At 40.3% G+C, this 144,179-nt stretch overlaps 2 protein-coding genes across 4 annotated transcripts; one reads left to right on the forward strand and one right to left on the reverse strand.

Moving 5' to 3' along the window:
• Nucleotides 1-1,320: 1,320 nt before the first annotated feature.
• Nucleotides 1,321-60,835, forward strand: LOC5564550 (zinc finger MYM-type protein 4). 3 transcript variants are annotated; one of them, XR_002501894.1, is made up of 9 exons: nt 14,410-14,624; nt 25,069-25,971; nt 34,977-38,498; nt 38,566-38,691; nt 38,900-39,021; nt 39,086-39,221; nt 39,293-39,392; nt 59,532-59,923; nt 60,009-60,835. XR_002501894.1 is itself a non-coding variant. In XM_021852015.1 (8 exons), exons 2-8 carry the CDS (start codon nt 25,224-25,226, stop codon nt 59,704-59,706), a joined length of 4,929 nt encoding a protein of 1,642 aa, XP_021707707.1. In that variant the 5' UTR covers nt 1,321-1,452; nt 25,069-25,223; the 3' UTR covers nt 59,707-60,835. The 3 variants fall into 3 exon arrangements, 2 of the variants coding, with proteins under 2 accessions (XP_021707707.1, XP_001648900.1); XM_021852015.1 differs by lacking the exon at nt 14,410-14,624 and adding an exon at nt 1,321-1,452 and having other exon boundaries at nt 59,532-60,835; XM_001648850.2 differs by having other exon boundaries at nt 59,532-60,835.
• Nucleotides 60,836-84,164: 23,329 nt separating this feature from the next.
• Nucleotides 84,165-85,409, reverse strand: LOC5564547 (39S ribosomal protein L19, mitochondrial). Its single transcript, XM_001648852.2, has 2 exons — nt 85,190-85,409; nt 84,165-85,131 (listed from the first exon to the last, which is right to left on the reverse strand). Exons 1-2 carry the CDS (start codon nt 85,254-85,256, stop codon nt 84,242-84,244), a joined length of 957 nt encoding a protein of 318 aa, XP_001648902.1. The 5' UTR covers nt 85,257-85,409; the 3' UTR covers nt 84,165-84,241.
• Between the last annotated feature and the right edge of the window lie 58,770 nt (nt 85,410-144,179).

The raw sequence follows: 144,179 nt of genomic DNA on the forward strand, positions 1-144,179 counted from the left end.
AGTTCTGCAACGAGTTACGTACAACATTTTTTGCAATTTCGTAGAAGACCACTTGAGAGTATCAGAAATTATTTCGGAATGCATTCACCATTAATTTACGATTTCTGAAAAATTGTTGTGTTATGATTAATTACGCAACTTAAAACAGTTGCGTAATGAGAAAGCGTTGCGTAATGAATCATTACAGCACTGGTTTCAGTTGCGTTATGACTATTCCCGCACTGCATACTTCAGTGCAGGAAAGTAGGCCGTTTCATGACAGATTTGCGTGATGGAAAACAGCCTATTACGATGAAAAATTGCAAAAATGTATTTACTAACCTTAAAACTTCCCCAAACTAACAGTTTTTAAAATAAATACAATATTTAAAATTTAAACAATGTAAAAAAAGAAAAGATTCCGGCTCTGTTATGCCCTACGACCCTAAGGCTCTCAGTTAATAACTGTGGAAGTGCTCAAAAGAACACTAAGGGGTCATGCACAAATTACGTCACGCTCCGATGGGGGGAGGGGGTCAAGCCAAGCGTGACCAGCCTTACAAAAATTTCAGAGGACTCATACAAAAAACGTGACAAAGGGGGGGAGGGGGTCAAAAAAGTTGAGATTTAGCGTGACATAATTTGCGTACCATCCCTAAGCAGAGAAGCAGGCTCTGTCCCAGTGAGGACGTAATGCCAAGAAGAAGAAGATTGATCTTTTGAAATTATTTTGGTATCCTTGAGAAGATATTTCTGTAAGAATCCATGAGATTTTCGGATTTTACATCAAAATCTCAGTACTGGAATCTAAAAAATCTAGTATGTAATTTCGTAACTTTACAAGGTTAAGCGAAATATGCATTTCAACAGAAAAGTAATCGCCTATCTCAATGCCTGGGAAATTTCTTGCAAGAAATGCTCAAGAGAAGCATTTTTCTTTGATCGCAGTACGCAGTTGTAAAAATGTCATTTCAAATGGAGCTCACTGTAGGAAATTTCTTGACCATTTTGCTTGGGCAGAAATTTTTACTTTTCTTGAGCGGAACTGCATACTTAACTTTAAACCCGTATCGGCGATTAATATCGATTACCAACCCTGTTCCAGTCAAGAAGGGCTCCAATTGGAAACCCCTGCCATCTAGTATGCTGTGTTGTTGATAAGCCCACCGACCGGCCTACTGCCGCTTCCCTCCACCCCTTCTATCAACACGCATCCATGTAAACACAAACATAAAAGCATAGCAGGCTGCTGCTGCTGCATGAAATCCGCTCTCTCCGCGATCGCGCCGCACACGAGAAAAGCTCTCAACGACCTGGCAGCACGCTAGAGTGGCAAGCCGAGCCAGTTCCCGAGTTTGCTGCATAAAGAGTGGTCGTGGAAAAACGTCACCGATGGCAAATAGTGTAAATTAGTGCAAAATTTCCCACCCGAACCGAACGCAAACGGAAGGAAACCCTGCCCGGCCGGAAAAGGTAAGCGATGGTGATGTTTTTCGGTGGTGAAAATGTGCCGCGGTGAGGAAAATCGATGTCGGAAAAGTTGACTCTTGTAGAAGGCGTCATTTTCGGCTCGGAACTTTGCTGCTGCCCGAGCCGGGCTAGGAGTATTTTGGTCATTGATAGATGGAGTGAGCTTTTGGCTTGAGTGGTAAACGGGAGCGAAAGACTTTCTTGCGGTTTGTTTTGGTAAAAAAGCTTTCGAGTGGTGTCCCCTGCGGCTGAAAGTATTTCGATACTGTACTGCCTCTAGAAGAAAGTTCGTGAGAACAAAATTTTATTTGATGTGCTAAGAATAATATGTAAGGTAAAATGGGAGTTTAAGTAAGTTTATCGATTCTTCGGGTAAAAACGAATGAAATAAATCATTAGAGCCCATTCACAAATTTCATAACGCTTGGGGTGGGTGGTTGGGTGTTCTTGAGGTGTTACAGTTCATACAAAAAGCCTTGATGGTGGGTGGGTGTCAAAAATGATCATTTTTGGTGTTATGAAATTTATGTATAAACCCTTAATCTATCTATCTATATAAATAAAAATGGAATGGTGTTTGTATGTCACGAAATGGCTTACGAACGGGTGAACGGATTTGAATGATTCTTTCTCAGTGTTGTTCGTCAAGGGTTCCGACGTGTTTGTGTGTATAAAAATCCCAGGATATTCATCGGGAAAGTTGAAAAAACGAGTGCGAACGAAACTGTCATATTATATGGGACGATCAAAAGCGTTTTTCAACAGCCTTCTTGATGGCAAGACGAAGTTTGCCGGGACCACTAGTGAACAATATAACATATTGGATACAATACACACGGAGAAATATTTTTACCTATTTTTTGAGTTTACTTTACCCAAAATTAAGTATACCGATTATAGTTTCAACCCAAAATCTCTCGGTTCTCTCTTTCTCCCACACAAATGTTGTCAAAAATAGAGAGAGCTGCATCTACCCAATGGGGTTTTTTTTTTTTTTTGTTTTTTACAAGGGGGAAATCTGCAAACAGATCCCCTGAGAAGATAACTCAGGGAATGCGGGGATGACGCACCAACGACGACCCGCTAAAACCAGCCTATGCACTGTGCATGAGCAATTCATTTAGAATTGCTCAAGTGGTGAACAGTGCATCGACATGACCCTTGGACTCAGACCCTCATCTCCCCGGAACCACCTTACGGTATTTCTTCGGGAAGGGACCAGTGCATATAACACAACATGTGTAGCAGAAGTAGCCTAGGCAAACTGCTTCTCCTAGCCGACTTAAACAATGTTACAAGGGACCAGCCTCGGCAGGGCTAATCCTCTGCAGCCAACTCTTGGTCGGCGCGCCATAGACGCTGCAATTCTAACATAATGTGAGTGACAGCCGTAGTTACTGCATTCCAGCACTCGGCATCCGCACACATTCTCTCTATAATATTGTCGGGGGACGCATGTAGTGAGCATGCGACCTCTCACAACAATGAAACGGGGGCAATCGAACACGACATGCTCCGCTGTTTCCTCTACACCAGCACAATTGGGGCACGCAGGAGATTCTGAGTGCCCGAACCTATGCAGGTACTGTCTATAGCAACCATGTCCTGACAGAAACTGCGTCAGGTGGAAGTTCACTTCCCCATGGCTTCTACCATACCAATCTGACACATTTGGTATTAGTCGATGGGTCCATCTACCCTTAGTGGAGTTATCCCATTCCTGCTGCCAGCTTCTGAGCGTTTCCTCTTTACACGTGTCGCGGACTCCTCTGGTACCCCTTTGGTTGAAGCATTGAACATCTTCCTTGATGATGAGCCCGATGGGCGTCATCCCGGCTATGATGCACACGGCCTCTTTAGATACCGTCCGGTATGCACTTGCTACTCTTAAGCACATTATCCTGTACGTGCTTTCCAACCGTTTTAGGTTTCTGTTCGTTCTAAGCGCTTTTGACCAGATTGGTCCTCCATACCTTAGTATGGATAGCGCCACGCTTGCCAGCAGCTTGCGTTTGCTGGCAATTACAGCAGAGCTGTTAGACATCATCCTCGAAAGCGCCGCTATAGCCGTAGATGCCCTCTTACAGGCATATTCAACGTGGCTAGCGAAGCTCAGCTTGTCATCGATCATTACCCCAAGATGCCTAAGGGATCGCTTGGACTCTATGGTGCAATCACCTACCGAGATAAGCGCCCGTTGCTCGGACTTGCGGTTGTTGACCACCACCACCTCAGTCTTGTGACGGGCCAGTCCTAGTTTCCTAGACTTCATCCATTCCTCAACCAGGGAAATAGAGTGCGCTGCTGTCAACTCTACTTCCTCCATCGATTCACCATAGACCACTAGGGTGATATCGTCGGCGAAGCCAACAATCTTAACACCCGTCGGAAGGGGCAGCCTCAGTACGTCATCGTACATCGCATTCCATAACAGCGGGCCCAGGATTGAACCTTGAGGTACTCCCGCGGTAATTCGAACGCTTTTCTGCCCCTCCTCTGTGTCATACAGTAGAATCCTACCATCAAAATAGCTTTCTAGAAGCTTACACAACTGCACCGGTACCTTGAGGCGGTGAAGCGCGTGTGCTATTGCTTCCCAGCTTGCGCTGTTGAACGCATTCTTCACATCCAGAGTGACAACCGCGCAGTAACGGATGCCGCTCCTTTTATGCTCGATTGCCACCTCAGCTGTTTGAACGACCGACTGCATGGCGTCCAGAGTAGATTTACCTTTTCTGAATCCAAACTGGTTGTTGGACAGGCCGTCCGCACTCTCCGTATACGGTACTAGTCTGTTGAGAATCAACCTCTCCAATAACTTGCCCGTCGTATCTAGTAGACAGATAGGTCTATACGCCGACGGGTCACCTGGTGGTTTCCCCGCCTTTGGTAGTAGCACCAATTTCTGTCGCTTCCATACATCCGGGAAGATTCCTTGATCAATGCAGCGTTGCATCGTGGTTCTGAACATGTCCGGATCCGTGTTCACTGCCGCTTTTAAGGCAACATTCGGGATACCATCGGGTCCCGGTGCCTTGTTTGACGCGAATGATTTCACGACTTCTGCCAGCTCTTCGTTCGTCACTCTCACCACTTCTTCTCCTTCATCTGCCGCATACGGCGCTGGGGGCCATGGGCTTATGGGATGGTGCGGGAAGAGTACATCGATTATCGATCGCAGCAACTCGGGCGATTTCTCTTGGGGCGCTATGGCTCCTTTGGTCTTAGCCATTACCACTCTGTAGGCGTCACCCCATGGACTAGAATTGGCACTCTCGCATAGACTTTCAAAGCATGCCCGTTTTCGACTCTTGATTTCCTTTTTGAGAGCCAACTTTGCCTCTCTGAATGCTGCACCGCGTTCCTCTCTTTGTGCTTCTGTGCGTGCGCGTTGCATTCTTCGTCTAGCCCGAAGGCAGGTTGCTCGAAGATTTGCAATTGATTCGCACCACCAATACACTGGCGGCCTGTTCTCTCTAGGAGGGGCTTTTCTCGGCATGGAAGCATCACACGCTCGTGATATCATAGCAACTAGCTCTTCACCGTTTAGGTCCAGAGTGTTTCGTTCGCGCCTCAGGGCTTCAGTGAATACTTCGCCGTCGAAGCGCGCTGTTTTCCATCCTCGGGCTTGGGTCGAGTTACATCGCGCTGCCTTCTGCCCGCCTGGTATTATACTATAGCGAATCGATTGATGATCGCTATGAGTATAACCGTCATCAGCGCGCCAGTTCATGGTACCTAAAAGGTTAGGACTACAAAACGTCACGTCGATGATCGATTCTGCACCATTTCTGCGGAAGGTACTCACTGTACCCACATTTGCCAGCTCTACACTTAATGCGGCCAGGGATTCCAACAATAGCTGGCCTCTTTGATTGGTGCAGCGGCTACCCCACTCCACTGCCCATGCATTAAAGTCGCCAGCTATCACTACTGGCTGCCGATTAGCTAGTTCGACCATCATCCTGTCAACCATGTGGGAAAATTCCTCAATCGACCACCTTGGGGGCGCGTAACAACTGCAATAGAACACGCCGTTGATTTTTGCTATCGCAAAACCGTCATTTGAGCTAGAGACTACTTCTTGGATTGGGTATCGTCCTGTCGTCCCTATAGCTGCTAGCTGTTGAGACCTATCCGCCACCCAGTTCCCGTTGTTGGCTGGTATGCGGTATGGGTCCGATAATAACACCACGTCAGTCTTGGTTTCCGAGACTGACTGCCAAAGCAGCAGCTGGGCTGCATCACAGTGGTTTAAATTTAACTGTGTTACTTCCGTTTTGGCTGCTTTGATACTCCGCTTGGGCCCGGACATTTGGGTCCGCCCGTTAAGTGTCCGTTGTCTGCTCTGTCGACACATATTAGGCACTTAGCGATTTGCTTACAATCGCTTGCCCTATGGCCTTCAGCGCCGCATTTTCTGCACATCTTACTTTTGTCGGGACCATTGCAATTCCACGACTTATGGCCCTTCCCGAAACATTTGAAGCAAACTTCAGGAGGCTGTTGTATGCTCAGCCGGCAAACCGACCAGCCTACCTTGAGTATGCCCAAGTTCTTCGCTTTGTTGGCCTCTGCGACCGGCAGCCTGATCGCCGCCACCTGGGTGCCCTGCGGGCCCTTTCTAAGGTGGATGGCCTTACTGGCTACGTCGATGTCACACTGCTCTTTGAGGGCAGCCGAGACCTCCGCTGCATCGGTGACCTCATCCAGATTTTTACACTGGAGAGTCGCTTCAGCAGTAAGGGCTTACATCAACCTCGTCACCAAGTACTTCTTGTGCCAGTTGCTTATAGACTGCACCCTTTTCCTTGGCGTCCTTCTTTAAGACTAGGATCATTTCACCAATCCTAGTTCGCCTTATGCTTCGCACGTCTGCGCCCAATGGCGATAGCTTCTCTGTGCTTCGCATCGCCTTCAGAACCTCGGCGTATTTTGCTTCCTCCGTTTTGATAACGAGGGCTTCGCCTAAATTCCTACGTTTCGCTGTTTTCGGTTTAGCGCTCTCCTTGGGCTCCGTTTTCGGTTTCCTCTGTTTTTTCTTATTTCCAACTCGTATCCACGGGTTGCTGTTGCCTTGCGCCCGTGGTTCCTGTGGATGCACTGCCTGGTTCCGGTTAACCCGTGGCTCCTTTTTCTTGGCTTTCTTGGCCTTAGGATTGGTGTTGGCCTCTCCTTTGTTGCCATGTCCTCTTGATCGCGGGGCTTGGCTCGTGCCAGCTTTTCCGCTTTGGAGGACGGCCGCGTAGGTCACTTTTCCCTTAGCAACCATACGTCTTTTCGCCACGTATTCATCCCCGGAAGCTTCCCTCTTCCGCATCGCGTATCGAATAATATCATCAGATATATTCGCGTTGCCTGTGAAGGAAAACACTTCGGTCTGACACGACCTAGTGTCTTTTTGGCCTTCTACCTTGCCCAGTTGTTCCTTGGCTTTCTCGTAGTCCTGCTTTGCAGCTAGGACTGATTGTCGCAATTTCAGTAGACTTGTTTTCAAGTCTTTGCTGATATTTGTTTTGCTTTTAACATATTCGATGATGACATCAAGTTGCTCAGCAGCTACCTGCATTTAGGGAGGTACTCCCTATTGCGATCCATGGCCTCGATTAGTCCCGGGCCATCGGTCACCACACATGTTGCACTGGAGCGGCCAGTGCCTGCCGTCGTCACAGTATCTAGGCTTTTGCCCACACTGTTTTCAATAAAGTTGGTCGCCTCCTTCCTTGGCGGGAACCTTAGCCGGTTACTGATAGGTCCAGAAGCCTCTCCTTCACATTCCGCTAGTTGTTTGTTTTGGTTGATCATCTCTTATGGGTCCCCCTAAGAGCCGCTATCCATCTCCGCTGGAATAGTCGCCTTTATAATCCCATGGTTATCTATGCAAGCAGGGAGGCCATGCTAGGGTTGACATAGTCCTTTATGGGGTACTATGTTCAGAGCCGGATCGGCGCAGGTCAGGTAATGGCATCTGAGCCTACTCCCGCCCAGTTGGAACAACCAGGCGACGGATTTGGAACGTACTCTAAGGCCTGCCACGGTTTTACGGGACGGGGGCAGCCTGCGCCATTAACCCACTCGCCGTTTCGGGCCAGTGTCACCCGACCCTACTAAGGGAGTAGAATGTCGCCGCTGTCAGCCTCAAAGCATATTATCCAGTACATATACCGTTACTTGTCCTTTGTCGTGCGCTGCCAGTATACATAATTGGGGCCGTACTGGCGTTGGTCCCAATGTGCTCGAAGCACTCCTACTCGTAATTCCATGCCTTGTCCGTTTGTATCGCGACCAGTATGCCATAATCAGGATCTCACTGGTATCAATCCTGATGTGCCGGTTGGCACTCCTGTTAGTTTGGGCTAGGGTACTTTAAGCGGCACCGGTCGCTGTGACAGAGTTGCATTCGGATTTTTGTGGTTTTTATGAAGGTTCATCAGAGCCCACTGCGAACTTCACCACATCCTGGGCAACTCCCCAACTCGCAGAGGTCCTGGGGGGGGGGGGGGGTGGGTCCGTTAAGCCCCTGGACTGTCGTCCCTGCTGCCCCAAACCCAATGGGGGTACATTGGCCCAATAACCCGGATAAAAACGTATCATTCAGTGAATGGAATAAACCATTAATGTACAATATAACCTATTGGATATAATACAGCGTATTGTTATTGAATGTCGAAGCAACATTATTCTTGTATGGATATACAATTCAAAAACAATATAATATATTGTAACAGAACACTGTATTGTTTTCAATTGGTTTTATACCTTACAATTTTGGTCAAATTCCTATTTTCGCGTAAAACAACTGTTGCTTTTTTCTATGTAGCTTTGCTGAATGAAATAAACAAAACAAGTTTAGAAAGCAAGAAATTTTGGGTGAAAAATATTCAAAAAGTAAAAATAAGTAGTTTTTTAGAAGTCACTTGACATTAGCTGTAACGACGAATGCAACCATGATACAGTTCGTTGAATTGTTTTTGTATTGTACAACAATACACGAATTGCTTATCAAGACAATACATGAACAATATATCGTATTGTATTTTCAAAATGTTTGTATGAGAAAATATCTATATTTGTATTGTTACGATACTTAACCACCCATACATTATATTGCAAAAATCTCATATACCATACAGTGAACTGTTCAAAACAATATATTGTACTGTAATTGTATTGTCATATTACAATATACTGTATTGTATTTCCAATATATTGAATGGTACTGTTTCAATACGTTATATTGTTTTTGTATTGTATTTTTTATCCGGGAAGCCAAATTTGGGTAAATGCAACTTTTCTTAAGTTTGGGTCGAAAGAACTCAATTTTGCGTTAAATCAACCCAAAATTGAGTATATTTTTCTAATGGAATTAAAGCCAAACTACCTAGTGGGGACTTTGGAAATTTAGCCAAAAATTGAGTTATTGGGCTCAACTACGGAATTGCGTTGAAACAACCCAAAATTGAGTTGAATTCCGTCTCCGTGCAGCGTATTGTGAGTGAATGTAGAAGCATCCTTATTATTGTGTGTAGATATTGTGTATTTCTCCACTGGACCGCGCAGTGTGACCAGGTCCGCCACACTCGGGCTCAGACTGGGTACCACTTCTAGTACTGCATTTGATCCCTCGGTCAGTGATGCATTTTGAACTGAACGCGAGCCAAAAGAGAACGGAGCCCGAGCCAAATTTGCACGAGAACGCAGTAGACAATGAACTTCCGAGCAAAAGCCAGCCGCTGCTCAAGAACGGCCCGTTCAGTTCACAATTTAGATTGGAGCTCTTACGTGAGAAATGAATGAATTGATCGTCTCAAATTTTCATGAACAGAAAAATCATACTGCTCTTGCTGTTTTAAATTTCTAAACATAGCTTTGACATAGATTTTTGTCGTGTATCAGCCAAAGTCAATTGAGTTCAGTTTTTGGCTCGCACGGGTTCATATTTTTGAACTGCTCAATGTTCAAGCCTACTTGATCGCTGCGTTCAAAAAATTGAACTGGAACGCGAACTGAACGCGTTCAAATGCATCACTGCCCTCGGTAGTGCAAAAGGTACTCAAGTTTGACAGATCGCAGTACACTTTTCACGGCATTCTAGATTACCTTATGAGCCATAAAATTTTGGGCAACTGCAAAGGACATGGAGGTCTTTAATTTGTCTTTGGTGTGACCTCAGTGCAAAAGTGCGGGATTGCTTCGAATTATGTTAGTGTTTTCAGATCACTTTTTCTTTGATTTCAGAAGAATAAGTACCCGAATTGATGAAATTGCGCACTTTTCCCAGCGTTTCGCATTTTATTTACACTACAAGTTGGACTCGATTACCCGGAGTATCGATATTTCATAATCGAATACAAAAAAAATCTGCGATAAAGAAACTCCTGTTTCAACACCAACATCATTGAACAATAGCAGTAATCGTACGACAAACTAATGAAGTGATGAATCTTTCTCGCTTGTTTTGTTCAATATTGCTTGTAGTGCTACAGAAACCGATATCGCTCGCTTAGTAGCTGATTCACTTCACGCTCCGGAACCCGAATGCCTGAATATAACAAAACTGGTACCGCGTTGGAAAAACTGCAATGATATGGACTTTTCACTGCGTACTGCGATAAAAGAAAAATGATTTTCTTGACCATTTCTTGCAAGAAATTTCCCACGCATCGAGATAGGTGATTACTTCTCTGATGAAGTGCATACTTCCCATTAAACATGAATCACTGGATTATGAAGTGAATCAATCATTAATCGCTTGAATATGAAGTGAATCAGACCTGAATTACTTGAACATAAAATGAATCAAACTTGAAACACTTGAGTATGAAGTGAATCAGACATGAATGACTTGAAATCATTAGAGCATCAAGTGAATCAAAACTGAAACAGCTGAATATGAAAAAAATCAGATATGAATCACTTGGATATGGAGCGAATTAAACATGAATCACTTGAAAGTAAAGGAGTCGTCCATAAACCACGTGATCATTTTGCGGGGAGGGGAGTGGTCTGGCCAATGACGATCCATAAAATTTTTAAAATGTTTGTGTGGACAAGAGACCACGAGGGAGAGAGGGGGTTTGAAAATATAAAAAATCGTGTGGTTTATGGTCAAGCCCAAAGGGAATCAAACCTGAATAACTTGAAAATGAAGTGAATCTGACGTGAATCACTTGAATATGGAGCGAACCAAACCTGAATCGCTTCAATATGAAGTGAATCAGTCCTGAGTCATTTGAACATATAGTGAATTTGACATGATTTTCTTGGATATGGAGAGAATGAAGCCTGAAACATTTGGATATGAAGTGGTGATGACTTGAAGAGTTTAAATATGATGTTAGTTATTCCTGAATCAATCGCACATGGAGTAAATCATACCTGAATCACTAGAATATCAATCAGATTTGAAACACTTGAATATACAACCCAAGTAACAAAAGTAGCCGAATATCAGCTTAGTCAGCTAAAATGAGTATATTTAAGCTGAATAAACTGTTACTTAGCTGGAAATGTTACTTGGGAATGGACCAGATTTGAATTATTTGAACATATCGTAAAACGGGTATCTTTGATATTGTGTATTTCTTTCACTACTGGACTGTGAAGTGCGGTCTCATAAGTGCGAAAGTGCGAATGAAAGTGCGGGATTGCAATGAATCCTGTTGGTGTCTTCAGAGCACTTATTCTTTGATTTACGAATATTAAGTCCCCGAAGACACCTACCCGATTTTTCGCAATTGCGCCTTTTTATTAGCGTTCCCGCGTTACCCACCACATACTAAACAAAATATCATAATTACTGTTAATCGGTAGCAAAACGAATGCAAAACTAAAGAATATTAGTATGACACTTCATGTAAGAGTTGTTTTCATTTGAATCGAGCACATTTGAGGCTTTATAGACGAATATTTAAAATTTATACGATTTTAGCATTTCCGAAACGCTTCCAAACAATCTGTTTTACGATCACTATTCGAAGTAGTTTTGAATAGTTGGTCACTAATCGTTGACAGCCTAGTTATCATAGAACTTGAATTTGATCTTACATTTTTAGCGAAAAGCATTTCCACAAACTGGAACCATTTTTGTAATCTAAGTAAGAAATTTCCATAGAACGTCAAACGCCTAGAAGTATGCAATTCCCTGTAAATGTTATGTAATTCATTCAATTTTGTTCGATTTATACTCCATTATCAAAGTAACCCCAAAATAGAAAACCGACTTTCGATATTATGGATATATATGAAAAATTATTATTCATTCAAAACAAATCTTTTGGCAATCTATCAACTACAATCGATAGCTAGCATGCCAGTACTTGTTTTAAAAATATAAATTTTAATTTTTTGAAACAGTATGCATAAATATTCAAGTTTTCTTCGAAAAAACTATCAAAGTTACCTCGTTTTACGGTAATATAATTCTAACCATAAACACATCCTTCTTTCTTATCAAAGTTATAATACAGAACTAGTATAAAAAACTGATGATGAACATGATCAATAGCTCCACCTGACGGCAAAATTATAGATAAAACTGTCTGCCTTTCGGATGCCCATAACTTTCCGAACAACTTTGCAGAAGATTTGAACTTCCTATCTCATGTGGATAGCAAGAAAGCGCTTGCTTGAAATGTTTAGTTTCACATGCTCACTAGCACCACCAGCAGTGGCAAAATTTTGAATCAAATTGTCTGTCTTTCGATTGTCCTTGACTTTCTGAACAACTTTGCCCAAGACTCCAACTTTCTATCTCATGTAGATCACAAGATAGAACTAGTTTAGAACGCTCATTTTTACATGTTAACTAGCGCCACCTAGTGGCAAAATCGCGAACCGGGCTGTTCGCATTTTGGATGTCCTTGACCTTCTGAACAACTTTGTTCAAGACACGAATTTTCTATCTCATGTGGATCACAAGATAGAACATGCTTAAAATGCTCTAGCGCCACCTAGCAGCGAAATTGCGAACCATACTATTTGCTTTCCGGATGTCCTTGATCTGCTGGACAGCTTTGCTGAAGACCGTATCACAGATAACAGATGTTTTTGCTAGAACAAAAATCTTCTGAAAACTTGTGTAAATATTCAAACTAAAACACGTTGAACACACTAGCGGCGCCACACAACGTATTGCTGCAATCAGTGGTGAATATAAGTATTGCTGTGTGCGTTTGAAATGCAAATATCAAATGCGGAAACACCAAATGCCATAAGATTTTTAACAACAAAGGCGAAGTCAAAGATTATTTTTCTTTGCTAGGTTGGCGGTAATTAGGATCATAGTTGCTAAGGCGGCGTCCATTTATTACGTAACGCTAAAATTGGAAATTTTTGACCCCATCCCCCCCCCTCCGTAACGCTTTTTGTATGAAAAATTTTAAATTTTTGTATGAGCCGTAACGCTTAAGCCTACTCCCCCCCTCCCCCTTGAGCGTTACGTAATTTGTGGATGCCGCCTAAGTATCCTTTGATTAGTTTGTGTTACCGCATTTGACCCCACAAATTACGTCACGCTCCAAGGGGAGGGAGGGGGTTGAGTCAAGCGTGACAAGCCTTACAAAATTTTCGGAGGACTCATACAAAAAGTATGACAAAGGGGGGGGAGGGGAATGGAGTCGAAAAAGTTGAAATTTAGCGTAACATAATTTGTGTACCATCCCTTTGGAATGCATTTAAGCCAGATTTGCACGTCAAACGCAAACAGCAATATCTTGAAATGTTTCATCACAGAGAAACAGACGTAACACTTAGAACAAATCGCGATCAAAATCATAGTCGCTAAAACATGTACGCCCAATGCTAAATACACTGTAAGTGGCCGATGGACCAACAGGTGGCGGTAGTGTGTAAACGTCAAACGCGAACAAAAACGACGCGAGCGCTGCGGGTGGTCGATTGACCACCTACCATATATTCGAATCGAACGTTAAAAAGTTGGTCGATGGACAGCAGTGAGAGTGTGACGTCTGTTTGTCTGTGGTTTCATATTCACCACAGACATCACCATGGGAACTTAGCGATAACAGCGCCACCACGATGTTGCTACTTGTGTTGCCACTTGAAATCACCAGTAATTGTCTTACACAGTTTTACGATCGGACATGAACATCTGTTGTCTGTGACCTATCATTATAGCACCTAGAGATGTAGATTCATAAATGTTCCTGTTTTGAGGTGATGCTTAACTTTTCAGGTTGGTTCAATATTCAGCTTAGTGTTGCAATACTTTTCCAGCGAGTCCGTATTTATGACGGGTAGTGTATAGACCTACAACGTACGAAAGGGCAAATATACTTTTCATTCAAAATTTTACAGTAGGTACTCATGATTTTACAACTTCATATATAATAAAAAAAATCTAACATAACTTCTGATCTCGCCCTAAAAGCCATTGGTAACCGAGTGTGTAGTTTGTTTTTTAGCAAAAGAATGGAACAAAATAAAAACTATCACCGCAAGGAGATAGAGGAGGATCCTCTCTTCATCATATTAGCATTGTTAAAAATCGTGTAAATCCATTCGTTTGCTCAGCAACAACTAGCTACGCACTCGGTTACCAATGGTATTGAGGGCGAGATCATAAATTAGCGAGAACTCTCGCATAATTTGTAATTTCTCCCTAAAAGCCATTGCTAACTGAGTGTGTAGCTCCTTGTTTCGAAGCAAATGAATGCAAATTCACCACTGTGGGATAGAGGAGGATCTGCTCTTCATCGAGGCATTGTTGAATCACGTATAAATCCATTCGTTTGCTCGGTAGCAACAAGTTACACACTCACCAATGGCCTTTAGTGCGAGATCACAAATACGAGAAATTGTCGATTTCACGGTGTCCACCCTGTCAGCCACACCACCCAATCCTACTACAGTATGCACCACTTTCAGCCGCAGGGTCGCGTCGTTCGTTTCCCCGCAAGCTCGGCACCCGGATTTTCTGTCATCGGGTCAATGCAAAAGGGAGTGCGGGGCGAGGAAAAACAAAATGGTGTGCGCTTGTTTTTGACACAATGTTGCGCTAGAGGCTTCGCGGTACGTGAAAAAGAAAAATATTGCGGAAAAATTAACCTCCGACCGGTCGAAACCATTTCCAATCGCAAGTGTAATTCGGTCCGCGACGCCGTGATGTGAATTCCAGTGCGTGGCCGTGGAAATAAGTGCGAAAATTGCGGAAGGTAATTATGCCGATTGGATGCGGCGGTGCCGTCCTGAAAAGCCAGACTGAAATGGATTTTCCATACAAAATAGCGCTTTTTTCCTGGTTGAACTGCCGGAAGAGTAAAGTTCGTGTAGCGGTGCATCGAGCTCATCGTTTTCCGGTGGATTTCTAATTGGTTTTGGTGGCTAAAGTTGCGTTTGAAAAAGTTTCCGTCCGGAAGAAACGCGGGAGTCATCTTCTGCTTCGAAGCACGCATAATTTTTTTTTCCTCTTTTTCTTCGAAGTCGTCGCCGCCGCTTTTCGATCGAATCATGGCATGGGTGGATGGAAAAATGTATACACATGGGTGGGTGGAGGAGGAGGAAAGGGACGCATACTGAAGTTTAGCGCGGGATCCAAGTGAGCGGTCTGTCGCGTGTTTTTATTATGGGTGCGGGAAGGAGTCCAAGGGGTCCATTGATATTGCTGCGGGACGGTTAGACATCACTGTGCTTTATTCATTCAAATCATCAACATTAAACTACAGTTAATGAACTCTTTGTTGATCACAAATTTAGTAACACAATCGGTCTTAGAAACAGAAGATAAAAACAGTTTTACGCAGAAAGATGCACTTTGAGCTTTAGAATGAAACATAATAAGGGTGGTCCACATTTTCATAGAAATGGTATAACTAACTTTCTTATTTCTTGAATAACTTGAGATCTCGCCCTAAAAGCCATTTGTAATCGAGATATTGTTTTCAAGCAAACGAATGGACAAAGATAGAAACTAACACAACTTCTGTTCATCGTAGCATTGTAAAAAAAACCGTGGATGGAATGGATTTATTGTTTTCTCAGTAACAAAAAAATACACACTTGGTTACTTGGTTGGGGTGATCCTAAATTCAGCGAGATTTGTAGAAATTATAGTATACACAAACATTGCATAATTCATTATTCATTTATTTCGATGCAAGATTAAAGCAAGCGATGAAAAATATCACATCTGCATCGGTTCGTGATCAACAATGTTTCGTAAGTGTATTAAGCTGAATAAATAACAGCAGCAAACGAGAGCTCCAAAGAGAGAGTGATGATAAAACTAATTTCTTTCGCTTATTTACCATTGGAGATAGGTGTGTTATTTCAGACATAATAAACCATCCCAAAACATCCGGTAGAAATACTGTCCGCCAGGTATTGGAGCTTGTTTAGATGGCACTGTGCCGCAAACTGTTATAACCGCAAAAAAAAAGAAACAAGAGTTTGGCACCTACCTATTCGAAAAATATAGTATTCAAGCATCTCCGTGAACTTGAAAATGTTCTAACGAGGGAATCGAAACTTATCGTAATTTGAAGGTTTAGAGCTATTTTAGAAGGGATCTTAAGGCTCAAGAATCCATCATTCAATCATCAGCAATCATCAAACATGAAAAACCAGTTTTTTCGTTCAAATTGAAAGATATCCCCATAAAAATCTATCACTGCATTACAGATATCAAGTGTAATGCGATGATAGATTATCATATAAATTGCTTCGGTTTTAAGCAAAAAAACTGGTTTTGAAAATTTGTAAAACGATGATGGTTATTTTCCTCTTAACATGCTTCAAAGTTTTCCAAAACTTTGATTCATTATTAAACCAGTCAAGTAATCATCAGTTTTGCATTAAGCACTCAAAACATGTAATACAGTCAAACCTTCATGAGTCGATCTCTAACATTCGAGTCATGGAACAGAAATGCTTTGGAAAGCTGTTTGAGGGGATCATGGCTGACAGCAAGTTACTTTTTTATAGCTTGGTCACTTTTTTCGATCTGGTCATCAAAAAGTCACTTTTATTAACTTAACATAAGTGACTAATGCCACTTTTTTCAGAAAAATGGTCACTAAAGTCTTTTTCGTGTTCTGATGAAAATTAAACTTACACACTTAAGGTGAAGATTAATCGAAACCAAACCTAAAATCAGGCTTGATAGAAACTCCTCTGCGATGCAAAGAGGAGGCGATTTTGCGGTTCGAGTGAGAGTGCAGAAAAATGCGAGGATTTTTTCAGACACTCTCTCTCTCTTGTTGCGATGCTCCCCATCACTCACACTTCAAACAAACTCTCGAGTCTGCCGCCCGAACAGACAGTCCTCGGGGAGTTGTGAGAGCACCCTTTTTTGATGGAATTTAACTCGGTTTTTTTTTTGTGCTGCATCTTCCTCGCTCATTTTTCGTTGCCTCGCTGCTTAGCATTTTTTGGCTCCCTCGCAAAGAGGCACTGGCGGCACGCTGCTCTAAAGTATGTCACCGAACTCTGATGATGTTGAGGAGAATTATCAAGCCTGCCTAAAATTTTCAAGAGCACGAATCTGGAGAACCAGGCACATGCTGAAGCTGAAAACTTTATCGATTGGTCACTAGCTGGTGATGACCAATCGATTAAGTTTTCATCTCAAACGGATGTTTGATTCTCCAGATTTGTGCTCTTGAAAATTTGAGTTTTGGCTTCTATGTATCTTCTATGTATCCTTAAATTATTTCACCGACATCAGTAAAACGTTTCGCCGAGAACCCAACAGCTGAGAATTCGGTTAACCGATATCTTGGTAAAAGTTTTACCGAGAATCGTCAAATTATTACTGAGATATCAGCTGTTGGGTTTTCAGCGATTCCTTTTAAGTGTTTAAGGCAGGGTTATAGCTTTTCAAACACAAACACAAAGAAATATATCTAGAAAGATTAGCGATCTGGGCGAAACTGACAAAATGTACACAATTCAAGAAAATATATCGTTGATATTGCAGCTTGAAGGTCTATTCACTGCACTCAAACCTTTCCCCTACCGATAATTTAACTACAGTCGACTCTCCATAACTCGATATTCAAGGGACCATCGACTTATAGAATTATTGACGCAAAAAATCCCAAAATCGAAGGAACAAATTTTTGTATTTCCAATACATTTATGATCACTTCTGTAAGAAAGCAATATTATTTTGTTGATAGTATCTTACTTACTATTTTTTGGTAACTTTTTTCTAAATGCTCTGAAAATCACGTCAATTTTGCTGTCAATTTTTTTATATTTTATTGTTTTTCAACTTTTATTACAACTTGCAAGTATTTACTCCCATCCAAACAAGAATTATTCTGAGTTTCCCCAAATAAGAAGTATTTAAAAACGGATATCGAGTTATGGAGGGAGAATTACCTCTCACGTGACATCGACTAGTGGAGATATCGAGTTATAGAAATATCGACTTATGGAGAGCACGATGTATGGAAATTTGAAGGGACCGAAAAATCCATCGAGCTATAGAGTATATCGAGTTGTGGAGAGTCGACTGTATTCAAAAAACGCTAATTTGTAGAAGACGAAACTTCACTTCATGCAAAACAACACACTTCATTGATTATGCCTGTGTTTTTGTTTATTAAAGTGATATGCGCATCTGAAATCGAAATCAAAACACTGCGATAGTAAACGGCTACACTGCAAACAAAAAATCAACAAGGCGAACATGGTGGGCTTAGTTGAAACCAGAACACGGAAAAAAATAAGCACGATGCTATCAATAGTTCTGTACTTGGATTTGCACTACTGTTAAATCTTGGCAATATCAAAGTAACAGCACTTGGATTCAACGTTGTATGTTTTGATTTGAAATAAAAAAATAATTAAAAAAAAAAAACGTTTCCGCCAGACCCAGATTTGAACCCTCAATTTTCGGAATGTAAGTCTCGTAACTTACCTCGACACCAACTCGCATCTCTTGAAAGGGGTTGAATTGATCTCAATCAGTTTATACAACGAGCTGTCAATGATTGCTTCCATACAACAGACATGATGTTCCAAATCAACAACTTTTCACTTCAGAGGCTAGTGCTAAAAACAGTAGATAACATCCAAAGTAAGAACTCTTCAAATCATGGTGATTGGTGTTTTGAATTGAGTCAAGTGATCGTTTAATCGAACGGGCTGATTTTTTACCGTGAATTTAAACACAGCGCAAAAGTAATAGGCAATACTAAAAATAACATCGATGACAGGCTCATAACATTGGGCGAAACTGGTATTCTCGAGTACATTTCAGGCGAAGAAGATTTCTTCATTGATTTCCCTCCCCATGTTTATGCGACCTTGCCGCGATGGGCCATTAGCCCATATGATGGAAACCAAAGGCGTAACCTGTAGTGGTGGTATCACATTTTGGCTTTTTTTGCTTAAAGCCGCGTCATAATTTATATGGCATAGACGCAATAATATCTCGGATGTGATCCAACGGACGTTCTGCGTCGTTGATAACATTGATGCCCATTTCAAATAATTAATCTATTCGAAGTGGACATTAATACTATTCGCAACGTTCAGTATGCCTTTTGCTAACCAGAATGATCCGTAGCCACTCTTACTATTAGCTAGCTAGATACATCGTTGTCATGTATGACGTAGGGAATATAACTCTGAGGAAAATGACTAGTAGATTCATTGAGTAGAAATAAGTGGCGACAATCTTATTTTAATATGGTTTTACATTGCCATAAAAAGAAATACCTCTTTTGTAACAAGCGTATAAATAATCTAATTCCAGCTGAAGTAGAAAGTAGGCGTTGTGAAGCATTGCATTTGCCACCGAAAAGTGAATCTTGTAGGAGACTGTAATAGAAGCCTAAGGTAACTTTACTCTTAAATATTTACTATAATAATTGACTATTGCTAGTTTCGAGAAATTGTTGAACAGACAAGGCAAGTGACTTTTTTTAAGGATATATGAACGTAATGGCCAATAAATACTTTTAACAACAAAAAACGAAAATAACGAACTATGTACTACTAAACAGCCAATTGTGTTAAGACTTGACGACAATTGACATTTAAGATTCTAGTCTTACGTAAAAGACAGGAGTAATCAAAATAGCACTTAAATGACAAATAATTCACAACCATTTCGACTAGACAGTACAGTGGGATTCCGTTTTTGGCAACAAAATTGAAATTTTCAGTTGCCAAAAACGGAACCGTGCTAAAATCGGAACCCATATTTCAAATTTTATTGTTCAACTATTGGTTTTGAAAGCATCATTACAATGTTAATACATCATTTTTATTAAATCATAAGGCGTTGAGACTTCGAAAAGGTTTACTTCGAAGCATTTTCTCGAAGGGTTATACTATGCTATGAATCTATAGCTCCGTAATATTAAATCTAGCAAACGATTTTCTGGTCGTGTTTTTACGCCTCAACGTCTTCAATTATTTTTTAGAAGCTTTATGCATAATTTTTCTATAAGAGGGCCTTGTAAAACCAATAATCGCATAAGTGACTTTTATTGAAGAACTGGACATTTTCTTAAAACTATTAAAACTGTTATTTAATGAAATTTAAAAAAAGTTATGATACACGACATTTTGCTGTACATATTTGTATCTATTATTGCGGTGTGTTTTTACACAAGCAATGTATATAAATCCATAATAATGAAGACAACGAGACAAAATTTATGATTGTAACTTTGTGTGAGTCATAAATTTTTCGTTGCTGGTGCTTTGTTCAAACAAGCTGTTCCAAATCTGAAGAACAGTGTTTTATTTTATTTTATCACCTTCTGGCAGACTCAAGTGGGCTGGTCACTCAATATGAATGCCTATGAAAAAAGAATGGTCTTAAGTTGAGATACTGGTGGAGATTATTGGTCTCATGAAACGTTGCCTATGTATGACCAATGACCATTCTGAAGTAAATAAGCGCGTACGCGAGTTCTTAGTAGTTGGTGAGATTTGGGAAAACATCGACGAAAATGGAGATCTGGAATGTAATCGGTGTGGAGTTGACATGCTATTCAAGTGACTAAAGCAACAGACACGATAATATTTACAAAAATTTACAAATTTTAATGGTATTGAAAAATGTTGCCAAAAACGGATCCATTTTGTTGCCAAAATCGGGGGGTGCCAAAATCGGAGCATGCCAAAATCGGAGCATGCCAAAAACGGAATCCCACTGTATTAGTAATGACGCTACTATTTCAAAAAATTCTGATGGAGCTGCTTATTTTCACAATGCTTCCTTTTCTCAGAAGCAAGGGAATATGGGCATTTAAAAAAAACTTCCACGTCACAATACTAATGAAAAACAGTGTTCATGTGGGCGCAGGCTATCGACATGGATGGAGACACCATCTTCTATGGTGACAGAGGGCTCGATTGGCTTGTCAGATAGATCGGGCCGGGACATCCTGTCTACTGCAAATCGCTGCACTTGATATAGGGCATGTCCATTGCCTGTGTGGGCGCCATAGCCTAGTCCGTCTGAGTATTGGTCCTGGTAGAGGGGAAACTTGGCAAAAGCCAGACCGAGGGTTCAGCCTTGACAAGTTAAGCTGTCAGGCAGCTCCAACTGAATCCCAAAAAAAAAAGAAGATTTCTTCATTGATTTTTTACAAAGATTATAACAAGCGATTTCTACAAATAAAATGTTCAAGCATTCGTTCACAGAAATCTCCTCGAATTCTATCTAGGATTCCTTCTCGGCTTTCGTTATGTATTCACATTAATGTTAAGCCATTCAAAGATTGTTCCAGAATTAATTATCGGATTACTCTACTGATTTGTTCGTAAATGATCTTAGAATTCCACTGCTAATTTATTCAGAGATTCTTTCAAGAAACTAACCGAATTGTTCAAGAATATTACTATAAATTTAGTTAGAGCTCTTTTCAGAATTCCTTAAGAACTGTTTTTAAGGTGTTTTGGGCAACTGCATGATTCGCTTTGGATTTGGAGGGGTTTTTCTCACACAAATTGTCTGAATGCTCTAATAAGCACTTCAATGCAACGCATTTTTTAGCGAAATGTGTACAGAGAAGGTTTGAAAATACCCCTTGCCGAAGTAAGTCAAAAGTGACAAGATCCTGTGAAATTGCCCAAAGATGAACATTAAGTATAGAGAGGAATGGTTGCGAACAACACGTGAAATGTGTTATTTTTCATAATATATGAAAGAGGGTTTTTGAGTTTTTGAATTACGAATTCAGCGGCTTAGGTGTCCTGTACTGGGAAATCTCCCCCAACATATTGATTTTTTCAAAAATGTTTGTAAATCTCTAAATATATTTTTTAAATTCTCTAAGTAGGTCTCTGAAATATTTCTTGAGGAATCCCGACAAAGATTCTTTCTGGGTTTTTTAAATAGATTATTTCAAGCGTCACTTCAGGAATTGCTCATCTAATTTCCTTATGCGTTTTTCTAAGGATATTTCAACACATTTCTTTAATTTATCAGGAATTTCTTGAGGGATTCCTCACATGACTGCACAAGTTCTTTCTTGGAAGTCTTTGGGTGATTTCTCTATATATACCGGCTAGAGTTTTTCCGATTTTTTTTAATTAACTCGGGGGTTCCATGTGGATTTTATTTTTGGACATTCGTGTTCTTGTACCTTTAGGGATTCCTGCAAAAAATCAAATTACCATTTATTCCCTATGAAACTATATGTTCCAGCGATAACTTGTTTAGGTTTTTCCATGCATCTTTTCGAAAAATATTTCTAGACTTTATCCCAGATTTTTTCCAAAGATTTTATGCAAGAATTTCTCAAACTAATATTTCTTCTCCTACAGAAAATCCTCCATACTAACCTCACAGAAATAAAAAAAATCTGAAAGGAATTTTATCAGCAAACTTCTCCGAGTATTCTTTTAGGAATGGTTTTGAGATTTTATTAGGAAATCCCTATGAATTTTATCAGGGATTGTTACAGATAAACAAATGTAGGACATTAATTTTAATCGCTCTATTATTCGAAGAACACTCGTTCTACAGTCATAAATAGCCCACAAATATGGGTCAATGTTTGATGAAATGCATAAATATTCATCATTTATTTTGAGGACTTGCATTGCAGAATTAGCTCTCATTTGATTATGAAGCACGATCAAAGCAAGCGAAAAAAACATCTCATCTGTTGCGGTCTATAATCGATAATGTATCGCAAGTTGTAACAAGTCTGATAAATAGGAGCAGCGAACAAGAGCCCTTAAGAGAGAGCGATGATAAAATCCATGTTTCGCGCTTGTTTGCCGTTGGGGGTAGGTGTTTCACTTTACTGGCACGGTTTGAAGCTTGTTTAGAGGGGTTTTATCATGCACTGCTATCCCCCCGAACGGATCACAACTTTGATCAGTATACAATAAACATACTCTTCAAAGTGTGCTGCATGTTATGATAGTTACAGAGAGCGATACGTGAGAGATTTTCGCAATTTTCTCAGGATTCTGGGCAAGATACATAAATATTAACTCATTTTTTCTTTAATATCGCTGAAAACATTTAACATTTGTTAGCTTAAAATCCATACAGCTTTGCTATCAGTTTTAATACAATTTGCTACATTTTTGCCGTCTAAGAAAATAAAATGTCAAAATTATAATTTTGTATGCATAGGTTTTACCATCTTGTTCGTTCCCTACCGTGTGAGCACGCTGTTACTAGGTTGTAATAAATTATCTTTATCCGGCCCACTAAATTTAATACAACGTAGGAGAAGACATCCTTTCATATAAATTTCTATTTAAGTATAAAATACCTAGCCGTAGATTCATTATAAAGAAACCTTGAATGCCACATTTGATTTCTTACCAAAATGTCCGGAACTTTGGTAAAAAAAACTACTTCATAAAGAAATGGGAATGGGGTTTTCACTGTTTTTTTGTTGTTCTACCCATATGAAAATTTTTTGTTCAATGTTCCCCACACCGATGTACGCCGCCGCCGCCGGTGCAAAAATGCCCTGACGCCGCCGCCGATTGAAAATATTTCGGCGCACAGGTCATCGACACGTTAATGCTTCCAGTGGACGATTTGCCCTTTGAAGGAAGCACCACACTAGACAACGGATTAGTATGTAACGCCCAGTGGCACAGTCGAAATACATTCCTGACGAAAAGCTTTCCGTACTGAAGCGGGAATCGAGCCCACACTTCTTGACACGATGCGGCTAAATGCTTGGTAACACTAACCGCACGGCCACGAAGCCTCACAAGAATTCCTTATAATATAACGTAATAGAAGTGGTCACAATAACGGCATCTGAAAGATCCGGAACATCCGTAGAAATGGTCATTTCTGAAAATCATTTATTTATTTATTTATTCATCCAAACATATCAGAAATCATAATTATAAAACACAACGGATGATTTGGATTGTTCATGGATATAGGTGACCATTATAAAGCACTTAAAAATAAAATTGTTATCTCGTAAAAAATAGTGATCCTTTATAAGCCGACATTTCTGTCAAAGCCAAACGAACATGCGTTATGTTTGTTTTGAACTTTTCTTGAGGAGTAATGTATTACGCTTTAAATTATTTCGGTAAAAATTGTTTTCAATAGAGTAAAACATTTGAAATATTTTCCTTTTTGAATTTCTGTCAATGCAATATTTGGATGTTGATTTTTCCTCTTGTTTATTATTTTGGAAATGCTAGCTCAAAGCTCTAGCTTAGCTCAAAGATCTATAATCAAACAAAATACACTTTTAGCTATGAGAAAGTCATGTTCGTTTTACAATATTCTGTTGCCAAATCATTTTATTTTACTTCCGCTTATCTCTCATATAAAGGATCACTAGTAAAAATCAACCTAAACATACAGGTTTTTTTAAGGATGTCTTGTCATTTGTTTATGAATGTTAAAACCATCCTTTATGTTGTATAATTCTTCTTCTTCTTGGCATTAACGTCCCCACTGGGTCAGAACTTGCTTCTCAGCTTAATGTTCTTATGAGCACTTCCACAGTTATTAACTGAGAGCTTTCTTTGCCTAAGTTGCCATTTTCGCATTCGTATATCGTGTGGCAAGTACGATGATACTCTATGCCCAGGGAAGTCAAGGAAATTTCCATTACGAAAAGATCCTGGTTCGATCGGGAATCGAACCCAGGCATCTTTAGTATTGCTTTGCTTTGTTGCCGCGGACTCGGCTAAGGAAGGCTCCAATTTTGTGCATATGCCTTTGAATAGAAAAATCAAAACAATAGACAATACTTTATGCAAAGCTTCTATTTACATCCTAAATCTTATAAGATTTTCGTAGTAGCATCAGCATTTTAGATTATCATTTATAGATGAAGTTAACAACGAATTTCCGCACGGGTTTCACGGTGGTGGCATACTTTATGAGGTCCTTCCTAAGGTTATCGTGATCAAAACCGGTTTTTTAAGCTCAAATGTATTGCCATATTGCCCCGTATGGCCGTACTGCTCCGCCTTCCCCTACTTGCAGTTTAGAAATCGCTTTTTAGTCACTATTTTGATAATTTTAGTCTTAAAATTTACATTCGATATCTATTTCTTCAGCGCCATTCAGATATGCATCGTAATGCTACTTAAACCTTTCAATTATCTCACTTCCTTTCTTTAAACTAGATTACGAAATGTACACTATCGAAATAACTGAATTACGCCTTATTTATCTTTTCACAGATTTCATTTCGTGTTAGAAACCAAGTCAGTATTTGAGCAAGGCATAACAGAATTAAAAGTTACTCACGTCGAAACACACTATCCAGTCATCCTATCGACTGTAGAGTTCGGACCAAATCCATTCGAGTCCAGCTACACTTGCCCGTGTGCCCATAATGGACGAAGGCAGCGATAGACCGCCGACGCCGGACCAGCCTGTTGAGGAACCAGCAGAATCGACAGCGGATGCTGTGGATTCTGGTGGTACCGCAGCCGCACCTGCTACCGAGGAAGAATCCCAGGAATCTTCCTCAGTAGCCGGTACGGACGAAGTCGAAGGTCAACGGGTCGCCACGGGTGAAGAGTCTCAAGAAGGTGCCGGCGAAGAAACGCCCTCTGCCTCAGAAGCACCACCAGCAGTGGAAGAGATGGATGTTGACGTTGAGAAGAAGCACGACACCGGTAAAGATGACGGGGACAGTTTTGCTCCCACGCTGGACACTGTCCAAGAGAAGGGTGAGAGTCAATACGTCGACACCGAAGATGTGAAGGAACCGGTCAAGGAAGACGAGTCTAGTCGACCGGGAAGCGGAACCGGAGGCGACAAGGTGAACGAGAGTGAACTTCTCGACGATATAGAGATGACCAATGTGGAGGAAAACCAACATCGGGAGGGCGAAGAGGGAGCGGAACCGATGGACGAGACTGACAAGTCGCACGATCAGTCGACCACGCTGGATCCTTTCGATCAGGTGAAACATGCCGAACAGTCCAAGGATGAATCGTCGATCCAGAACGAAAGCAGCGTTGCTGGAGATGAAGTGGACAGCACGGTGGCTACCGCCACGGAAGCCAACGAATCGTCGACCATGGACGCCACCGCCAACGACGAAACCGATCACGTGGATGAAAGTGTAGCGGAAGGTAAGAGTTTTGGTATATAGGGAAGGCTGGTACGGGTCTCTTTTTGGGAATCAGGTCACTATTTTGTACTAGTCTCTATTTTTAATGGGAGGTCACTAAAGTCACTTTTAAACAAAAATGGTGTCTTAAGTCACTTTTTCCCTTTCAATCTTGGTACCAATTTTTAGAAGCTCCAGAAATGTTTTCAGAAATTCTCACGAGACTGTTCCACAGGTTTCTCAGGAGTTGCTTCTCAGATTTCTCGCACAAGAATTCTTCTAGTGATTTCTATTCTGGAGTGCTTTCAGGAGCTCCACCAAAATTTACTCTATAAATTCCTCTATTCTCTCAGGAATTCAAAACAGAAATTCTCAAAGGATACTTAGTGAAACTTATCCAGAGTTCGTTCCGGGTGGAAATGTTTCAGCATTCATATCCTCAGAAATTTCCACAAAGATTATTCTGATTTTTTTCTCAGAAACCATTGCAGGTTTTCCCCACAGATATTTTCGGTAATTCTTCCATCGAATTCTCCAGTTGTAGGATATCTTTCAAAGGCTCTTACAGGGGTTCTTCATCCATCAAGGATTATTCTAGAGTTTTTGAAAATATTATTTAAGGTTTTTTTTCGGGAGGTCCCTTGATGATGATAATGAGAGTTGATTAACTTTGTTTTTTTTTTTTCAATTTTTTTTGAAGTGCTTACAAATATTGATCAAGTTATCACTCCTATTCTTTATGAATTCAAACGAATTCTCAAGTAAAGTTTCTATATTCTTTAAAAATTTTAAATTTTTAACGATCTTCCCCATATGAATCTCTGGAAGAATTCATCAAGAAAATCCTGCGGGATATTATCCAGGGTATCGTGGTAATGTCAATAATTGTTTTTACATTTTTTTTTTTGGGGTATCATCTTAGGCTTTCTCAAAGGTTGTTAAGTTACTCCAAATATTATTTTAGGAATTCTCTCTTGCAATAGTTTATCTTGTATTTTAACAGTTGTTCGGTCAGTGGTTAGCGTAAGGGGCAGTGCTTTGGAAAGCCCAAGCAAGACAGTTTGTTTTCGGAACGCTGGGAGTTTATGTTTCGTTTTCTCGCGTTTTGCTGGGCAGTGCTTCGAAAAGCCCAAGCAAGACGGTTCGTTTTCGGGACGCCGATTAGTTAAACGGTTCGCGTTGTGTGAGTGGGAAAAAATATCCGTGTTCAGTCGAGGATGGATTACCAACTGGTGAGCTAGTTTCATGCTTAAAATGATACATTTTTTCATGACAGCGTTAATTGTATGTAATATTCAAACAAATTTTGTATGGTTCGTCACTAACAGGTGTCGGTATTATGCCTGTTTTATAAAATTTCTAAATACATGTATTTTCTTTCTTTAGCATTACTAAAAACATCTTTTGAATGGTTCGACATTATGGATGTTGACGTCTTTTTTAATTCTTTTATCAAAAATTTCTCGGGACAAAAGGCAAAACTAGCTTTAAGTTTAAGTCTTATTTTTCCTCCTTATCCATGGATCGCATCACTGACCAATGGTGACTCCCAGATCTTCTTCTTCTTTCTGGCGTTACGTCCCCACTGGGACAGAGCCTGCTTCTCAGCTTAGTGTTCTTATGAGCACTTCCACAGTTATTAACTGAGAGCTTACTATGCCAATGACCATTTTTGCATGCGTATATCGTGTGGCAGGTGCGAAGATACTCTATGCCCTGGGAAGTCGAGAAAATTTCCAACCCGAAAAGATCCTCGACCGGTGGGATTCGAACCCACGGCCCTCAGCTTGGTCTTGCTGAATAGCTGCGCGTTTACCGCTACGGCTATCTGGGCCCCAGATCTTATCCTCCCTCACTAATAAACACCCTTCTCGTGGTGATTGTGGATATGCAGAGGTATTCTCGGTCTCTAGAAGCAACAATCATTACTCCCTAACATTCCTTCCCCATCCCAACTGACTGTAAGGACTTGACCGGCGCCTTTATTGATCAACAATATTAGATCTGCTAAAATTGTACTTCGAAAACAAGCAGAAACTCCCATCCCTTATTCATTTTGATCGTAGTGCAATTCTTACCAGGTCCGATCAATCACGGAGTAGCAACCATTGACATGTACAGTCAGTCTATGTTTTGCTATGCTATTACACCAACACGAGAGAGATGCTGCCAGAGTTAATGCCTTGGCTATGTTCCATTTAATTTACTAATTCAAAACACAAATCCTCGACTCGAGCACAGTGGTGACACGATTTTTCCGGTTTTCGGGATTTTGCACTTTTGCTCGATAAAGGCAGCATGAAATGGAACTTGTTTATATGTATTACAACGGAATGATTGTGCTCTTGCTATTAGCGCTTATAGATTTCAATTAGTTGAAAACACAAGCGAAATATTAGCGATTGAATTATTTAACATTTTTTCCAATCATTCACCTCGAGATGGCTACCCGAAAACGATCATAGTGGAGAGACAAAAACTTTCAAGCAGTGTGTGAACCGTTGGCAGCGCAACGCCTGACGGTATTGATGCTGCTGCTGCTTTGTGTTTTGGTTGACTGGCAGAATCGATGAACTGTGGTGAATAGTGGTCACAGTTCCCAAGCCTGGCTACAACAAATACTTTAGCAGTGGGGACGGGTCTGCTGTGATGGTTAGAACACATATCTCTTACGCCGGGGACCTGGGATCGAATCTCATCCCCGATTATTTATGATCTTAAAGTTATAGTTTCTTCGGAAGGGAAGTAAAGCCGTTGGTCCCGAGATGAACAAACCTAAGGTTGAAAATCTCGATAACAAAGATAAAAAAAACCTTAGCACTCTACCTACTACGGAAATTTTGTCAAAGACTTGTTCAATATTTTCTCCATATTTTTCGACCAAATTGTATTACCAAATTATCCAGTATTCAGTACAGTAGGAGATCATCCGAAAATTCCTACAGGCGTTATTTCAAGAAACCTTAAAGGTCTATTCCAAATCTTTTGAAGATATTCGTTTAGGGATTTTCCCAGGAAATATTACAAGGACTCTTCCAGGAGTTCCTGCGCCGACTTTCCCAGTTATTCATCAAAAAGTTTTCATAGGGCTTTTCTCTAGAAATCTTCCACGGAATCCATAAAGCTTTGAGGAAACCCACAATAAATGCGATCAGATGATTCTCATGAAGTTTCTCCAAAAATGTATCTAGGAGTTTCTTCATTTAGGGAATGCTCCTCCAAATTCTATGAATGTTTCTTGAGTAATTTCTTAAGTAAAAACCATGAATGTTTAAAATTTTCAGGTATATTTTTTAGCGATTCTGTTCGATGGTTTTCAATCCGCCCTCTTTCCGACGACATTGATTGATTTGCTGATTTTCTTGAGTTGGTCGCAATCCAATGGAGCTTTGGAACTATCATGGGAAAGATAGGGTTAAGGAATTCATGCCGGGTATTTCTCACGGATTCTTCTGAATATTTTCTAACTATAGTATTTCCAATTTATCTATAAAATTCTCCACGACATCTTCAAGAGTCTAGGAGTCCTTTCAGAAATCCTCACAAAAGTTTATTTGGAATTCAGAATTCAGAAGTTTCATCAGAGATCACTGTACGATTTCTTTTAGAAGTGCCCCTGGATTATTTTTTTCAAAAATTACTCCAAAAATTTCCTTAAACATTTCTTGCAGACATCCCTGGAAAAATTCCTTGAACTAATTCATTAAGTTCAAGGTGAGTGAAAGCAAAAATTGTAAAACCCTTACCGCTCAGATAATTCTTAACGGATTCAAATGATTTTTTGTCAGTTCACTGGCCCACATATCTAGTTTGTAGAAGTGGCCAGATCAACTTGGAAATATTCCTGTGGCCGGAGTTATTCCGGTCGGTCACTGGGTCAAGTCGGGTAAAAAAGGGCTATTTTTTGGGACATGCCAAGTTACCTTTATTGTTTTGGAATGACAATCATTTTAATTTGCATAAATCATTAAGATCTGACATTCAACATTATAAATGAAGAGGATATACCGGATATACCGGATGTGGTCATTCGGACGTAATGCCCGGAAGAACCGGCTATAGAATTGTTGGATACTAATCCGTTTCAATTCTCGAAAAGTAGAAATCAAACATAATGCACTAAAATGCGTCCCAATAAGCTTGGTACAGATGTTCAGATACAAATTGGCCGCTTTATCGTAAGTTTGAGGCGTCCCGGGAGCCGAAAATGGTCATTTGTAGGATTAATCATATGCAATACTCATACTTATTCAATTCAATCGTTTCTCAAAAGCTTTACACTGATGCAATTTTCTTAAAGTTCCGTCAATGTGGCCACTCATTATAACCGATTCCGGAAATTATCTGTGACTTGAAATTTGCCTACCTCCAGGGACACAAACGCACAGTACCCTTCTCACCCGACCTGACCCAATGACCCACCGGAATAACTCCGGTCACAGGAATATTTCCGCGTTCCTCTGTCCATTTCTAGAAACTACAGTATTGGACAAAACATTTGCAACTTTTTCGATTTTCCATACAAAATGACCAACTTTGGTAAGCTAGATCTCAGTTATTTATCGTCCGATTTGAATGAAATTTCCACAGAACATCAGATATAACTTGAATTTTAACATATATGTTTGAGTGATTTTTCCAATCACGGGTTTATAAATTATAACGGTTTATCTAAAGTGTAATTTTCGACGAAAAATTCAAAACTATTTATCTCAAAATCTGATAGCCCTACACAAAAACTGTCTTCAGCAAACTTGTTCACCTTGTTAAAATCTACAACTTTGCTTAATATACCATGAAGCTATTCCTTCAATATGTTTAGTTATGTCATTTATAAAAAATCGTCAAAATATTGAATTCAGTCAAACCGTTACTGCTTTTCAACTTGTGATTGGAAAAATTACTTGCAAATGTTTTGTCCAATACTGTAGATATGTGTGCCAGTATACTGACAAAAAATCATTTGAATCCATTTAGAATTCGCTGAGCGGTAAGGGTTTTAGAATTTTTGCTTTCACTCAGGCCTATACGGGTTAAAGAATTTCTTCATTTCCCAGATAGAAAATTCCCGGGTTAAGTTCTTGAAGGAATGAACGAAATTGTTGTAGTAATTCGTTAAGTAGTCCGTAAAAGTATCACTAACTAAATGAACTGAATACATCTGAATACGAGTGGTAAGCTCTTAAAATTCAAATTCAGGGCTGTTACAACGGGCGCAAATTTCGTGATTCTCGCGGATTTCGCGATTTTCGCGGATTTGTAGCGCATGTTTTCCAAATCATGCGGAAAAAATTGCAATTACCTAGGTATATACATACAGTCGCGATTTCATAATAAGAAAATTTCTTTTTAAAACAGAAAATTCAAGTCTTTTCAATGAGAGCAGTAAAGTTCAGTTAGTATAGTCACTGATATCAAAAATATTGTTCAGGGAAATATAAAAAGCAGAAACATTTTATCTGTAAATTTTTTTTTTATTTGAATTCATTTTTCTCGCTAGTCTAGTCATTCAAGAGATAGTTCCTCTCTAAATTCTTAATGACACTAATCATAAATTCTATTGATTCTATTGTCGGCGATCTATAGTTTCTTGACTTTAAGATAAACAGGAAATAGAAAATTATACCGTTCAAATCCTGTGAGTTTGAAAGACATTTTCTTCCGGTAAAAATCCTAGAAAATGGCGCTTATTAAGACCACTCAGCACATTTGGATTGGCTTTTAAAATATTTGAAATCAGAAATGTGTCAAATTTACTGATCATGTATTCATGATATGTCAAAAAATATCCATGGAGAAATTGCCTAGTCGGTTTCTTCTAGTTTTCTTGGGTTCTGTTGGATGTCTTCTTGGTTCTTTCAGGGTGTCCATCCATCCGGGAAATCCGGGAAAAACCCGGGAATTACAAATGACCGGGAAAAATACGGGAAATACCCGGGAATTTGGAGAACACCCCGGGAAAATATGTATTTCAAACATAAAACTACCGGTTTGTTTGAATTTTAAGTCGTCTGTTATTAGTACTTCACATTATGAATAATTTTTGGTAAGTAGGATCTTTGAAACATTTCTAGAAGGGTACTTAAGGATTTTTGGCAAGGTGTTTTTCGAGATGAGTGTTAGATTTCCATTTTAGTTCTTGGTAAATATTTAATGAGATATTTACTAGAATCGAACCGATAATTGACCAGTATTTGAAAGTTCTTTCTGAGATATCACTGAAGTATTAGTAAATTGCTAATAAGATTTTGAGTGGATTCTAGAAAAGATTCTAGGCTGATTTTGCTTGAAATCCTTAGTAGATTTTTAGTGATTGGCAAAATGCTAAGCCAAAAAATGTTTGCATTTATTGGGAGATCTCCTGAAATCCTGGACAGATTCATTAAGAGTTCCCTTTGCCGGATTTCTAGGGTTGTTGATGATACTGATTCTTGATGAAGCCTTGTCAGGATTACTAATTTGACTAGTCTTTGATCTATTACAAAGTTATTATGAGGCCTCCGACGAGATTTTGTGTAGATTTCTGCAGATTGACAGCGAATTCTTTAAATCATCCAAAACAAATTTCGTAACTAGATCTTTGATGGATAAAACAATAACGAGGGCCTCTAGGTATTCTTGACCAGATTTTTGTTATGTTTTTGACAAGATTCTTGATATCTTGATCAAATCTTTTGAAGATGACTTGGAAATTGCAATCTTGGATTTATGTCAAAAGTTTCAGCCAGTTTCATAAAAGAACAATAACATAATTTCCAAATAAATAAAATTCCAAATAAATACCGTCTCTGTAATTTTTTTTTCTTGGGTTCAACATGAGTTTCATCAGATCAACTATTTCTCCATGAACAAGCCATGACTAACGCATAATTCTTAGGCATTCTTAGAAGGAAATGGATTGGCTATTTGTTTATATAATTCCAAATATTCTCTGAACTTCCTATGAATTGGGTCCTAAAATGTTTAATGAATTCTTGTTCTTATTTAATAATACGAAAGAGCATGTCCTTGCGACTATTTTAGCAATTTTTCAAGCTCAAATAACGGATATAACATATTTAAACTTTAATTTTAAAAATAATTCCAAATATGAACCTTGACACTTTTGATCATGTTTGACGATCACTTTGTCGAAAAAAACGCCACAGGGCTTTTAGTTTTAACCTGAGAGTTTTAACACTAGGGTTGTTCCTATCTGACATTTCGGAAGGGACACGGTAAACAAAATATACCCAAAATTTGAGTTTAAAATCGATACTCCGGATAATCGAGTCCGACCTGTATTATCCTTAGGAACTGAGATATTGTCAACTTAATTTCGGCAAAACCAGTACTTCGTTGATCTCCATCAGTGCATGTAACTATTTTTTTAGGAAATAATAATGTATCATAAACCTAGCTTGAAAATAAAAAAGTGGAAAATGGTCCACTGGGGCGAAATTGATTTTCATATAATAAAGTAAAAATAAGAATAATAAATTTCTCCATCTACTAAATGTGGGTCCCCTTATACTGAAAATGACGCAAAAAAATCTTACAGATTTTGCATTTGACCATTTTATTGTGAAGTTTAACTTTGGAAACTAGAATAATATACCTAAATGTAGTTTATTTTCCGAAATAAACGGTTCGAAAAACTACGCTAGTTATGCAGTATGATTTTAAAATCGAGTTCAATAGTTCAACAAAATTCATATACTATACTCAAATTTTGCATATAAACTTAGCACCAGCGGATTGTTTAGTACTGACTTTTCCAACAGTATTGCTTACACCTAAAAAAACTGTTAATATTTCTGTGCAAAACTATCCTTATAAAACTAAAACTGTTTGGCACGTATGAAGCATCCTTAAAAGATATTGCTTTTTGATACCGACCAAATTCGCCAAATGACCCGGATTACGGTAACATTTCATTAGTCCGACAGTTATTGACCAATTTACAGTACATTGCATTATACATTTAAAGCTCTTTCGACGTTTTATAAAAGATGCGTGAATATTTTGACTCGCAGATCCTTTCCTTATCCCACTAACCCAATATCCTTTCCGCGGAAACTGTGGATATGCAGAGGTATACTCGGTCTCTAGTAACAATGGTTGTCTAACATCCTTTCCCTTCTCTGATAACCGTAAGGATGTGGCCGCCACCGTTATCGACTTTTAAATTATAAGCTTTCGGATTGTGCATTTTCAGAATAGTAGCAAATTGTTTAACTGACATTTTTCCGATATTATATCTAGATACACAATGACTCCTAACCATCTTAGCAAGTGCCATCAGATTTCATATTCTTTAATGCTTTTTGTTAAATGCCGAATTACAGATGAAATTTTATTGCTTTTTATATTTTCCCACACCACATTTTTTACTTTCAAGAATCCGTCATCGTTATTATTGCCATCATCGATACTTCACAAACAGTTTTTCAGTTTAAAACTGAAACTTATACGATGAAATTGTGTTCACTGTGTTTCAGTTGAAGAATTGAATATAGTGCTTGCATTTTATTTCAAGTACACTTTCTTTATTTTGAACGAAAAAAAAAAACGCTATTTTCTGCAAAACTGGGCCCTAGTGACTAAACTATAAATTGCACTTTATAGCACTCAATGAGATGACGAGAGTTTACATTTTTAAATACAAATTTCCTAACGATGAACTGCACAACTTGTGTCAAAACAATTTATTGGCGATTTTTGTGGCATGATTTAGGAAATCCGACAGAATTTCAGTCATTCGTGATGTTTGCGCCTGGCCTGGCGAAATTCGCGACTGTTGTAACAGCCCTGATATCGAGTCGCAGGATCTTTTTGTAATCTGTTTTTTAAGTTCTTGGACATCCGGGAAAAAACCGGGAATTTGAAAACTGATTTTGAATGGACACCCTGTTCTTTTTTCCAGGCATGAGGTCTTTTTTCCAGGCATGAGGCAAAGTTCCTATTTTCTAGTGCCTTAGTCGTTACCAGCCCTGTATAAGTGTGGTTGTGGCTTCAGTAGCTAATGATGATATTTTCCCATTGCAGAGGGTGTTGACGAGCTATCGGAAGGAGAGGGTGTCGACGAGAACGTTTGTCTTTTGCCGGATGACGAACGGGAACTGTCGGAAGCGGATAAAGAGCGAGCCCGTGTTGCGAGGGAAGCAGCTAAAGAGTCGGAGAAAAGTCAAGATGGTGTGGAAGAAACACCAGCTAAGGAAGGTGAGAAGGAGAAGGAAACTTCGGCTGAGGGAGAACCAGCTGCTGAAAAGGAGGCCGACAAGGACAAGGAACAACCGGAAGGGGAAGTTCCTGCGGTCGAGACGCCAACCGATAAAGAACCATCAACTGAAGAAGCCGAGGTACGGATAGAGGCTGGTGCTGAACAAACGGAAGACGTAGAGATGGAACAAGATCATGCAGCCGATGCTCCGCCGCAGGTGAACGAAATCCGAGAAGTGCCGGAACCGATGGAACAGACTTGTCTGAAGTGTAGCGCAACGAAAGTTTGCGAGTACAGCTTGATCCAGGAAGACGGCGAGGAGGCCAAGTTCATCTGTTCGTTTGATTGCGTTCAGTCGATGAGAACCGAAAACCCGGGACGCTACGTCCTGATCCAGAAGCGAGTAGGGATCGTACAGATTTTCGATTGCGAAGAGACCTGCACACGGTGCGATAAGAAGACGACCTGCAAGTACCGATACCAGACTGGAAAGAGTGGTGACGAGATCCGCTACAAGTACCTTTGCGATATGAAGTGCGTGGAACATCTCACGACGATCAACGGCGAGAAGTACGTGCTGAAGAGGAAGCGTTACTTGATCGACGAGAAACCTGAAGCTGAGGAGAAGAAGTGTATCCAGTGTAACGATGTCAAGCAATGCAAGTACTTCTTCCAGCAGGACGATGACGAGCTGTTCATATGCCATGAAGATTGTTTGAACCTGTTGATGACGGAACACCAGGATCTGTTCCGATTGAAGCGTCGATCGGTGAGGGTGAGAGATCTCCCCAAGAGGGTTCCAACCGAGCCGGAACAACCAGCGGAGCCGGCCAAGGCAGTGGCCCGAACCGAAGAGGAAGCCGAACATGCTCGATTGGATCGCGAGGCGAGCTTCATGCGACGTTGTGCGCAGTGTTTCCAATTGCTGCAGCTTACGGAGAAGACACTCCAGTGGGAGACACTCGACTTCTGTAACGAGAAATGTCTGGGAGTCTATCAGAACTCGGTCGGATCTAATTGTGCCATGTGTAGCAATGCGGTGTCGGTGACCAGTTTGGGCAAATACTGTGTCCGTTTCGGGTTCGACATCCGACAGTTTTGTCGATCGAGTTGTCTGGATCAGTACAAGAAGAATCTGAAGGTTTGTTCCTACTGTCAGCGGGACATAACCGTTGGAGAGCTGGGCTTTTTGGCACCGGTCGGCGACAAGGGACTGTTCAAAGATTTCTGCACCCAGGTTTGCTTGAAGAAATACGAGGAGGTGTTGGATCCGTCAAAGCGCCAGGTTCCGCACATATGCGCCGTCTGCAATCATGAAAAGGTCACCAAGATCAACGTAATGCTGGACAACAGGGAGCACTTCTTCTGTAGCACTCCGTGCTTTTCTGCATTTAAATTCGTGAACAACGTCTGTCCGGACGAATGTGCCATGTGCAAGATCTTTTTCGAGCGGAAGTCAGCCGAATCGTTCACCATTTTCACGTCCGATCGTGGCCCAGAGGGGGCACCGTTCTGTTCTAAAATCTGCATGAATCTCTACATCATCACCAACAGGAAAATCGTGTCCTGCAATTGGTGTAAGGTGAAGAAGTACAACTTCGATATGATCCAGAAAGTGGTTGGAAACATGGCGATGTGTTCGTTGAATTGTCTTACGTTGTGCGAAGTGTCCGTGAACGCCCTCTCGATGAAGCAGATCCACTGCGATCACTGCAAGCTTCTGAAGACCCCGCAGTATCACCTGACTATGAGCGACGCAACGGTACGTAACTTCTGTACTTACCAGTGTGTGATGTCGTTCCAAAGCCAGTTCAACAAAACTCCGTTGACGATCGATTCCGAGGAGAGTCGCAACAATCCAGTGCCAACCGGATTGCCGAAACGAGTCAAAAAGTTGCCTACACTTCCTGGGGTGTCCTTGCCAGCAGCATCAGTGGCGCAACAGTCTCCGACCCCTCATCCGCCAGCAAGAAAACCCGGCAGACCAGCACGTACAGCTGCTGCGGTCGCTAATGCCGTCATGTCCACCGCTGATCTGCCGGTAATATCCTCGGTTCAGTCTCTGGCCGGACAAGTAAGTGCCGCCAATCGTTCCACGCGATCCAAAGGAGGCCGTCCGCCAAGCAGCGCGACTGCTGCAACAAGACAGAGCAACGCCAGCCTTCCGGAACTGCGGGTATCGTTGGAACCGTTGACCGTTCAGTTAAATGCTGCGCCTCAAAAACGGTATGAACCTCCGCCACCGCCACCTCCACCCAAGGTGGAGCTGAAGACGCAGATTGTCACTATTCCTCCGACTCCTGTTGCGGTAGCAAACGCCGGAACCATGTGTAAACCGATGCAGCAATCCAAGGCGGTCAGTTGCAGGCCCGTTCAGTGCAACGTGGAATGTCAAACAGAGGAATGGTTACAAAGGAAAATTGTTATACCCATCCCGGTTCCAATCTACGTACCATCTCCCATGCATATGTTCTCTTTACCAACTCCAATCCCCATTCCCTTCCCCCTTCCAATCCCGGTCCCCGTATTCATCCCGACAACGCGCAACTCCGCCAACGGCATCATGAAGGAAATCAAGAAGATCCAGGACAAGATGCCCACCGATCCGTACGAAGCCGAGCTGCTCATGATGGCCGAAATGGTGGCCGGCGACAAGAAGAAGGACGACGACGATTCCGACTCGGATGATAACGCCGCGGACGAAGCGTTCAACACCAACACCGTGACCATGGAGAACAACACCTCCTTCAACGAGGATCTGGTCCAGATGGCCCTCAAGATGGCCTCGAACGATTTCGAAGAACCGGCCGTCGACTTGGAGTCTGCCATGCAGGCCAACACCATCGCACAGCAACAGGCGGCCGCTGCTGCCCATCATGGCTACGGTCACGACGATGGTTCCCAGCAGCAGCTCCATCACCATCAGCTCATGATGCTCGAACAGCAAAGGCAAGCCACGACCGCCGTTACCCAGCGAGGAGGACGCAAACGAGCCCCAGCCGCCCCGCGAACCAACAACAACAATCGACAGCAAATTTCACCCAACAAACGCATCAAACGCGAACAGATCAGCGAACCGTCGCCGGAACCCCCAAGGGAACCGGTCGAGAAGCCGGACGCCAACATGTGTCTCAAGTACACGTTCGGCGTGAACGCATGGAAGCAGTGGGTCCTCACGAAGAACGCCGATCTCGAGAAGAGCACCATCCGGCGAAAACCATTCAAGTCGGAAATCCTCCAGCTGACGGCCGACGAACTCAACTACTCGCTGTGTCTGTTCGTGAAGGAAGTCCGGAAACCGAACGGCACGGAGTACGCTCCCGATACGATCTACTATTTGGTGTTAGGTAAAGCGATGTGCAACTCACCAAATTTCAATGAAACTAATCTGCTTCCTTTTTCTCTACGAAACAGGTATTCAGCAGTATCTATTTGAAAACGGTCGAATAGACAACATCTTTACCGATCCCTACTACGAGCGCTTCACCGATTGTCTGGACGAAGTGGCCAAGAAGTTCTCCGTGCTGTACAATGATTCTCGTAAGTTATTATAAAATATATACTTTCCGTAAAAAAGGAGTTTTAAATACTCCTGCGGTATTAAGCGATTGAGCTTCTCTATCAAGATTGACAAGCGGCCCGCGAAAAGTTTGAAGGTTTCTCTCATATCTGACCCGCTAACTAACGGTTTAATTCTCAATGTTTTAGTTGAAATCTTTGCTAATTCTACTATTTAATTGGTCCGCAGAATACATTGTGACGCGTGTCGAAGAGGAGCACCTCTGGGAGTGTAAGCAATTGGGCGCACATTCGCCCCATGTCCTACTCAGTACTCTGATGTTCTTCAATACGAAGCACTTCAACCTGACGGTAAGACAATTTGTAACATAAAAGACTCTTAGAATCTGTGATTTTAAACTTTCTTTTCCTGCAGACGGTGGAGGAACACATGGAGCTTAGCTTCTCGCACATCATGAAACACTGGAAGCGAAATCCGAACCAGGGTGGTGCCAAAATGCCCGGATCGCGAAATGTGCTGCTCCGGTTCTACCCGCCACAGTCGTCACTGGGTAAGAAACAGAAACTTAAAACTTCTTTTGCCATAGGCGTTGAACTAAAATTACACATTCCCACATTACAGCTGCCAATGCGCGGAAAAAGAAGGTCTACGAGCAACAGGAGAACGAGGAAAATCCCCTGCGGTGCCCGGTGAAACTGTACGAGTTCTATCTCTCGAAATGGTGAGTTTGATTTACTACTAAATAATTAATCGGTGTTTGGAGTTTACTGGTTGAACAAACCAAGTAAACCGTATCCATCGGCTACGGGACATTTTCCATCAAACTACTTCAGTATCTGCCTCTGTCTCTACCCTCAATCAAGTACTTCCTTGTGGTTCAGCTATTTCTTCATAGGAGCACATATATCTTTTGCCTCATGAACTTTTCTCATAATATTTCGCATAACTTATGGTCTCGCCCTAAATCCATTGGTAACCGAGTATGTAGCTCATTGTTTTAAACGAAAGAATGGACAAAGATAAAAACTGTCACCACCAGTGTTGGTAGATTCACACTCAAATCTCAATCATTAAATTCTCCCGCGAGAGTAAATTGTTTTAAGATTTGCTTCGACAAACTCACGCATGAGATTTTGATGTAAAATCACTTGCTCACGCTTAAGTCGCCAAACATAATTCAATCACAAAAACAAAGAATAATGGCTTTACTTGATAAAACTGTGCAAATACAAGCCAATGAGTCAAACGTATGATCCAACTCATGCATGATGTTTTGGCTGTTAAGATGATTATAGAACGAAGCCACACCTCAAAGTTTCAAGAGCACAAGACTTGAGAAGATTCTCCAGTCTTGTGCTCTTGAAAATTCAAAGTTTGGCTTCGTTTTACAATCACCTTGAGTTGCGTGAGCTACAACTCAAGCGTGAAAAATCTCAAGCATGAGAAATGAGAATTTGAGATTTTCGCAGCGCTGGTCACCACTTGGACATAGACGAGGACCTTTGCTTCATCATATAGCATTGTTAAATAACGTGTGAACCTATTCGATTGTTAAGTAACAACAATCTTCACACTTGGTTATCAATGGCTTTTAAGGCGAGATTATAAATTAAGCGAGGTATGGACGCAATTACAGTAATGCAATGAAATGGAACACCGCAGTTACGCCCTTATGATACCAAACAGAAGATAAAAGACCGAGAAATGATAGCTAAAGTACCTAGCTGCTCGCTACCTTTCGATCAGGAGCTCTTCCTTCCTACTAGGGAGTTCCTAACAGCCTCTTCAGCTTCTTTGTCGAAGGAGCAGTGGTACAAAAAATCTTCCTCATTAAAATGATATTGGAACGCTCTTAAAAATCCACTTTCGAACTGGTTATCTCATTCTTTTAGCTTTGAGCGGAAGATTGAGACCCTATAGAATGAAACTGGAAATGGATTTTTTAGGTTTGACCTAGTTTTGAGAGCATCTAGAAACCATTTCATAAGGAACTGGTACAACCTATATTCAGAGACCAAATGCCACCCAACTCTATCACTCTCTCTGCGCACAGCTCTATTCGCTCCTTGAAGGAAATTCCCCTTGCGCAACTATCGAATTGCGCAAAAAATGATCCGTGAGAAAAAGCACTGAATTCAAAAATGTTCAACCGTCATCATAACTGTACCAACCGTTCAAAAAACAGTAGCAAATAAAAGTTGAGTTCGATTTGTTATACACTGATCAGAGGAATCATGTCAGATTTATCTGAAATCATACATAGTTTTTTTCATTGTAGTTTTTCACATAACGTTCATCATAATATCACATAGACTGGCGAGTTGATTTTGATTAAAATCATCAGTTAAAGCATGCACATTTGATGTGAAAAACATATATGAATCATAAAACTTTGTCGATGAATTGTATGTGATACTCAGGTGATAAACAATTGATTTTTTAATGATTTTTATATAAGATTCTGATAGATTTTAGGTGAGTTTAGATATGGAGTTTGCTTTAGTAAAATTGAAAGAAACAATAATTGTATTTAAAATCCTTTATTGAACAAATAATCTGTATTAATCCTTAAAAGCTAATTACATTCAATCGAATTAAAATTATGCTTTAAACGAAAATATAAATGTTCTTCTATTCTATGTACCGTAATTGGTGGTCTACTGAATGCATCGATTGGTATTATTTCAACTAGAGGCAGGCATGGGAAAAGTCATTCATTCACGTTCTTCTTTATGAAACCGTTCAGTGTGTTGTCAGGCTCCAACTGTTCATTCGCAGTCGCATGATTCCTCACCCAATGGAACACTACGACTCTAAATACAGATGAACTACCGAAAGAATGAGAACAGCGAATGACTAACGCAAAAAGAAATGAATCAAAGCGATCGTAGTTCGTTTGTTTGTTTTGGATCGCAGAATTGTCGCTCAAACATTCACAAGTGATTCAATTCTTGGTTCGCAACTGAATGCGAAATTGCATTCATTCTTTCGATCCATAGCATTGTTGTTTGATTCCGCAAGTTGTGCAGCTGATGATGCGTTACATACATAGGTAGTAGAGATGGTCGGGTTCGGGTTTAAAATTTTATTTTGTTCACTTTTGGGAGCGGGTCGGATTTGAAAGGCTAAAAAATAAATATCGGGTAATGGTCGAATTCGGGTTTGAAAAATATAGGATTGGTGTCGGGTTTGGTAAGCATTAAAAACCGATCTGCAATCGGAATGCGTCCTTATTCATCAGAAATCGATTTTTATTAGTCTGTTTCTTCCAAAAACAAATTGGGTCATGACTGATTGTAGAGCTGTTGGTTGTTAAAAGAACCAAAGACACAACATTTATGTTGCAAATAAAACCAAAACGTGAGTGGCCACCCCTAGAAAGTAGCCCCGTCTGGGGGTATTGTTCAGATTTTTAAGATTCATAATTTACAAAAACTTATGTAATATTTGGAAAGAATGTTGATGTGTAAAAATATGATCGATGACGGTTACACACTTTCATATCGCGACTGCATTTTAAATCCGGAATCAATTCTTCTGCGTTAAACTCAACGCCCGGCATAGAGTGCTAGACTGCGAAGCTGGGTGTGCTACAAAGCGCACCCTATTCGATCTAGCTTCGATGCATGGATTTCGAGAAAATTGCCAACAATGTTTTTTTTTTGAAGTTATCGAACTCATATTTGGCCACAATATACATCTCATTAATAAGCATCTTATTGCAAAGTTTCAGGTCAATTCGGTTGGGAATACCCCCATGCCAAAGTGAATCTTGAAAGTGCCCAAGTAGTTCTTTTCTGCCCATATTCGCATAACAGTCCCATGTAGATAGGAAATCCAATAGCATGTGAGACTGTTATGCGAATATCGACAGTTTACCCTATGTAAAAGGTATATCACAAAGCTATGCAATCGTTATGTTTCATCAACATTTGTAATAGTTTGAAATATCAACATTAGTAAAGTTGAAATATGTCGCAATAGTGTAGAAAAGCCCCATCTGACGGTATTTTTCAAACTATTTAAGTATAAAGCTATTACTTACTAGTTGAAATCCATGAGCAGTCTTGAAGTGTGAGTACTTGGACAACAGCATAGGCAGTGAATCTCGATTTTGAAGATATTTTCTTCTAATCGGGAAACTGGATTTCCACTTCTCCAGTACAACAGACCAAGGTTCCTGGTTCAAGGTTAACCATTCTGTGGCTTCGACAGAAGAAGGATCAGCAGATGTCTCGGGCCTTGCTGTTAGTTTGGCTTGCTTGCAGTGTTGTTCTTCTTTCAGATCTGTTTAACGTTTCTTTTGCTTCAGATTAGAAATTTTGTTGGCGATCTTACCACCGTGGTTCCGTCGTTGGCCGCTTCTGCAGATGAAGTAATTTTCCTACAAACAAATCAACAGGTAAACATTACAATTTTCCTCAATTCCCGTCACTGTTGCTTACCTTCCGCTCAAACTTGAAAAGACTTTTTATAGCCAACCAATAACTTTCCAGATCATCCGTGAGTAATTTACGTCTGTGGTTCAGGTGGAATCGAGCGATGGTTCCGGAAAGTACATGCTGATTACTATCGGATAGTTCACAAATTTTTGCCTTCTCAATCAAACCTTTTCTCTCTTCGTTGCCATTCAAAAGAGACAGAAGCAGACCAGCTGTAAGCGTGATGGCCTTTTCCGAAATATGTTCCTCCTCAGAATAGGATTGTTTCTCGTTGTTTGGTGTTCCCGCATCTACTGCTGATGTCCCATCTGGCTCGGCCACTGTCTTGGGCGTGGACTCTTGCTGATCAGAATTAATCGTTCTTGTTGTCTCGGAGCCTCCCTTCACCTGTTCCACTGGATTGGCGTTTGTATCCGCACCTCTGGCCGCTTCTTGATAATGCTCTGGATTGTCTGGTGTTTCTTCCGGTTGTTTTCCGTCGTCTTCAGCTTGCACCGGTCCTCCCTGAACGTTTTCCTGTTTTACTAGTAAGTCAGGTGCTAGGACTTTGAGAATCGCTGCTTTCTGTAAACATTGACAATAGATTTACTTTTAATATTTGTTTGAAAACATTTAACTTACATTTCGTTTCCGCCAGGCATTTACGTATTGGAACACTTTGTGGTAATTCCAATTTATATCGCTCTCACTCAAGCTAGACTCAAAATCTTCCACTGAATAAGTAATTAACTCATAAAAACGAAAACCGCAGACTGAAAAAAAAAAACAATTTATTTTTTGATGCTTTTACGTAATTTTAAGGAACATACGTTGAAATACTTGCAGTGAATCCGCCGAGAATCCTAAATCCGCAAGAAGTTCGTCAACCAGATTCGCCATCTTGAAAACACTGCTATAAAGCGACTAAATTTTCACATCAGCAAATCACATAGCATTTATCTGACAGCATACATGACTTTTGTTCATGTACAATCCAGAGGGGGTGTCCTACGTTAGGCAGAAACACGAAAGGCGGAAACACATAAGGCGGAATTTCAAAAGGCAGAATTAACAAAAGGCGACTACACACAAAAGGCGGAATCACGAAAGGCAGAAACACGAAAGGCGGAATCTCGAAAGGCGGAATCACATAAGGCTAATTTAAATTAGGCTTATGTGATTCTGTGATTTGCTTTTACAGTAAAACCTCCATGAGTCGATGTTCCATGACTCTATAACGACTCATGATATCATACTAAACCTAAATTTCATGGTTAATATTATGGTCCCCTCAAACAGTCTTTTACGGTGTACAATATTAAAAAGGTGATATATGGTAGGTGTACCAGTGATGGACATAATGGTTCCCTATTTCGCTATACGTGTTAATTGAATTGTTTTCATATTTTAAATTTTTTTGTGTCTCAGTTGTGAGGTATTAAATATGCCGTCACGTTAAACCATTCAAAAAGATTCAAATTGTGAATGATTTCGAAATTTATCATATGGCCAAATAGGGAACCACTATACTGCCGTAAATCGAAAGACAGTCCCATCTGTAAAAAATAAGCACTGAGAAAATGGGCTGTGAAGTTTTCAAACTCGTTTTCCATACGGATATTTAAAAAATTCCAGGGGTTAGGAACATTTTCCAATCTTAATGAAACTTTCACAACTTGCTTTTCACTACGATATCTTTCCGAGAAAAATATAAAGATGATCAAAACAAGTTACATTTTTGTGTTCCACGGTGCGAAAGTCTGTAGTGGGACTGACATGCGATTACTTTTCATTATGGGACAATTTGACTAGCTGTTTTTTCCTAATTTTTCCGAACAAAACATATTATTTTATTAGCGCAGCTGAAAGAGCATTGGAAGAGATGTTGAAAACTGAATTCAACTCAATTTTGACGAAAATGCAGATGGGACTGACTTGCATTCACGGCAGTATAACCACCATAACTGTTATACTTTTCCTAGGTCATCCCTACCCACCTCGAGCAAATTTGTAAAAAAAATGATCTAGTTGTCCGGATGGTAATGCTACGATAGGAATGATGTCACATGTTCACAAATCAAATTTAAGTTTCACAAGTAAAGTAAAGTATAAAGAGTATGACTTAATAGTTTTGTATTCTGTGCAGCTCTCCAAAGTATTTCTGTTCCATGACTCGATGTTTCCATGAGCCAATGCGAACATTTGCGAGACAAAGTTTCAAATGAGTAATTGTTCTAGCTGTTACGTCTGTTTTTCTGTGCCATAACATTAAGGTGAAGATGAATCGAAGCCAAGTCTCAAATGTCCAAGAGCACAAATCTGAAGAACCGAATACCCGCTTCAGCTGAAAACTCAGCTAGTGACCAATCGATTAAGTTTTCAGCTAAAACGGATGTTTGGTTTTTCAGATTTATGCTCCTGGAAATTCGAGGTTTGGCTTCGATTCATCTTCACCTTAACGCGAATATGAGCAGCTTGAATACCACTAGCAGCAATATTAGGTGAAAAAACAGTATATGTTTCAAAGAAGAATCAATTTCAACTGGCTCTTTAGTTGCTAGTGGCGCCAAACATATTCAAGGTGATAAGTTCAGAAAGAATAGCCGATGATTAAAAGAAGGAAAAATCCCTGATAATGTATTAGATATTTCTTTCCAAAGAATAGACTATGTCCATCATTCGGGGAATGTTATTTTAGAGCAAGTGTCTTTCGGGCTAGTGACGTAGAATTACACGATATAAGAATGCGAAAATGACAATTTTGACAAAGAAAGCTCTGAGGTAATAACGGTGGAAATGCTTATTTAACTTAAGCTGAGAAGCAGACTGTGTCTCAGTGGGGGCGTACTGCCAAGAAGAAAAAAGCAATGAAATTGGCTAGATTTCTCGAAAATTTAGCGCAAACCTAAGGCTGAACAGTCGACAATAAATAAAAGAAATAGAAAAAGGCGACGGATATTTCACCTAACATCAACCTGGTGTGGGAAGATATTTCTTGGTGATAGTGGCTAATACGTACATATGAATTGAAAAACAAAAAAACACCGTTTTTCAAAAGTAATTCTAAGTCCGCTTAGAGATTTTGAAAACGTCGATATGAATAGGAACCTAAACAGCTCAGTCTAATTATCGTTTGGAAGCTTAAGTAAGCATTTTAAAATCGTTTTTGAACAATTCCGCCTTTTTAGATTATGCCTTATGTTATTTTCCGCCTTTTGTTACACGTCTAAGTTAGTCTGCCTTTTGAGTTTCCGCCTTTTGTGATTCCGCCTTTCGTGTTTCCGCCTTTCATTAGGGTCCCGCTATAAAGCGACTAAATTTTCACATCAGCAAATCACATAGCATTTATCTGACAGCATACATGACTTTTGTTCATGTACAATCCAGAGGATTGGTAGATGAATATTATGAGGTTTCATAACGATTTTTATTGGTTTTGTACATGGATGTTATTAGGTACAATAAAATGAATAGGAATTCGATTAACGGAGAAGTATGTGACGTTTTTGATAGGTGCCGGTGGCATTAGTGGACTACCTAAGCTATAAAAAATCATAACAAAATAACTAAAAGCCTTAACAGAGATCTTTTGGCGTCAACAGAAAGATTTCAACCTCTACTATATGGGAAAAATATAAAAAGAGTGATAAAACTAATTTTTTAACATAAAATCGCTTGAGCCACTATTGGTACACGTGTTCCAGTAGTTGCGCTAGTGCTCCAGTAGTAGACGTTCGGGAATGATACAAGGAATTTTGAACAAAATGGTAAATTTTTACATAAGTTTAACATTTTTTCCTCAGAACAGCAATTAATATCTTTCGAATGAAGCATAAAGATCATCTCTAAGGCTTTTCTTCATTTTTATACTCCATTTTAAAAACTGCTTCCATCCGTTGATCCACTACTGGAACACGACGGCAACTACTGGTGCAAGGGAGCAAACTTTTTGCATAAACTTAATTATTTGTATGACTTTTTGATAAAATAAAAAGCTGAAATTTGGCAAATCGACTAAACTAGAGACGATCTATCCACCAAAAATAGCACATGTCGTTTTTATCGAAAAATGTTCATTTTATTCCTTAGTCCAATCTACTGGTACATTACAACCATTGGTACCGGCACCCAAATTAAAACGGTTCGGGTTTTATTTCGATTTGGATGTGTTCCGCCGGTCCAGTCCAAGGTCCAAACATTGGTCCTTCGTAATCGGATGGTTTCGCGAACCGGGAATAGAGCAACTCGTGAGAATCCGTAACGCACAAATGGTGCAAGTGGTCGGAGAGCTAGCGGCAGCCGGGAAACTTGCTGAAAGGAAGCCGTCCTTCAGCGAGGCAACAGAAAGGCTCGAGCAGCTGAAGGAACTTGCTGGAAACTTCCGGAAGACACAATCAACCATCGAGGAGAATCAAGATTATCCGGAAGCTGTTGGCTCCGTGCATATAATTTCCGCGAGGAGTTTAACGGAGCGTATTTTCAAGCAAAGAACATTCTCGTGACCTATATTGCGGACAACAACCCGGATGAAACAGATTCCACATCCAGCAGCATCCGTGAATTCGTGGACCAGCCGGGGGTTGTCACCTCCACAGCCGAGAGCCTGTGTAAGCTCGTCACAACTTCCGATGGTTCGACAATTGAACGCCCTAAGTGAAGAATACAACACGCGCGACCCATCTCGATAAAGAAAGTCGATCGCTTTGGGCGCAACGCATTATCGACGAAGAAAACCCATCGTGAAGTTTCTGGATAACCGGTGCGACGCTCTGGAAAATCATCGAATGAAGCTGTGAAGAAAGACAAAATGAAGCAATCAGTGGGCAAGAGGAAATTGCAGTCGCTGCACTTCGCTGCATGCAGTAGGAGAAAAAAGCGCGAAATGCTCCATGGAGCATCCGTTATTTCAGTGCGACGACTTCAATAAAATTGACACGTCATCTTAACGTGAATTGCTGAAGAAATCGAGTACCAGTATGCGCTTCTACCTTCCACATCTTGCCGTTGTCAAGGCCGATACCACGACGACCAAACTGAGGGTGGTCTTGTGTATGCCAAAGGAACAAATGAAGCTGGGGAAATAATTGTCAATCTGCTCACTGCTAAAACCAGAGTGGCTCCTATCAAACAGATGTCCTTGCCAAGGTTGGAACTCAACGCAGCAGCTTTACTGTCGACCTTGATGTAATCGATAATGCAAGTATTCAATCATCTGGAAGTCGCACCTTGATGTTCCATAACTCGATATCGACTCATGGAACCATACTAAAACCAAAATTTCATGGTTACTACGATGGTCCCCTCAAACTGCTTTCCAAAGCATTTGTTTCCACTACTCGATATTTCCATGAGTCGATGGTCCCTTCAGATATCGAGTCATAGAGGTTTGACTGTGTCGGCTGTTTGGGCACGGCAGGAGTTAATCATCAATGTTATCTTCCTTTTCCCGAACAGCCTAGATAGCCGTGTAGTGTCGGTAGCGGTTGTTTCAATTGGCTAAGAATTAACACTACGGACTGCCTGTTCCGGTGGTAAAAGTCCATCTCACAGGTGACCCCTAATTCATGTCGCTTTAAGCTTACCGTGCCTAAGAATGAATGGTTAGGGGGGTCTAAAAAAACCTAACCGCAAACGGAGCCTGTGGAGTACCAGGGCGCCCTCTACAGTATTGTGCCCTTCCTGTGCTACCCGGAGCAATGGTGCAGGTGACCTTGTGCTTCTCCGAGACAATCGGCTTCTCTTCTTCAGTCTCAAACCTGAGGCTAAATAAGGGTGGGATTATAAGGATGTTGTAAATTAGTTTAAATTTTTCACCCTTATGGCTTCGCATTATGCGTTTTTTTTTTTGTTGGGGCAGCAGGGACGAAAGTCCAGGGGCTTAACGGATCCCCCCCCCCAGGACCTCTGCGAGTTGGGGAGTTGCCCAGGATGTGGTGAAGTTCGCAGTGGGCTCTGATGAACCTTCATAAAAACCACAAAAATCCGAATGCAACTCTGTCACAGCGACCGGTGCCGCTTAAAGTACCCTAGCCCAAACTAACAGGAGTGCCAACCGGCACATCAGGATTGATACCAGTGAGATCCTGATTATGGCATACTGGTCGCGATACAAACGGACAAGGCATGGAATTACGAGTAGGAGTGCTTCGAGCACATTGGGACCAACGCCAGTACGGCCCCAATTATGTATACTGGCAGCGCACGACAAAGGACAAGTAACGGTATATGTACTGGATAATATGCTTTGAGGCTGACAGCGTTGCCTTAAAAGCGGCAGTGAACACGGATCCGGACATGTTCAGAACCACGATGCAACGCTGCATTGATCAAGGAATCTTCCCGGATGTATGGAAACGACAGAAATTGGTGCTACTACCAAAGGCGGGGAAACCACCAGGTGACCCGTCGGCGTATAGACCTATCTGTCTACTAGATACGACGGGCAAGTTATTGGAGAGGTTGATTCTCAACAGACTAGTACCGTATACGGAGAGTGCGGACGGCCTGTCCAACAACCAGTTTGGATTCAGAAAAGGTAAATCTACTCTGGACGCCATCCAGTCGGTCGTTCAAACAGCTGAGGTGGCAATCGAGCATAAAAGGAGCGGCATCCGTTACTGCGCGGTTGTCACTCTGGATGTGAAGAATGCGTTCAACAGCGCAAGCTGGGAAGCAATAGCACACGCGCTTCACCGCCTCAAGGTACCGGTGCAGTTGTGTAAGCTTCTAGAAAGCTATTTTGATGGTAGGATTCTACTGTATGACACAGAGGAGGGGCAGAAAAGCGTTCGAATTACCGCGGGAGTACCTCAAGGTTCAATCCTGGGCCCGCTGTTATGGAATGCGATGTACGATGACGTACTGAGGCTGCCCCTTCCGACGGGTGTTAAGATTGTTGGCTTCGCCGACGATATCACCCTAGTGGTCTATGGTGAATCGATGGAGGAAGTAGAGTTGACAGCAGCGCACTCTATTTCCCTGGTTGAGGAATGGATGAAGTCTAGGAAACTAGGACTGGCCCGTCACAAGACTGAGGTGGTGGTGGTCAACAACCGCAAGTCCGAGCAACGGGCGCTTATCTCGGTAGGTGATTGCACCATAGAGTCCAAGCGATCCCTTAGGCATCTTGGGGTAATGATCGATGACAAGCTGAGCTTCGCTAGCCACGTTGAATATGCCTGTAAAAGGGCATCTACGGCTATAGCGGCGCTTTCGAGGATGATGTCTAACAGCTCTGCTGTAATTGCCAGCAAACGCAAGCTGCTGGCAAGCGTGGCGCTATCCATACTAAGGTATGGAGGACCAGTCTGGTCAAAAGCGCTTAGGACGAACAGAAACCTAAAGCGATTGGAAAGCACGTACAGGATAATGTGCTTAAGAGTAGCAAGTGCATACCGGACGGTATCTAAAGAGGCCGTGTGCATCATAGCCGGGATGACGCCCATCGGGCTCATCATCAAGGAAGATGTTCAATGCTTCAACCAAAGGGGTACCAGAGGAGTCCGCGACACGTGTAAAGAGGAAACGCTCAGAAGCTGGCAGCAGGAATGGGATAACTCCACTAAGGGTAGATGGACCCATCGGCTAATACCAAATGTGTCAGATTGGTATGGTAGAAGCCATGGGGAAGTGAACTTCCACCTGACGCAGTTTCTGTCAGGACATGGTTGCTATAGACAGTACCTGCATAGGTTCGGGCACTCAGAATCTCCTGCGTGCCCCAATTGTGCTGGTGTAGAGGAAACAGCGGAGCATGTCGTGTTCGATTGCCCCCGTTTCATTGTTGTGAGAGGTCGCATGCTCACTACATGCGGAGGGGACACGTCCCCCGACAATATTATAGAGAGAATGTGTGCGGATGACGAGTGCTGGAATGCAGTCACTACGGCTGTCACTCACATTATGTTAGAATTGCAGCGTCTATGGCGCGCCGACCAAGAGTTGGCTGCAGAGGATTAGCCCTGCCGAGGCTGGTCCCTTGTAACATTGTTTAAGTCGGCTAGGAGAAGCAGTTTGCCTAGGCTACTTCTGCTACACGTGTTGTGCTATATGCACTGGTCCCTTCCCGAAGAAATACCGTAAGGTGGTTCCGGGGAGATGAGGGTCTGAGTCCAAGGGTCATGTCGATGCACTGTTCACCACTTGAGCAATTCTAAATGAATTACTCATGCACAGTGCATAGGCTGGTTTTAGCGGGTCGTCGTTGGTGCGTCATCCCCGCATTCCCTGAGTTATCTTCTCAGGGGATCTGTTTGCAGATTTCCCCCTTCTAAAAAACAAAAAAAAAAAAAAAGGCTGACAGCGGCGACATTCTACTCCCTTAGTAGGGTCGGGTGACACTGGCCCGAAACGGCGAGTGGGTTAATGGCGCAGGCTGCCCCCGTCCCGTAAAACCGTGGCAGGCCTTAGAGTACGTTCCAAATCCGTCGCCTGGTTGTTCCAACTGGGCGGGAGTAGGCTCAGATGCCATTACCTGACCTGCGCCGATCTGGCTCTGAACATAGTACCTCATAAAGGACTATGTCAACCCTAGCATGGCCTCCCTGCTTGCATAGATAACCATGGGATCATAAAGGCGACTATTCCAGCGGAGATGGATAGCGGCTCTTAGGGGGACCCATAAGAGATGATCAACCAAAACAAACAACCAGCGGAATGTGAAGGAGAGGCTTCTGGACCTATCAGTAACCGGCTAAGGTTCCCGCCAAGGAAGGAGGCGACCAACTTTATTGAAAACAGTGTGGGCAAAAGCCTAGATACTGTGACGACGGCAGGCACTGGCCGCTCCAGTGCAACATGTGTGGTGACCGATGGCCCGGGACTAATCGAGGCCATGGATCGCAATAGGGAGTACCTTCCTAAAATGCAGGTAGCTGCTGAGCAACTTGATGTCATCATCGAGTATGTTAAGAGCAAAACAAATATCAGCAAAGACTTGAAAACAAGTCTACTGAAATTGCGACAATCAGTCCTAGCTGCAAAGCAGGACTACGAGAAAGCCAAGGAACAACTTGGCAAGGTAGAAGGCCAAAAAGACACTAGGTCGTGTCAGACCGAAGTGTTTTCCTTCACAGGCAACGCGAATATATCTGATGATATTATTCGATATGCGATACGGAAGAGGGAAGCTTCCGGGGATGAATACGTGGCGAAAAGACGTATGGTTGCTAAGGGAAAAGTGACCTACGCGGCCGTCCTCCAGAGCGGAAAAGCTGGCACGAGCCAAGCCCCGCGATCAAGAGGACATGGCAACAAAGGAGAGGCCAACACCAATCCTAAGGCCAAGAAAGCCAAGAAAAAGGAGCCACGGGTTAACCGGAACCAGGCAGTGCATCCACAGGAACCACGGGCGCAAGGCAACAGCAACCCGTGGATACGAGTTGGAAATAAGAAAAAACAGAGGAAACCGAAAACGGAGCCCAAGGAGAGCGCTAAACCGAAAACAGCGAAACGTAGGAATTTAGGCGAAGCCCTCGTTATCAAAACGGAGGAAGCAAAATACGCCGAGGTTCTGAAGGCGATGCGAAGCACAGAGAAGCTATCGCCATTGGGCGCAGACGTGCGAAGCATAAGGCGAACTAGGATTGGTGAAATGATCCTAGTCTTAAAGAAGGACGCCAAGGAAAAGGGTGCAGTCTATAAGCAACTGGCACAAGAAGTACTTGGTGACGAGGTTGATGTAAGATCCCTTACTGCTGAAGCGACTCTCCAGTGTAAAAATCTGGATGAGGTCACCGATGCAGCGGAGGTCTCGGCTGCCCTCAAAGAGCAGTGTGACATCGACATAGCCAGTAAGGCCATTCACCTTAGAAAGGGCCCGCAGGGCACCCAGGTGGCGGCGATCAGGCTGCCGGTCGCAGAGGCCAACAAAGCGAAGAACTTGGGCATACTCAAGGTAGGCTGGTCGGTTTGCCGCCTGAGCATACAACAGCCTCCTGAAGTTTGCTTCAAGTGTTTCGGGAAGGGCCATAAGTCGTGGAATTGCAATGGTCCCGACAGAAGTAAGATGTGCAGAAAATGCGGCGCTGAAGGCCATAGGGCAAGCGATTGTAAGCAAATCGCTAAGTGCCTAATATGTGTCGACAGAGCAGACAACGGACACTTAACGGGCGGACCCAAATGTCCGGGCACAAGCGGAGTATCAAAGCAGCCAAAACGGAAGTAACACAGTTAAATTTAAACCACTGTGATGCAGCCCAGCAGCTGCTTTGGCAGTCAGTCTCGGAAACCAAGACTGACGTGGTGTTACTATCGGACCCATACCGCATACCAGCCAACAACGGGAACTGGGTGGCGGATAGGTCTCAACAGTTAGCAGCTATAGGGACGACAGGACGATACCCAATCCAAGAAGTAGTCTCTAGCTCAAATGACGGTTTTGCGATAGCAAAAATCAACGGCGTGTTCTATTGCAGTTGTTACGCGCCCCCAAGGTGGTCGATTGAGGAATTTTCCCACATGGTCGACAGGATGATAGCCGAACTAGCTAATCGGCAGCCAGTAGTGATAGCTGGCGACTTTAATGCATGGGCAGTGGAGTGGGGTAGCCGCTGCACCAATCAAAGAGGCCAACTATTGCTGGAATCCCTGGCCGCTTTAAATGTAGAGCTGGCAAATGTGGGTACAGTGAGTACCTTCCGCAGAAATGGTGCAGAATCGATTATCGACGTGACGTTTTGTAGTCCTAACCTTTTAGGTACCATGAACTGGCGCGTTGATGACGGTTATACTCATAGCGATCATCAATCGATTCGCTATAGTATAATACCAGGCGGGCGGAAGGCAGCGCGATGTAACTCGATCCAAGCCCGAGGATGGAAAACAGCGCGCTTCGACGGCGAAGTATTCACTGAAGCCCTGAGGCGCGAACGGAACACTCTGGACCTAAACGGTGAAGAGCTAGTTGCTGTGATATCACGAGCGTGTGATGCTTCCATGCCGAGAAAAGCCCCTCCTAGAGAGAACAGGCCGCCGGTGTATTGGTGGTGCGAATCAATTGCAAATCTTCGAGCAATCTGCCTTCGGGCTAGACGAAGAATGCAACGCGCACGCACAGAAGCACAAAGAGAGGAACGCGGTGCAGCATTCAGAGAGGCAAAGTTGGCTCTCAAAAAGGAAATCAAGAGTCGGAAACGGGCATGCTTTGAAAGCCTATGCGAGAGTGCCAATTCTAGTCCATGGGGTGACGCCTACAGAGTGGTAATGGCTAAGACCAAAGGAGCCATAGCGCCCCAAGAGAAATCGCCCGAGTTGCTGCGATCGATAATCGATGTACTTTTCCCGCACCATCCCATAAGCCCATGGCCCCCAGTGCCGTATGCGGCAGATGAAGAAGAAGAAGTGGCGAGAGTGACGAACGAAGAGCTGGCAGAAGTCGTGAAATCATTCGCGTCAAACAAGGCACCGGGACCCGATGGTATCCCGAATGTTGCCTTAAAAGCGGCAGTGAACACGGATCCGGACATGTTCAGAACCACGATGCAACGCTGCATTGATCAAGGAATCTTCCCGGATGTATGGAAGCGACAGAAATTGGTGCTACTACCAAAGGCGGGGAAACCACCAGGTGACCCGTCGGCGTATAGACCTATCTGTCTACTAGATACGACAGGCAAGTTATTGGAGAGGTTGATTCTCAACAGACTAGTACCGTCTACGGAGAGTGCGGACGGCCTGTCCAACAACCAGTTTGGATTCAGAAAAGGTAAATCTACTCTGGACGCCATCCAGTCGGTCGTTCAAACAGCTGAGGTGGCAATCGAGCATAAAAGGAGCGGCATCCGTTACTGCGCGGTTGTCACTCTGGATGTGAAGAATGCGTTCAACAGCGCAAGCTGGGAAGCAATAGCACACGCGCTTCACCGCCTCAAGGTACCGGTGCAGTTGTGTAAGCTTCTAGAAAGCTATTTTGATGGTAGGATTCTACTGTATGACACAGAGGAGGGGCAGAAAAGCGTTCGAATTACCGCGGGAGTACCTCAAGGTTCAATCCTGGGCCCGCTGTTATGGAATGCGATGTACGATGACGTACTGAGGCTGCCCCTTCCGACGGGTGTTAAGATTGTTGGCTTCGCCGACGATATCACCCTAGTGGTCTATGGTGAATCGATGGAGGAAGTAGAGTTGACAGCAGCGCACTTTATTTCCCTGGTTGAGGAATGGATGAAGTCTAGGAAACTAGGACTGGCCCTTCACAAGACTGAGGTGGTGGTGGTCAACAACCGCAAGTCCGAGCAACGGGCGCTTATCTCGGTAGGTGATTGCACCATAGAGTCCAAACGATCCCTTAGGCATCTTGGGGTAATGATTGATGACAAGCTGAGCTTCGCTAGCCACGTTGAATATGCCTGTAAAAGGGCATCTACGGCTATAGCGGCGCTTTCGAGGATGATGTCTAACAGCTCTGCTGTAATTGCCAGCAAACGCAAGCTGCTGGCAAGCGTGGCGCTATCCATACTAAGGTATGGAGGACCAATCTGGTCAAAAGCGCTTATAACGAGAAGAAACCTAAAGCGGTTGGAAAGCACGTACAGGATAATGTGCTTAAGAGTAGCAAGTGCATACCGGACGGTATCTAAAGAGGCCGTGTGCATCATAGCCGGGATGACGCCCATCGGGCTCATCATCAAGGAAGATGCTCAATGCTTCAACCAAAGGGGTACCAGAGGAGTCCGCGACACGTGTAAAGAGGAAACGCTCAGAAGCTGGCAGCAGGAATGGGATAACTCCACTAAGGGTAGATGGACCCATCGGCTAATACCAAATGTGTCAGATTGGTATGGTAGAAGCCATGGGGAAGTGAACTTCCACCTGACGCAGTTTCTGTCAGGACATGGTTGCTATAGACAGTACCTGCATAGGTTCGGGCACTCAGAATCTCCTGCGTGCCCCAATTGTGCTGGTGTAGAGGAAACAGCGGAGCATGTCGTGTTCGATTGCCCCCGTTTCATTGTTGTGAGAGGTCGCATGCTCACTACATGCGGAGGGGACACGTCCCCCGACAATATTATAGAGAGAATGTGTGCGGATGCCGAGTGCTGGAATGCAGTAACTACGGCTGTCACTCACATTATGTTAGAATTGCAGCGTCTATGGCGCGCCGACCAAGAGTTGGCTGTAGAGGATTAGCCCTGCCGAGGCTGGTCCCTTGTAACATTGTTTAAGTCGGCTAGGAGAAGCAGTTTGCCTAGGCTACTTCTGCTACACGTGTTGTGCTATATGCACTGGTCCCTTCCCGAAGAAATACCGTAAGGTGGTTCCGGGGAGATGAGGGTCTGAGTCCAAGGGTCATGTCGATGCACTGTTCACCATTTGAGCAATTCTAAATGAATTGCTCATGCACAGTGCATAGGCTGGTTTTAGCGGGTCGTCGTTGGTGCGTCATCCCCGCATTCCCTGAGTTATCTTCTCAGGGGATCTGTTTGCAGATTTCCCCCTTGTAAAAAACAAAAAAAAAAGAGGTTTGACTGTAATTCTTGCACGAACTTCTCCAGTATTTGTCTCTAGAGGAAATACGTAGAAATTTTTGAAGAAATTCCAGAAAGAGTAACTGGAGGAATCTCATAAGGAATTCCCGGATGAGCCAAATGAAAAACTGGTGCTGCAAATTTATCTTTTTAGCACAAATTACTGATTTTTTCTGCTAATCTGCTAATGGATCATTGAAGGTAGTTTTTGTCAGTGCTCACCGCATCAAAACAAAGGCGCCACTGTATATGGGATTTAACATTGTGACAGCTTTGCTCTTCTGTCAAACACGATTTTCAGCAATTTGGTTTACTGAACACTTCAGATCAGCAAAATTTTAAGCGAATCGCTTCACAGTAAGCTCTTACGGTGAATTTCACAGTAATCTCAACAGCTGAACAGTTCGGTGAAATAAAACACCGCAATTCCGTCGAAATTTTACGGATTGCGATGATTTTTCACCGAATACTGTAAACATTTACCGTACTCCGTTAATTTATTTCACCGAACTGTTCAGCTGTTGAGATTTTACAGGAATCCGTAAAATAATTTAAGAGTGTTCAGTTATTTCTGAGGTAATCTCGAATACCTACACTGCCGTTATACGCATAATTGTCCCATGTTACTTTTCGTGCATTTTTACTTTTTGTCATCAAACAGTTTATTTTTACGTATAGTTTTAGAAAACAATTACCAAAAAATAACTTTGTTCAGAAACTCAATGCAAAGCAAGCCAAGTCAATTTGTCCCATTGTTGAATTTCCACGCATAACTGACCCACTACTGTATTTCTACGCATAACTGTCACACTATGCAATTCGCTGCGCTGATCTCGAACAAAATAGTCAGTAGGCAGTTTTGAATTAGATGGTGTTTGGAAAAATCGTTTTGAACACCTTTTTACGTTGGCTTTACATTTCATGTAGAACACAACCTGTTTTATGTGTTTGTATTATCGGGATGCATTAATCATTCATGCGGGCCTGACGTCAGATTTGATTGAAATTTTCAATATCAACATTTTATTTCCCATCCATTTTTCAATGAATTTCAGTTGAATTTTCAGTGTCGATCACAAAATTTTTCTAGTTTTTAGAACCAGGGGCATCGATTAAAAATTTACCTTAATTTCAGATTCATCACGGGGAGTACTGAAATAATCCCACTTGAAGAATCAGTAACCACTATAATTTTGAGTCCATGGCTTGCGACAAATCAACTTCATGATTTAGTAAATCAAGTCTAAATAAAAATAGTTCGACCGTTTTTGGATGACTTGGCCACATGCTGGGTTGTTCCGAATACCGGTTCATTGGCTGAAGTGGCCATATTATATTGGCGAATCTGAAACCTGGCTTGCGACATATCAATTTTCATGAATTTGCAAATCAAGTTTAAAGGTGGTTCAAATGTATTTGAATGACTTGACCACATGTAGGATTGTTCCGAATTCCCGGTTCCTTAGGGGAAATGGTCTCTAAACCATCGGTTCTGAAACCTAGCTGACAACATCAAACTACATAAATTCCCAAATCAAGGCTAAATAAGGGTAATTCAAAGGTTCTTGGATAACTTGATAACATGCCAGGTTGTTTTGGATACTCTGTTCTTCAGGGGAGGTGGCCATTATATTGGCGGTTCTGAGACCTATCTTGCGACATATCAAACCTGATGAAGTCAAAGTCAAGTCAAAAGAAGAATAGTTTAAGAGGTTTTGGGTGACCTGGCCACAAACTGGATTATTCCGGATAATTGGTTCTTCGGTACAAGTGGCAAATATGTTGGTGATTCTAAAGCTTCATTTGCGATGTATCACATATCATGTTTTTGAAATCCAAGTTCAAAGAAATGTCAAATCGTATGAAGATTTGTGTCGTGAATTTTGAATTAAATATTTACTTCGTAGAATGTCATGTCAAGCCTGCAGCTGGAAAAGTCGATACATGAATTTATTACATCTTATAAACTCTCTAACTCACTCATCCACTCTTTCTTCCACTAACTCATACATTGCTTTCCATCCCAAACTGTAAAATCGTTTTTTTTTTCACTTCCCCACACGTGGCTCCGTTTGGCACATGTCACTTGAGCCGTCATTAGGTGCCTTAACAAAGTCTTGATGATATACGTCCTCTACCTTCGGTACAATCTATGCGTAAGAACGGTCATCTACAGCAGTATGCTTAGCACATAATTGGTCACTACCATCAGTGGGACTGTTATGCGTAGAAATTCACCAAAACCCCTGTATTTCTAGGCATAACAGTCCCACTTTGAATTTCCTAGCTAAATTTACTTTATTCCTGTAATAAAAACTCTTGACTCTAATGAACACGCTACTGTTGTAAAGATTTTAATTCAATTTACCACACACCTGGACAATACGAGGCCTAAATGTGTTAAAATCTTTAAACGCGTTTTTCTCGATTGTATATTTTGGAACATGGGACAATTATGCGTATAACGGCAGTACAGGCATCGGTGAAAAAAAAAATGTTGCCCCGTGGGAGTTGCCTAGGAATAACAGAAATAATATTAAAACTAGAGGAACCCCTGAAGGAAATTATCTTATGTTGAAATAAAATCGAAACCCTGGATAAAAGTACTGAAGAATTACTTGGAGGGATTCCTAGGAGATTGAAGGGAGAACGTATGGAAGAATTTCTGGTAAAATCGCTAGAAGGATTTGGAAGGAATTCTAAATTAATGTCTGCAGGAATCTCTGGAGAACTCCCTGGACGAATTTTTAGAGCATTTCTTGGAGGAAGTTTAAAGAAAAGCCCATGAGAAATCGCTAGAAGTATTACTGGATGAATTATGAGGGATTGCTAAATATTGAAGAAACTCCTAGAGGGATCTTTTTCTACTTACGTCGAAACTGGGACAGAGTCTGCTTCTCAACTTACTTTTATAGCATATAAACCCAGAGAGAACTTTTGTCCTTATCTTTTAATCATTTTCCCTCTTTTCAGCCCGGAAAGCGTGAAGACCCGCAACGACGTGTTCTACCTGCAACCGGAACGATCCTGCGTGCCGGATTCCCCCGTCTGGTACTCGACGCAGGCCCTCAGCAGGGATGCCCTCAGCAAAATGTTGCACAGGGTTAAGATGGTGAAGGAAATCAACATCGCCCTGCTCACCAGCTAATGAAACGAGTCCCAAGATGACGAGGACAGTGCTAGCTGCAGCAACAGCACTAACCACAACCTAATCAACAACTCCATCAACTCCTCCGCCATGAGCACCGCCGCCACGGTGGCCAACTTTTGCTCGATGAATCACGTTGCCAATGCACTCAGTTCCCTTCCGTTTCGCAGCCTGCAGTCATCGCTGCAGCAATTGCAACAACAACAACAACAGCAAGGTAGCAATGGTGGGTCCCAATCGGTGAACTCCACATCAGGAACCTCAACGACTACTGGTGGTAATTCTTCTTCCTCTTCCACTAGCGCGGCCAACGCCGTGGTAACCGGATCGGGTCAACAGCAGCCAGCCAGTTTCATGGCCAACAACACGACCCATCCTCCGCCACCACCGGATTACGATTACTACTACAATGACTACTATCGCCGCTGGAGCGGAATCATGAACTTCCACCGCTGATGATGATGATGATGGGGAGAGCACTTTGTGGATGTTGTTGTCGGGTAGGGCTGGTCAAACCTCGTCAATAATACCTTATTTTACCGAAAGGTCACAATCCGATCGTTGTCCTAGGAAAAAAGTTCAAATCTTTTCAGGAATGATCCAAACTTGGTGGTGCAAAGCACCATTCATCGCCACTCTACCAACGTGTAGAAAAAGGCAAAATCGACAGAAAGATAAGTTTCTTACCGAACTCCCTTAATATGCGACTCAAATTTATTGATTATTTTGTTGTTATTTGATTTAGAGAACCCACTTTTATTTACCCGTCAGAACGCAGTAATAATTTCGTTTCCCCTCACTCCGTTTCTTAATATAAGCGCGATTTTAAGTTTATCTTTTAAGCGAGAGGAACACGAGTCTTTGTAAATATTATAATTTAGTCTTGATAGTGGTGATCAACACCTACAGCAGCATTCGCTTAAATGGAGAAATATGGATTTAGGAAGTACACAAACAGAAAAACAGTTCTAGCAAGCAGAAAATACATTTAAACAGATTCAAACCTTTTCAGCCGTAAGTGTATGCGTCTAATAAATTAGAGAAATGGACAAAACCGAAGTATGGCACACATTCTAACTGTTAAGGATCTCCGAACGGGGAGGTTGTTTCGAGGATTCCTTCAAAAAAAGTAACTTAACACACTCTCGAAACCGAGAACCTGGTCCTCCCCTTTTTATTTTACTGGCGTAAGTATGTACGATATAATGGAGTCAGAGAATGTACAAGGATTGCCGTGTGTGAAATATCAAGATACTGAGAGCTAATTTAGATATGTTGTTTGATTGCAGTGTAGGGTCAGAGGAAACAGAGACAAGAATATTTTTTCACTGTAAAATACTATCGGATAAGTCACAAATCACAGACACACACATATATAGACACATTGACAAACAATGATAAGCAAAATATAATTCTATTGGTCAAAAAGCATACAGATTAGAAATAAAACCAGGAAGTAATTGAAAGCACATGTTGGATTTTTAGTTTGGTAGTGATAATCACAAAACAGAGCAATGAGCAGGGGAAACCTCAAGATGATGATGTTGTGAACGTGCTGGCGTCCGTTTCTAGAGCAAGATGGAGGATCATTTCGAGGACGAAAGCGGAACGATTTTGTAGCAAGCTCTCAGGTAAGTGCCTGGATTTAGTAGATCATCATCTGCTAGTGTATAAATCCCCATTTTGCCAGAACTTCTGAAAATCTACATGCCAGGAAAGGAAATGCGAGAAATAATTTCGGCAGACGGATCGCCCACTCATAAGCTGGCGACATGGCTAGTCAAGGAATTCCAATGTATGCCGAACCCCTTCCCCACTAGGTCGGTTAAAAATACCCAGGATTTCTCCCTGAAACTATTGGAGTCAGGAAACTTTAAGGATGACGAGATGATGGTGTTTTCCAAAGGAGCGGATCTTTTTCCCAGCGTTCCAGTAAAGAACTCCTCAAAACTCAACATCAACTATTACTACTAAGTCTACATAAGAGATTCTGTCCAACAGAGAATCCTGCAGAATTTTATCCAGGGGTTATATAGAAAAACATCCAATATTTCCTCAGAGCTCCAGAGATTATCGCAAGAGTTCGTCAAGAATTTATACAGAAGTTTCATCAGAGACTACTATAGGATTTATTTCAGCGACACTTTCAGGTTTTTTCTTGGGCATTGTACCATTAACGTCTATAAACAAGTACTACTTGATGATTCCGAGGAGGCATCTCTGGAAAAAATCCTGCGTTGAGACCTTCTTTGCCAAATTTTTCAAAGAATTTCTGCTGGGTTCTCTGAAGAAATCGTAGGAAGAATCTCAGGAGTAACTAGAGATATTATTATTGAAATTCTTGGTTTAAAAAAATCTGATCCGATAATCGAAGGAAATTCCAAGAAATCAGTGAATGCATCTCTGGCAAAATTATTGGTTGAGTTCATAAAAATGTCATAAACGGGAATCTTGGAAGAATCACTGGATGAACTCCAGACTTTTCTTGAGATAATTTTGGAGAAATTCATGTTGGAGTGCAACGAGCCGAGATGTGCTAGGATGTTTCCTTCAACTGGGCAGCTACTGACTGATGCTTCAATCAGCAGCTGTCACTCTCTTTATTCAAACCAGGTATACTTTTACAATTCAACATTCTACACAAATATCATACCTCTCTCAACGAATCTTCCACACATTTACCTACGACGACGCATGCTTCTCAACCGACGATTCTCCTACCTAAGGTGCGACACTACTTCTATTCCAACAGATGGATGGAGTGCAACTGTGTGAAGGTTTCAGGCGAACATTCCTGTCCGTTTGGATCCCGCCGGGGACTACGACAAGGTGATGGACGTTCGTGCCTGTTGTTCAATATTGCGCTAGAAGGTGTTATGCGGGGAGCCGGGCTCAACAGCCGGGGTATTATTTTTTCAATTTGTTTGCTTCGCGAATTGTAAGGGAACGTAAAAACCCTCTGCTATCATCTTGTCGAATGGTCGGACAAAAGGAGTATCCCTAGCAGAAAAGTAGAAAAAAAAAGTTGGCACCCCTCGAATTCCGCCAGCTCATGAGTTATAAGTTTTTCGCGATCGCGGGCGCACCAGACGCCATTATTTTGTATTTTTCGCAATCGTATCAAATAAACATGTAAAACAGATAAAATGTGTTTGGTTGTTACATAAGTGGTCCTTCGAGCCGGATATATGCGAAGTGGACAACAGTTTATGAGAGAAGGCTGAGAAATGAAAGTTTTTGCTGACGGTGGAGTAATGGCCGACAGGATCGACGCTGCGAGGCCTGTCGATCTGGTTCTGCTGCACAAGATTCTGTATTGTGATGACACGACGCTGAATTGGATAAGGAGGAGAGTACTGCGGTTCGAAGGCTTTGATTTCGAACGACGATCTCCTCAGTTTGAGGTTAGGATGCGAATCATCGAAGATGCAGAACCAGAACATGTACAAACTACGTGTGAAATATTGGATGTTCCAATCGGAGATGCGGCTTGTTCGAAACAAAATGTTGCAGTAGCCATCATGGAGCGACTATTTTCGATGACCGATGAAGCCAAGAATGTGTTGGAGAAAGAGCCATCGCGAACGCTGACGCCGCCACCAATGTCGTTGATGGCACAAACTACGGAGTACGGATTTTCGATGCAATCTCAGCGACCAGGAGGCGACCAGAGAGGCGTTTCGATTACAAGAAGTGTATCTTCTTCTAAAAGTGTTCAAGTAACAGTGATGAAGGCAAAACTGGAAACGGAAAGAAAATCAGCGCAGCTGGAAGAGCAAGAAGCAAAAACCAGAATGGAGAGGCAGCAGAAGCTACTTAAAGCTGAACTGGAGTTGAAAATTGCGGAAGCAGAGCTGAATGAAGAATTGGTTGAGCAGCGGGATGTAGATCCTTGTTTGATAGTTCACGATGCTGACCTAGATCGTGTACAGCAGTGGATACAGAACTTACAACTGAAATCCAGTTCCACTTCCTCACAAGAGTCGATTTCACAACAGCTCAGGGCAAGCTCAACGCCCCTGCTGAAGTCCAGCTTTCAACCAAGGGATCTCGTGATAAACGAGCAACCACCAATTCTATCCAGTTCAACCGGAACAGCTAATGTGCAGCGAGACCACGGAGAGCAACTTGGAGATGTCAACGCCGAAATGTTACAAATCACCAAATCTATGCAGCGCATGCTAGCACGAAGCGCGGGTAGCAACAACCTACCAGTCTTTGATGGAAATGTTCGTGAATGGCAGCTGTTCATAAACCAATACCGTTTGTCTACAGAAGCGGGAGAATATTCAGGAATCGAGAATGTAGTGCGGCTCAACAAATGTCTAGTCGGAAAGGCCCGTGAAGCTGTTCTCCATATGCTGATGTCGTCCGTAGACGGTGAGGAAATAATAAAGGCACTTGAACTACGCTTCGGTAGACCAGAACTGCTCCTTCGTGCTTTAATCGACGAAGTCAAGTATTTTCCAGTGGTGTCTGACTGGTCGACATTCATCGAGTTCGATGGTGTAGTTCGGAACCTAGCTGCAGGGGTGAAAAGTTTGAAACAGCACATCTACAACCCAGAACTTTTGGGAATGCTTCTTCAAAAGCTGCCGCAATACCAAGTGATGATGTGGGGTCGTCATATTACGGAGTGCGGTATTCACGATCCGACTGTATTGGATTTTGCAGCGTGGGTGGAGCAAACTGGAAAATACGCTTCATCCATAAATTGCACATTAACTGCTGGTGGGTTTTTTGACGCATCTCAACACGGACAATCGAACGTAAGAAGCGACACTAGAAAAGGCGAATCGAAAAAGTGTGGGGTTTGCCACAAAGAAGTTCATGACGTGACAATGTGTGATGCGTTCAAGTCCGCTGATCCAAAGCGTAGATTCCAAACCGCGATTGATTTGAAACAATGCTTTTGTTGTTTGCGTACTCACATTGGACGGTGTGACAAACGGCAAAAGTGTCCAGTGGAAGGGTGCACTCGGTATCATCATGCGTTGTTGCATAAGGCCGAAATAGCAACAGCAGCGACACCCCTCTCTATTCCGCAAAATAAACCCAGCGTTAATGTAATGAAAACCGATCACCGAGTCTTCACCCAAGCGTTGTTGAAGATATTGACGGTAAAGATTCGCGTCCCCAAAGGTGTAATTGAGATACCCACCCTGATCGATGAGGGATCGAATATGACGATTTTGGATGCAGGTGTTGCCAAGATCCTAGGAATATCTGGAAGCAACAAACGGCTTTGTTTCACATTGATGAGTGGATTGAAACAGGTGGATGAAAACTCAGAAGACGTTCAAATCGAAGTTGGTGAAAACCAGGCGGATAAACCATTCTTCAACCTTACCGGAGTTAGGACAGTTTGGAAGCTTAATCTGGCTGGTCAAAAAGCAAACGTACCAGAACTATTGTCGCGATATCCATATGTCAACAGAGCTGATTTGAAGTGCTTGAATGGGGAATCTCCATTATTGCTGATTGGACAACCTCATATCAACGTTATCAAGACAACTGAAGTCTATCAATCTGATGCCACTGCCCCAGCTATTTCGAAATGCCCTTTGGGGTGGGTAGTGCACGGACCAGTGATGGTAAATACGAATGAAGAGTATTCTGGTACTGTTACTGTGATGCTGATGAGAATCTACATGACCTGGTGACATCGTATATTATGCTAGAGAGCATGGGAGTTGTGATCAGCAAACCGAATCGACAGCGTTCAGAGGATGATAGACGTGCTTTGGCAGTCATGGAACACTCTACTCATTTCGTGGATGGACAGTTCGTTGTGAGTCTACCCTACAAGAACTCAACTCCGTTCCCAGAGAGCAGGAAGATGGCTTTATCTCGTTTAAAGTGTACTGAACGTAAAATTGCCAAGATGGGAATTGGTGATAAATATGCTGAGATAATGCAAGGCTATCTAGAGAAGAAGTATGCTGTTCCTGTTACAGACGAAGAGCTTAAAGATTCGAGAGATAATCTTTGGTATCTGCCACATTTTCCTGTCGAGAACTTGATGAAGCCAGGCAAAATTCGAATTGTATTTGACGCTGCTGCGAAGTCAAATGGCATGTGCTTGAACGACGTGCTCATCACCGGACCGGATCTTCTAAAATCGTTGCAAGGAGTGATTCTACGGTTCCGCCGGGGAAAAATTGGATTCGTTGGTGACATTAAAGAAATGTTTAATCGGATCTGGATCTCTGAAGCAGACAGTTGGTCTCAATGTTTTGTTTATCGAAGCAGTCCCAGTGAGCCCGTGGAAACTTTTCGGATGAAAGCAATGATTTTTGGCGCTAATTCATCTCCATTTATCGCTCACTACATAAAGAATCACAACGCACAGCTCCATGCCGATGAATACCCTGATGCTTGCAATGCTATCGTGCATGATCATTATGTTGATGATTTTTTGGGAAGCGAAGACGACGAGTTGAAGGCTGCGGAATTAATCCAGGACGTAATCCAAGTACATAAAGCCGGTGGGTTCGAAATTCGAAATTTTCGGTGCAGCACGAAAGAGGTTTTGAACACCATACCACTTAACCTGCAAGCAGACACGTCCAGTTCAGATATTAGTGACGGAGTGCATCGAGTTCTTGGTTTACTATGGAATAGTGAGAGCGACTGCTTCACTTTCGCCTCCAACTTCTGCAAGATTGATTCAGCTATAATCACAGGCAAGCGCGTACCAACCAAACGTGAAGTTTTGTCTGTGGTGATGTCAATTTTCGACCCACTTGGATTCGTCACCCCAATGACGATTAGGGGAAGGATTTTAATTCAACAAATCTGGCGCAGTGGTATTGGATGGGATGACCAGCTGGAGGATGGAGCTAGGAAAAAGTGGTTGAAATGGTTGAGCAATCTTTTGACAATCACAGATGTTCGCGTCACCCGTTGTTACAGTGCTAATCTTCGTAGTTGCGATCAGGTCGAACTGCATGTGTTTTGTGACGCAAGCACCATGGCAATGAATGCAGTAGCCTACTTGAGAGTTATGAAAGCCGAAAAAATTGATGTTTCCTTTGTCGCTTCAAGAGGAAGAGTTGCTCCAGTACGTTTTATGTCAATTCCAAAACTAGAATTGCAAGCTGCCTTACTGGGTTACCGCCTTTCTTTGATGATCAAAGAAGAGATGGGCGTTCAAGTGCACAAAACTGTGTACTGGACTGATAGTCGCACGGTGTTATGTTGGCTGAAAACGAAGAAAGCATTGAAAACATTTGTTGCAAATAAAGTTGGAGAAATTTTGGAACAGTCGTCCCCAGACGATTGGCTTTATGTCACCACTCTGGAAAACGTTGCTGATGAGGGAACACGAGATGCGGAAGAGCTGGATATTTCTACGACTGGAAGGTGGTTCACCGGACCGAATATGCTGAAGCAAAATGTCACCGATTGGTCAACGATGGTTGCAAATGACCATGCATTCGAAGCCGATATCGATGAATTTTGTTCCGAAACACCAGTCGTGAACACAGTGATGGAAAGTGAGTCAATTCTACCCGACGTAAACCGGTTTAGTCAATGGAGAAGATCAATCCGATCGACGGCTTATGTACGTAAGTTCATTGATATGTGCAAGCGTAAATCGAGTATCAAGCAAATTCAACCGTGTGAAGAACAGAGAGCTATTTGTCTATGGCTGAAAGTAGTGCAGAATGAACAATTCCCTGAAGATTACACTGTTTTGATGAATCGCGGTGAATTGAAGCCGTCAAGTAAGCTGAAGTCGTTAGCACCTTTTTTGGACAATGAAGGAATAATGCGTGTCGGAGGAAGACTGAACAAGGCAAACGTGGAACCAGGTGTAAAGAATCCAATCATACTTGGAGCATCGGGGAGATTTGTATCTTTGCTTGTTCAGAATTATCATCAAGAAGCTCATCATCAGGGGCGTGAACTCGTATTGAACGAAATCAGGCAAACCTATTGGATAATAGGCTTACGAAGTTTGCTGCGAAAAGTTGTTTTCGGATGTCAGTATTGTCGTGTCAGAAAGCCCAAGCAGGTTACGCCAATCATGGGACAATTTCCGGAATGCCGTTTAGATATGTATAAGCTTCCTTTTACGCATACCGGAATGGATTGTTTTGGGCCCTTCGATGTTACGGTTGGACCAGGTCCGTCCCACTCGGGCTCAGATTGGGTACCACTTCTAGTACTGCATTTGGTCCCTCGGTAGTACAAAAGGTACCCAAGTTTGACAGATCGCAGTACACTTTTCACGGCATTCTAGATTACCTTATGAGTCATAAAATTTTGGGCAACTGCAAGGGACATGGAGGTCTTTAATTTGTCTTTGGTTGGACGACGTAGAGAAAAACGGTACGGAGTGGTTTTTACTTGTATGACGACTAGAGCCGTCCACGTTGAAGTGGCCCACTCGTTGACTGCAGATTCGTGTATAATGTCCATTCGACGAATGATGGCGCGACGCAGGAAACCGGATTTCATCTACTCTGATAACGGCACAAATTTGCGCGGTGCTGATAGAGAGTTAAAAGAAGCACTCAATCAACTGAGCTTTGGAGACATCGAGCGTGAAGTGTTGACAAGAGGCATACAGTGGATGTTCAACCCCCCAGCTGCGAGTCATATGGGTGGATCATGGGAAAGGGTTATTAGGAGCATCAGGACATCTCTAAGAGAAACATTGAAGGAGCGAGCACCGAGGCAAGAAGTCTTGGAAACGTTACTAGTAGAAGCTGAACACCTCGTCAATAGTCGTCCTTTGACTTATGTATCATCTGATGTCAATGACTGTGAAGCGCTAACCCCTAATCATTTTTTGATTGGAGCATCGAGTAATGTTCAGTCACCAGGAGCGTTCAGCCAAAGTGATCTCGATTGGGGAAAGCAGTGGAGGATGGTGCAAAAACTCATCGACAATTTCTGGAAACGATGGATGAAAGAGTATATGCCGACTCTGATTCCGAGACAAAAATGGCGACAATCCATTGGAGAGGTAAGAGAAGGTGATGTCGTATACGTATCGGATATGATAAACGAACGTGGCAAGTGGCCCCTGGCAATTGTGGAAAGGTGTTGGACAGGTGATGACAACATAGTAAGAGTTGCTGAAGTCAGAACCCACTCCGGAGTTTATCGCCGATCATGCATCAAGCTGAAGAAGATCTGTTTGGAAGGAGACATTCGTGATGACAAACCAGTGTCACACCAGGGGGCGCAATGTAAGGGAACGTAAAAACCCTCTGCTATCAACTTGTCGAATGGTCGGACAAAAAGAGTATCCCTAGCAGAAAAGTAGAAAAAAAAAGTTGGCACCCCTCGAATTCCGCCAGCTCATGAGTTATAAGTTTTTCGCGATCGCGGGCGCACCAGACGCCATTATTTTGTATTTTTCGCAATCGTATCAAATAAACATGTAAAACAGATAAAATGTGTTTGGTTGTTACACGAATGATATGGACATTGTCGGCCGAACATTTGAAAAGGTGGCAGACCTGTACACCCGCCTGAAACGCGAGGCAGCGAAAGTTGGACTGATGGTGAATGCGTCCAAGACAAAGTACATACTAGCTTGTGGGGCCGAGCGCGACAGGGCTCGCCTAGGTAACAGTGTTTACGATAGACGGGGATACGTTCGAGGTGGTCGACGAGTTCGTCTACCTTGGATCCTTGCTGACGGCTGACAATAACGTTAGCCGTGAAATACGGAGGCGGAAGTCGGGCATGGTCTCCACAAGAAGCTGCGGTCAAAAAAGATTCACGCCCGCACTAAATGTATCATGTACAAAACACTCATACACACCAAATTTTTATTGCTGGTAACCAGCAAAAAATTGCTGATTTTTTTTGTGCTGTAATTTCAGCAATCCATCCAGCAAAATAAAATTTGCTGATCGTTCAGCAAACTGGATTATCAGGAAAATGACAGTTCTTATGCTGAACGTTCAGCAATGCGCGAACTTGTTTGCTGATTAACCAGTAATTGAATTATTTCCATTAATTTGTGGATTTAGTCAGGAAAATGAAATGTTTTCTGATAAAACCTTAAATTAAAAACTTTATTGCGTCACACATTAGAAATATTCAAAAAAATCCATTTTATGACACGACATTCGTTGTCACATAACTGCAACATCCCAATAGTTCCACCACAAAATCGACCGTTATCATCCGTTTCCAATGGGATCTGGTAGAAATGAACAAATACTGCAACATATATGTCTGAAAATAGAAATAAATATTTCTCAATGCATCAGAATTTTATATTTTCGTAAAGATTCGTGATACTTACAAAATTCCGTTGGTAAATGGAAGAACTATATATTTGGCAAAACGAAAACAAACTACACTGACGAAAGATTTTGACAGATGTTTTGCTGGTAGTTTCAGTAAACTACCAGTTTGCTGAATATGCAGCAACAAATATTTCTTCTTCTTCTTCTTTCTGGCGTTACGTCCCTACTGGGACAGAGCCTGCTTCTCAGCTTAGTGTTCTTATGAGCACTTCCACAGTTATTAACTGAGAGCTTACCATGCCAATGACCATTTTTGCATGCGTAATATCGTGTGGCAGGTACGATGATACTCTATGCCCTGGGAAGTCGAGAAAATTTCCAACCCGAAAAGATCCTCGACCGGTGGGATTCGAACCCACGACCCTCAGCTTGGTCTTGCTGAATAGCTGCGCGTTTACCGCTACGGCTATCTGGGCCCCAAGCAACAAATATTTACTTTACTGAATAACCAGTAAAATATCAATTGCTGAAGCCCTTTCAGTATTCCATTTTGCTGGAAGGCAGACTCAAAATTTGGTGTGTGGGGCTCTGCACTGTTTTGATTATGTAAGGTACCGTGGGGCAAGTGGGTAATGGAATTCACATTGTTGAGATTATTCAAATTCTAGAGACTTTAAATTGAAACAAATGAGGTCGTGTATAATTTTTTGCTTGACTCTCACCAAATACAAGCAGTATGCTGAAATTGATTTTTCTGTAAAATTAAAGAAAAAAATACAGAAAAAGTTTTTGAAAAATGTATCTTTACTTTTCACTTGCCCCACTCTATCGTTTTGAACTATAAATTCAAAATCTAACAGTTATATTTACGATTTATATTATATTCAACATTTGTTAAGGCGTCTCAATGAACAATGACATAAGTAGCATGCTAACAAAGAACATTTTATTATTGTCACTTGAATTTTCTTCTGTTCAGTTATGGTTGCTGAAATGATTCGACAACATTATAACTGAAACATTTCCAATGTTAATTCTTACATTATGGTACAGCAATTACATTTGTAGAATTTCCACCGCTCGTTATTTGTTTTTAAGAAAGTCGGATAACTTTTCGGGAGAAATCAAACGGAATCCTTCAATAAAGTTTTTAGAATCTTCTGTTATGTGGAAAGACCCTATACCCCATTTTTATATTTTGAACTAACTCTACATAGACATTCCTCGAGATTTCCGTGCGTTCTCTTATATTGGAACTTTTCAATCAACGTCTTCCTTTAAATCGGCTGTCCGAAGTAGACATATTAATATCGTAATGTTTCGCAACCTCTTTTAGAGAAATTCCATGATTTCTAATAGCTTTTAACGCTTTGAGTATAGTGTTTCTTGAATTTTCAGCACGTTCTGTTCTTCTATGTTAATTGCGAACCATGTTTACATATAGCTACCGAAAGATAAAACACAAATTCAATCTCTAATGAGAAACTTTTTACTTGTCCCATGCGATAAGAAAATGTATGGTATTTCAATTTAGTTATATTTTGGTCTACGTCGAATTAATTCTAAAACTTTTTTTATTGCAGTTTGAAACTGTCAGAGGGGACAACTTAGAAGTGGTACAGAAAATTTTTTTCCGCAACTTTTTTCCACTGAAAATGTTAAAACAAGATTGCACGCCGCCAACTTGTTACCGAGTTATAGTTGACAGGTTAACAATCTTTCGCTCTATTATGCAATAATGGCTGAAAAATCTCAGGAATCTCTTACCTATCGTAATGTTCTGAATGGCCTCAAAGGTTTACGCATGAATTTGAAACGTTAATTCACATATTCAGTAAAATATACCAATTATTTTCACTTACCCCATTTACCCACTTGCCCCACGGTACCTTATGGGATTTTGATGTTTACTGGCCTTGTTGTTTACTTATTTCATGGTAGAGTGAAAGAGAGAGGATGATTTTTGTGCCGAGCCCCATATCAGCTGCATGTAGGGGAAAGTGGGGTAATTTGGCCATCTTAAGGAAAAGTCTATAAAAGTGCTGAAAATATTATGGAATCTTCGGATTTTTGCATGATTTCCAACAATTTTGCGATGAATATACTAGATCCGCATGATTTCCGTTGTCTTATGAAGTTCACGAATTAATGAACGATTTTTCAAAATTTGTAATTTTTTGAGTCGATTTTTTGCTGATGGGGTGATATGAGCACCCTATTTTTGGTTGTAAAATTATCTTATATAATCTAATAATTCCTTATCTGATACATGCCAATTCGTCAACTCGTGACTGATTCTATTCGAGCAGAGCGTTATGTCTAACACTTCTTCTCTAGTAGATACCATGAAGGTTAGGCGATAGGGTCCTAAAGCCCTGTCCCAATTTTAGTGCCAAACGCTTAAGTTTAGGCCAAAAACACATGTTTACTCAATTTTCTAATGTTTTCCGTTGGTTTAAGTCCAAAAAACATTTTTTTAGATTTTGTCACATCCTTTGGCTTAAACTCAAATTTTGGGTGTATTTTGTTTTCCGTGTCCCTTACGAAATGTCAGATAGGAACAACCCCAGTGGTCGAACTAAAACCCCTGTGGTGTTTTTGTCGACTAAGCGAACGTCAAACATGATCAAAAGTGTCAAGGTTCATTTATGGACCAAATTTTTAAATTAAAGTTTAAACATGATATACACGCAAACAAATTTTGTTGTATAACCTACCGAATCCATGGTAGAATTAAGAACTGCACCAACGATTTTCAACCGACTACAAAAATCTGTTAAGTTTACTATAATCTGGTAAAAATCACTGAGCAGTGCAATAAATTTGACTATGTCCATAGTAGCATCGACTACAAAGCATTGTATTTCAGTCCGTGACACCCACCGTACAACACAGTGTGGTCAAAAGTATGATGCTAAACTTCTCAAATCTAGAATGTTTCTGGTCAATAATACTACAACTCTAGTTAAATCAACAGAAGAAATTTTCTTGTGTAGTGATGTTGACTATGTTTTGGTAGAGTTAACAGATTAATGTAGTCCGTTGAAAATCGTTGGTGCAGTTCTTAATTTTACCATGGATTCAGTAGTTTCTACAATAAAATTCATTTTAGTGTAGCCATTATTTGAGCGGGAAAAATTGCTAAAGTAGTTACAGTTACATGCTTTTTCGTGTTATTAAATAAAAACAAGATTTCATTAAAAATTTTAAGACCCAATTGCCTATGTGAAGTACCGTGAAGGCCCCATACTCTGCGCACTTAAGGATTTTCAAATTTCAATCAGCTGTAATTAATTGATAACAAAACACAGCAATCTGAAATTTTGGGAGCAGATTCCTATTGCTCTTATGTATAAGGTAAAAATATAAAAGCTTCACTAAGTAATGATTTTCTTTGCAATTTTTTTAAACTTCTCAAGGGTGTACGTGTTCCTAACTCTGCGCACTTATTTTTTCAATGCTCCTTAGTCTGCGCATTGAGGTTCCTAACTCTGCGCACTCGATAAATTCTTTATAACGGGTGAAGTATTTTACTAAAAGCATTACTAGCATTTAAACTCTGATTTGTTCTTCATTTTCTTGCTTTATACGACTTTACGTTCCTAGAGGAACTTGGCATGTCTTTAACATATTCTTTTTAAATAATGTGAATTTTATCTATAATTCAATCCGTGATAGTTATTGTTATTGAATGCCATTAAATGTAACTCTCACAATAATCGAAATCATCATATGATTTGCAAAATATGTTATTAACTTTGTTTTCTAAAATCTAACCCAAAATATAAAAAGGGTACAAGCACTAGCTTTGACTGTTTATGAATTCACACTAAAAAAATATAATAAACGAAATTTTCTTTGGTTCGGATCGGGTCCGAATTTGGTATTAAACTCTTGCCTCGGATTCGGGTCGGGTCCAGGTTTAAAAAAAATAAGTAAGAGACGGGTTCTGGCTTGTTATATGTGAATGTTATTTGAGAGGGTATATCGATCCATCTCCCTTATTTGTATGATTTTTTCGTATTCTTAATGTATTGTTCATTACTCAATCAAGAAGTATTGCCGCTCTGTATAAGCGTGACGTAATTAATGAACGATTTATGTTGCAAATCAATAACAGTTTTTTTTTGTGTTTCTATATTGCAAATACGATTAAATCTCCTGAGTTGATGTTCCATTACTAGATATTGACTCTTGAAACTAAACCAAAAATCAAAATTACTTTATTGCATGGTTAGGGAGCATTCAAAAATGACGTCCATCGTTAGGGGAAGGAGGAGTCTACAAAAATGTGACAATGCATGCATTAGGTACTGTAAAAAGCGCGACAGGGAAGGGAGAGGGTGGAGTGTAGAAATCCCAAAAAATATGGACGTCATTTTTTAATATTCCCTTGCCAAGATAATCCCCTCAAAAAAATTTCCAAAGCATTTCTATTCCATATCTCGATTACCTTCAATATCGACTTATAGAGGGTTGATTGTATGTTGAAAATAACGTTTTATAACTGCTGCGCATAGTAAGGAATAGCGATGGGCGATTTTGAATCGATGTTCCGAAAATCGATTTTTTCGTTCTGATTATTCGATTTTTTGAATCGATGTTAGGAGCACTCAAAATCGAGTGAATCGATTTTCTTCATTCGATTTTTTGTTTCGATTCAAAAGAATGAAATTGATTAGAATTTTTTAATGAGTTAATGAAATTAACACCTAATTTTGAATCAGACTTGAATTGTTTAATATATAATTTTTAATCTTCAACGTAATTCAATTGAAGGAATTTAAAAACCATATAAAATTGCTTTTGATCTTATTTTGAGACCATGTTTTTGTAAATTTTCATATCCTCTTGCAGATCGAATCGATTCAAAAACATCGATTCAAATGATTCGATTAAATCGGTGAATCGATTCGACATATTAAATTTGAATCGATTCAGTAACATCGATGTTCGGGTCAAATTTGCCCAACGCTAGTAAGGAACTTAGTTGAAATTTGGTTCCTTACTATGCGCACATAAGAAGAATAAGAAAATGAAAAGAAAATAAGTTGCACTTTACCAGTTATGATTGCTTGATAAATAAACTTGTGTCTACGTACTAAAAATCTGAAAAATATTCTTTTTAATTTGCTTCAAATAACTTAAGTGATGAGGTACTCCCTTAGCATTTTTGCTAACGGGCAGTCAATTTGGACGTTTTTCAATGTTTTCAAAGCTATTTTATTTTTTATTAAAGTAGTAAACGTAAATTTGTCATAAATTTGGGGTGGTATTTGGTCCCTAGTGATTTATCCTACCTCCGTTCTGGTCACGATCTTCAGATTATCGTGATTCGTCAACATTCGTATTGATAAAGTGGAGGGACATGGTTGAAATGGAGTTTAAAAGAAACGAATGTCAGAACAGGTATCCACCGGCGACGCCAAACGGACCAACGTAATGTGGTGGTATTTGGGATTTGTGGATTGAATACTGATATTTTTTGCCAAGTATCAATATGGGTGACTTTCGAGGATAGCGAAACGTAAGAGGGGTTAGGACAAGGTTGTGGATTTACTGGGTAAATCCATCACATTGGGGTTATGACTCTGTGTCTTGTCAGGAATAGGGTCTGATTGGTATGGTAGTATGCAATAGAGTTCGGAATTGATAGACAGACTTTGAGGAAAGAAGTTTTGAACGTAAGGCAGCAGCACCTTGGATCTTGGAGGGCGCAGGTCTGGAGAGTTGGGCAGCTGTTCATACTAGGTTACATTACGTAGAAAGTGGAATCTGTTTTGCCGTGCACAAATTATGGGCAGTATTTGAAAATGTTTTCTTGTTCAGATTGGGTAACGCAAGAGAGGATTTTTAGCTCTGCGTTATATTAGGAGGATATTATAGTGCGTGGTCTACTGATGACTGTGTATTTTAAGGGTGATCGAATGAAAGCTTTGTTGAGTAAAGTTACCGTTGAATTTTTGCAGTTCGTAATTGTTTTGAAATGTTTGTCGGACAATAAGAAAATTTTCTAGGGTATTTGTTTGGATGCTAATGCATTATATTGATAAATCTAATTGTTCGTATCACACGCGAAGCATAGCATAACCCAATGTATAATGAAATTAGGTTCGAAGAAAGGATTAATATTTGATCACTTAAACTTTACGCTGCAAGATATTCTTAATCGTTTTTCTTTTCTTCTGATGTACAGGAATAACTGGTACCGTAAGGACGCCATTCACCGCTCATTCAACAGCATTTCAACACATTAAATTCTGTCAAAAATCGGTTTTTCGATATTTTTCGCAACTTTTTGCGCTAGACGCAAGATAAAACATTTGTTTTTATAGGAAAGAAGTTGAAATGAGAACAACGTATAATGGTATCGAATAACATGTATGCCAATGATACATGTGTAGGGCGCCATTCACCGCTCATCCTAAGTATGAAGCTCTATATACACAACTAGTAGGAATTAATTTACTTTTACTAGCTGGTCGTTATCTTTGTATAATAGTACAACAACATATTAAAGCGTGGCAGCTAAGAAGCATTTTTCGATCCGCCATAATAAATTCATTGCTCAACTCATGTTTACCGCCTTGAAAAGCCTAAAATTATGTTTTATAAATAGTATATAATATTAAATCATATGAATTGCATTCTGATACAATCCATTATGGGATACTAATACATGTTCATGACTTTTATTGCGAAAATTTATTCGGTATATTTAGCTAAAATAATGAACAATAATACGCATAGAGCCTACGGGTCATGCAGTTAGGATTGAAATTAAAATAATATTGCGCATTTCTTTCACACCACAGGTTTATCGCAGAAGTTTTTACATGTGCGGAGGCGTTGGTAGAGGTGCGAGTCGGGTCGGTGTTTTCAGCGGACTCATTTTTCGCAAATCGAAGAATGAGTGCTCTGAGGGCATCAACATGATTCGATGAGGTCGCACACTTTTATTTGCGCTTTTGCACTTGTAAATGTCTTACTAAATAGGAATACTTTGTGTTAGGGAAAGTGCAGGAGAATAAAATATAATTCATTAGAATTTTCTGATAGAGGCAGAGTTCACATGTTACTTAGGTATTTAAAAGCAAATGAGAACCACATTAAATAATAGATAAACACTAATGGTCATATTTTTATATTTTCATTTCATCGCGGTCCTCATTGCTCGAGCGGAGACGACAAAACTCGAGGTGGATAGAATCGACGCAACTACGACACGGAAAAGAAACAGATGAGAAACTATCGATACATTTATTCAACTTTAAAAACCACGTTTTAACGTAATGACTTTATTTCTTCTCGTTTCAGCAATCCAACAACCAAACCATCTCTACTATATTTTCATTTCCTCTTCGTTACATTTATAGTCCCTCTGGCACTGAATTGTAGGCGGCTTGGGCACGTCAGGAGTTAATCATCAATATTAACCTCCTTTTCCCGAGCAGCCTAGATAGCCGCGTAGTGTCGGTAGCGGTTGTTTCAACTGGCTAAGAATTAACACTACGGACTGCCTGTTCCGGTGGTAAAAGTCCACCTCACAGGTGACCCCTAATTTATGGTGTGATGCGTACCGTGCCTAAGAATGAATGGTTAGGGGGGTCTAAATAAAACCTAACCGCAAACGGAGCCTGTGGGGTACCAGGGCGCCCTCCACAGTATTGTGTCCTTCCTGTGCTACCCGGAGCAATGGTGCAGGTGACCTTGTGTTTCTCCGAGATAATCGGCTGCCCTTCTTCAGTCTCTATCCTGAGGCTTAATAAGGGTGGGATTATGAATATGTTGACATTTAATTTAAATTATCACCTATATGGATTCGCATTATGCGTTTTACACAGTGTATTCTGTGCTCTTTCGCCTTTGGCGACTTTAAATAGATACCGATCTGGTTTTTTCGTTGCTGGTCTTTTTCGTGCTGAGATTGCAAAAAGCTTAATCCTGCCTAGTTTGGGTAGTGGCTACGGTTAGGTTAGCTCAGATCAATCTTCAGCATAAAAGAACAGCAACGATCAATTTTTGCAGACTCATGCAAAATGGTGCAGCCCAAGTGGCGCTAGTTCAAGAACCCTACTTTCGTAGAGGGAACTTCTATCTAGGTAACCTTGTGGACCCAGTTTTTGCTACTTTTAGCAAACTTGAAATGGCAAACTCGCGCTCCATGCCCCGCGCATGCGTGCTCGTTAATAAAGCAATCGTTGCTACACTCATTTCTGAGTTAACTACCAGAGATGTATGTGCTGTCACAATCGATGTTTCTGTTGGTGACCTCAACAGGAAATACGTCTAGTGTTCGGTATATTTACCACATGATGAACCATCCCCAACGGATGACTTCAAACGAGTTGTCGTACACTGCGTAACAAAAGGCCTTCCGCTGATTGTGGGCAGTGATGCCAATGCTCATCACATCATCTGGGGCAGCTCGGATATCAATTTGAGAGGCTCCAGTCTGATGGAATACTTAAGTAGTACAGACCTTGGATTACTTAACATAGGCAATCGCCCAACCTTCATGGTTTCTAATAGAGAAGAAGTGTTAGACATAACGCTCTGCTCGAATAGAATCAGTCACGAGTTGACGAATTGGCATGTATCAGATGAGGAATCATTATCTGATCATCGCTACATCTTCTTTGAACATTCAAATGTAACTGCGCAGACTTTGCGTTTTAGGAATCCCCGGTCAACAAACTGGGAACTCTACATTGAATTGGTTGCGACCAAATTTCATGGATATTCTCCGTCCATTGAAAATCCAAGTGATCTGGATGATGCCGTTGATACTACAACATCCTACATTATGGAAGCTTTTGAAGAAGCATGTCCTCTGCGGTCTGTAAAGACTACAAGAGGGACCCCATGGTGGAATTCCGATCTGACTAGACTCAGGAAATAATGTAGAAGGAGTTGGAACAGACGCCGTTCAGCTGGATCAGAGTCGTTCAAGTCGGCTCGCAAGGCTTACAAGAAGGCTCTTCGTTCTGCTGAACGATCCGGCTGGAAAAACCTTTGTACAAATGTTTCCAGTTTGAGTGAAGTCAGTCGGTTGAACAAAATTCTTGCAAAATCTAAGGATTTCCAAGTGAACGAAATTCGCTTACCTAATGGTGACTTTACTTCTTCCGATGAAGAAGTTTTAGAATGTTTATTCAATACACACTTCCCCGGATGTGTGGACATAGCATCTACGGATGAACCAAATGTCTTTTCATGTAGTTACGAGTCTCTGGCCTCGGCTCGCAGTATCGTAACTACTGAATCGATTCAATGGGCACTTAATAGTTTTGCTCCTTTCAAATCTCCAGGAGCGGATGGGATTTATCCTGTTCTGCTCCAAAAGGGATTTGAGTCTATCAAACATGTTTTGAAAAAGCTACTTGTAAGCAGTTTTGCTACCGGGTACATTCCCAAATCCTGGCGTGATATTACTGTAAAGTTTATCCCAAAAGGAGGACGTGCGTCGTATGAGGAAGCGAAGAGTTTTAGACCAATCAGTCTGACCTCTTTTCTTCTGAAATGTCTGGAACGCATTATCGATCATCACATCCGTGATGTTTATTTGGCAAACATGCCTCTTCATGTGAATCAACATGCATACCAATCTGGAAAGTCCACTGTGACTCTCTTACACAAAGTTGTATACGATATCGAGAAAGCATTCGCTCAGAAGCAATCCTGCTTGGGTGTTTTCTTGGATATTGAGGGTGCCTTTGATAACGTGTCTTTCGATGCCATATTGGAAGCCGCACGAAACCATGGGCTACCTACAATGATTACCAATTGGATTCATCAAATGCTCAAAAACCGACATCTCTTCTCGACATTGCGTCAAGCAGCGATTCGAAAATTGAGTGTTTGCGGATGCCCCCAAGGGGGAGTCTTGTCACCACTTTTGTGGAATCTCGTAGCAGATACGCTATTGAGGCAACTCAATAATTGCGGTTTTCCAACTTATGGATTTGCCGACGACTATCTAGCTCTGATAGTTGGTATGTGCATAAGCACCCTATTCGACCTGATGCAAAGTGCTCTTCAGGTAGTCGAGAGTTGGTGTCGCCAATATGGCCTTTCGGTTAACCCGAATAAAACATCTATTGTTCTTTTTACGGAAAGACGAAACCGCGATGGAATTCGACCTTTACGTCTTTTTGGCACTGAGATTAATGTGACTGATCAAGTAAAGTATGTTGGAGTCATTCTAGATTCCAAACTTTCATGGACACCTCACATTGATTTCAGAGTCAAAAAAGCTTGCATGGCCTTCGGTCAATGCCGGCGAACCTTTGGTAAAACTTGGGGCCTCAAACCCAAATATATCAAATGGATTTACACAACAGTTGTTCGGCCAATATTGGCATATGGATGTCTTGTGTGGTGGCAAAAGGGCGAAGTGAGAACAATCCAATCAAAATTGGGCCATCTCCAAAGGATGTGCTTGATGGCGATGTCTGGTGCGTTCTCTACAACTCCCACAGCAGCGCTCGAGGCCCTTTTCGACGTTGCGCCACTACACATATATCTTAAACAAGAAGCACTTTCTTGCTCTTACCGTTTATGGGTACTGGATCTACTGGAGAAAAATCCAGTGAATCGTAGATCTACACACACTTCGTTGTTTCCACTTTTGGTGAATTGGGACAAAATTGTCCTTGCTCCAAGTGATCTCACAATTGCTTGTAACTTTCCTTACAGGACATTTACCACACAATTCCCTTCACGGGAAGAGTGGACGTCTGGCTATTTGGAAAGAAGTATATCAAGCAATATAGTATGTTACACTGATGGCTCCCTTCTTGAAGGTAGAGCTGGTGCAGGAGTATATTCTCGTGAGCTAAGGCTGAATCAGTTTTACTTACTTGGTAGAAACTGCACCGTTTTTCAGGCGGAAATATTTGCTCTTATGTGTGGAGTGCAATCAGCACTTCAACAGCGCGTAATGGGTAAAGTCATATACTTCTGTTCAGATAGTCAGGCTGCTATAAAAGCTCTCGCTTCGGCCAACTCAAGGTCGAAGCTTGTTATCGCATGTCGAACTCAAATTGAGGAACTGAATTCAGTCAACTCTGTAAACCTTGTATGGGTACCTGGCCATTCTTCCATCGCTGGAAATGAATTGGCTGATGAGCTAGCTCGCGATGGAGCATCGCATGACTTCATTGGCCCTGAGCCGGCTATTCCAATTTCGAAGTGCTGGGTGAAGCTTCAGATAAACTCTTGGGCGGCAACTCAGCACAAGCAATATTGGAATAGTTTGGAGTCGTGTCGTCAAACAAAATTGTATATTACTGAGCCATCTCCAAAGGTGGCGAAGTATTTAACAAATCTGTCAAAGCAGAATTGCAGTCTCTTGGTCAGAGCGTTGACAGGCCACTGCCGACTCAACTATCACATGGCAAATATTCAGCGTGCTGACTCATTTGTGTGTGATAGTTGTGACTCCGATTATGGAACTTCGTATCACCTGATATGTAACTGTCCAGTTTTTGCGCAAATGCGATTCCAATTACTTGGTAAACACTTATTAAGTGAAACTGAATTCAGAAGCCTGAATCTTCAGGGCATTCTGTTATTCTTAACCCGCTGTGGTAATGAGCTATAGGCTCTCTTTACGCTCATGCGTTTTGCAGTGCCCTTTTTAGGGCGCTGTTCGAACCCATTGTGGTATGGAGCTACATGCTCTCATTTCGCTTATGCGATCTTCCCTCTTCAAGGGACCCCACTCCTATTTCCTCCCATCTTTCCCTTCCCTTTCCTCTCCCATCGGGTAGATGATGAAATAGGCTCAAATATGGCGATGGCACAAATCTCCCAACTGGTGGGGAACGTGCCTTTGGAGCCGGCCTTCTGATACCTGATCGATACATTTATTCAACTTTAAAAACCACGTTTTAACGTAATGACTTTATTTCTTCTCGTTTCAGCAATCCAACAACCAAACCATCTCTACTATATTTTCATTTCCTCTTCGTTACATTTATAGTCCCTCTGGCACTGAATCGAATGACGCATTCCGCTTTTTATTAGCGATGTCTTTGCTGTACGTTGAGCATGGTGTCGGAGGTGATGTGCTGTGTAGAACATCGGATGTTCTACACGGCGCGCTACTTCCGGCATTTTGTTTGGCGTGCGGGATAGGCAGTGCTAGTGATGATATGAAGGCCGCTATTCGGTTTAGTGCCAGAGGGACTATATCTATTTAATGTATCTGAAGCTTGTGGGACCGCTTTAATTCCGGCGCCTGTTTGTGGAAGATCCCGGTGTGCTAAACGGTATAGGACATGTTAACGGGGGAGGCTTGGTAGGTCCTCACCCAGCCCGTGTCTAGATGGGCGGATAATTGTCTGCCAGGGTGTGGATTGAGCAATTACAATTACAATTACAAGTAGTAAACGTAAATTTGTCGAGAAAATTCTTCGCGTACTTATTGATTACTATTGTAGCAATATATGAAAAATTAATTTTGAACGAAAATTTAAATATTTTACAAGATTTTGATGGATTTTGGTGAAAGTGCGCAGAGTTAGGGGCCTTCACGGTAATCCAAGATCTGTACTACTTAAGTATTCCATCAGATTGGAGCCTCTCAAATTTATATCTGAGCTGCCCCAGATGATGTGATGAGCATTAGCACCACTGCCCACAATCAGCGGAAGGCTTTTTGTTAAGCAGTGTATGATAACTCGTTTGAAATCATCAGTTGGGGTGCTTCATCATGTGGTAAATATACCAAACAATAGACGTATATCGTATTCAGGTCACCAACAGAAACATCGATTGTGACAGCACATACATCTCTGGTAGCTGGTATGCTGAATATTGATCTGAGCTATCCTAACCGTAGCCACTACCCAAACTAAGTATTAAGCTTTTTGCAATCTCAGCACGAAAAAAACAGATCGGTATCTAGTGAAAGTCGCCAAAGGCGGAAAAGCACAGAATACACTGTAAAACGCATACCGGGACCTGCTCTAATTCCGTGTGTTGCCTAATACCGTGTATTTGGGAATTATGTGGATTTCTAGCATATTATATTATTTATTTTTCTAAATGATTGTCGAAAACGTTAGCACATTAAGTAGTGTTTAGAAAGCCATGACAAACTTGAATTAAAGTTGCACACACAAATAAACAAAAATAATGTTAGAATGTAATTGCCTGGTATCATCACACGGTATTAGGGCACGGTTGCTTATGTGTTCCAAATACCGTGTTTCAGTTATAATTCCAAAATGGCGAAGTGAAATATATATTTTCTTTCCCGAATCAATCATGCAAACCTCAATACGTTGTTTGATGCAAAAGATTTATTTTTGATGCGCTTCGTTCGTTCAATTGAGAGATGTTTCAAAATGTGACCCGGCAGTCGGGGTCAGATGCACGGAACACTGGTATGTTTAACAACATCAACTGTAACTATGGTTAAAATTTTCAAATGGTTCAAATCATATTTTTTATGCAAAGTATATAAAACGGTCTACTATATAAAACATGGAAGACTTGAAAATAATCATACGTTATTTTTATTTGATCGATTGAAACTTGAGTTTTTTTAACCTCACGGTAATAGAGCATGTCACGGTAATGCGAATCCATATAGGTGATAATTTGAATTACAAAGCAACTTATTCATAATCCCACCCTTATTCAGCCTCGGATTAGATACTGAAGAAGGCAGCCGATTATCTCGGAGAAACACAAGGTCACCTGCGCCATTGCTCCGGGTAGCACAGGAAGGGCACAATACTACAGAGGGTGCCCTGGAACTCCACAGGGTCCGTTAGCGATTAAGTTTTATTTAGACCCCCTAACCATTCATTCCTAGGCACGGTACGCATCTCATCATAAATTAGGGGTCACCTGTGAGGTGGACTTTTACCACCGGAACAGGCAGTCCGTTAGTGTTAATTCTTAGCCAATTGAAACAATCGCTACCGACACTACCCGGCTATCAAGGCTGCTCGGGAAAAGGAGATTAATATTGATGATTAACTTCTGACGTACCCCAGCAGCCGTCAAATGAATAATGAGGAGGATTTAACTCTCATACCGTAATAATGGACAAATTATCGTGGTAATTCCCAAATAAACTTTGAAGGGTTTGTGCTGTCTCAGTTTGCATCCAACTAAGGTCAAATTTTGGGAATTCATTCAGAAACTGACCTAGGATCGAATAGGCGGTGTTTAGGGCAGGGTTCCGGATTTCTCAATGAAGTATTTCATATGAAACTCTTTTGAAACATATCTCGCATCACTCACATATGTTTCCAATGCTCCGCTTAACAATACAAAAACTCTACCAATCTCCCGCCCATTTATGCCAACTTCGTCGGCTTGACAAAGGTCCGCTTCCTCTTCATCTTCTTGCGCGTCAACTCCAACTGGTGCAGCTGCGAGTACACCTCGGCAAAGATTTCCTTCTGCTCTTCTTCCGGAATGCTCTTCCTATATTCCTTCATCAGGTCGTACTTCTCCCAAGGGGTGGCAACCCGTTCCGCCTTGCGCCGTTTCTTCTCGTTGGTGTGCTCCTCAATGTTGGCCACCCCCTGCAACTCGTGCCGTTCCCAGCGAGCGAACCACGGTCTCGGTTTCAGTGTCACTTTGATGTCGTTCACGGGAACGGGTGCCCCCTCCGGAAGTATCTCCGATTCCATGTTCAGATCGAAGGTGCTGTACTCGTCCAGGGCATCGCGCAGATATAGCAAATGGTCGTCCAATCGCTTCTCCAGCCGTAGAACTTCTACCTTCAGTAGCGTTGGATCGTACATGTCGTAGGACACTTCCATACCCTGGTTGTCCACCACGTTCCGCAGGATGAACCTAGCGCGCAATCCACACTTCTCCTTCAGGATACAAATGCCAAGGAATCGGGAAGTTTTACCCACAGCGTGCACATCCGAGCTGGTTACGGCCACAACGGATCCGACGTAGAACTCCGGAATGTCGATGTTTGAGCGGCGATCCAGCATGTCCATTCGCTCGAGCTTTTCCCGGATTGGGTTACGCCATTCCAGTTTGGGGTCGGGCAGAAATTCCTGATAGACGAAACGATACTCCGGCGGGACGATGCTTTTTCGCTCGGTGCCGCTGGTGATTGTGGGAGGGTTGGGTGATTGGCGTGTTTGTTGCTGAGACGATCCTCCGGAACCAGCTGGGACCGGTTCCGCTTTGGTGGACAGTGAAGCTGTGGCCGATGGAAGGAGTTCTGAAAATAATGATGTTTAGTACTGAACCAGATCGCCGGTAGAAAAGTGCCCTCTTACCTAATCGCCGAACGATGTTAAGAAGCGGAAAACCGCCCCCAAATAGCTTCCTCTGAATGATGCTCATTGTGCTCGATGGCCCACAGGTTGTTTTTAGTGAACAAGTAGTTAAATACTAACGAAAAATGATTATTTTCTTAAAGAAATCGTACTTTTTGCTAACAATTCGTGAAACACATTTTCTGTTGTTTTGATGTCCGACGAAAAATTTGACAGATCGATAACGATGATGACGACGTGAGATGCATAATGTGAGAATCATGGAAAGTCATCAGAACTCACTAATCATTGCTCACTGTATCGGCGCAAACATTCCAAAGGAGCGTGTTCAGTTTTACAAAGACGCAACAAAATAAAGCGTCTTTTGGTTTCCCATCCCGGATAAAATCATACCATTCAGTAAATGGAATAAACCATTAATGTACAATATAACGTATTGGAAACAATACAGTGTATTGTAATTGAATGTCGAAGCAACATTATTGCGACTTTTGCACCCATTTAGACTTACCTACATTTCTTATTATCACAGTCGAATCTCGCATACAATTTTGCAGTGCAAATGTATACAAGCAAGGTCTGTCATAAGGTTGTTTCAGCTTTTTGGCATCAGTTGGCCAGTTAGCCTACCTAGTTAAACAGATCTTGATGTACGCGATTGCGTGATTGGTGCGCAATAAATCATACTGTGGGGCCCAGATAGCCGTAGCGGTAAACGCGCAGCTATTCAGCAAGACCATGCTGAGGGTCGTGGGTTCGAATCCCACCTTTCGAGGATCTTTTCGGGTTGGAAATTTTCTTGACTTCCCAGGACATAGAGTATATCGTACCTGCCACACGATATACGCATACGAAAATGGTTATTGGCACAGTAAGCTCTCAGTTAATAACTGTGGAGCAGGCTCTGTCCCAGTGAGGACGTAATGCCAGAAACAAGAAGAAGAAATCGTACTGTGATAATTGTTGAGTCTAATCGGGGGAAAATGTCGCGGCGAAATCATGCTTGGGGCTCATTCATTTATTTCATAACGCTGAAATTGGCAATTTTGGACACCCACCCACCCCCTTGTAACGCTTTTTGTATGAATGTTATTAAATTTTTGTATGGCCCGTTACATCGCTAGAACACCCACCCACCCCCTCTAGCGTTATGAAATTTGTGAATGGGCCCTTGGAGGGATGTCAAAATTATCACAGAAATCTAAACACTTTATGAAATTTGTGAATAAACCCTTGGTTTATTCCTTACAATAGACCATTTCCGTCAGATCTAACCCCCAGTTTTTGTATTTTTCTTCGAAAGACAATCATTTTTAATGAATATTAACTCTCTCAGATTTTGTTTATATGCACTCTTGATTTTCTTATAAATTTTTGAAAACATGGATACTCACCACATTTTGAAAAATAATTCGAGATGCGGCACAGTTTGTTCAACCCTATGGGTATCAGCGTGGTGATTTTGCAACAGTTTTTCGATTCCACCCCTGCATTGGGATGCTTGTTTACATTTGCAAACGTCAAATCAGGTGAGCGCTCAAACTGACCGTGATCCTGGTCAGGGCGCCCCAAACAGGAGCGCCACCGAAACTACTCAAACAAACGTTTTTAAACCAAGTTGGAACTGGCGTAATCCGTTCTGAATCACAGTTCCAACTCCAACCCGATTCAAGTCTTCCTTTAGGAAAATATATTTTCCTTCACAGATTCAATATTCAAAACCACCCCCTAACAACAAATCTCTCATCCACAAAGCAGTTACGGTACTGCTAGCAGTGCTGGAAAAGTTCGCATCACGAAGCAGCTCACGAGTGTATACCAACCCATAACAAACGTCACAGACTCGGGATCTGGCTAGGTGTGAGTAAGCCCGCACCCGTCTGCTCGGTAGAACATGTCAAAAGAAGTAGCAACAAGCTCGCGAGCGTTTACTCGCGAGTAACCGAGCGAGGTGTGATTTATTATGGTTTTGACAGATAAATTAATTGTATAACCATCATATCGATAGTAAACTACTAGTTTGTAGTCAAAAGCCCTTGAAAACCATAAATCTCGGAGGGTAAGCAGCTTTTTTCCCAAAAGCACAATATGACTCTGAGCAGCTCCGAACACGTTCGCGAATCACTTTTAGCTTCAGTTACTCGGGAGTCGACAGATGCGAGTAAGAAAGCGCTCTGACGCTCGGGAGCGTTTGGTTTTGTTTTTGTTCCAGTTCAGATGAAGCGTTCGCCACTTTCCATCACTGACTGCTAGTTCTATTAGAGACTATTTTTTTACTATTCATGCCGACAAATGCTTAATCGATCTGTTGGCTGTTGATCCGGAAGATTTCCGCCTTGAAGCCTGATTTGCTGCTGAACAGGAATCGGTAAAGAAATTTCTCGCCGATTCCTTCACGCAAAAAAATTGTGCGGTAAAAACTACCATTTTAGTGGGTTAACTTAAGCGCTCGCACTGGCAATTTTCAGCAGACCAGAAATGCGCTTGATTTTACCATGTCTGTAGTTGGAATCAGATTGTTGTAAATTATTTCTGTCAAATATACCAGTAATGCGGTGGGGTGTACCGTAAACATAGTAAATTGTTCTGAATTTCCATGGTAGTTTTAAGAATGGGCGTAGTCAGCTAAAATAGTTATTTTTACCACAGAAGTTTTTCCTGTGTTGCAGAAATTTTCCACAGCGACTCCCGTTTGAACTGACATCTCTTTTCAACTGCGTACTGCAATCAGAAAAAAGTGCTTCCTTGATCGATTCCTTCCAGGAATTTTCCATGCATCAAGATTCGTGATCAAACGTCAACTTCCCACCGCAAAATCGCTAGTGTTTGGAGGTGATGTTAACCTCCAAATTGCGAAATCATCACCTCCAAGTTAGTTCTAATACCCTCCGTTGTATGAATTATGGTGGCGCGTCGATCGTCGCAAGTTTCTCGTTAAACAGTCAATAGGCCAAGGGACTACTTGTCAGCAGCGAATCAGGCTTGAGGCAGCAACAGCCGCGCAAGGAAATTTTGAGCGGCTGTTGCTGCCTCTAGGCGGGAATCTTTCGGCATATTCAATCCCTTCAATCCTCGTCGTCACAAAGCAGATAGATCAGGCATCTATCGACTACAATCCTTGCGTTACAGAACCGTGTAGTGTTCGCCGGGTGCGGACATAACCGGCCGAAGCGGAGAAGGTGGTTTCCGCGGTGATTACGGAGATTTCAGGAGCCGTGAAGGAAGGAGGGAGCGAAACCACAACGGAGCCCATTATGATGAATGAAAACATAAACAAAAATCATCTGGTCATGCCAGCTGATCGTAAATTCACCACAACGTGGTGGCAAAGCCATAGGGGAAAAAGGGGTATGTATTTTTTTCGAGGTGAAACAAATTGTAGGGGACCGAGGGGTGCACTAACGTGCCGCAAGTTTTTCATTGTTTTCTACTAGTTAAAGGCTCCAAAACATATCGGTTCCTTAGGAAAGTTTGTTCAGTAAATTGACAGAAATCATATAAGCCAATAAAAAAAATTCACGGAAATGGTCTATTGTGGTCAAATTCCTATTTTCGCGTAAAACAACTGTTGGTTTTTTCTGTGTAGATTGGCTGAAAGAAGTAAACAAAACAAAACAAGACTTCTACAAAACTACTTATTTTTACTTTTTCAATATTTTTCATCCAACATTTCTTGCTTTCTATAGAAGTAAAGATATATATATATATATATATATATATATATATATATATATATATATATATATATATATATATCTTTACTTCTATAGGAGTTGAAATTCTTATGCTACTGTTGGCACGAATATCCAGTAAGTTGGGAGACAATTCCATACAAAATACAAATTCTATACTTTTTTTACCACCAATTGAAATCCAGGTTTTTAAAAGCGCTAATGGCTGCCGCCAACAGGCTCGCATTCTGGTAGGGACATGTCGATTTGACGTTTGGCTTGGGTCGTTTTCTATTGAACGGACCCAAGCTAAACGTCAAATCACAGACAAACAGACGTAACACGTAATTTTTTTGCGTGTAATGGCTGCCGCAAATAGGCTCACTTTCTGGTAGGGATTTAACGATTTGACCATAGACAAACAGACGTCACACTCTCATTATTGTCCATCGATCACCTTTTTGACGGTCGATTCAAAAATATGGTAGGTGGCCAATCCGCCACCCGCAGCGCTCGCATCGTTTTCATTCGTGTTTGACGTTTACACACTACCGCCATCTGTTGGCCTGTCGGCCAAACGCACCGATTTTAGCATTGGGCGTACATGTCCTCGTGACTATGATTTTGATCGAGATTTGTTCTAAGTGTTACGTCTGTTTGTCTGTGAATATATCGTATTGTATTTTCAAAATGTATGTATGAGAAAATATCTATATTTGTATTGTTACGATACTTAACACGCCATACATTATATTGGAAAAATCTCATATATCATACAATCACAATAAACTGTTCAAAACTATATATTGTACTGTAATTGTATTGTCATTTTACTATATACCGTATTGTATTTCCAATGTTTTTGATGGTACTGTTACAATACGTTATATTGTTTTTTGTATTGTATTTTTTATCCGGGAAGGTAGCTCAAATCACCAAATTCGGTAATCCATTAACCGAAATCTCAACAGTTGAACGGTCGGTAACCGGTTCGGTATTAAACGAATAAATTACGGACCTTTCGGTAATTCGCGTTTAAGAGCTCAGTTGTCAAAACTAGTGATCCTTTATATGAGAGATAAGCGGAAGTAAAATGGAATGATTTGGCAACAGACCAGCAGTGCTGAGTTTGCTCGGCATCGAGAATATCGTTGTAACATGGACATGACTTCCTCATAGCTAAAAACTGTATTTTATTTCGTTATAGGTCTTTGAGCTACATTTTCAAACTTATAAACAGCAGAAAAAATCGACAACTAGATATTGCATGGACACAAATTCAAAGAAGGAAAATATTTCATGTCATTTGCTTTATGCAAAACAGCTTTTACCGAAATAGTTTCAAGTGGATTACAAAAAAATAAAGAAAAGTTCAAAAAAAAAGACAACGCATGTTCGTTTGGCTCACGCTTTGACAGCTCTCGCTGCTCGATTGGCTCACACTTTGACAGCAATGTCAGCTTCCGCGAATCTCTAGGATCACTAGACAAAACAATCGAATGGTCGGTAAACGTGGTGAACGTTCACCGAAAACTGTAAATACGGTACAGCGATTTTTTGTTCGTCGGAACCCCATTATATCTTCTTCTTCTTTCTGGCGTAACGTCCCTACTGGGACAAAGCCTGCTTCTCAGATTAGTGTTCTTATGAGCACTTCCACAGTTATTAACTGAGAGCTTTCATTGCCGACTGACCATTTTTGCATGTGTATATCGTGTGGCAGGTACGAAGATACTCTATGCCCAGGGAATCGAGAAAATTTCCTTTACGAGAAGATCCTCGACCAGCGGGATTCGAACCCACGACCCTCAGCATGGTCATGCTGAATAGCTGCGCGTTTACCGCTACGGCTATCTGGACCCCTTATATGGAAAATTAAATATCAGAAAAAAAATAAGAGAGCAACAAAGACAAATTTAGTTGATAACCTTTTTATTTGTGAGCCAAATTGATTTTGTGCTTTTGTGAGCATTTAATGCTTTTTATATATCAAGCGTGTGCTAGAATAACGGCGTAAGTCGCATGATCGATTTCTTTCCATCGATCCTCTCTTCTGTGAATAAAAGTGGCAAGATGCGGGTTTGATCGCATTTTTTCAATGCAGACCGCTTGACAGCGGTGCAATCTTGTGTCCTGGACTAACAGCTGATCGCTTATTTTATGAATGAAATAATGACAGTACACACTTAGAATAAATCACCGACGTCGGTAATTTATTTACCGAATCTCAACAGCTGAACAGTCGGTAATGCGTTCGGTAAACGAAAAAAGTGCCGACTGGTCGGTAAACTGTGATTTGCCACGAAACGTCAAAAATTGCTGAACACTTCGGTAAATTTTAGGTCCATTTACCGATCTATACGGTAATTTGGATTTTTCCCCGTCATTCACCAGCTATTCAATCCACCAAAAACAAAACAGAAAAAACATTAACCATTTGATGCGATTTGTAAATCAAATAATCTTTTATTCAGATATTCATTTGGTTTTATTCAAATATGAACATTAGTAGTATTTTCGTAGCAACGCACGGTTTTGGCATTCCTCATAGGTTGGACTTCGAAACCGATCTCCATGGTGTTCGAAACAGGAGCAGAAATAAACGTTTGCATCTGAAAAGAAAACACCACCGAAATGATAAAAACTACTGTCTTCAGTTCACTGTCTTCTAATCACGGAACCGAACTCAGATGATACTTACCAACAGTTTCTGGTGGGTTTTGATTAATGCATCCACTAATTTTGTGACTCGCTTTCGTTGCGCTTTGCAGGAGGATTGCATTGCACTGCGTATTTGAGAATTTCTATCGAAAACATGTAGAGGTTGGAGTTGACAGCTCAAATTTACTGAAGGTTCAGTAATACTTTACCGAACTCGGTATTTGATCTGTTTTACTGATATTTTCGGTGAATAAAATTATCGTACTCGTTAAAATGGGATGACATCACCGATATACCGTAGATTGATTTACAAGTTACGGTAATCTAGCAGGTAATTACCGATACAACTGTAATTTTTTAAATTACCGGTCTGTTTCGGTAATTTGCATTACCGAACTCTGAAAGTCTGTTTGAGTGTGTAGGCGGTGTCGTAACGTGTGAAATTAAAAACAATATCATCAGTGTTGTCGTTTCGTAAATTGTAAAATGTAGCCACGTAAAGCACGTGGCCTTAACTTCTCCCTTACCACCCAGTCCACCACCCACTGAACAAAACTATCAATACAATCACTAATCCAAATTCTCAAACACAATTGGGTCCTGAAATTTTTGATAAAATCCAATTTTTATTTAACAACACGAAAGAGCATGTTACTTCAACTACTTTAGCAATTTTTCTCGCTCAAATAACGGCTATATCATGTTAAAATTTTAATTTAAAAATTGGGTCCATAAATGAACCTTGACACTTGTGATCATGTTTGACGTTCGCTTAGTCGACAAAAACACCACAGGGGTTTCAGTTTTAACACTGGGGTTGTTCCTATCTGACATTTCGGAAGGGACACGGAAAACAAAATACACTCGAAATTTGAGTTTAAGCCAAGGGGTGTGACAAAATCTAAAAAAACATAAAAAAATATTTATTGAACTTAAACTAACGGAAAACATTAGAAAATTGAGTAGACACGTGTTTTTGGTCTAAACTTAAGCGTTTGGCACTAAAATCGGGACAGGGCTTTAGGACCCTATTGTGATACTTTCACGCGAATTTATTTTACATGAGTAACGATCATTCAAGGGTATTATACAAGTATGAATCTGTGAGTAAATTAAATGCCAACTTTTGGTAAAAATTACAATCGATTTAATTAACTTTTACATGAGAAATCAGATCCAAAAGGTGCATAGTTTTTAGCATTGAGCACGCCGGCTGTGGGAGCGGTTGCGTGTCATGCTCTCAACGAAATGTGATTGGGGTGGTGGCGGGACGCGTACGCCAACGCCACTAACGACATCTGTTAGCTTATTGCCACTTGGCGATTTGTGACGGCCATGTTTTTACACAAGTGGCTGAGTCTAACATGAACGTCTGTCTGTGGTACAGCTGTTCTTGCAATAACGGAGTAGCAATCATACTCGTGCTCATGCTCATCACTTACTACTGTGTAGTAGTCCAAATGTTTACAAGCCGTCAATATAGTATTTGTATGAGAAAAGGAATTTTTAAAATTTCCAAGTTTTCTGTTTCACCCGTTAAGAGGTATTAGAAACAGCAACGAAGGGCACCGATCGTTCAGCAGGGCATTAATAAAGCAATGTTGTTTGCACTGCCACATGCTATAAAGCTATAATTTTATTATTAATTACAGTAAATCTTTAAAATCATTACATTTAGTTACTTACAACTTCGGTGATTTTGCCTCGGAACAGGAAAGTTAGTTCCATTGCACCCGTGCTGTTTCTTGTATATTTATTTCTGTTGTCAAACAGCACGCAATGCAAGCAAAACCACCGAAGAGTATAACATTCACATACTTGCTCACACATAATAACTCCGACACATTGCCAGGGGTTCGCATAAACGTTCTCACGTAACAAGAGGTTTGGATAAATAAGTCACTCGCTGATGAAATGTAGAGCAACAAATAATCTAAATTCTCAAACGACCAAACATTTACAACATAATTTACATGGGTGAACTTGATTTCCTCCAAAGAGTTCATTTAAAAAATTGTATGTCATTTGAGTTCTGTGTCATTTCATCTGATTGGACAAAGAAAGTTATCTTGTCAAAACATACCGAAATTATTAGATTTTTTACTATCGTGCACCCCCGCTAATTTGAACGGTACGTCATGCAAACCATCGGGGTTCATTTTTAATTTGAACTTCTAGTTACCCTACGAACAACAGCAAATCGTACTTCTGATTATCCCTTTTGATGGCGCAGGTGGACAAACGGCAGCAGAGAACAGCGTACGGGAATCGGGATAGGAAGCACGAAAAGATAAACTCGCGAGAAATACTTTTGAACAACTTTTATTTAATAGCGAAATGAAAACACGTTTGGACGCGTCGATGAGAAAAACAGTAGTGGAAATAACCGCCAACATTTGCTGCTGTTGCCGGTGTAGCAGAGATGGATTCTGCAGTCGCATGGAGTTGCACTCTGTAGTTGGGCACACCGAGGGGCGTGCGAATGTGTAGCAGTGAAACAGTGCACCTCCAATACTCCTCCTCAATGTGGAACTGCTTCACTGGTTACCTACCAATCCCAACAGCTCACAACACCTCTTATGTTTCAGCGGACCCAACGGCTTTGTGAAGACGTCCGCTAGCATCTCTTCAGTCGGGCAGTATTGAAGATCTATCTCCTTCGTAACGCACAGCTCGTAAACGAACCGCTGCTTCGTGTCGATGTGCTTGGATCGACGACTCTGCCTCTCACTCTTCACGAAGGTTAGACAGGACTGGTTGTCCTCCATTATCGTTGTAGGCTTCGCTTGTCCTTCGCCGAACTCTCGAAGCAGCTGCCTCAGCCAGATGGCTTCTTGACAGGCCTCGCTGAGCGCCACGTATTCGGCCTCCATGGTCGAAAGTGTAACGCTGGATTGTCGTCGACTGGCCCAAGAAATGACGCCGCCGGCGAACAGGAATACGAACCCCGAAGTCGATCTTCTCGTACCGGTATCTCCTGCCCAATCGGAGTCGGAGTAACCGATCAAGTCCTGCTGCTGATCTCCTCCTAGTTGTACCACGAAGTCTCGGGTACCCTTCAGGTAGCGCAGCATCCGCTTTGCTGCACTCCAGTCAGTCTCAGTGGGCGAACTGAATTTCCGCCCCAAAATCGCTGTGCTTGCAACGATATCCGGTCTAGCCACAACGCTTGTATCTTCGGCCTTCAGGTAGCCAACATCCATTGGGGATCTAGCTGGCTTCGCATCCACCATGCCGAACTTCTTGATCAGGTTGTCGATGTAGGTTCCCAAACGTAGCTTGTATCGATCACCGTCGCGACTAACTTCCAGGCCAAGGAAATGGTGCACTTCACCCAAGCTTGTCATCTGGAACTCCTTCTGCAAACTCTGGAAAAGCTTCGCAATCTCAGCCTCTTCCGACGATCCGATGAGCAGGTCATCAACAGGTAAACCATAGTCGTTGCTATTTGCTTGATGTAGAGGCACGGATCAGAATCAGCTGGTTTGAATCCGTACTTCATCAGGATCTCGTTCAATTTTCGGTGCCAGCACCTTGCCGACTGGCGAAGGCCGTATATACTACGTTTAAGCCGACACACCATCTCCTCCTTTCCCTTAGCTTCGTATCCAACAGGCTGTTTCATAAACACCTCCTCTTCTAGCGATCCGTAGAGGTAAGCGGTTTTAACGTCGAAATGCTGAACGGTCAAACCTCTCTTGGCCGCTACAGTCAAAAACGTACGCAGGGTAGCATGACACGTAACCGGTGCAAACGTTTGCTCGAAGTCAACGCCAGGGCGTTGGGAGAACCCCTGTGCTACTATTCGTGCCTTATGCTTCACCACTTCACCGTGCTCGTTCCGCTTCAGACGAAAAACCCACTTCGAACCTACTGGCTTTCGTGCAGGCGGCAAAGGCACGAGCTCCCAGGTACCACATTGCTTATGCGACTCCATTTCGTCATTCATTGCCCGACGCCATTGCGGGCTCTCGACGGCTTCTTGGAAAGTTGATGGCTCTTCTATGGCGCAAGCAGCTATTCCAACGTCGTAGTCCAGTACGAAGTCATCAAAACGTCGCGGAGCCTTTCCGCGCGTTTCCCGATGGGATCGTCGAACGTCCTCCGCAGGCTCGACCTCTTGATTTGCAGACTCGAATGAATCGTTAACACCTGATGTTTCACTCGCCGGAAGCTCTTCATCCTCCTCCTTAAAGGGTATCAGCTTTATCTCGCTGTCCACTGCCGGCTGCTTACCAGGATCTGACGCAGCTATCGGAATCTCGACGGAAGACGTGCCGTTTCCGAGCTCCAAAAACTTTGCGTCCCTGCTTATCGTGATTAACTCCGTTTCCGGATCGAGAAAACGGTAACCCTTGTGCTCGAGCGAATATCCGACGAAAACTAGCTTCGTTGCTTTTCCGTCCATCTTACTACGCTTGACATCGGGAACATGCACGTAGGCGTGCGAACCGAAGACCCGCAGATGACTCAAGTCCGATTTGCGGCCCCACCAAAGCTCGTGCGGAGTCTTAGGAACAGATCGGGAGGGCAGACGGTTCTGCAGGTACGTCGCTGTCAACACCGCTTCGCCCCAATAACGCTTGTCAAGTCCGGCGTCCAGCAACATACACGTAGCCATTTCAGTGATGGAACGGTTCTTCCGTTCGGCCACTCCATTCTGCTGCGGCGTGTACGGTGTGGTGAATTGCGGTTTGATGCCTTCTTCTTTGTAGAATCGACGAAGCTCTCCGTTGTCGAATTCACCGCCACCATCCGAACGGATCACCTTCGGTTTGCGGCCAAAAATGTTCGCGGTCCAGCGAACATAATCCTTCAGGTTCTGTGCAGCTTCGCTCTTGTTTCGTAGCAGATACGTAACGGTAAATCTGCTGTAGTCGTCCACGATATGCATCACGTACCGATTACCGCTCGGCGTCGTGCGCTTCATCGGGCCACACAAGTCTGTGTGCACGATATCCAAAACGGCAGAAGATTTCCGGTCTGTCACCGGAGGAAAGGGACTACGGGCAGATTTGCCCTCCAAGCAGCACTCGCATACTAATTTTAGATTGCAATCACTCACCTTTACGCCACTCGCTAGTTGCTCTTTGATGATTCGCTCGATGGCTACCCAATCGCGGTGGCCCAACCGGCGATGCCACTGGTGTTGGCAGTTCACCAGATGCTGATGACCGTCGCTGGCCTTCAACGAAGATTCGCCGCACCGTAGGTAGTACAGGTTGCCACAACGACCACCCATAGCAACAACGTCGCCAGCAGAATCGACCACTCGGCAACTCGTAGTGAATGCCACACTACGGCTGTCACGGTGGGCGGCTTTGGCCCCTTCGTTCTTCGGTTCACTTTTAGAACTATTTTCGCCTCCCGACTTGGAGGCAAGCAGCTTCCTACAGTTCCGGCGGAGATGGCCGGGCTTCTTGCAGTGGTGACACACTCGAGACTCCTTACCGCTGTTCCATTTATTTTCCGTCGATCGCATTGCATTTCACCTTAACATCCCCACGCTCAAGGCGACGATGGTATTCGTCCATCAGCTTCGCCTTAACCACGTCCAGGGAAATGTCGTCATCCGCTCGTGAATCGAGCGCCGTAACGATACTGTCGTACGAGGGAGGCAGGCTGCGGAGCAGCATACATATTTGCGTGTCCTTGTCCAGGTCCGTTCCAGCAGCGGTGAGACGATCGAGAGTTTCGTCAATCGTCATCAAATGCTGCTCAAGGTCACCATTCTCCGGGAGATTGGTCGAACAAAGCTTCTTCAGCAAACTCACACGGACCGAGCGGGATATTTTCTGGTGGTAGTTTCGAAGCGCGGTGAAAACTTCCTTGGCGTTTGTTTTACCTTTCACCAGCGGCAGCTGGTTATCCTCCAACAACAGCACCAGCGTAGCTCGCGCTTTCCGATCGGCAACTTTCCACTCGGCGAATTCATCGGCACCCACTTCTTCTTCAATCGGAGGGTTTTCCTCGATGACTCGCCACAGGTCCTCACGGCAAAGCAGCATTTCCACCCGCACACACCACGTTTGCCAGTTCGTCCCATTCAATTTTGGGATCTGGAACTTGGCATCACTCATTGTTTATTATTTTAGCGTTCACTTTTCACACAAAATTTATTCGCTCTTTCGCGGTTCACTTGTCTTCGCTCCAACAGCAAAATGTTCACATGGAGCGGAAATCACTGGCTTACGCAACTCTTGGCTCTCTTGGCCGGAAACACTTTTCGCACTTTCTACTCCGTTCCACAGCTGGGCCCATAACCTGATGGCGCAGGTGGACAAACGGCAGCAGAGAACAGCGTACGGGAATCGGGATAGGAAGCACGAAAAGATAAACTCGCGAGAAATACTTTTGAACAACTTTTATTATGGATCCGACAGAAATAAGGACAAACATTTTTTTTTTAATATATTTTTTCTCAATCTCCAAGCGTCGCGACTTATATTTGAATAGTGCGCTGTGTTCATAAACATCGTAAGAATGCAGCGCCACACATGTCATTATGACAGTTATGTCGGGAACGAGTCACACGTCGCGTGTCCCACACGCGCGTTCCGGTTTGGTGGGCGCGCGACAATATTTAATAGCGAAATGAAAACACGTTTGGACGCGTCGATGAGAAAAACAGTAGTGGAAAATAACCGCCAACATTTGCTGCTGTTGCCGGTGTAGCAGAGATGAATTCTGCAGTCGCATGGAGTTGCACTCTGTAGTTGGGCACACCGAGGGGCGTGCGAATGTGTAGCAGTGAAACAGTGCACCTCCAATACCTTTGGCTGTTTTGTTTTGATTCTCCGTTCCGTTTCACTGCGTTTCGTTCCACTCTACTCCGTTCCGTCGTGAGCTAAATGACGTTTAAACCATAGAAAGTGTTCAGATTAAATGTGGTCAAACCAACGGGGGTACCCAGTACATACCGTAAAATGGAGTGTTAGGGAAACGTGGGGTGTTAATGGATTGATTTTTCTATCACATTTGGTAAGTAAAACGATAAGTAAAGTGAAAACACTGGTAGTCGATATATCAGTCATGAAATTTTTGATTTGCTCGGAGGAGCATTGTGAGCTGCATTTGGAGATAGCGAATGTCTATCAATCTGAAATATTGTGGATTCTAGACGTTGAAAGAGTATCAATGTGAAAAAAAAATCGAAATTACAAAAATAGGAAACAATATTGAGAGTAATATTAGTGATTAACGTAGCAGAAAAGTAATTGAAATAAAGTTCATAATACAGTTGAAACATTGAAAATTTCATCTTGATTTTTGATAATTTTTAAGCAGCTCTTATTTTAATGAGTAAGGTGTGAAGGGATTTTCGTTACTACTTTTTCTAAGCTTCTTCACTCATTGGGTCTATGTGGTTCATTATTTCAGTATACTTTTGGCTTGTTCCGTAATATAAAAGTTAAGGGTTCTACACAGACAAACAGACGTAACACTTAGAACAAATCTCGATCAAAATAATAGTAACGAGGCCATGTAGTGTGTCTGTGGGGTCTGTTTCGTGAGTCACAGAATATAAGCATAGCATAAGCATAAGCATAGATGACCGTACAATAGGGTCCTAAAATGTTTAATGAAATCTTGTTTTCATTTAATAACACGAAAGAGCATGTTACTGCAACTACTTTAGCATTTTTTCCCGCTCAAATAACAGATATATTATATTAAAACTTTAATTTAAAAATTGGATCCATAAATGAACCTTGACACTTGAGATCATGTTTGACGTTCGCTTAGTCGACAAAAATACCACAGGGGTTCAACTTTTTAACACCGGGGTTGTTCCTTTCTGACATTTCGGAAGGGACACGGAAAACAAAATACACCCAAAATTTGAGTTTAAACCAAGGGGTGTGACAAAATTTAAAAATAAACTTAAAAAATGTTTTTTGGTCTTCAACTATCGGAAAACATTAGAAAATTGAGTACACATATGTTTTTGACCTAAACTTAAGCGTTTGGCACTAAAATTGGAACAGGGATTTAGGACCCTATTCGTAGTTGCTAATCAGTGATTGACCAGAACAATCGAAGTTGCACAGGGAATTAATGAATGGGCTTGGGATCAGCTAACCATTCTTCAATGTGCACAAATCTAGAGCTCAAATTTAAAAGTCAATAACGGCGCCGGCCACGTACTTACGGTCATCGGGGAAGGAAAGGAATGTTAGTGTGACTACCGTTGTTACTATAGACCGAGATCACCTCTGCATCTCCACGGTTGTCATGGAAAGGATATTGGGTTTGTGGGATAAGGTAGAGATCTGGGAGTCACCAATGTTTGGTGATGCGATGCATGATATAATCACGCCTAACCGGATTCGCAAAATAATTCGATAATCGCATTGTACGCCGAACAAGTGTTCGTCACTCGCCCACGCAAGAGCAAGCGACGCGATCAATAGATCAAACACTACTAACGATCCGCGGCGCTTTTTCATTTCTCTGAGCGAACGACACGCGACAAGTTTGATCCTGCCCTCCTTGAGCAAGCGTCAAGGTCGAAGGATCAAACACTACTCTCTATTTCGTGAGTCACAGAATATAACTAAAAATGACTAATTTCGAATTATACCCAAACTAGTACAAAAATAATTTGCAAATTTTCGAAATTTTGCTGTAGGATGTATTAGCGATTGCGTGATTTTATGATTCCAGGCACGGTTTTCTAATATATAAAATTTTAATGAACATGTCACACGTGAGCGGCAAATGTGAATCCTTGTCATGCTAGGCAAACAAATTCTACTAGTGATGGATATCACCATTGTAAAACACGTTGAAATCATGTGCAAAAGACTTTGCTATCGAACCAAAGCCAATCCTTAACAGAATCATAGATTTTACACGTTATTTCACCTTGCCAATCGACACGACAGATTCACGTTGAAAAAAATGTGGATCGAACGTAACGTAACTCGAACGATTATTTTCAGTGAAGGGCGCTTGGATCAAACAAAAGTGTGCCTAACAGCCTCCTTTGATTTTGCTGGGTAACGGTTTGAAACTGAAAACACGCTACAAAACGTTTCCCAGCAAAATCAAATGGGTCAGTTGGGCACACTAAACAAAGGCTGCAAGCGCTTTATTGGTCTCAACATAGGTCTCCACTGCCCTACTGGTCTACTGAAGTCTAGAAAATTTCCATTTTTAGAGATCTCCAACTAGACTGCGATTAGAATCGAGTTGCTGTCATCTATAAGTCATGTTAACTTATATTATGACTAGTAAGGGGCTGACCATTAATTACGTAAGACAATTTCCATGGTTTTTCAACCCCCCCCTACCCCCAGATAGAATTGTTTGTATGAAAATTGAACATCAATTGTATGACGCGTAAGAAATCTCAGACCCGCTTCCCCCCCCTAACCCCTTAAGTAATTAATAAATGACACCTAATCATGATGTTCAAACTGCATTTTATGGCTATAACTAGAATCAAAGTTGATTTGAAGTGGGAAATGGCCACACAAGATCCATATTAAAGTTTATTTAAATCATATTTATAACATTAACGAGACAAGTGTGGGGCCCTTTCCCATTTTAAATCAACTTTAATTGTGGTTATACAGTAAGGCTAGCTTATAGGTTGACCAGCATGGTTGCTTGAGTTATAATTTTGTAGTCTTGGACATTACCGAAAACGTCCTCAAATAAATGATTTCATATGTGTCCTTTAGATATAGAGATACCATGTTCTCCAGCCCCGGCGTCATTATTGGCTTTGCTACTGACACGCTTTCCAGCCTACTGTGATTGTGGCATGTGCCACTCATTGCTGCGGTTGCAAAATCACGTGTTGCTTTGCTAGGTTATCACTCTCGCACACTTCCGTTCATATTTCGGTGTACACGTTGTCCGTGCGAATTCTCCTGTTCCACCCCTCTATTCGCATAGACCACGGTTCCCACCCATAGTTTGCGCAAATGAGGTGGAGGAACTTCTCAGCCAACTTTCATCTTCCTTTCCGCCTCATTTTGGCCGAGATGTTGAAAACCGTCTTGTGGGGCTTCCGTTTATTTTCGAACCATTACGTTCGTCCCGTCATAGGATGCCGTCCTGCCATAGCCGGTCGGTAGAATATGGTGACAAACTTTTCCACTTTACGTCCTGCTTGCGTAGGTTTAAAATGCAAACACCTCGGAAAAGACCGGAGGAATAGCCATACCTATAGGCATGTTAATGTACTTACTTCATTTACATTATGACCAACTCTGCTGGGCTCTGATGGTGGAAATAAGCTATAATTTAAACTTTGAATTCTCTCTAGTTAAGCCGCAGCACATGTCGTCGCTGTACACGACTGCCGCCAGATCAGACGAGAGCTGCCGCTTCTTCATGTCGGCATGGTATCTAATCCGCACCTTTTGCGGAGCCTACTTCGATGATGATTATCTTTTTTGGCAAAAACACACACTTATTTCGCTTTCCCATCCCATGCATCCCATGCTGTCCCCTGTGCGGTGCTATTGTGTTGTAAGTAGTTCACCGAAGCATGATGTAGATATAGGGTAGGGACTTTACTAGCTAGCTATTCGACCATCCAACTGTTTTCAAACAAGGATTATAACGTGTGCGGTGGCTTGTTATTAGTTGGAAGATTACTTCGGCATGACACACTTGGATCTCCCCGCTGAGGTACTGGGAATCGTACCCATCCATGGCCACCTTTGTTTGGATACAAAATTTGAAAGGCCTTCAGGCTTGACCCTCTTCTCATCGCTTGCTTGGATGTTGTAAAATAGGGGGAATCCTCCCATGTGAGTCGAGAAGGGCGAGAGAGAATGGAATTTTGCGTCTCAATGTAACCGTAAAAGCTCCTACTGTGACTTTATTAGGATTAAATACCGGGAATGAGGACCCCGGCGATAGGAAAAAGCAACCTTCGTTTGCTGCATCGGGATCTCCCACTTCAAAACCGAAAAGGAATGTCTAATGAATTGACAAACAAAACCACCGGCGTTGTGTTGGGAAGGACCGGGTTTTACTCATTTTTTTTCCACAGAATAGTAGCATGATGTCGGTATTGTACACAGAAGAGGATCCGACATCGTCCTGCAGAGGGATTTGAAGTGACACATTCCTGGTAGACAGACAAGTATACGATGAACGAGGCTCTCGACACGGTAGCGATGTTAGCATATGTACAGTATTGAACATTACATTTTTCATACAAAATAGTCAAATTTAGAGGTTTGTATCTTATTTTTTTTGGACAGATTGAATATAGTTTAAACAGTTCTTCAGATATAATTTGATTTTCAACATATATTTTTGAGTTATTTTTTCAATTAAAATTCAATCACAAATTTAAATGATTGACATAAATAAAAAATAGAACGAAAAGCTTCAAGGTATCTTCAGCAAAGTTGAAAATGGTAACAAAATAAACAAGTTTGCTGAAGACAGTTTTTTTGTAGGAGTTTTATATTTTTAAATCTCCCTCACTTGATATTCTGTATCTCGATATCGGAGTTAGAGAACCATAGTAGAAGTTGGTTTTCATGGCTACCTCGATGGATCGCAGTTACAGTGGTTCTGTGCTCTGTAAGTCGATACCTTCCTAACTCGATGTTCCCTTCAATATCGAGTTATGGAGAGTTGAATGTAAATTGTTTATAATTTTCTGCGAAAAAAAAACTTTTATCAAATCGTTTATACTTTTTGACTCGTGATTGAAAAAATCACTCAACGACATATGTTATAACACAAGCTATGTCTGTCATACTGAGCAAATGTTATTCAAATTGGTCCATAAATAACTAAGATCTAGCTTACCCCATTTGATCATTTTTTTTTTAATCGAGAAAGTTGCAAATGTATTGTCCAATACTGTACGTGTACAGATACCGACTTGCGTTCGATTACATGCATTGAAAGTCATATTGAATCTATTGGATTTTCTCTTCGCCTGGTAAAGCTGGTTATTGTTTGATGCTGATGGTGATGGATTAGGTTATTACGGCTCTTCCCTTTGTGCTGATTCTATGCAGTTATCCGTTGGTTCGGAGCTTATTCAGTGTTCGTTTGGGAAAATATTGATGTACACAAAAATCATGAGGGATGAGATACGGGCTAGAATTGAGTAATAGTCAATTGCTTGTAAATTTTGTCATTCAATTAAGTATGATCATTACAAATCAATTGGATTGGATATCAGAAAGCTACCTAATCTGAATGGATTAATTTCAATTTAGTTTTTCAGCTACTCCAAAATGAAACAAGAAAACTATATAAATTCTTCAGTGAAAGAAATCAAAAACTTTTTTTAGCGGGTGGACAGTTAAAAAATGAGAATGATGGAACGGATCAAATTTGTTACACGTAAAAGTTGATGAGTGATCGAATGTCCAATGTCCATGGCGGAATCCGAACTGTTCATTGGCAAAAATTGAATTTTCGTTGATGTGGGCCATCATTCTGTTCAAAATAACCTTTTCAAAAAACTTACTGATGGAGGAAAGCCAACTGATTGGACGATAGCTAGAAGCTTCTGCAGGATTTTTGCCTGGTTTTAAAATTGGAACAACCTTAGCATTTTTCCATTTGTCAGGAAAATATGCTAATTGAAAACATTTGTTAAATATATCAACTAAAAATGATAAGCTACTTTCTGGAAGCTTCTTGATGAGGATGTAGAAAATTCCATCACCGTCAGGAGCTTTCATATTTATGATTTTTTAAATTATAGTTCTCACTTCTTCCAAAGCAGTCTCACAGGCATTTTCGAAAACGTTCTCTTGATTGAGAATATTTTCGAAGTCCTTAGTAACTTGATCTTCAATTGGACTAGTAAGTCCTAAATTAAAATTGTGCGCGCTTTCAAACTGCATAGCATGTTTTTGAGCTATCAATTTCAGGGTCTAATTGAGAAATCTGATTTTCAAAATTTTTGTTTCTTAATTGAGCAAAACGTTTCTTGATTTCTTTTTGGAAATCCTGCCATATAATTTTCATAGTAGGATCGCGAGTGCTTTGAAATTGCCTTCTTCTCACGTTTTTAAGGCGGATCAAGAGTTTAAGATCATCGTCTATAATCACGGATTCAAATTTTACTTCACATTTTGAAATTGCAATGATCCTAGCTTCAATAATGGAATTTGTTAAAGCTTTAAGAGCATTGTCAATATCAAGTTTAGTTTGTAATGAAATGTTAACATTGAGGTTAGAGTCAATATACGTTTCATATATATTCCAGTCGACTCGAAAATAATTGAAAGTCGAGCTGATAGGATTGAGAATCGCTTCATGGGATATTTGAAATTTAACAGGGACATGATCAGAATCAAAATCAGCATGAGTAACTAATTGGCTACAAAGATGACTAAAGTCGGTTAACGATCAACGCTCCGTCATCGTAATCATCGTCATCATCAAAACTTCAAAAACAGTTTTTCTGTTCAAATCTAAAAATGTTTCGATGAAAATGTGTTCACTGTGTTTCAGTTGGAGACTAGAATACAGTGAACACATTTTCCTGTCAATTTTCTTGATTTTGAAGGAAATAACTGCTGTTGAAAGTTCCGAAATCAATGACGGATCCTGCCCCCTTAAGAGTCAATCGTAGATTGACGTTTTGGCAAACATTTTTTCAGCAGCTCAAGGGCTATCATTATTTGAGCAAAGAAATTCAAGATATTGAGGAACTGATAAACTGGGCTATCATTATTTGAGTAAAGAAATTCAAGATATTAAGAAGCTGATAAACTGGCCCAGATAGCCGTAACGGTAAAGGCGCAGCTATTCAGCAAGACCAAGCTGAGGGTCGTGGGTTCGAATCCCACCGGTCGAGGATCTTTTCGGGTTGGAAATTTTCTCGACTTCCCAGAGCATAAAGTATCATCGTACCTGCCACACGATATACGCATGCAAAAATAGTCATTGACATAGTATGCTCTCAGTTAATAACTGTGGAAGTGCTCACAAGAACACTGAGCTGAGAATTAGGCTCTGTCCCAGTGGGGACGTAACGCCAGAAAAAAGAAGATAATTTAAAAAGTTTGAATCTTTGGCAAAATTGTTCAGTAGCTCAAGGGCTTTCATAATTTTAGCCAATCGCGAATTTTAAAGATTGCATAAAGATAGGCTCCTGAGATATTTGCAAAACAAGTGTTTCATGTTCACTAGCGCCCCCTGGTGGCAATATTTCAAATCAACTAACTTGTTTGGATATTTTCAAAACAAAACTTTCAAGCTCACTAGCGCTGCCTGATGGCGGAATTCCGTATCCAGGTGACCAACTCATGTTAGCTCTTTATCCCCTTAACAGGGAGCTACTTAAATAAAATCATACAACTAGGTTCAGTATTCTTGGAGAAACCTGAAAATTACGATATGAAGTTTTTTAGAGTTTTCAAGATCTTTATTTGTCTAGCGTGGTACCAGAAAAATAAATGCTCATTACTCAAAAGCGGCTGCACTATTTTTCCACAACATTCTCGCATTGATGTATCATTCTGAATAGTGCATATCCGAATACTATAAAAATTCTGTAGCCTAAGATATTTACGTGGGTTATGGCTACGCGTCGGTCCCCCAAGGAATTTTGGAACATCTCCGGATCCAGATGACCAATTATCAATATAGACACATATTCTAAAACTAGAAGAGTTTTTTTTTAGAGCTTGTAAAAAAAAATGGTGCAAAATTATCGAGAAACAAAAAAGTTATCCGATTTGAATATATTTTTAGCGGTAAAAAATGAAGCTGCCGGTGGAGGGGTTAATCTAGATCGTGAGGTATTTCATGTTGGGTATTGGTATTGTACAAAGTGGACGGGGTTGGTGGTCTAATGCAGGGTGTCGACTACCTGGAAAAACCTGGAAAGTCAGGGAATTATACTTTGACCTGGAAAGTCAGGGAATATCACTTAAGGTCAGGGAAAAAATATCCGTACTGTGTTTCAATATCCAAATGAGTTCAACCAATATTAAACAGATAAAAATCGTTCATTTTTTTAACTGAATATTATTTTTCTTTATTGTTTACAAAGTTACTCGTAAGACAAATGAGAAAAGATTGAAATTGTTTGATGAAAAAAAAAAATTCAATTAATTATCTCAACAGAACCAACCTATCAATAGTTCGATATAATTTCAACTGATTCATGATTCCTTTTGAAGTTTAAATTGGTTAAGATTCCGAGATTTTTGGGCGAAATGGTTAATCAATCATTTGAAAATAGTCGTTAATCTTGAATAAACGGTTTTACGCTGATTGGCTGTGTAAAGGTGTATGGCCAAAACCGTTGCTGAAATTTTCTCAATATTGCAAAAGTTTTTAAAAGATTTGCTCAAAATATTGATTTAAATCTGTACCCACCTATTCATAACACATTTTGTTTGAATATTTTTCAAATTTTATATGAGCTGTTTGTAAATCAATACTGGTTGAATTCTTGAAGAAATTTTGAACGAAAGTCCTGGAGATTTCTCAAATAATAGGAGATACTGGTGAAAATATTTAAGAAGTTCCGTATAAAAATCTTGTAACGAATCCTAGAAAATTGCATAGAAGCATCACATGGTAAATTCCTGGAGGACTTCCTTGAGAAATTTCTGGAAAGATTCTTTAAGGTGTTCTAAATGAAGGAATTTCTAAATCATAAATCTATTCTATGAACAAATAAATGGGAGCCAACAAGACGAAGCTGAGGTTCGCGGGTTTGATTCGCACCGGTCAAGCATCTGTACGTTAAGGTAATTTTCTAATTAAGGTAACTCCTGTTCATAGTATATCTTCGTACCTGCCACATTATATACACATGCAACAATCACAAAATAGTTGAGAAGCAGGTTCTGTCCCAGTTGGAACGTGATGTCAGAAAACAGAAGAGAAAATAAAAAGACAACCGGATATTTCAACGAAAATGTTGATAAAACCGATTGAAACTATGATCAGATTTTGTTTCATTTTTTTTTGTTGAAATTAATATTTCAATACAACAAAATTATTAAACAAATTTAAGCGAAGAATTGAGGATCTTTTTTATCAGTTCAAATTTGTCTATCGAGAACGCTTGAAAAAAAAAATAATTGTAGTTTTTTATCTATACTGCCGGTTTCTCTAATTCAGTATATGTGTATCAGCTCCCTAATCATCGGTTTCAGTTGTTTTCTGCTTTTACTGGCTTCGAACTGGAAAAAGTCGTAAACCATTCTAATTAAATTTTAATCGACAGTATTTTTATATTATTGGAATATATTAGAAGACCTCATTAAAAATCGAGTGTTTAGAATTTGAATATGTTTGGAAATTCATCTTCTGTCTAGCGCTATATTACTATCCAGGCTTGGGAACTGTGACCACAATTTACTGCAGTTCATCGATTCTGCCCGTTAACCAAAACACAAAGCAGCATCAATACCATCAATAGAGGTAATAAACTATAGAGGACGAATGTCGCTGTTGTTCCTTTTGTTCTCGGCTTTCAACATGCGAAGCGCCCGTGGGTATATAAGTGTCAAATTTCGCTTTGTTTTGTTTTGGTTATTTTCGTGTTTTCCATTTGGTAGCGATCGAAGATCGCACTCGTCAATGTTTGTAGCAAGAAAAATCACAGATTAATTAAATTTCGATAGTCTTAAATTAGATGGATTCACACAGGAAGTGCTGGTGCAGTGGTGAACTTTTTTTATAATTACAGTGTCGATCGTGACGCCAGGATAAGATGGTTACAGACACTTCCACATCAGGAGAAAGCTGCTGAAAGTTTCAATTGATGAGCGGCTGTTAAAGCAGTGCTGGAAACGACGGAGATACCAAGCCTGTCGACAAATATGCGCTCCTTATTTTACTACGAAAACGAGGCTGGGAGAAAAGCCCTAATGTCTCTAACAATCATTGCATATTCGCGGACTTAGGATTGACGCGGCCGGGAACAGTCTAAAGCGTGCGGTTCCAGGAGACAAACCAGATCAAGAGTCACCAGGTCTTGCTAGAGAATGCTGAATGCCTGTCCACCTATCCGATTACGTTATCATTATGGTCTGGTCACCGATGATTAAGTGACTGACAGGTTACACCACTAAAATAGTAGGGCAATGTTTTATTTGACCATTCAATGATAAGCAACTTCTGTTTAATAGTTTCAAACTTATTTGATTATAAATATGTAACATGTATCCTGATTTTTTTCTTCCGAATAGCATACACTGTCTAAAACAGATAGCGTAAAGTGCCGTAATTCAGCGCACCTAAGGCCCTAATTCCCCTCAATTAGGAATATTCTAATAAATTGAAAATCAATGATACTAAAATAATAATGTGATTTGATACTATACAATGATACTACTAAGTGATACAATGATACTAAATAATAATAACAATAAAAAGTGATGTTTTACCATCATATACAGATAGAGGTATTGGTAAATGTTCTTAAATTTCGACAAAATTTAGACCACATGTGCAGAATCAGGACGTTTTACGGTACATACACCTAACTGCTTTTTTTCGTAGTTATATTAATTTGACAATATGCATTTCTAAATCATACAAACTGTGTAGGGTAAAAATCAACCCCCATTGCCACTGAACTGCTCATACAGGCATAAATGCCTCATGTGAAAAAGAAATCCAGTGAACATGGGGCTGACATGCGTTTATGAGCAGTAAATCGGATATTACTAGGGGAATTTGATCTTCAAGAATGATGTGCTTTTAGAATTATTGAATTTTTTATGTGGTTTGCACATAAATGGGCAAATTTATACACTTTAGTGAACAAACAGAAGAATGTTTAATGCGGTAATGGACAGAGCATGCTTCTTCGCTTAGTGTTCTTATGAGCAATTTCACAGTTTTTAACTGAGAGCTTTTTTGACAACTTCCTTGTTAAATTAATTTACTTTTGTATTTCATTGTGTATAATAAATAGTAAAACGAGTGTAATATTTTTTCATTTAATTTATTTCCAGTCAAAACATATTTCTACATAGTGTTCAGCGAATCATCATTGTCCAGCAAATATGACCATTTTCTTAGAGAACTGCCTGATATTTTCTTTCTTATTTGCCTCAGAAACTAGCCTACACATGTGATGGCTACGAATGATTAAGTAGCAGCGTGCAATCAGTTTCATTAATAGGAGCTTGTGGTTTTCGTCTACAGGGCATTGCGTAACGTGATCATCCAAATTTTTAAACAATGTCGGGTTTTGATCCCACAAAATTGACAATGTTTTGTTTATCAACCTAACTGGTTCTATAAAACCTTTCTCGATTTTTTCTTGTTCTGCTCTTAAAATCTGTTCCGCAGTTTTGCAGATGATGACTGTATCTTTTTGCGCGTTAATCAGTGCACCAGCACAGTACCGCTTTTGCTCGACTAACATAGAATATTCAGTTTCGTCAGTATGCAAAGCACTCCTGCACTCATCACATTTAAGTATTTTATCGACCTTTCTCTCAACAAATCCTGCAATGTATGTAACAATATCATTGTCAATATTGTCCAAGGATTTCAAATTTACTTCATCGTACAACCAATTCTCCAGCAAGGTATCTGAAGAGGTATCTGACTCTCTTGAATTTTTGTTCCTGGTACTTGGTACTGATAGTATGGCAAACTCTGTGCTATCTTGCGGTAAGCTGTTTGCAGCAGTGGACATTCTCAGTTCTTTATGGATAAGAAGGGCACGGAACGCATAGGTAAACTGTTTTGTTGTTGGGTTGTCGTTAAAACCTCCTCTGGCTCGAATCAGACAAAATGTTTGTTCTATGTGGTCTTGGCAAAGTTTGTAGGTAAGTAGATAATCTAATGGACTACTAGGTGGGTATATATACTGGAAGTAAATGATAGTAATCGACTCAATATTAACTAGTAGTCCTAGGAAACCTGTGTGATTAACTGTTTCTAATATTGAAATCTGTTCTCCTTTGACATAGCATGTTAGTCCTGTGATGTACTGTTTGCAATATTGTAGGTATTTGATGAAATCTGGGTGTGTTTCATTACAATACGGCCTGCGGAAATTTTTTCCAAATTTTGATTTTGAATTCATTATATCAAACAAGTTATTAAACGTACGAAGAAACTCAATTGTTCCTTCACAACCCTGAAATTCTTCAACGTTTTGTTTCAAAAGGTACTCTAATGCATTCGCCACGCTATTACTGAACATTTGAATCGCAAGTTTGGATTTCATTTTGTTTTTGTTAAAATTAACATGACTACTGTTAAGCTTATTACCAAGATGAAGTCCTCTTGTGGACTGGAAATCTTCAAGCTTGATTAAAAAATCAAAATTAATATCACGGCCTAGACAATCCTGAAGAACACCTTTAGCAGCAAAAGTATTGCGAACTAATTTCAGCATATGAACAGCATCCATGATAACACACACAGAACCTGTTCCACACGGATGGGGAAAGGTTGGTGTTATTGGCTCGTCAAAAGATGCTCCCAATAGCTTCATGCAACGTATGTTTGTCTTCATACCATCAAAAGTGATAGATGGTACGATTAGATTTTGATCGTGTAATGCCATCAGCACTTGAGTGATCAATATGTTTTTCTGCTCTGCTGCGATTCCAGCCGTAAAGTGATGCGAAATAGGAACCTTAAAATGATCATTTATTGCTGTTACCAAAAATACCAACGCTTCCGTGGCCAACTCTTGTTTGAGTCCAATGTCGAATCCAACGTTAGTGCAGCCACCAATAGTTCCATCGGCTTCCGTAAATAATTGCTTTCTAATGGACATTTCATCCATAACCAAATTCGCAAAGAGCGGTTTACCCTTTTCGTTCATCGCTTTCACCTTGTTACTCACTATCTCTAAGGCTGCCGCTGAAATGCCGGGACTGCAGTTTACGACGTTGTACCACTGAGCAATTGTAGATTTATGAGGTAGATCATCTCCGGAACTAAGCTTCTCCTTCGCGAATTCATATGCGGCTGGAGAGTGGTAATGCATACCCATGGCAAACGTTCGTATATCCTCAGAGTATCGTGATCCTTGTTTGGTGTTCGTTGCCAGCTTATACACAACAGCAGGCTTATGTTGTTTGATTGACTATAAAATTATCAAGAGGTAAATGCTAGAACAATTCTTTAAAGTACATCTCAGTGAATGATAACTTACATCAAAAACTTCATTGTTGCTGCAGTTTCTAGACACTGAGAGTTGCTCCATCGCTGATTGTAGCTGTGCTTGAAGTAGGGAAATTTTTGCCAAATATCGTTGGTTTTCCTGGTACAAATGTTCTTTTTGCGTCCTCGTTTCTTCCAGTTTTTGAAAAGTAACGTCGAATGCTTGCTTTGCTCGCGGAAGGGATAGAAAATCGCTTTCCCGGACGTCGCCAGGGTATCTGATAGGTCTAGAACCAGCGGGAGTGTTTTCTATTTCCGAATCGCACGCATTGCATATGTGCAAGTATCCGGTTGCAGTTCTGAAAAATGTTTAGTTTTTAATTTAAATGTTAGAGGTCAAATTGGTAAGTTCATACTGGCTGAGTCCCCAGTCGGTGGTGGTATCTGGCAAAGATGAAGTTCCTCCGTCGTTCGAATGATCTGTACTGAGATTGTCCAAATATGGTACACCTTGAAGTGTACATATATTTGAAGTATGTGGAACAGCACCAGCGCGAAGGTGCTTCCTTCCTCCAGCTACAACGAAATCCGCGTTGCAAAAATGTCGAGAGCAAATGAAAATTCTTGGACCCGGAGCCGGCAGATTTGTTTGCAACGCTTGTGCCCACGCTGCTAACCGGGATGCATCGGCAGGAAGGCTGCATTAATAGTAATTGATCAATCATTATTTCCAGCAACTTCTCACCATATCCTTACCTGTGGAAAGTTACTGATGGACCAGCAGTACGTTCCGTCACCTGACAATTCATCCAGAAACATTTTCGGACCATTTTTAGAGGCTCTTTCAATACTTTATCAGACCGCACTAACTAACCAAAATACAAAAAGTTGTTTGTAAACAATGAATGAAAAGTGACACTTACAGCCCCGCGCGGGAGAGGTTATGTTCCAACAGTGATATCAGCGACATTCGTCCTCTATAGTTTATTACCTCTATTCTTTCTCCTGATGTGGAAGTGTCTGTAACCATCTTATCCTGGCGTCACGATCGACACTGTAATTATAAAAAAAGTTCCATTAGTTCGTTCGAAAGGTAATCTCTAAAAATCACTTACCTTTTCGCGTTCCCTCCTGAAAAAGCGTCCTCTGTACGAGTGGAATGCGAATTACCACTGCACCAGCACTTCCTGTGTGAATCCATCTAATTTAAGACTATCGAAATTTAATTAATCTGTGATTTTTCTTGCTACAAACATTGACGAGTGCGATCTTCGATCGCTACCAAATGGAAAACACGAAAATAACCAAAACAAAACAAAGCGAAATTTGACACTTATATACCCACGGGCGCTTCGCATGTTGAAAGCCGAGAACAAAAGGAACAACAGCGACATTCGTCCTCTATAGTTTATTACCTCTATTATACCATCAGGCGTTGTGCTGCCAACGGTTCACACACTTCTTGAATGTTTTAGTCTCTCCACTATGATCGTTTTCGGGCAGCCATTCCGAGGTAAATGATTGAAAAAAATATTAAATAATTCAATCGCTAATATTTTGCTTGTGTTTTCAACTAATCGTAATCTGTAAGCTCTAACAGCAAGTGCACAATCATTCCGTTGCGATACATATAAACAAGTTCAATTTTATTCTGCCTTTATCGAGCAAAAATGAAAAACACCGAAAACCGCAAAAATCGTGTCACCACTGTGCTCGAGTCATTTCGCATTTTTTCGTTTTGAACGGTCATGGTTTGCTTTGGATTTTGATGGTCGTGTAGACACATGTAAATGTAGAGGCGGTAAATGTTTGCTACAGTACTTTTTCCATCCCTGTGACTATCCTGAATATTGTTATCGTTTTAAATGAATGATTTTCTATCAATTTTAGATCCTCTCTTATTCTTGAATACAAAATGCTCCAAATTTTTTTCTGAAAATTGAGTTCTATTCATTTATAAGAATATACCATTGAAAAATTGACATTGTTCTCTAGTAATATAGTTCAAACTATGCATAGTATAAATAGTCATCAATGTAATTTATAAACGCTCGCAATTTATGACTGTGGAAGCGTTCATAGGAACACTGAAATGAGATTTAACGGATATAACGCAAGAACGAAGAAATATTTTGTAAAACTCTTACTTGTGTCGGTTGAAATCAACATTTTTAATGGTCTGGAAATTAACTGGAAAGTCAGGGAAAGTCAGGGAATTGAGTCGACACCCTGTAATGGCTATCGCTTCTGCTTTGCAAGCAGAAGGTCGTGGGTTCAATCCCAGGCCCGTCCTATTCACATATTTGTAACACTCTTCCTAAAGCCCTTATTGTGCTCTGCAAGATAAATCCACGTAATCCACGTAATCTGAAAATGTCGATATACCGTCGCAGTGATAATGAAAATCACCAAATGTTTCAGATTTAGCAAATTTGAAACATTTGTGTCCTTGAAGGACGAAAAAATCCAAGCCTACTTGAATTTTGACGTTGCGTTTGAATTGCGCGCATATCTTCTGCGCGTTACCGCCGCCGCTGGATGTGGATTTAATATAAGCGCCGCAATAGTACACTGTTTGTCAAGTGTGCAAATTTTTCCGCACGCATAAACCAACATGCAAACATCGGTCTCAACAATGACAAAACATCTGAAGTGTCAAGTGGATACTGAAGTGTTAGTTTATGCGTGTGGAAAAATTTGCACACTTGGCAAAGAGTGTACTGAGGGCTTAATAGCTGTCTTTCTCTATCTCTCAGCGCAAACATCATATGTTTTATCTATCGCTAGAATTGAATATATCGACTTAACCGCTTACCACAGTGGTATCCATACGGTCGAATACCTCATCCATCACTAACAAAACACTCCTACTTCCAAGGTAGGTGCGGGAAATGCAGGAGATTCTCCGTTTATTCTAGTAGGAGAACTGGGGGTAATATGCCCATAGGGGGCAAAACGCGCCACCCTCGATTTGGACGAACGGTGTTGTATAGAATACTTTTTTTTACTCTAGGTATTAGAAAATGGATAAAAATGCTCCTCTTAATATATTTTCATGTGTTTTTCTCAATTAAATCGTTAAAAACGTATAAAAACGTTTTTCGCTATTTTCGTTGCAATTTTGTGCGATCTTCAAGGTCAAATTTTAGGTCGATAAATAACCAAATTTCTGAAACTATCGTCGAGAGCCAACTTGTGCACTGTCATAATTTGTATAACATGCAAAAAATATGTTGAATTTATCCTTAAAAAGCTTATTGAAGGACCTAAACTTTAATCAACTCGTGGGGCAAAACGCCCACCCCTATTTCATAACACCAAAATAGCTGTTTGAATTCTAATTCTACCAAACGTAATGCAATATTGAAGTTACGCGCAATTTGGAACCTTACTAATATACATTTTTCGCATCAGCATGTATACTATTATTGAACAGTAACATCTGAATAAACACCGGAATGTATGCAATCTATAAACAAGCATGATTGTGTGCGTTCGTTTACAGCATGGCTAACGCCGAACTCAAGCGGGGCGTTTTACCCCGCAAAACAATACATATGCAGTTAAGCAAGCATTTCTTAAAAACTAATTTATAAACTCCATTAAAGCTAAAATGGTTAGCTGTCTCTACTATTTGGTAGAAAACATGTTTGATTATCCGACCATAATTAAAAAAACATCATAAAATAATGTTTTTCACATCTAAAATCGCCGTTCCCCTTAACGTGGGCAAACTACCCCCAGTCCCCCTAACAACGGCTAACTAATTAACTTCCTTCCTCTCCCTGGTGGACTTAAGAACGTGGCCGGCGTCGCTATCAATCGAGAAGAATAATATAATCAATAAATAATATAACGATCGTATTCAATGGCGAAAAGGGCTCTACACTATTCCGGTGAATGAAACCTTTACCGTTCGATCCCTTATTTTTTCATGGAATTCGGAGGTTTTAAATAGAGAATCGCAATCAGCCGCAAACCAACGAAAATTTAATCTACACTTATGTTGACGATGCATCGAAGCCAAACCTAAAATTTTCAAGAGCACAAATCTAGAGATCTAAACAGTTGTTCAAGCTGAAAACTTGATCGATTGAGCAACCGATCGATGACTAATCGATCAATTTTTCAGCTTGAACGACTATTTAGATCAGTGGTGCTCAAGCTGGAGCACGTTGCGGGCCAAATCGTGATTTTTTATCAGCGCAGCGGGCCGCATTGGGATATTTGAATCTGAGAGGTGCGGTCTCCAACATTTTGGTCATTCAATTTGAACACAATTTTTTCACCGTTGTTTATTTGCTCGTCTCGCAGGAAACCATTTTCAAGATGCTCACTTAAAATACTACACACAAAGCTTTTGCAGTTTGATGCTGGCAATAAGCTCAATAAATCAGCTGAATTAGATAGTTTCTGACCGTATGTTAGTTAAAAATATATTTCACAAAAGTTCTGAAAAACTTAGGCATGAATAATACCAAGTAAACGTTTTTCCAACAGTTTATAGTTTTTGTGTCACATAAAATGTAGCACGATAGATTTCTTTCTATAGATTTTCTCTTCTGTGAATAAAGGAGAGAAGATTCAAATTTTTCGGCATGTTTCCATCTCAGGACGTAAGATTACTTCGCTGACTAGCGTGAAAAAGGGCAAAGAAACTTGTCACTTGTATTCGCAGAAGAGAAGATCGATGCAAAGAAATCGATTATGTTACATTTGGCCTCATTCATGCACACACTTGATTTAATGATTCAAAATTCCCAAAACTGCAAATGAGATTTAAATAATGAAAAAAAGAGTGTTTTTCATATAAAACAAAATAAAAGGACTGATTGACTTTCCCAGCTATTTTTAAATGTATTAACAAAACAATCCTTATCACTGTTAATTTCTCCTGCGCATTAACCTTTTTTTTCTCATGGTAGCATTCATCGATAAATAATAAAGAAACAATTGATTTCGATTAAAAAAAAAAAAAAAAAAAAAAAAATATATATATATATATATATATATATATATATATATATATATATATTTATATATATATATATATATAAATATATATATATATATATATATATATATATATATATATATATATATATATATATATATATATATATATATATACATATATTTTAAACAGTTTAGCTTCTTTGCAACAACTTTTGCTCAAGAAATTATTTTAAAAACGCCATATTGACAGATAAAATGTCGACCAAAACTGTGAGAAAGGGTTGAAAATGTTTATTGGTTTTGTTTCTAAGAAAAGAATCAGAATGATTTGCAGATTAATTGTTTTGATTTTTATGAAAGATTCTGCCTGTGAATACAAACATTGAAAATAATTAATTCTGAACGAAACAGATTCAGAATAAAGATCAAATCCAGATTTTTTTAAATTATTATGAAAATATTCATATTTTTCAGCATTAAATCAGTTATTTGTCTGTTACATATGATAATATAATTTACGACGTATTTAACAAGAGATCCCAAAACATTTAAACAAGAACCACAAAAGTAATAATGACCAGTACGAGTTTTTCCCCATTTCTTTGGAAGTTTTGGAAGTCCTTACTAAATGCTATGCACTTTTGTAATTGTAGAATAAGAATTTTCTTCTTTTCTCCAAAAGTGTTCCGCGGGCCGCATTCTTGGGCTCAGAGGGCCACATGCGGCCCGCGGGCCGCAGGATGAGCATCACTGATTTAGATCTCTAGATTTGTGCTCTTGAAAATTTGAGGTTTGGCTTCGATGCCTCGTCACCTTAACATGCACATCTGCGTCATGTTGAAATATTCTTAATTATGTACTTGAAACTATCATCACATCAGCCAACGAACTCCAAACCGAAAAGCTGCGAAACACGTGTTCGTTAAACAAGTCCCCTTCGCACAGACTTCTATGATTATGCCGGAACCGATAGACACGTAAACACTCAATAAATCCACAATTCCCCTCCCGCAATTTGAGCACTGAGGTGTACTGTGCTATGTTCAACCTCCATTCAAGCCCAAACCGCACAAATTGGTAATTAATCTACTGGAAAGAATCCCGAAAACCGGGAAGGGCTCATTTTCCCCCACACTCTCGAATGCCACACCAGTGACGACTACAGTAGTATAGTACAACAGCACCGTCAAACTAATTTCTAATTAGGAAAGTATAATGATGAATACCTTACGGAATACCAACCCGAATTGAATTCATCTTTCTTTCTTCCTTGCTCCCCTTGTGCAGACAACTGAATGGGCCTGTTTGCGCGGCTGCGAAATTTCGGATTTTGGAATATGCCCTTGTTCTCCCTCGAGAATACCAGCCTCTCTGTGCAGCAGACAACGGATTGTCTAGCTATCTACAGGATCCTTTCACTTTCGCTGCCAGAGCTTAACAGTATCCATACTCCACAGTATTTAACCTTCCGGGAAACGCGCTGTTGTAAAAAGTTAAGCCCCATCGGGAAAACCTCGCTTACCGTACACGGTTGATACTCTATAGGCGAGGGGTTTTCAGCTATTTTAGCTCACGGAGCACTTTTCGAAATTAGATCGTTGCGCGGAGCACCTGTTCTTCATCTCCGTTTGAAATCCGATTTTTACACGTTTAAATCCTAGTGACCTATAGGTAGTATACTACTACCCATTGATTTCTACAGTTAACTCTCCCTTACTCGATGTTTCGTATCTCGATGTCGAGTTAGAGGATCATAGTAAAAATTAGTTTTCATGGCTAACTCGATGGTCCCTTTAAACGCAGTTGCACTGGATTTGTGTCCTGTAACTCGATACCTCCCTAACTCGATGGTACCTTCAATATCGAGTTAGGGAGAGTAAACTGTACTAAAATCGTGAGGTGAGATTTACAGGTTGTGGGTGGCTGGTGTGTTCTGTAAATTTGCATAACTTTTAAAAGTAAATGACTTCGTTGTGCAAACCAAACGCTCTCAACTAATTGTTTTTTTAATTGAATTTAAAAAAAATCGTGCGATTATTTGTTTTGTCTTCAAACAATCCAATAAAACTCATTAAAAATTGACTGCACTGTAATGATTTTACTGCACACAAAATTTCAGATTATAGTTAGTCGTCCAAATTTCAGCCAAATTTGAATACCAGAAGCTGAGATACAGAACTCCAAACTAGACTATTTGGTACGAACAAAAAATTTGGTTACTAAGTATTGTCACTGACTGTACGGTTTTGATTCATAATACGGACAGCTTCAAAATCCGGAAACTCTACTTTGTATGGAAAACATATCACACGAAATGTTTAAATTTTGGCAGAACTACTATGGTTCGGAAAATTTCCGACTTATATTTTATGTTCAAACTATTGAGTGAGTTTCTGTACTATTTTTAAGTATTCATGGATGAGTTAATCACAAGTTCAACAAAGAATATATTGATAAAACCCATAAAATATTGCTAACGGTTACAAAATTCCGACTTTCATCGGAGTAACTTCAGCTCAGTTTTTTTAAGAGAATAAGTTTCAAATAATTCTTTCGGGAAAAATTGGACTTTAAATCAAGCTAAACACAGTTTTGCAACCAAAACTATCCCATACAAAATGTATGTCAAATATTCGCCGACAGAATACTTCTCACCTTTCAATTACAAAAAGTCAACCCAAACTCTATGTATGGTTTGGTTCGATAAAATTAAAAGCATGTTTTAAAATAAAAAGTTGTGATATTGCATAGCATTGGTACACATTTTCAAGATTGTCGCGGATCACCTGTCACCAAATGCTCCGCGGAGCACGATCTGAAAACCGCTGATAGGCCATAGTGGGCAGATGCTCCCCAAGCTAGTTGTATGATGTTAAAGAGTTAGACCAAAGACGAAATAAAGACCTTGTTGTGCCTTGCAGTTACCCAAAATTTTATGGAAAATTGGTAAAAGATCAAAATCTAGAATGCTGTGAAAAGCGTATTGTGATCTGTCGAACTCGTACACATTTCGAGCTCCATGAATATGTCTTAATTTTGTCTTTGGTTAGACGAGCAGCAAGAGAAAGTTTTTCCTCAGTCTTTAGCAAGTTAACCCCCTCTACGTATTTTATCTACTAAAATGAAGGAAAACTTCTGAGGAATTGTTGCATCTTTCTAACCCTTTATTTCATTGTAGAACAGCAAGCGAAAAATAGTGGGATTCCAGAAAGATGGGTAGCAAATTGTTTATATGATTTTTAACGTTTTCAGCAGTTAGGGTAACCAATATATTTTGGACCCATTAGGCAATTTTTCAACAAATTTCCCCGTTTAAATCAGCTCAATTCGCAAGTCATTTGGAAAGATAGGACCGTTTCACACTTGCATCAATCGTTTGTACATAGAAAGTGTCTTTATTTCGACTAAAATTCATTAAATTTAATCGCTTCATCCATACAACCGTTACAACACGTTCCATGTCCCTTGCAGTTGCCCAAAATTTTGTGGCTCATAAGGTAATCTAGAATGCCGTGAAAAGTGTACTGCGATCTGTCAAACTTGGGTACCTTTTGCACTACCGAGGGACCAAATGCAGTACTAGAAGTGATACCCAATCTGAGCCCGAGTGCGACGGACCTGGTTCAGCAGTTCACACTGAAGCTAACACTAAATTTTTAATACTCAAAGTTTACATGCAGGCTTAGCACCAGTGGATTGTTTAGTACCGACATTTCCAACAGGATTGCTAACACCTTCAAAAAATGTGAATATTTCTATGCAAAACTGACCGTAATTAAAATGAAATAGTTTGAAACCATCATAAGACATGTATAAACTAGAAAATATGGAATGTCTGTGATGGTAACGAAGTATTAAGCATCCTTGAGAGGAAATGCTATTTGGTACCGACCTGATCAAATTCACCCCAGTGATCAATTTGCCCCCGGATTACGGTACTTACGAGATTTTAATATACGTTGCTACTATTATCGATACGATTACCGAAAGAGATATTATACATGAGATTATGTTATTTTATAGTTGGTAAATTCCATACGATTTTTTTTCTGAATTTTTCAGCTTCAATCAAAATAGTCTATTAATATTAAGTTGTACAGGGAATTAAGGTTGGAATATTTTACAAGATATTCAACCTTTCATCATACGCTGTTCTCTAAAGTTTTGTTGCTTCTTGAGACTAGTTCATTATTTATTTATAAAATTTCGATATACGTTGCAACTATTTGTGCCATATGTTCGATGAACCCAAAGTTATATTTACTATAACAACTTTCAGGAGCTCTCTGACAAATAAGACAGTTGTAGGATTTATAAGGACACCCTATATATGAAGAATGAAGAATACTTATTTACCCTAAACCATATCAAGTAGCGACATTCAATGACTCTATTTTGAATACTTTTTCATCTACTGAAATTTAGGTTACCATTATCACTAATAACCTCTTGTATTTTTTTCTCCGATTGTCGTTCCCTCGAAAGTCATTTCCCCGAACGCCAGTTACCCGAATGACACTTTTCTCCGCAATCCATTCTCCCGAATGACCCGAAATTTGTATGGATCGTGGTATGTGGATAGAGCCACACCCCTTTACTCCCCTTAAACGACCACGTGGTTTATGGACGGCCCTAAAAGAGATGCAGTTCATAGTGAATAAGAAACAATCTTCAGTGACAAAGTGGTGACAAAGAATGATAGGGAAAACAAAAAAATAATGCAGAGATCGGTGAAACTTCAAAGAAGCGCTGATCAAAAAAGAAGGGTATCGTAATCCGGGGTAACATTGATCATTTTTTTTTTTATCATTTCGTTTGAAAATGCAAATGTTGCAAATTTTATATTTTTAAACAAGTACTGGTACCCATAGTTCGTTGCTTTATACTGTTTTTTTTAGAAAGATTTAATCATGTTTAAAAAAATGTTTTAGGCGATTTTTTGATTGAGCAGATATGGGGTAACATTGATCACCTATGTAAACATTGTTCGGTAATATTGAAAATGTCTTTACTTACTTCAATCATGGACCCTGAAGCCGAATATGAAAGCCAAACGCTAACAAATCATTTACTTTTTGAGTTATTTTAAAATTAAAATTACCTCTAACCGCGGAATACGCCTAAAGGTAGGCAATATCTTTAGGGAATTTTACATTCTTAACAGTAATTCGGTGATGTTGCCTAATTGAGCATACTTTTGAAAGTGTTGACAACGGAATCGTTTTCGGCGATGCCATTTTTAGTAAGAACCGCATACTCCTTGCTCATATCGTTTGCAGAACTTATGTGAGACATTAATCTTCGGTAGTGTCGTCCTTAACCATTAAAATAATTGTTTCGAAAAGTTGCCAAATTTACGCATAAGGTAAACGCAATTTTCGCAAAAATCTTCACTTTAATTAGCTTATGAATATAAGAAAGAGAAACACCATTCATGATTTGCAAACGTTTCATCAACAAATGATAATACGAACTTTTTACGAGATGAGTCATTCCGATCAATTTTACCCCGCTGATCAATGATACCCCGGATTACGGTACATATCGTATGAACCGTTCATCACCTTGAAATATAAAAGGTCGTGATTAATATTAGTGCCAAAACGTTTTCGAGGAAATAGACCACTTGAGAAAACGGGGTATTCAGGGAACTGTCATTTGCGAAACTGGTGTTCGGAAAAAAACGACCTTCGGGGTATCGATACTTGGGAGAAAGAAGAACAACCCTAATAAACTATCAATTCAAAAGCAGTATTATCTGGTAGTTGTACGAGAAATTCTGTACAATAAGATATTCTCATGAAGAACAACTCACGGTTAAAGGAAATGCAATTTTCTCGAAGTTAAACTAGGTAAAATAGTTAAAAAAAAATGGAATCAAAACTTCATAGGCAAAAATCGTGCAAGAATAACAGGATTGTGCGATATTTGCCAGAAAACCATTCGCCAGAAAACTATTCGCCAGAATGAAATCTGTCAGAAAACCATTCGCCAGAAAGTATCATTTTCAGAATAATTTTTCTTGTCGATTTTGATCAATTATGGTGAAATATCTCGGAATCCAAAGATTACCGTCACAATTTTCGACTTGTGCCACTATTCACATATTCTAGAGCACTAAATTGAACTGATAGCACGGTAACAATCTCGTTCTTCTCATTTTAAGCTTTCTGCTAATGCACAGAGCGGAGACAATATAACACTGATATTCTACATCTCTTGGGAGATTTCTGCCTATAAGGGTTTCTAAGCTTTTCTACCTAGTTTTAACTTTAAGAAAATTGAATTTGCTTTCACCGCGAGCTGTTCTTCATCAGAATATTTATTGTACAGATTTTTTCGTACAACTATCATATAATTTTTGCTTTTCAATAGGCAGTTTATTGGAGTTGTGCTACTTTCTCTAGAATATCGATACCCCGAATGTCGTTTCCCCGAATACCAGTTCCGCAAATGTCAGTTCCCTGCATACCCCGTTTTCTCAAGTGTAGAGTTTTCAATTTTCCCGGGATTTGATTTCCCGGGAAACGGGAATGAAAATTTTCATTTCCCGGGAATTCCCGGGATCCCGGGAAATTCATGAAAACCGTGAACATCATGCTAATTTGATAAAATGTTTTTGAATTATCCATGCATATGTATATTATAATTTAGACCGGTAATGTGTACGGTTATTTATTTTTTATAAGTAATTTGTTTATGTTTCTCAAAAAAAATCTTTTGGCTTCGTTTTATGCTAGGATTCAAAACAAAAAACTTTATAAATTTTAGCAAAAATCTATGTGCAGGTCATTCTAGACAAATCGTATAAAGTTCAAATAATATTGCCCAACATTAATTCAATCTTTTCGAACATTAAATCAAAAACCAACTAGTCTTTCGTTGAAAATTGAGACTGCTACACAGCGTAACAAAAATGACATTTTTGCGTGTCTCAAACATTAAATTATGTGTCTCTAGTAGAATTGGGGTAGCTAAATCTAATGCCGTTTTCAAATATGTCCCTGCGCGTCACAAATGTTAGCTACACTTCGCTACACAGTTGTAAAAAACACTGGTTTAATTGATGTTTCCATGAAATTAAAGATATAATTCATCAAACTTTTCTGTGATCTAGTCCAGCAAGCATGCAAAATAGGACTTCAAAGTTTCATTTCAGATATAATTATATTGAAGTTGCTCGATAAAATTTTGATTAAATCAATTTTTTCAACATGCTTGTAATATCTATACAAAACTCTTCGTTTCTCTTATATGGTAAAATACAATACTTTTCTATAACTTTTGAGATAGTATTATGAACTTCGCTGATAAGTATTGTTATATACATAAAGTTTGAATTCTGTGGTATTTTAAGCAAATAAATTGCCTTACAAGCTCACAAACTTGCATGCACGTTGGCTGATAATGTCAAATTTTCCATTTTCAACAGTCAATAGTTCAAAATGCATTTTTGAATACATGCATTTTTGAATACATGCATTTTTGAATACATGCATTTTTCGATAACTATTACGAGAAGATTACGATTACGAAAATCAGCTCAATAAATGAAGAGTAAATCGAACGATGCACGGCAAAAAATCAGCACGTTCGATTGAATAGATTGATCACTTGACTCAATTCAAAACACCAATCACCATGATTTGAAGAGTTTCAACTTTGGATTTGCTCTACTGTCTCTAAAACTAGACTCTGAAGTGAAAAGTCGTTGATTTTGAACATCATGTCTTTTGTATGAGAGCAATCATTGACAGCTCGTTGTAGAAAGTGATTGAGATCAATTCAACCCATTTCAACAGATGCGAGTTAGTGTCGAGGTAAGACACTAGACTTGCACTCCAAAGGTTGGTGGTTCAAATCTGGGTCAGGCGACATTTGTTTATTTTAACTTTTTTTTTTATTTCAAATCAAAACATGCAACGTTGAATTCAAGTGCTGTTACCTTGATTTTGTCAAGATTCAACAGTAGTGCAAATCCAAGTGCAGAACTATTGATAGCATGGTGTCTATTTCTTACCGTGTGGTTTTTATTTGAATATAGATGATCTTTAGAATTCTTCATGAAAATACACTGAAATGAATTTTATTGTAGAAACTACTGAATCGATGGTAAAATTAAGAACTGCACCAACGATTTTCAACCGACTACATTAATCTGTCAACACTACGAAAACACAGTCAACATCACTGCACAAGAAAATATATTCGGTTTATTTAACTAGAGCTGCAGTATTGATAACTAGAAAAAATCTTGATTTGACAAGTTCGGCAGTATACTTTTGACCACACTGTGTTGCACGGTGGGTGTCTCGGATTGAAAAACAAAGCTTTGTAGAGAATGCAACTATGGACATGGTCAGATTTACTTCACTGATCAGTGTTTTTTACCAGATTATAGTAATGTTAACAGATTCTACCATGGATTCGGTAGTCTATACAACAAAATTTGTTTGCGTGTAGAGCTTCCCGGGAAATACGGGAATCCCGGAAAGCAGAAAATTATTTCCCGGGAAACAGGAATCCCGGGAAATCTCATTTCCCGGGAAATGTTCCCGGGATTGAAAACTCTACTCAAGTGGCTTATTCCCTCGAAAATGTTTTGGCACTCATAATTATCATATATTTCAGTGTGATGATATGCACCCTTCTTTTTAGATCAGCGGTTTCTCCCAACTCAACATTTTTTCTTGGTTTCTTTATCGTTATTTATAGTGCCCACCTTGTCTCTGAAGATTGGATCTTATCCATTTTGAACTGCATCTATGTTTAGGGCCGTCCATAAACCACGTAATCGTTCAAGGGGAGATAGAAGAGGGCTATTCGAATACCACGATCCATACAAATTTCGGGAAATTCGGTAGAATAGATTGCGGGAAAAAGTGACATTCAGGTAACTGGCGTTTAGGGACTGGTCACCTAAATTTCAGTACATGAAAAAGTATTAAAAAAAGAGTCTTTGCCTATCGCTACTTGATATGGTTTGGGGCAAATAAGAATTCTCCATTCTTTATATATAGGATGTTCTTATAAATTTTACAACTGTCTTGTTTGTCAGAAAGCTATAGTAAATGTGATTTTGGTTTGCGAGTGGAGGAATTAATTACTTCATCGAACAGACGGCACCGATAGTTGCAACGTATATCGAAATCTTATAAATATTCAAGTAACTTAATAATCTCGTGAATATTCGAATAGTTAGTCCATAAGAAGCAACAAAACTTTGACAGCTTATGCGAATTTCTTTTGAAGTCTTCTAAACTATAACCATTTTACAGGTACAGCATATCCCTTTCGGGACGGACGATTTTTCACCTTTAAGATCAAATTTCTCTGGCAAACCAGGGTTTTTATCTACATTTTAACATATGGAATGACACCAACGACCTTTATCACTAGAATTCTTATCAATTTGCCAAAGGTTGATAGAATATCTTTTTAATTTAGTAAAATATTCTGAATAAAATGTCACGGTTGAAAATAATGCCATAATGCAAGTACATACTGTGAGAAAGTTTGATACTGTTACATAAAACCATGTTTTGTTAGAAAAAATTAAGATTTGGCAAGTAGGCATTCATTTTGAGGTAAAAAAAATGGGTTAGTTTTGTGACAGAATTTGTAGAAGAAAGGTGAATAGAAATACATTGGAGAACAAGAATGCGAAAATTGTTCAAATTGGTCCGATGGTCCGAGTGAGAAACGTTCCGAAGTCTCCATCAGTGTTCTGGGTCACGACATGGCGCAGTCGGTAGCATTTAAGGTGAAGATGAATCGAAGCCAAGCCTCAAATTTTCAAAAGCACGAATCTAGAGAACCAAACATCCATTTGAGCTAAAAACCTAATCGATTGGTCACCACCAGCTAGTGACCAATCGATTAAGTTTTTAGCTCAAACGGATGTTTGGTTTTCCAGATCCGTGCTTTTGAAAATTTGAGGCTTAACTTCGATTTATCTTCACCTTAATGCAAAAAAAATATTGGGCATATGAAACACATAAAAATTGAATTCGTACAATTTTACATCCGCATTGAGACATGCCTGCTACTGAAGAACAGCAAGAGTCAGCAGGACTTCTACGGTTTTCATACGATGAACAGCAGCTCGACATCGACGGAATCCAGCACACGGGCAACGACCAGTCTGGGACTTCAATGGCAGAATTTATTTTTATTTGCATAATAAGACTTGATTTCAGTTCTTTCCTCTCTAATATTGTTATAATTTTTAATTGTATGTAATAACATACTTCAACACCAGAATTCTAAATCGAACAATGAGTGAGTGGTGAAAGTAGAATATTCTACACGAAATTAACACTGTGTCTTTGCAGCTTTGAGTAGCTGTAGCACAGTATTCTGATTTTATTGCCAACACACTTGTTATTCAGCTCTGAATGGTGTAAGCTATCATATTAATGAAGGAGCATATCAGTTTTGGATATGCAGCTGTTAGAGGCTGAGGCCTCGGCACTCTGGGAGGTGCATGGCGATTTGGTAATATAAAAAGTAAAGTTTTATCTGCAAATACCTTTCTAAAATTATATGGAACAATATTTGCAACAATGCATTACAAAAGATAAGAGTGATGGAAATCGTTATATATTTAAGTTATAGTTGGATATATCGAGTCTGAAAAAAGGTTTGTAATGACATTAACCAGATCTAGCAATGTAATTTATAAGAAACCGAAAATATAATGATTTTTTTCATTAAAATCTTTGATTATTGTGCTCAAATTGCAAGCCTGAAAATTACAGAAGTTTCATGGTGATGGGTATATTTTGTACAACACTAGTGGAGAAACCTCGCTTTTCATACAAAACAGTAGAAAACTGTGCGGTAGATGAACAGTTTATGTTGTCAAAGTTTCAATGTCTTTAATATTCAAAGATATATTGCTTGTTTTAAAGATAAAATATGAATCTATATTAGGGTAAAGTGGAACAGTTTGGCCGCTTCATGGAAAAGTCGATAAAAGTGATGAATATATTATGGTTTCTTAGCATGATTTTCAACATTTTTTTTAAACTTTAGACTAGATCTACATGATTTCCGTGGTCTCACAAAGTTCAAGAATGAATGATTGTTTGTAATTTTGCGAATGGGTATATATGAGCACAATTTTTTTTTTGGTTGTTAAGTTAAGTAGTTCGTCATTTGTTTAGGCGGTCATGTTGACATTGTAGCTCGCAATTTCAAAGCAATAAATCTTATTCTTCAGAGTTCAAATTGACCCAGAAAAATATCACTATAAGTGCTGGCAGGTAGATAGTATGCTGATACTTTTTAGGTGCGTCAGTGCAATACCAACTTATATTCAATAATTCGAAACTGAGACATTGTTTGGCAATAATTATTAACGACACGTACACATTTCAATTTCGCCTTAAATAATCTCATATAATCGGGAAATACTATTATCATTTTCATTACACTTGAAAGTTAGTAACATTGTTGTGATGGTCAAGATTGAGAAAGTTTTTCTCAATCGTTGAAAAATGAGTCGTCATGGGCAGTATATTGGATGAAAAAAATAATTGTTTGTCGTTGCTATAGTACCATGGTAGAACATGGTTATGAATTTTAATGCCGATTTTTTAACGAGTAAAAAGCGATTATTTGAATATGTAACGAATTTGGAACATCTATGGTTCGTTTATTGAACTGTAAAAAGTAATTTTAATTACCTATGAATAGTGTGTTCTAAACCAGGTGATTGTAGTTGTTATAGTATCATGGCTTTTGATCAAATCATTATCATTCCAATTGATATCAACATTCACTGAATCGATTGACATTTTATTTCCATTAGGCAACTCTTGATTTTGTAAAATTTATAGTGATGTGGTTACTGTTAGTTCATGTGCAATAGTCAATGATATTTATAATATGTGAGTTTTATGGAATCAAATTAACTTGATCAAGTTTGTGGCCAAAATATGATTCAATTATGCATGAGTGAAAAATTTGCCCAAGCTATGTTCTTAATAGGTTTGAGAAGATGCATTTAAAACTTGAAAACTGGTTTTAGGTAAAAAAATTGATTATTCTACTATTTTAACGATGGGCTAAGTAAATGAATTCAGGATTGAAGAACGGATTCCTTATTAAGCTTTTGTTACTTGAGAGTCGGACGACCCCTCAGCAAGACCTGAGTATCGGCGAGCTAGAACGTGAGATTTCTTTACAATATGCATGCACACTTAATAAGTTAGTAGAAATAAGTAAAATTGTTAAAAAGAAACCGGATAATACACCCGATTGCTCGACGTTCCTTCCCGATCGGGCTAATAGGACTCCGAATTCCGCACATTCAGCGCAATCTCCCACCCCATTGTCGGTCGAAGGCCATACCCGACAGGAGTATAACCTTTGAGGACCCGACATCTCGAACGAGTGGAGCAGCCACGTGCCGCCTAGTTCGAGATAGGCTACGTGAACACCTCGCCTCCATACTGCCTCCCAAAAGCGACCCACCGACCCTAGCAGCAGCAGCAGTAAGCGCCGGTCGGCCATCCCATCGCCTAACACCCACACAGATCTTGTAAGTTACACCCTGAGAGAGAGGAGACAGCTCACTGACAACTGGCTTGTTTTCTTGGCTTCTTTGATTTCTTCTTCTCATGTTTGAGTTGTGCACAATGGTTCGGAGAGCACAAACTGGGTCAAAACCATTTTTACATCCAATTTGTTATCAAAAAGTTCATAAAATTAAAAAAAATCAATAGCAATTTGAGTCCAATCGACAATATTTGAATATTCAACGGTTTTATATGCGAGAGCCAGGAAAACAACCTGAATTTCCAGTTTTAGTTTGGCCAAATTTTTACGGTTTTTCACGCTCTGCCCTTCGAATGTGCGGTTTTCCAGTGACAGTTGATGACAGGTTCCCTTGACTTTTGGGATCTCGCAATCTAAGCCAGCTGTCTCCTCTCTCTCAGGTTACACCCAAATAAACTAATAAGCGGTTTCTTCACCACCGCTTAGGCCTTAAACCTGGTTTAATCGTATGGGTAAACGTGGTTTACGGCTTAAGCGAAGGTGAAGAAATCGGCCCTAAGAAAACTCATTTAGAGTGTTTCCTTTTATTGAGCCCTTGATTAGCCTTTCCTATAGCCGATCCTAAGAGCAAAAAGCTCACCAAAGCCAATAGAGCATTTTTATTTGGACTCAACTCATGATTTTATTGATTGTTCACATCTGGGGATCAATAATAGACTTTCATTTGTTGTGCAGGTACTATGATATTACCTTGAAGAAATCGGCATACATATTTTTTATTATGAATTATATCACAATAAAATTTCAGTTATTGTTTTAATACATCGAATATTCAACCTCTAAGAGGATTGATACGTCTGTGAGTGGACTGATGAAATATATTCAACCTTCGAGTTGGTTGACGTCTTTGTGTCAATTCATTCGAAATAACACAAAATTAATATTCGGCATCAGAATAAACAAAAATGTTGGAAATAAAAATCATCCTCCGAGTGGGTCTATAAGACTTATACTTAAGACTTATTATGCATAGAGTGGACTAAAAATGAATTTTCTGCATCCGAGTTGGCTGAGTCTTTAAGTGGACTCATATCTGACTCAAAATGAATAGAATACATAGCCTCAGAACGGATTAAGTGTTTCAACAATTAAATATCTAACCTCCGAGTGGTTTGGTGAGTCCCAGAGGCAAGTAAACGGCCTCATAATGGATTTAAAGCAAATATAAGACTTAGAATTTGATGTTATACAATCAATTCTTCATAACGCGATATAAAGTTGTAAAATTGCTTAGATTTCATTAGAAGACCTTTGAGTTGGTCATAGTGAGAACTCAATAATGGATTCAATATAAAACCTCACGGTTTTGGACTCAATATCGAATCAACCTCTGAGTGGGTTGATTGGCCTCATCTTGGACTCTTTAAAGGATTCAATAGATCACCTCTGTGTTGGTGTCACTTTTAGAATTAAAAAAACGGGATAATAATAAAACCTCTGAGTGGGTTGACGCGATTATTTGGACTCATCTTAGAATCAACCTGTGAGTGGGTTGATTGGACTCATCAAGAATTCAAAGAGACGATATGTCAAAAAAAAAAAGAAGAAATGTGAAGTAGAAGAGAAAAAAAAAAGATAAGAAGAGGAAATAGATGAAGAAGAATATCAGGATGAATCAGTTTTATTTGGCAAGTAGTTCAGAGTTCAGCATAAATGTGCAACTTTTCTAGCCATAAATTACATGAGAATTCAAACGAAGAAAAAGAAATGAAATGAAAAAAATAGAATATCAATGAAATTTAAGAAGTTTGGCAAGTAGAAAATAACGAAAACATACAAACGATTTTTTTGATGTATTATTTGTTCCACGTTAAGCATAAGCATAAGCATAAGCATAGATGACCGTACAATTCGTAGTTGCTACTCCGTGATTGACTAGATCAATCGAAATTGCACAGAGAACCAATGAATGGGGCTTGGGACTAGCGAACCATTCTCAATGTGCACAATTCGAGAGTTCAATTTTTAAAAAGTCAATAACGGCGCCGGCCACGTCCTTACGGTCATCGGGGAAGGGAAGGAATGTTGGTGTGGCAACTATTGTTACTAGAGACCGAGATCACCTCTGCATCTCCATGATTGTCACAGGAGGGGGATTTAGTGGGAAGGGATAAAAAGTTACATGTTCAGGATTTACCTTGGTAAGTAATGTGATCCATGCAACCTGTACCTGTATTATAAGTATTAAGTTATAAAATTATTCGAATCAAAAACGTGCCGTCACCTTTGGTGGCGAACTGTACAATGGTTTATGAAAGTATAAACATATAAAAAGAAGCAATAATGCAATCCCGTCATTTGTTATGAGACGAACTGTTCACAGCTTTCAGATAAATTCAAAAATGGTTCAATTGGATGAGCATGCAAAATATGATAAACGTTTCACTATATTTCTTTCCAATAATTTCGTTAAAATCTTCGGAAACTTCTCTCAGATGGTGAAGTCTCCGCTCATGACTTTGCAGGTATCGAACAAAAGAGAATTTTTAGGGGAGCAGACAAAAGGACTCAGAAACCTTTTTCTCCAAAGTATCCAACCAGCGTTAGCGTAGTTACGGTATACCTCGTAGAAGCTAAAAAAATAATATAAAGAGAGACGAATAGCGAAACATAAAAAATAAAATCAAATATCAAGAAATAAAAATATAAGAGAAAAGTCGTGAAATACGGAAACCGATTGTGTACACTAATCGAACTGCACGGCGGCGTTTTACGCGTAACTCTGTCCTCGCGGTACGATCCCTTATACTGTCCATGGCAGAGGCTAAGCATATTCCTTTTAACGCACGCGTCTAACACATACCGCACGAGTGTTCTCAACGCATCCCATGTGTTCTCCCTTGAACGGCCGGAATTATTCATTCAAACACCCAATGTTCCATTTCACGAACACGCTTCAACTTATTAACAGACTGGTTATCGCACGCTTAACCTCGCTTGATACACGTGCAAGTCTCTCACGACTCTCCAATCTCCTCCTGTGAGTTTGAAGTCTCTCGCCCCACGAAATCCCGCGCTACGGTAACGCAAAACTGCGTAAAAAAGACAAAGGAAGTTTCAGGAGTCGTAAGACACCTACACATCCAATACGCTACTGAAGTCAAGCGTGTATACCACAGAACACAGTGGATAAGAATTCTCTCGTACCTCGCACACAGTGTCAACCAGCATAAAATCCAATCATAATACCCTAAATCTTACTCACCAAATACAAAAAAAAAAGCAGAAAACGAGTACTTGCTGTTCATTCGGGATTAACACATACACATTTACTCATACACTTTCATTGCGATACGAGAGTAAGAAGAGAGAGAGAGAGAGAGAGAGAGAGAGAGAGATGTCCGAAACGTCTCTCTCTCTCTCAGATTGGCAGGTGGGAGGGTTGCTGCCGAGAAAAAAAAACCCACAGATGCAAAATCGATCATTTTATTCATGTGCTCTGATCCCAACATCAATCAGGAAGTGTACAGTGATTCCCACATGTAAGACACATTTCATTTTCGCGTTTTTCAGTGCGAAATATAGACCCACAACCCATGGGGCTCAAGGAAACCATTGCAAAAAAATGAACCATCACGCGTAAGCAAAACCTTCATTTCGGTGAACGCCAAAGTGAGCGAGCAGAGTTTGTTGATATTGACCCATCCACCGGCGAACCGACCTCACTCGAATAAAAAGGGGTTATGACGCTTTAGTGGGGCACGCAAAAATGCTCCCCACGTGTTCAAATCCCGCTCAAATGCCCAAACTGCCGGACTGATTGAACCCGCGGTGGATAAGTCAAAAGGCACCGAGCTGGAATCACCGCTATTCCACATGTTATTTCATTCCGACGGTATGATTCAACGTCTCATATGAAACAGTTGTAAAACGTACAGCACGCACCGACCCCACTAACACATATACTAGCGGAGAGAATACACAGTAAATAAACGATGGAGTTGAACAGCTCCCATTCACAAATCAAACACTCGCATACACACCTCACACAGCATATTCACGACCATAGTACACTACCACTCTTACAATCTCACCCTGTACCTGTCACTCATGATGGTCATTGAAAGAACAATTTAAATGTGTGATTAATGTGGTTACAAAGGGGATTATTACAACACGATAGGAAGTAATAGGTACACTTCAGCAGCATGTTTGCTACAGCTGCGCGAAGAGAATGTTAAGCCACCTCAAAAACATCGAAAACCGAACCTTCATTTGTTGAACTTTCAGCGCAAGCCATATCCTCCGCTTTCATTCCACATGGCACAAAACTACAACTGCACTGCTCACGGTCATCGTTATGCCAAAGAACACTCACACTACCCTGATTTCAAGCTGGTACACCGGGTACACAGTGTGAGAGACTAAAGAAATTGATGTGTGTATGCTTGAGTTTGTTTGTAAGAAGAGAGAGAGGGAGATACGAATAAAGAAAATATACTTCCTTATGCTCGGATCCATTGACAGCCATTTTTGCCGGCGGCCACTGAAACACTTTCAAAGCAATTTTTAACACTTAAAACTGTAGCACTGGGCAAGATTTTAAACAAGTTACATTGGAAATGAATTCCTGGTCTGGATTCACTAAAATTCACGAATTAAAATACACAATGTCGTACAAAAACAATATAAAACGATGGACACGAGCAAAATCACATGTGCACTGAGCTGGTGTTGCCAACTTCTCTCTCTGTATTATTTGTTCCACGTTAAGTATAAAAAGCGTAATTGGTATGGATAGTTTAATATTGTTTTCAAATACTTTTACATTTTAATAATCAACTTTTTCCCCACAGAAATAGAAGCATATAAAAATTTTAACCAATTAAAAATTCTTTGAAGTATAAATGGTTCTGCTGATGAAGATCTTTTAGTCGATCAGGGGATGCTGCTATAAAAACTTGGAGAACCAATTGCTTGATTTTTAAAATAAAAAAAAACAAATGACCTATGTATACTCTAGAGAGTAAGTGAAAGAGGCAAGGCAAGCTCGAGACAATTTTGATGCAAAATGAAACCTACTCTAATAAAGCTTATTATTTCAAATTTATGATATTTTTTTGGAAAATAATGTTTTTAGGATTGTGTGATGTAGCCTGAAACTTTGAAACATACAAAGGACGCTTTTTCGCAGAAGCCGAAGTGAGTGTAAACTAATCAAAAAGTCCGAGACAAGCTGGATGCTGCACAAGATAATGAATGAATATGAAAATCTGCCAAGTAACTGAAAAAAAAAAACAGGAAGCTCAAAATAGACTATGGCAACTGAAACGGAAAGTTCAAGTATTCATGAAATATTCAAAAATGCAATCTATGGAGACATAAATTTATTAATATTTAACATGAAAAATAATTTCAATTCGGTTCTGAATCCATGAACATTATAACAGGAAAGAAGACTAAAAAATATGAAAACTTATTCGAAACAAAATACTATTGTAGTATTCTTCTCACTGAGGCAGAAACTTATTCTCAAGGTTATATTGCATTCCAAATAGTTTACGGATGCGATTCTTTGTTATGAGAAGAGACATTGAGATGCGACTTGGAAAACTGTAAAAAAAATAAGAAGCAATTCAAGACCATAACTAACCATATAAGACACGCCGTAAATATTCAATACTTTCGTCATTGTGTAAAATTTATAATACAATATTAGTGTAGACGAGGAAGGCAATGTAGAGAATAAGATGAGTGTATTATCAGGATATTCAGAAAGTTTGATACTGTTACATAAAACCATGTTTTGTTAGAAATAATAAGGATTTGGCAAGTAGGCATTCATTTTGAGGTGAAAAAAATGTTGTTAGTTTTGTGACAGAATTTGTAGGAGAAAGGTGAATAGAAATACATTGGAGAACAAGAACGCGAAAATTGTTTAAATTGGTCCGATGGTCCGAGTGAGAAACGTTCCGAAGTCTCCATCAGTGTTCTGGGTCATGACACATACATATAATGTAAATGTTTGGAGAGCATTCCCTCATGGTTGGTTGCTTGTCTGCATCGGCTGAGTCAGAATCTGAGAGACGGAATAGCTACCGGGAGGAGTGGAAGCAAGGTGTTATATGCCCCATCTACAAAAAAAAAAGAATGTGACATACTGGAGTGTGAAAATCACTATCCTAAACGTCTTCTATAAAGTGCTATCCCAGATTATCCTCTGTCGTCTATCAACTATAGCAAAGAGTTCGTGGGAAGTTATCAAGCAGGACTGATGGTGAATGCGTCGAAAACAAAGTACATGCTGGTAGGTGGAACTGAGCGCGACAGGGCCCGCCTAGAAAGCAGTGTCTCAATAGACGGGTAAAATACGAAGGCGCGGTCAAAAAGATTCACATCCGCGCTAAATTTACCATGTACAAAACGCTCATAAGGCCGGCATGAAATGTGGACGATGCTCGAGGAGGACTTGCAAGCTCTTGGGGTTATCGAACGTCGAGTGCTAAGAACGATCTTCGGCGGTGTGCAGGAGAACGGCGTGTGGCGACGAAGGATGATCCGCGAGCTCTCCCAACTCTACTGCGAACCCAGTATACAGCTGGAAAGATTCGCTGGGCAAGGCATTTTGCAAGAATGCCGGACACTAGCCCTGTAAAGATGGTGTTCGATTCAAATCCGGTCGGAACAAGAAGGCGTGGAGCACAGCGAGCTAGGTAGATCGACCAGGTGCACCAGAACCTGGAGAGCGTGGACCGCAGTCAAGAATGGAGAGAGGCGTCCATGAACCGAGTGTATTGACGAAATATTGTTGGCGAGGTTTCATCAAGCATCAAGTGAATTTATATTGAACCTAATAAATAAATAAAATAATGCAAAGGTGCCAATTCTGCCCCGGGTGTTCATATTGCCTCCTGTATATTTTCATGTATCATGATATTTAATTATGAATATCAGGAATACTGGAAGTATGATGTCCGTGGAAATGGGGTATTATTCAATTAAGTTGACAATCGTGGCAAAATTCTCTCTGGAGCAAAATTGATAAATTCTTTTTACCTTTTCACTTCTGGTGTTCACTTGCTGGTTGTGATCAATGATCAAATTTTTAGATTAAATCACCGTTTGATTCTCTAGATCTGTGCACTTGAACTTTTAAGGTTGGATTCATCTTCGCCTTAATGCAGTTTAGATAATGATTGGATTGAAATTTTGTGTCGTTGATCTGCACTGTTCAAGTTATGTAAACTATAGTACACCGACAGACCAAATCCGGTCAGTGACTACCCATCATTTTCCATCATCTGCTTCCAATTTTCCTCAAACATTCGACATTTACATAATTCGCAATGACTGTTTGGGATACCGAGCACTGGGAGGTGTCTAAACGGATTCCAACAACAACCCAGACAGAAGATAGTAGCAGTCACGAAAGCACGTGCTGATAATGCCATGCTATTGCACCCGGCTTTCCCTCCGCATCCCATCGCCTAGCGCCAGTGCGCGCTTGCTTGGTTGATGCCCGGCGGGGTGTGGGCGACTAAAAGGCTTGCATGCTCATCGCATCACGGTTGATTCGTTTTCGTTGTTCTTGTCGAGTTTTGTTTTCGGGGGGATGTTTTATGTTCGATAGATAAACTTTATTACACCTTATGCTCGACTGACTCCGTTGGGAGGGTAATCGCCGTCCGTATGATGGGCTCATGTTTCTTGATGCTTGGATGGGATTGGTACATCCCAAGGGGCGAGGGATGCTTTTACCTTTCAGTGCACCGTCTCTAAACGAAGGGCGTACTTTTATTCGATTTCTATTGTACACCCATCAACAAATGAGTTACACGAAAAGAGTGTTGTCGTGTTTTCTGATATCGGAGACGGTTGGGTGCGCTAAGGTAGGTACTTTGTTGCACCACATTAGGATTAGACCGACATGGCGACTGACTGGTCTGGTGGTGACGCGCTCCAGTGAGATTGATCGCGTGCGATGGGCCGAACATGGACTTTCGATAGCGCCCAGGTTATCGTTCTAATGGACGTTTCAATGGCTTATTAGTCAGTATACTCGGGCTCAGGTATGTAATTTGGTTTGTATGCTTTCATCGCCTTGGTAGATGAATAATAAATGTGAAAGACTATGGATAATTCCATCTGTAGGTTATCTTCGGATTTATCAAAATCTGTTTTCATGAGCCCCTATTTTTTCCTTTGTTAAGGCTGATACAAATATTAAATTTCTTTTATGTCCGAGACCACTTGGAAGGTACGAGGAGGGGGGGGATAAAAATGAATAAGGAACAAAAAAATAAAAATGAAAAAAAGTTAATTTTTCGAATTTTTAATGATAGTTGTTAAACTTTTTTTAATCGTCCTCTGGATCATTATTTTAATTGTTGTTTACTTTAAAAATTGAAAAAAACCTAACGATGTCAAAAAAAGATTAATCTTTTTTTCTCTTCTTCAAAATTTTCGGATTTTCGAAGGGGGGGGGGAGACATAAAAGAAAATTAATATTTGTATCAGCCTTATAGTGATTTTAAAATCGTTTGGCTAGTTCATCACTGCTATTTTGTTCTTGGCATTTTTGTTTCGGCAGGGTAAATTTCAAGAAGCTTTCGACTATATTACTGAAGAATATACTTATAGCATTTCTTGAAAAATTAAAAATGTACTCTTATTAAAGCGTTTGTCTTAATTTTCTTGTTTTGGGTATTTTTTCTTAATTATGAATTGATTGGTCTCATTTAAGTGAAGGTGCATCGAATCCATTACCTAAATATTCAAGATGAATTATTCAGAAAAACACAAAACAATTCACTCTGAAAATTTGAACGATTGGTTGACAACCAAAAGTCGATATCGACTCATGGAACTATTCTAAAACAAAATTTCATTATATGTACTATGATGGTCCCCTCAAATACCTTTCCATAGCATTTCTGTTACATGACTCGATATTTCCATGAGTTGATGAGTGATTTAAAATGCATAATGCGTAATTTAAAATGAGCAGATGCAAAAACAATTTATTACACCTTTGAAAATATACAATATTTTTTCATGAAGTATTGGCATTTTTAGAAGGTTTTTACCATGGTGTTGATCAACGAACCAAAAGCAAACAATTTTGGTAGATACTCAAAAAGCGTGGCGTTCGTTCAGAAATTTACCAAGCCATGGATTTCAAAAAATTGTAGGTGCATTAGAGAGCATAACTTAAGCTCGTGATGGGTCTGGTGGAAGATCTTTTCGAAATAATAGTTTTCTCTACATCCCAGAACATAGAGAATCATTGAGCTTGTTGTGATATACATATCTGAAAAAAAGAAAATTTGCATAGAAAGTTCATAATTATTAATTAAAGACTGAAACGCGCAAAAATTGGTCGACAAATAAACCGTGCCTTTCAGTCAAAATTTATAATACAAAAACTTTCTTATTATATTTTGATAGTTTAATTCATATATTTATAGGAAAAACTGTTCGTTTACTATTTTGGTTGGCCAAGTTCGAACAGCCATGCCTTCAGGTTAAGCACAGTGGTCTCATCGATCTTATTCACCGCCGAACGCTAGTTCGATTTAAACTGCTACTGGTTTTCCATGGATTTACTAGTTTTTTTTTGTAATTCCATCTGATCAAGGCCCAATACCGTTCGAAAAAGCGAAGTTCTGGGTTGTTGGGAGGGTTGTTGTCTTTGGGTACCAAAACCACGTTGTTCGCATCGCATCACTCAATTGCCTTTTTCCCATAGGTACGCCTCGCTAAATCTGGCCAGAACATCACAGGTCTATTATTTTGCTTCAGGAATGGTAGCGATCGCTTTTCAAGACATTCCTAGACGTAGATCTCTCGATTGATGGTTCCTGTAGTAATCAAAATGTCACTTTTTAGACCACACGTGCATATGTTATTCCGGACGAGGCTTTATTTCGGGAATTTTGATAGTTTGATGGTTTTGAAAAGTTCGGCCACCTTCTCTTTCCCTGATGGGGTATAAAACTCCTGTCCCGGAAGCTGCTTGAAATCCGCCTTCACATAATTAATCGTGCGACAATGTCGGATTCCCTTGCCGCGCGAATAAAAGTTTGACACTCTGCTTCTCTTACTTGGTATCATTTTGAAAGCTGGAGAACATAAGTTGAAAACTCATCATAGCAACCAGTGTATGTACACTCAACTTTCAAATGCAGCATGTCAGGTTTTTTTTTAATGCATTTTCAATAACAACACATCAATTTGAAGTTGACCAATTTGTGCGTGTTCCAGTCTTTAAGGGAATAGTCCATTTTACGAAACGGCAACACTGATGATATTGCTGTTACTTTCACACGTTGCGACACCGCCTCCTGTCAAAATTTCATTCATAAAATAAGCGATCAGCTGTTCAAAAACGTCTCGTAAAATGGACTATGCTCTTAGAACATTTCGCTGCAAATCAAGCTCTATCCTAGTTGGGACGTAACACATGATGAAAACTACATGGTAAAAGAAAGGGAAATTTTTGTGTAAAATATTGGAAACTCTAGTTCAAGCATTGAAAACTCTAATTCAAGGCTAACTCTAATTCTTAAAAGCCTATATAAGAGAGCAGAATATTTTTCGAATAAAATGATCAAGGTGCAAAACAAAAGCTTCTCACAGTATAACTCGAAAGAACATCACATTATTAAAAAAAAATATATGTGGCGAAATTGTAATAGTAGTTTACGCAACAAGTTGCACAATGATGATTTTTACAGCACGAGTCGTACATTTATTCAACGAGGCTTGCCGAGTTGAATAATTACGACGAGTGCTGTAAAAACGGTAAATACCAGGGGGGGGGTATTCGATCCAACGAAGGTACGGTGCTGCCATCTGGAAAAAGTTTACTCTGTGCGTAAAACTTCGAAAATTTTACCCTGCAAGGTATAGGAAGTGAAATATTAAACGCATATATACAATTAACTACAACAGCTATTGAAATTTTTTTAGTACATGTTGATAAATTTTAGAAGCGCTACATTTTAGGCACATTATTTCGATCTTTATGTTTTTTCCTCAATATTCTGTAGATTCTATAGCTTATTATAAATTCAACCCCGTACACTTAACAGAATTTAATTAAATTATGTTTTGATTTTTTAAGAACCATTTGAAAATTGACTTTCTATGCTTTGCCATGTAAAGAAATCGGAGCTTCACGCATAGGGTCAACTGTGGTAATTGCCTTCGTCATCGCGAATATGCAACGACGTACGCCTACCGTTCATGTTTTGTGAGTGTGTTAGTGTGGCTCACAACGCTGCTAGACATCCCTTTGGATGAGTGTTGAAAAGCATCAGCGTTTGCCGCCTGGCTTGGCCCGCTTTTTCGACCTATGCTGTTTGGACCGGCCCGCGTGAGAGATGATTGTTAGGCGAGCTTTGTTCTTAGTTGACAGCCGTACACCCACCCTGGTAAAAAACAAGTTCTGCACCGAGTTGCGTACAACATTTTTCGCAATTTAATGAAAGGTTACTTGAGGAGTAATTTTTTAACTATTTTCATTAATCTGTACATGATCTTCCGTAGCCATGTTCGAAAAATTCTGATCATAATAGGTTGTACTGAGCAATGGGGCTCTGCACAAAAATCACTCGATCTCTCTCACTCTTCCTTGAAATGAGTAAAGAACAAGGCCAGTAAACGTCAAAATCCCATGCAAAATCTACAGAGTACAGAGTACAGAGTACTCTAGTACAGAGCCCTATAGCACAGACAAACAGACGTAACACTGACGAAATTTCCATCGCCCACTCATTTAACGATGATTTCAAATTCGCTATGTTACAAATCTCACAACCAGAGGCGCGCACAACGTTTTTCTTCGCGTTTGACGTTTCACACTACCGCCATCTGCCGGTCTTGTTGCTCGAAACACTTTTTCGTGCGACATGCTCACCAGATGATGATGGTGTAAACTGGGTGATGGATTTTGAAGAAATTTGTTCTAAGTGTTATGTCTGTTTGTCTGTGCCTATAGGGTCCCAAAATGTTTAATGAAATCTTGTTTTTATATAATAATACGAAAGAGCATGTTACCGCAACTAATTTAGCAGTTTGTTCCGCTCAAATAACGGCTATATAATATTTAAACTTTAATTTAAAAATTGGGTCCATAAACCTTGACACTTTTGACCATGTTTGACATTTGTATAGTCGACAAAAACACCACAGTGCTTTTAGTTTTAACACTGGGGTTGTTCCTATCTGACGTATCAGAAAGGACACGGAAAACACCCCAAATACACCCATAATTTGAGTCAGTAGCGCAACCAGGATTTGGTTCTGGGAGGGGTTTTGAAAAGTTGGATGGAAATAAATTTTTGAAAGGACCTTGTTAATAAAAAATCAAGTTGAAGAAACGAAATATTGTTTTAACACGCATAGAAACAATGGATTAAACAAGATTACGAACTGAATTGTTCGTTGAATATGTTTTAAATTTTCAAACTTTTCTAAGCACAGCTATTTCTAATAGAAATCATTGCATAACTGTCACATGTTACAGAATTGACAATCCAGAAAATCGATTCAAGGTCAAAAACGTGTTTTACTTGCATTGTAAACATTTCATGACCAAATATGTGTTGACACCTGAAAATTTTCCAAACGATCATTAAACATTTTTTGAATAACTTTCTGTAGTGCGGCTGTGGCTCATGTGCTCATTTTTCGACAGGGGCCTATCCGAGTTTAATTTTTCCAACAACTCTGTTTGTTGTTTGGAGGCTTGAATCTAATTGATTTATTTGAAATTTTCACTACAGTTGAGAACTAACCTGAACTTCACTCAACAACAAATCTTGATATTTCAAACACTAACTTTCTAAATATCGCAAACTTTTCATTTCGAAAAATAAGGGCATTTTTCTTCAATTTTTATTTAATTTCTAAACAATCTTTTTTAACGAAAAAACATTTCTCCTAAAACTTGTTTGACTCACCAACTTTATTAATTTTGCAGAAAGTGTTTTGCTGTCAAAATGTCCTCTTAAAAATAATTGCTGAATCAAAATCTAGCAATTCCTGTCAAAATTTGAGATTCACTATTAGTTAAAATTTTTAATTCTAACATATGTGAATTTCTTGCTGAGCAAATTTACAGATCTTCCTTTGCAACAATGCAAATTTCAGGTCAATTGGTGCACCAGAAGCCAAAATTTACGTCTCCAAATTTTTCCATTTCGTAGGGAAAACGTTCAATGCGTAGATTATTCTGCCCAGTGCTGTATTATAGAAGGAACTTGATTTCTGTTCCATAGGTGTAGAATATGTGATGAATTTTAAAAATATACCTGGTAGAAATTGTTCAAAAACTATACTTCGCCTTCATTTTTTTCGGTTCTAGGGGGGGGGGGGGGTTAACCCCCAAAACCCCCCCTTGGTTGCGCCACTGATTTGAGTTCAAGCCAAGGGGTGTGACAAAATCTATAAAAAACCTAAAAAATGTTTTTTGGACTTAAACGAACGAAAAACTTTAAAACAATTTAGTAGACATGTGTTTCTGGTCTAAACTTAAACGTTTGGCACTAAACTTGGGTCAGGGTTTTAGCTGAGACGAGACTCGCGAAAACGGTCTTCTTTTTCTGTGATTACTGAGTTTTTTTCTTATTCCACTTTGTGTTTATACCAATTATGCGCATGCTGTTCAAATCCTCACATGAACCTCTCAGCAAAAAATGATTAGTTTGCATCAAATCGAATCATAAATAGCCGTTTGAGTGAAATTTCATGCCAGCAAACGTAGCAGACATTAGAAACAATTAATCTTCTGCTTAGATTTATCAGCAACTTTGAAAAAAAAAACTGCTCCGCCGACTGAGGTTTTTAATAACAGTTTACTTTGAACTCAATACTTTTCACTTTTTCAGCCATAAAAACGGTGGGCTGCATTTGACGTTTCGTGAGAGGGGAATCTGGGCTGCATATGACGTTGATATTTTTCCTCTTCGCGAGTCTCTCTCAGGTCTAAACTTAAGCGTTTGGCATTGAAGGCTGCTTTCGGTTTTCTATCACGCTTTTGCTCGATTTCGCGTAATTTATGTTTTGGATGCCTAAAACTCAGTTTTGGTTGATTCTTTTTTCTAAAAGTGAATGGCGATCTACAAATTTTCGCAAGTTTTTACGGTAGTGATTAGTAGTGGTGAACCGTAAAGATCTTGCGTGTTCTACTTCCTTTCAGGAATAATACTGTGTTGGATTTTTGGCCGGAATATATTATTAGGAGGCTGGCATCCGGTGAGTTTGTTCCTTTTTAACAGTATGTATTTAACTGGAATCAGATTTTTGTGCTCGGAGAGCGTGTAGGCTTTTGCATGGCCGTCGGAAAATACCGAGCAAACGGTGTTTTGTGAACTTTTTTTTTCTAGATTAGGGGGAGATCCCCCAGTACCGGACAGCACCCAATACCGGACAAAGTTCGAAAATTGAGAAATCATGATCCAATCAAGATGGTGTATTAGAAGAAAAGGAAGCTATAATGGAGAGTAATGTTTGCGTAGAATATCACATCCTTGAAATATGCTTGACTTTTTGAAAAAGTAGAGATGAATGAAATTTTTTAAAAATTTGACGTATCGCCCTAAATTTAAGCCTAATTAGTAATTATTTTTAACATGGCAAAAAAATTTAAAACACGCAAGCATGATCGCATATAATCATAATTTGAAAGTGTGAATGTATTTTGTACCATATTTAAACTAAATATGATCAAACTACAATTTTGGTCTAGCACCTCCTGTCCCCCAGTTTCGGACAGTTTGATTTGTTACATGATATCTTTGTAATTTTCGCACCAGTGACTCAAAATACATTCGTTTTTCATGGATTTCATCGATCCTGGTATCGAACATGCAATAAAAATAAGAAGAATGAAAATTCAGAACAACATATAAAAAATGTTGTTTTTCGTCATATATGAAAGAGGTTTTTTGATGACCAACTTGCAGACTTAGTAAAGCTCAAATTATTCTTGTGAAAGTTGCAAATGCATTGAATTATTGATAAAATACTATTCTTGAAGTAAAAACATTCGATGATATACAATTTTTTAGAATTCGGGACATTTCCAGATCGTGTCCGGTATTGGGAGCCACCTTTTATGATACGTCAATTTGGTACTAAAATACATCATC

Source organism: Aedes aegypti, chromosome 3 (genome assembly GCF_002204515.2).
Source record: "Aedes aegypti strain LVP_AGWG chromosome 3, AaegL5.0 Primary Assembly, whole genome shotgun sequence".
In the NCBI taxonomy this organism is placed as follows: domain Eukaryota; kingdom Metazoa; phylum Arthropoda; class Insecta; order Diptera; family Culicidae; genus Aedes; species Aedes aegypti.

Coding starts and splice junctions, on each gene's coding strand:
- LOC5564550 (XM_021852015.1), top strand. CDS start 25,224: ATGGACGAAGGCAGCGATAGACCGCCGACGCCGGACCAGCCTGTTGAG. Junction 39,022..39,085: donor CGAAGCACTTCAACCTGACG/GTAAGACAATTT, acceptor CTTTTCCTGCAG/ACGGTGGAGGAACACATGGA. Junction 39,393..59,531: donor GAGTTCTATCTCTCGAAATG/GTGAGTTTGATT, acceptor CCCTCTTTTCAG/CCCGGAAAGCGTGAAGACCC.
- LOC5564547 (XM_001648852.2), bottom strand. CDS start 85,256: ATGAGCATCATTCAGAGGAAGCTATTTGGGGGCGGTTTTCCGCTTCTT. Junction 85,132..85,189: donor TAACATCGTTCGGCGATTAG/GTAAGAGGGCAC, acceptor CATTATTTTCAG/AACTCCTTCCATCGGCCACA.